We start from the raw sequence: 144,179 nt of genomic DNA on the forward strand, positions 1-144,179 counted from the left end.
ACTATGGCGTTGTGTTGCCATCGCAACCATGGGGTGGTGTTGCCATTCTAACCATGGGGTTGGGTTGCCATGGCAACCATCGGATGGGATTGCCGTTGCCACCGTAGATTTCTGTTGCCATGGTCACCATGCGGTTGCGTTGCCATGGGAACCATGGGGTTGTGTTGCCATGGCAACCATCGGGTTGGGTACCATGGCAAACATCGGGTGCTGTTGCCATGGCAACCATGGTTTTCTGTTGCCATGGGAACCATGCAGTTGTGTTGCCATGGGAACCATGGGGTGGTGTTGCCGTGGCAACCATGGGGTTGTGTTGCCATGGCATCCATGAGGCTGTGTTGCCATGGCAACCATGGGGTTGTATTTCCACGGCAAACATGCGGTTGTGTTGCCAGGGTAACCACGGGTTGTGTTGCCATGGCAACCATGGGGTTGTATTGCCATGGAAAAACAGTGGGTTGTGTTGCCATGGTAACAACGGGGTTGTGTTGCCATGGTAACCATGGTTTTGTTTTGCCATGGCAACGATGGGGTTGTGTTTACGTGGTAACCATAGGTTTGATTGCCATGGCAACCATGCGGTTTTGTTGCCATGGCAACCCAGGTGTTTGTATTGCCATGGTAACCCTGGGGTTGTGTACCATGGCAACCAAGGGGTGGTGTTGCCATTCTAACCATGGGGTTGGGTTGCCATGGCAACCATCGGATGGGATTGCCGTTGCCACCGTAGATTTCTGTTGCCATGGTCACCATGCGGTTGTTTTGCCATGGCAACCATGGGATTTTGTTGCCATGGCAACCATGGGGTTGGGTACCATGGCAAACATCGGGTGCTGTTGCCATGGCAACCATGGTTTTCTGTTGCCATGGTAACCATGCAGTTGTGTTGCCATGGCAACCATGTTTTTTTTTGCCATGGCAACCATGGTTTTGGGTTCCATGGCAACCATGTTGTTGTGTTGCCATGGTAACCATGCGGTTGTGTGTCCATGGTAACCATGGCGTTGTGTTCCCATTGCAACCATGGGGTTCTGTTTCCATGGTAACCATCAGGTTGGGTTGCCAAGGAATATATGGCGTTGTGTTGCCATGGTAACCATAGGGTTCTGTTGCCATGGTAACCATGTGATTGGGTTACCATGGTAACGATGGGGTCGTGTTGCTATGGTAACCATGGGGTTGTGTTGCCATGGTAAACATGGGGTTTTGTTGCCATGGCTACCATGGTGATGTGTTCAATGGTAACCATGGTTTTGTTTTCCCATGGTAACCATGGGGTTGTGTTTCCATAGAAACCGTGTGGTTTTTTTACCATGGCAACCATGGGGTTGTGTTACCACAGTAACCATGGGGTTCGGTTGCCATGGCAACCATGGGGTTTTGTTACCATGGTAACCATGCGATTCAGTTGCCATGGCAACCATGGGATTTTGTTGCCATGGCAACCATGGGGTTGGGTACCATGGCAAACATCGGGTGCTGTTGCCATGGCAACCATGGTTTTCTGTTGCCATGGTAAGCATGCAGTTCTGTTTCCATGGCAACCATGGGATTTTGTTGCCATGGTAACAATGCGGTTGGGATGCCATGGAAATCATGGTCTTGTGTTGCCATGGTAACCACGGGGTGTGTGTTGCCATGGCAACCATAGGGTTGGGTTGCCATGGCAACCGTAGGGTCTTGTTGCCATGGTAACCATGGTCTTGTGTTGCCATGGTAACCATGGGGTTGGGTTTCCATGGCAACCAAGGGGGTTGTGTTGCCATGGTAACCATGAGGTTGTGTTTCCATGGTAACCATGGGGTTGGCTTGCCATGGCAACCATGGGGTTTTGTTGCTATGGTAACCATGTTTTTTTTTTCCCATGGCAACCATGGGGTTGTGTTGCCATGGCAACCATGGGGTTGTGATGCCATGGCAACCATGGGGAGATTTTGCCATGGTAACCATGGGTTTGTGTTGCCATGGTAACCATGGGGTTGTGTTGCCATGGTAACCATGGGGTTGGGTTGCCATGTTAACCATGAGGTTGTGTTGCCATGGCAACGATGGAATTGGGTTGCCATGGCAACCATGGGGTTGGGTTGCCATGGTAACTATGAGGTTGTGTTGCCATGGCAACCACGGGGTTGGGTTGCCATGGCAACCATGGGGTTTTTTGCTATGGTAACCATGGGGTTTTGTTGCCATGGTAACCATGGCGTTGTGTTGCCATGGCAACCATGGCGTTGGGTTGCCATGGCAACCACTTGGTTGGGTTGCCATGGTAACTATGGCGTTGTGTTGCCATCGCAACCATGGGGTGGTGTTGCCATTCTAACCATGGGGTTGGGTTGCCATGGCAACCATCGGATGGGATTGCCGTGGCCACCATAGATTTCTGTTGCCATGGTCACCATGCGGTTGCGTTGCCATGGGAACCATGGGGTTGTGTTGCCATGGCAACCATCGGGTTGGGTACCATGGCAAACATCGGGTGCTGTTGCCATGGCAACCATGTTTTTTTTTGCCATGGCAACCATGGTTTTGGGTTCCATGGCCACCATGTTGTTGTGTTGCCATGGTAACCATGCGGTTGTGTGTCCATGGTAACCATGGCGTTGTGTTCCCATTGCAACCATGGGGTTCTGTTTCCATGGTAACCATCAGGTTGGGTTGCCAAGGAATATATGGCGTTGTGTTGCCATGGTAACCATAGGGTTCTGTTGCCATGGTAACCATGTGATTGGGTTACCATGGTAACGATGGGGTCGTGTTGCTATGGTAACCATGGGGTTGTGTTGCCATGGTAAACATGGGGTTTTGTTGCCATGGCTACCATGGTGATGTGTTCAATGGTAACCATGGTTTTGTTTTCCCATGGTAACCATGGGGTTGTGTTTCCATAGAAACCGTGTGGTTTTGTTACCATGGCAACCATGGGGTTGTGTTACCACAGTAACCATGGGGTTCGGTTGCCATGGCAACCATGGGGTTTTGTTACCATGGTAACCATGCGATTCAGTTGCCATGGCAACCATGGGATTTTGTTGCCATGGCAACCATGGGGTTGGGTACCATGGCAAACATCGGGTGCTGTTGCCATGGCAACCATGGTTTTCTGTTGCCATGGTAAGCATGCAGTTCTGTTTCCATGGCAACCATGGGATTTTGTTGCCATGGTAACAATGCGGTTGGGATGCCATGGAAATCATGGTCTTGTGTTGCCATGGTAACCACGGGGTGTGTGTTGCCATGGCAACCATAGGGTTGGGTTGCCATGGCAACCGTAGGGTCTTGTTGCCATGGTAACCATGGGGTTGTGTTGCCATGGTAACCATGGGGTTGGGTTTCCATGGCAACCAAGGGGGTTGTGTTGCCATGGTAACCATGGGTTTGTGTTGCCATGGTAACCATGGGGTTGTGTTGCCATGGTAACCATGGGGTTGGGTTGCCATGTTAACCATGAGGTTGTGTTGCCATGGCAACGATGGAATTGGGTTGCCATGGCAACCATGGGGTTGGGTTGCCATGGTAACTATGAGGTTGTGTTGCCATGGCAACCACGGGGTTGGGTTGCCATGGTAACCATGGTCTTGTGTTGCCATGGTAACCACGGGGTGTGTGTTGCCATGGCAACCATAGGGTTGGGTTGCCATGGCAACCGTAGGGTCTTGTTGCCATGGTAACCATGGTCTTGTGTTGCCATGGTAACCATGGGGTTTTATTGCCATGGCAAACCAGGGGTTTGTATTGCCATGATAACAATGGGATTGGGTTTCCATGGCAACCAAGGGGGTTGTGTTGCCATGGTAACCATGAGGTTGTGTTTCCATGGTAACCATGGGGTTGGCTTGCCATGGCAACCATGGGGTTTTGTTGCTATGGTAACCATGTTTTTTTTTTTCCCATGGCAACCATGGGGTTGTGTTGCCATGGTAACCATGGGTTTGTGTTGCCATGGTAACCATGGGGTTGTGTTGCCATGGTAACCATGGGGTTGGGTTGCCATGTTAACCATGAGGTTGTGTTGCCATGGCAACGATGGAATTGGGTTGCCATGGCAACCATGGGGTTGGGTTGCCATGGTAACTATGAGGTTGTGTTGCCATGGCAACCACGGGGTTGGGTTGCCATGGTAACCATGGGGTTGTGTTGCCATGGCAACCATGGCGTTGGGTTGCCATGGCAACCACTTGGTTGGGTTGCCATGGTAACTATGGCGTTGTGTTGCCATCGCAACCATGGGGTGGTGTTGCCATTCTAACCATGGGGTTGGGTTGCCATGGCAACCATCGGATGGGATTGCCGTGGCCACCATAGATTTCTGTTGCCATGGTCACCATGCGGTTGCGTTGCCATGGGAACCATGGGGTTGTGTTGCCATGGCAACCATGGGGTTGGGTACCATGGCAAACATCGGGTGCTGTTGCCATGGCAACCATGGTTTTCTGTTGCCATGGTAAGCATGCAGTTCTGTTTCCATGGCAACCATGGGATTTTGTTGCCATGGTAACAATGCGGTTGGGATGCCATGGAAATCATGGTCTTGTGTTGCCATGGTAACCACGGGGTGTGTGTTGCCATGGCAACCATGGGGTTGTGTTGCCACGGTAACCATGGGGTTGGGTTTCCATGGCAACCAAGGGGGTTGTGTTGCCATGGTAACCATGAGGTTGTGTTTCCATGGTAACCATGGGGTTGGCTTGCCATGGCAACCATGGGGTTTTGTTGCTATGGTAACCATGTTTTTTTTTTTCCCATGGCAACCATGGGGTTGGGTTGCCATGGCAACCATCGGATGGGATTGCCGTTGCCACCGTAGATTTCTGTTGCCATGGTCACCATGCGGTTGCGTTGCCATGGGAACCATGGGGTTGTGTTGCCATGGCAACCATCGGGTTGGGTACCATGGCAAACATCGGGTGCTGTTGCCATGGCAACCATGGTTTTCTGTTGCCATGGTAACCATGCAGTTGTGTTGCCATGGGAACCATGGGGTGGTGTTGCCGTGGCAACCATGGGGTTGTGTTGCCATGGCATCCATGAGGCTGTGTTGCCATGGCAACCATGGGGTTGTATTTCCACGGCAAACATGCGGTTGTGTTGCCAGGGTAACCACGGGTTGTGTTGCCATGGCAACCATGGGGTTGTGTTGTCATGGCAACCATGGGGTTGTATTGCCATGGAAAAACAGTGGGTTGTGTTGCCATGGTAACAACGGGGTTGTGTTGCCATGGTAACCATGGTTTTGTTTTGCCATGGCAACGATGGGGTTGTGTTTACGTGGTAACCATAGGTTTGATTGCCATGGCAACCATGCGGTTTTGTTGCCATGGCAACCCAGGTGTTTGTATTGCCATGGTAACCCTGGGGTTGTGTACCATGGCAACCAAGGGGTGGTGTTGCCATTCTAACCATGGGGTTGGGTTGCCATGGCAACCATCGGATGGGATTGCCGTTGCCACCGTAGATTTCTGTTGCCATGGTCACCATGCGGTTGCGTTGCCATGGGAACCATGGGGTTGTGTTGCCATGGCAACCATCGGGTTGGGTACCATGGCAAACATCGGGTGCTGTTGCCATGGCAACCATGGTTTTCTGTTGCCATGGTAACCATGCAGTTGTGTTGCCATGGGAACCATGGGGTGGTGTTGCCGTGGCAACCATGGGGTTGTGTTGCCATGGCATCCATGAGGCTGTGTTGCCATGGCAACCATGGGGTTGTATTTCCACGGCAAACATGCGGTTGTGTTGCCAGGGTAACCACGGGTTGTGTTGCCATGGCAACCATGGGGTTGTGTTGTCATGGCAACCATGGGGTTGTATTGCCATGGAAAAACAGTGGGTTGTGTTGCCATGGTAACAACGGGGTTGTGTTGCCATGGTAACCATGGTTTTGTTTTGCCATGGCAACGATGGGGTTGTGTTTACGTGGTAACCATAGGTTTGATTGCCATGGCAACCATGCGGTTTTGTTGCCATGGCAACCCAGGTGTTTGTATTGCCATGGTAACCCTGGGGTTGTGTACCATGGCAACCAAGGGGTGGTGTTGCCATTCTAACCATGGGGTTGGGTTGCCATGGCAACCATCGGATGGGATTGCCGTTGCCACCGTAGATTTCTGTTGCCATGGTCACCATGCGGTTGTTTTGCCATGGCAACCATGGGATTTTGTTGCCATGGCAACCATCGGGTTGGGTACCATGGCAAACATCGGGTGCTGTTGCCATGGCAACCATGGTTTTCTGTTGCCATGGTAACCATGCAGTTGTGTTGCCATGGGAACCATGGGGTGGTGTTGCCATGGCAACCATGGTTTTGGGTTCCATGGCAACCATGTTGTTGTGTTGCCATGGTAACCATGCGGTTGTGTGTCCATGGTAACCATGGCGTTGTGTTCCCATTGCAACCATGGGGTTCTGTTTCCATGGTAACCATCAGGTTGGGTTGCCAAGGAATATATGGCGTTGTGTTGCCATGGTAACCATAGGGTTCTGTTGCCATGTTAACCATGTGATTGGGTTACCATGGTAACGATGGGGTCGTGTTGCTATGGTAACCATGGGGTTGTGTTGCCATGGTAAACATGGGGTTTTGTTGCCATGGCTACCATGGTGATGTGTTCAATGGTAACCATGGGTTTGTTTTCCCATGGTAACCATGGGGTTGTGTTTCCATAGAAACCGTGTGGTTTTGTTACCATGGCAACCATGGGGTTGTGTTACCACAGTAACCATGGGGTTCGGTTGCCATGGCAACCATGGGGTTTTGTTACCATGGTAACCATGCGATTCAGTTGCCATGGCAACCATGGGATTTTGTTGCCATGGCAACCATGGGGTTGGGTACCATGGCAAACATCGGGTGCTGTTGCCATGGCAACCATGGTTTTCTGTTGCCATGGTAAGCATGCAGTTCTGTTTCCATGGCAACCATGGGATTTTGTTGCCATGGTAACAATGCGGTTGGGATGCCATGGAAATCATGGTCTTGTGTTGCCATGGTAACCACGGGGTGTGTGTTGCCATGGCAACCATAGGGTTGGGTTGCCATGGCAACCGTAGGGTCTTGTTGCCATGGTAACCATGGTCTTGTGTTGCCATGGTAACCATGGGGTTTTATTGCCATGGCAAACCAGGGGTTTGTATTGCCATGATAACAATGGGGTTGGGTTTCCATGGCAACGAAGGGGGTTGTGTTGCCATGGTAACCATGAGGTTGTGTTTCCATGGTAACCATGGGGTTGGCTTGCCATGGCAACCATGGGGTTTTGTTGCTATGGTAACCATGTTTTTCTTTTTCCCATGGCAACCATGGGGTTGTGTTGCCATGGTAACCATGGGTTTGTGTTGCCATGGTAACCATGGGGTTGTGTTGCCATGGTAACCATGAGGTTGTGTTGCCATGGCAACGATGGAATTGGGTTGCCATGGCAACCATGGGGTTGGGTTGCCATGGTAACTATGAGGTTGTGTTGCCATGGCAACCACGAGGTTGGGTTGCCATGGCAACCATGGGGTTTTTTGCTATGGTAACCATGGGGTTTTGTTGCCATGGTAACCATGGCGTTGTGTTGCCATGGCAACCATGGCGTTGGGTTGCCATGGCAACCACTTGGTTGGGTTGCCATGGTAACTATGGCGTTGTGTTGCCATCGCAACCATGGGGTGGTGTTGCCATTCTAACCATGGGGTTGGGTTGCCATGGCAACCATCGGATGGGATTGCCGTGGCCACCATAGATTTCTGTTGCCATGGTCACCATGCGGTTGCGTTGCCATGGGAACCATGGGGTTGTGTTGCCATGGCAACCATCGGGTTGGGTACCATGGCAAACATCGGGTGCTGTTGCCATGGCAACCATGGTTTTCTGTTGCCATGGTAACCATGCAGTTGTGTTGCCATGGGAACCATGGGGTGGTGTTGCCATGGCAACCATGGGGTTGTGTTGCCATGGCATCCATGAGGCTGTGTTGCCATGGCAACCATGGGGTTGTATTTCAACGGCAAACATGCGGTTGTGTTGCCAGGGTAACCACGGGTTGTGTTGCCATGGCAACCATGGGGTTGTGTTGTCATGGCAACCATGGGGTTGTATTGCCATGGAAAAACAGTGGGTTGTGTTGCCATGGTAACAACGGGGTTGTGTTGCCATGGTAACCATGGTTTTGTTTTGCCATGGCAACGATGGGGTTGTGTTTACGTGGTAACCATAGGTTTGATTGCCATGGCAACCATGCGGTTTTGTTGCCATGGCAACCCAGGTGTTTGTATTGCCATGGTAACCCTGGGGTTGTGTACCATGGCAACCAAGGGGTGGTGTTGCCATTCTAACCATGGGGTTGGGTTGCCATGGCAACCATCGGATGGGATTGCCGTTGCCACCGTAGATTTCTGTTGCCATGGTCACCATGCGGTTGTTTTGCCATGGCAACCATGGGATTTTGTTGCCATGGCAACCATGGGGTTGGGTACCATGGCAAACATCGGGTGCTGTTGCCATGGCAACCATGGTTTTCTGTTGCCATGGGAACCATGGGGTGGTGTTGCCATGGCAGCCATGTTTTTTTTTGCCATGGCAACCATGGTTTTGGGTTCCATGGCAACCATGTTGTTGTGTTGCCATGGTAACCATGCGGTTGTGTGTCCATGGTAACCATGGCGTTGTGTTCCCATTGCAACCATGGGGTTCTGTTTCCATGGTAACCATCAGGTTGGGTTGCCAAGGAATATATGGCGTTGTGTTGCCATGGTAACCATAGGGTTCTGTTGCCATGTTAACCATGTGATTGGGTTACCATGGTAACGATGGGGTCGTGTTGCTATGGTAACCATGGGGTTGTGTTGCCATGGTAAACATGGGGTTTTGTTGCCATGGCAACCATGGGGTTGTGTTACCACAGTAACCATGGGGTTCGGTTGCCATGGCAACCATGGGGTTTTGTTACCATGGTAACCATGCGATTCAGTTGCCATGGCAACCATGGGATTTTGTTGCCATGGCAACCATGGGGTTGGGTACCATGGCAAACATCGGGTGCTGTTGCCATGGCAACCATGGTTTTCTGTTGCCATGGTAAGCATGCAGTTCTGTTTCCATGGCAACCATGGGATTTTGTTGCCATGGTAACAATGCGGTTGGGATGCCATGGAAATCATGGTCTTGTGTTGCCATGGTAACCACGGGGTGTGTGTTGCCATGGCAACCATAGGGTTGGGTTGCCATGGCAACCGTAGGGTCATGTTGCCATGGTAACCATGGTCTTGTGTTGCCATGGTAACCATGGGGTTGGGTTTCCATGGCAACCAAGGGGGCTGTGTTGCCATGGTAACCATGAGGTTGTGTTTCCATGGTAACCATGGGGTTGGGTTGCCATGGCAACCATGGGGTTTTGTTGCTATGGTAACCATGTTTTTTTTTTTCCCATGGCAACCATGGGGTTGGGTTGCCATGGCAACCATCGGATGGGATTGCCGTTGCCACCGTAGATTTCTGTTGCCATGGTCACCATGCGGTTGCGTTGCCATGGGAACCATGGGGTTGTGTTGCCATGGCAACCATCGGGTTGGGTACCATGGCAAACATCGGGTGCTGTTGCCATGGCAACCATGGTTTTCTGTTGCCATGGTAACCATGCAGTTGTGTTGCCATGGGAACCATGGGGTGGTGTTGCCGTGGCAACCATGGGGTTGTGTTGCCATGGCATCCATGAGGCTGTGTTGCCATGGCAACCATGGGGTTGTATTTCCACGGCAAACATGCGGTTGTGTTGCCAGGGTAACCACGGGTTGTGTTGCCATGGCAACCATGGGGTTGTGTTGTCATGGCAACCATGGGGTTGTGTTGCCATGGAAAAACAGTGGGTTGTGTTGCCATGGTAACAACGGGGTTGTGTTGCCATGGTAACCATGGTTTTGTTTTGCCATGGCAACGATGGGGTTGTGTTTACGTGGTAACCATAGGTTTGATTGCCATGGCAACCATGCGGTTTTGTTGCCATGGCAACCCAGGTGTTTGTATTGCCATGGTAACCCTGGGGTTGTGTACCATGGCAACCAAGGGGTGGTGTTGCCATTCTAACCATGGGGTTGGGTTGCCATGGCAACCATCGGATGGGATTGCCGTTGCCACCGTAGATTTCTGTTGCCATGGTCACCATGCGGTTGCGTTGCCATGGGAACCATGGGGTTGTGTTGCCATGGCAACCATCGGGTTGGGTTGCCATGGTAACTATGAGGTTGTGTTGCCATGGCAACCATGGGGTTGGGTTGCCATGGCAACCTTGGGGTTTTTTGCTATGGTAACCATGGGGTTTTGTTGCCATGGTAACCATGGCGTTGGGTTCCCATGGCAACCATGGCGTTGGGTTGCCATGGCAACCACTTGGTTGGGTTGCCATGGTAACTATGGCGTTGTGTTGCCATCGCAACAATGGGGTGGTGTTGCCATTCTAACCATGGGGTTGGGTTGCCATGGCAACCATCGGATGGGATTGCCGTTGCCACCGTAGATTTCTGTTGCCATGGTCACCATGCGGTTGTTTTGCCATGGCAACCATGGGATTTTGTTGCCATGGCAACCATGGGGTTGGGTACCATGGCAAACATCGGGTGCTGTTGCCATGTCAACCATGGTTTTCTGTTGCCATGGTAACCATGCAGTTGTGTTGCCATGGCAACCATGTTTTTTTTTGCCATGGCAACCATGGTTTTGGGTTCCATGGCAACCATGTTTTTGTGTTGCCATGGTAACCATGTGGATGTGTGTCCATGGTAACCATGGCGTTGTGTTCCCATTGCAACCATGGGGTTCTGTTTCCATGGTAACCATCAGGTTGGGTTGCCAAGGAATATATGGCGTTGTGTTGCCATGGTAACCATAGGGTTCTGTTGCCATGTTAACCATGTGATTGGGTTACCATGGTAACGATGGGGTCGTGTTGCTATGGTAACCATGGGGTTGTGTTGCCATGGTAAACATGGGGTTTTGTTGCCATGGCTACCATGGTGATGTGTTCAATGGTAACCATGGGTTTGTTTTCCCATGGTAACCATGGGGTTGTGTTTCCATAGAAACCGTGTGGTTTTGTTACCATGGCAACCATGGGATTTTGTTGCCATGGTAACAATGCGGTTGGGATGCCATGGAAATCATGGTCTTGTGTTGCCATGGTAACCACGGGGTGTGTGTTGCCATGGCAACCATAGGGTTGGGTTGCCATGGCAACCATAGGGTCTTGTTGCCATGGTAACCATGGGTTTGTGTTGCCATGGTAACCATGGGGTTTTATTGCCATGGCAAACCAGGGGTTTGTATTGCCATGGTAACAATGGGGTTGGGTTTCCATGGCAACCAAGGGGTTTTGTTGCTATGGTAACCATGTTTTTTTTTTTCCCATTGCAACCGTGGGGTTGTGTTGCCATGGTAACCATGGGTTTGTGTTGCCATGGTAACCATGGGGTTGTGTTGCCATGGTAACCATGGGGTTGGTTTGCCATGTTAACCATGAGGTTGTGTTGCCATGGCAACGATGGAATTGGGTTGCCATGGCAACCATGGGGTTGGGTTGCCATGGTAACTATGAGGTTGTGTTGCCATGGCAACCACGGGGTTGGGTTGCCATGGTAACCATGGGGTTGTGTTGCCATGGCAACCATGGCGTTGGGTTGCCATGGCAACCACTTGGTTGGGTTGCCATGGTAACTATGGCGTTGTGTTGCCATCGCAACCATGGGGTGGTGTTGCCATTCTAACCATGGGGTTGGGTTGCCATGGCAACCATCGGATGGGATTGCCGTGGCCACCATAGATTTCTGTTGCCATGGTCACCATGCGGTTGCGTTGCCATGGGAACCATGGGGTTGTGTTGCCATGGCAACCATCGGGTTGGGTACCATGGCAAACATCGGGTGCTGTTGCCATGGCAACCATGGTTTTCTGTTGCCATGGTAAGCATGCAGTTCTGTTTCCATGGCAACCATGGGATTTTGTTGCCATGGTAACAATGCGGTTGGGATGCCATGGAAATCATGGTCTTGTGTTGCCATGGTAACCACGGGGTGTGTGTTGCCATGGCAACCATAGGGTTGGGTTGCCATGGCAACCGTAGGGTCATGTTGCCATGGTAACCATGGTCTTGTGTTGCCATGGTAACCATGGGGTTGGGTTTCCATGGCAACCAAGGGGGCTGTGTTGCCATGGTAACCATGAGGTTGTGTTTCCATGGTAACCATGGGGTTGGGTTGCCATGGCAACCATGGGGTTTTGTTGCTATGGTAACCATGTTTTTTTTTTTCCCATGGCAACCATGGGGTTGGGTTGCCATGGCAACCATCGGATGGGATTGCCGTTGCCACCGTAGATTTCTGTTGCCATGGTCACCATGCCGTTGCGTTGCCATGGGAACCATGGGGTTGTGTTGCCATGGCAACCATCGGGTTGGGTACCATGGCAAACATCGGGTGCTGTTGCCATGGCAACCATGGTTTTCTGTTGCCATGGTAACCATGCAGTTGTGTTGCCATGGGAACCATGGGGTGGTGTTGCCGTGGCAACCATGGGGTTGTGTTGCCATGGCATCCATGAGGCTGTGTTGCCATGGCAACCATGGGGTTGTATTTCCACGGCAAACATGCGGTTGTGTTGCCAGGGTAACCACGGGTTGTGTTGCCATGGCAACCATGGGGTTGTGTTGTCATGGCAACCATGGGGTTGTGTTGCCATGGAAAAACAGTGGGTTGTGTTGCCATGGTAACAACGGGGTTGTGTTGCCATGGTAACCATGGTTTTGTTTTGCCATGGCAACGATGGGGTTGTGTTTACGTGGTAACCATAGGTTTGATTGCCATGGCAACCATGCGGTTTTGTTGCCATGGCAACCCAGGTGTTTGTATTGCCATGGTAACCCTGGGGTTGTGTACCATGGCAACCAAGGGGTGGTGTTGCCATTCTAACCATGGGGTTGGGTTGCCATGGCAACCATCGGATGGGATTGCCGTTGCCACCGTAGATTTCTGTTGCCATGGTCACCATGCGGTTGCGTTGCCATGGGAACCATGGGGTTGTGTTGCCATGGCAACCATCGGGTTGGGTACCATGGCAAACATCGGGTGCTGTTGCCATGGCAACCATGGTTTTCTGTTGCCATGGTAACCATGCAGTTGTGTTGCCATGGGAACCATGGGGTGGTGTTGCCGTGGCAACCATGGGGTTGTGTTGCCATGGCATCCATGAGGCTGTGTTGCCATGGCAACCATGGGGTTGTATTTCCACGGCAAACATGCGGTTGTGTTGCCAGGGTAACCACGGGTTGTGTTGCCATGGCAACCATGGGGTTGTGTTGTCATGGCAACCATGGGGTTGTATTGCCATGGAAAAACAGTGGGTTGTGTTGCCATGGTAACAACGGGGTTGTGTTGCCATGGTAACCATGGTTTTGTTTTGCCATGGCAACGATGGGGTTGTGTTTACGTGGTAACCATAGGTTTGATTGCCATGGCAACCATGCGGTTTTGTTGCCATGGCAACCCAGGTGTTTGTATTGCCATGGTAACCCTGGGGTTGTGTACCATGGCAACCAAGGGGTGGTGTTGCCATTCTAACCATGGGGTTGGGTTGCCATGGCAACCATCGGATGGGATTGCCGTTGCCACCGTAGATTTCTGTTGCCATGGTCACCATGCGGTTGTTTTGCCATGGCAACCATGGGATTTTGTTGCCATGGCAACCATGGGGTTGGGTACCATGGCAAACATCGGGTGCTGTTGCCATGGCAACCATGGTTTTCTGTTGCCATGGTAACCATGCAGTTGTGTTGCCATGGGAACCATGGGGTGGTGTTGCCATGGCAACCATGGTTTTGGGTTCCATGGCCACCATGTTGTTGTGTTGCCATGGTAACCATGCGGTTGTGTGTCCATGGTAACCATGGCGTTGTGTTCCCATTGCAACCATGGGGTTCTGTTTCCATGGTAACCATCAGGTTGGGTTGCCAAGGAATATATGGCGTTGTGTTGCCATGGTAACCATAGGGTTCTGTTGCCATGGTAACCATGTGATTGGGTTACCATGGTAACGATGGGGTCGTGTTGCTATGGTAACCATGGGGTTGTGTTGCCATGGTAAACATGGGGTTTTGTTGCCATGGCTACCATGGTGATGTGTTCAATGGTAACCATGGGTTTGTTTTCCCATGGTAACCATGGGGTTGTGTTTCCATAGAAACCGTGTGGTTTTGTTACCATGGCAACCATGGGGTTGTGTTACCACAGTAACCATGGGGTTCGGTTGCCATGGCAACCATGGGGTTTTGTTACCATGGTAACCATGCGATTCAGTTGCCATGGCAACCATGGGATTTTGTTGCCATGGCAACCATGGGGTTGGGTACCATGGCAAACATCGGGTGCTGTTGCCATGGCAACCATGGTTTTCTGTTGCCATGGTAAGCATGCAGTTCTGTTTCCATGGCAACCATGGGATTTTGTTGCCATGGTAACAATGCGGTTGGGATGCCATGGAAATCATGGTCTTGTGTTGCCATGGTAACCACGGGGTGTGTGTTGCCATGGCAACCATAGGGTTGGGTTGCCATGGCAACCGTAGGGTCTTGTTGCCATGGTAACCATGGTCTTGTGTTGCCATGGTAACCATGGGGTTTTATTGCCATGGCAAACCAGGGGTTTGTATTGCCATGATAACAATGGGGTTGGGTTTCCATGGCAACGAAGGGGGTTGTGTTGCCATGGTAACCATGAGGTTGTGTTTCCATGGTAACCATGGGGTTGGCTTGCCATGGCAACCATGGGGTTTTGTTGCTATGGTAACCATGTTTTTCTTTTTCCCATGGCAACCATGGGGTTGTGTTGCCATGGTAACCATGGGTTTGTGTTGCCATGGTAACCATGGGGTTGTGTTGCCATGGTAACCATGAGGTTGTGTTGCCATGGCAACGATGGAATTGGGTTGCCATGGCAACCATGGGGTTGGGTTGCCATGGTAACTATGAGGTTGTGTTGCCATGGCAACCACGAGGTTGGGTTGCCATGGCAACCATGGGGTTTTTTGCTATGGTAACCATGGGGTTTTGTTGCCATGGTAACCATGGCGTTGTGTTGCCATGGCAACCATGGCGTTGGGTTGCCATGGCAACCACTTGGTTGGGTTGCCATGGTAACTATGGCGTTGTGTTGCCATCGCAACCATGGGGTGGTGTTGCCATTCTAACCATGGGGTTGGGTTGCCATGGCAACCATCGGATGGGATTGCCGTGGCCACCATAGATTTCTGTTGCCATGGTCACCATGCGGTTGCGTTGCCATGGGAACCATGGGGTTGTGTTGCCATGGCAACCATCGGGTTGGGTACCATGGCAAACATCGGGTGCTGTTGCCATGGCAACCATGGTTTTCTGTTGCCATGGTAACCATGCAGTTGTGTTGCCATGGGAACCATGGGGTGGTGTTGCCATGGCAACCATGGGGTTGTGTTGCCATGGCATCCATGAGGCTGTGTTGCCATGGCAACCATGGGGTTGTATTTCAACGGCAAACATACGGTTGTGTTGCCAGGGTAACCACGGGTTGTGTTGCCATGGCAACCATGGGGTTGTGTTGTCATGGCAACCATGGGGTTGTATTGCCATGGAAAAACAGTGGGTTGTGTTGCCATGGTAACAACGGGGTTGTGTTGCCATGGTAACCATGGTTTTGTTTTGCCATGGCAACGATGGGGTTGTGTTTACGTGGTAACCATAGGTTTGATTGCCATGGCAACCATGCGGTTTTGTTGCCATGGCAACCCAGGTGTTTGTATTGCCATGGTAACCCTGGGGTTGTGTACCATGGCAACCAAGGGGTGGTGTTGCCATTCTAACCATGGGGTTGGGTTGCCATGGCAACCATCGGATGGGATTGCCGTTGCCACCGTAGATTTCTGTTGCCATGGTCACCATGCGGTTGTTTTGCCATGGCAACCATGGGATTTTGTTGCCATGGCAACCATGGGGTTGGGTACCATGGCAAACATCGGGTGCTGTTGCCATGGCAACCATGGTTTTCTGTTGCCATGGGAACCATGGGGTGGTGTTGCCATGGCAGCCATGTTTTTTTTTGCCATGGCAACCATGGTTTTGGGTTCCATGGCAACCATGTTGTTGTGTTTCCATGGTAACCATGCGGTTGTGTGTCCATGGTAACCATGGCGTTGTGTTCCCATTGCAACCATGGGGTTCTGTTTCCATGGTAACCATCAGGTTGGGTTGCCAAGGAATATATGGCGTTGTGTTGCCATGGTAACCATAGGGTTCTGTTGCCATGTTAACCATGTGATTGGGTTACCATGGTAACGATGGGGTCGTGTTGCTATGGTAACCATGGGGTTGTGTTGCCATGGTAAACATGGGGTTTTGTTGCCATGGCAACCATGGGGTTGTGTTACCACAGTAACCATGGGGTTCGGTTGCCATGGCAACCATGGGGTTTTGTTACCATGGTAACCATGCGATTCAGTTGCCATGGCAACCATGGGATTTTGTTGCCATGGCAACCATGGGGTTGGGTACCATGGCAAACATCGGGTGCTGTTGCCATGGCAACCATGGTTTTCTGTTGCCATGGTAAGCATGCAGTTCTGTTTCCATGGCAACCATGGGATTTTGTTGCCATGGTAACAATGCGGTTGGGATGCCATGGAAATCATGGTCTTGTGTTGCCATGGTAACCACGGGGTGTGTGTTGCCATGGCAACCATAGGGTTGGGTTGCCATGGCAACCGTAGGGTCATGTTGCCATGGTAACCATGGTCTTGTGTTGCCATGGTAACCATGGGGTTGGGTTTCCATGGCAACCAAGGGGGCTGTGTTGCCATGGTAACCATGAGGTTGTGTTTCCATGGTAACCATGGGGTTGGGTTGCCATGGCAACCATGGGGTTTTGTTGCTATGGTAACCATGTTTTTTTTTTTCCCATGGCAACCATGGGGTTGGGTTGCCATGGCAACCATCGGATGGGATTGCCGTTGCCACCGTAGATTTCTGTTGCCATGGTCACCATGCGGTTGCGTTGCCATGGGAACCATGGGGTTGTGTTGCCATGGCAACCATCGGGTTGGGTACCATGGCAAACATCGGGTGCTGTTGCCATGGCAACCATGGTTTTCTGTTGCCATGGTAACCATGCAGTTGTGTTGCCATGGGAACCATGGGGTGGTGTTGCCGTGGCAACCATGGGGTTGTGTTGCCATGGCATCCATGAGGCTGTGTTGCCATGGCAACCATGGGGTTGTATTTCCACGGCAAACATGCGGTTGTGTTGCCAGGGTAACCACGGGTTGTGTTGCCATGGCAACCATGGGGTTGTGTTGTCATGGCAACCATGGGGTTGTGTTGCCATGGAAAAACAGTGGGTTGTGTTGCCATGGTAACAACGGGGTTGTGTTGCCATGGTAACCATGGTTTTGTTTTGCCATGGCAACGATGGGGTTGTGTTTACGTGGTAACCATAGGTTTGATTGCCATGGCAACCATGCGGTTTTGTTGCCATGGCAACCCAGGTGTTTGTATTGCCATGGTAACCCTGGGGTTGTGTACCATGGCAACCAAGGGGTGGTGTTGCCATTCTAACCATGGGGTTGGGTTGCCATGGCAACCATCGGATGGGATTGCCGTTGCCACCGTAGATTTCTGTTGCCATGGTCACCATGCGGTTGCGTTGCCATGGGAACCATGGGGTTGTGTTGCCATGGCAACCATCGGGTTGGGTACCATGGCAAACATCGGGTGCTGTTGCCATGGCAACCATGGTTTTCTGTTGCCATGGTAACCATGCAGTTGTGTTGCCATGGGAACCATGGGGTGGTGTTGCCGTGGCAACCATGGGGTTGTGTTGCCATGGCATCCATGAGGCTGTGTTGCCATGGCAACCATGGGGTTGTATTTCCACGGCAAACATGCGGTTGTGTTGCCAGGGTAACCACGGGTTGTGTTGCCATGGCAACCATGGGGTTGTGTTGTCATGGCAACCATGGGGTTGTATTGCCATGGAAAAACAGTGGGTTGTGTTGCCATGGTAACAACGGGGTTGTGTTGCCATGGTAACCATGGTTTTGTTTTGCCATGGCAACGATGGGGTTGTGTTTACGTGGTAACCATAGGTTTGATTGCCATGGCAACCATGCGGTTTTGTTGCCATGGCAACCCAGGTGTTTGTATTGCCATGGTAACCCTGGGGTTGTGTACCATGGCAACCAAGGGGTGGTGTTGCCATTCTAACCATGGGGTTGGGTTGCCATGGCAACCATCGGATGGGATTGCCGTTGCCACCGTAGATTTCTGTTGCCATGGTCACCATGCGGTTGTTTTGCCATGGCAACCATGGGATTTTGTTGCCATGGCAACCATGGGGTTGGGTACCATGGCAAACATCGGGTGCTGTTGCCATGGCAACCATGGTTTTCTGTTGCCATGGTAACCATGCAGTTGTGTTGCCATGGGAACCATGGGGTGGTGTTGCCATGGCAACCATGGTTTTGGGTTCCATGGCAACCATGTTGTTGTGTTGCCATGGTAACCATGCGGTTGTGTGTCCATGGTAACCATGGCGTTGTGTTCCCATTGCAACCATGGGGTTCTGTTTCCATGGTAACCATCAGGTTGGGTTGCCAAGGAATATATGGCGTTGTGTTGCCATGGTAACCATAGGGTTCTGTTGCCATGTTAACCATGTGATTGGGTTACCATGGTAACGATGGGGTCGTGTTGCTACGGTAACCATGGGGTTGTGTTGCCATGGTAAACATGGGGTTTTGTTGCCATGGCTACCATGGTGATGTGTTCAATGGTAACCATGGGTTTGTTTTCCCATGGTAACCATGGGGTTGTGTTTCCATAGAAACCGTGTGGTTTTGTTACCATGGCAACCATGGGGTTGTGTTACCACAGTAACCATGGGGTTCGGTTGCCATGGCAACCATGGGGTTTTGTTACCATGGTAACCATGCGATTCAGTTGCCATGGCAACCATGGGATTTTGTTGCCATGGCAACCATGGGGTTGGGTACCATGGCAAACATCGGGTGCTGTTGCCATGGCAACCATGGTTTTCTGTTGCCATGGTAAGCATGCGGTTCTGTTTCCATGGCAACCATGGGATTTTGTTGCCATGGTAACAATGCGGTTGGGATGCCATGGAAATCAGGGTCTTATGTTGCCATGGTAACCACGGGGTGTGTGTTGCCATGGCAACCATAGGGTTGGGTTGCCATGGCAACCGTAGGGTCTTGTTGCCATGGTAACCATGGTCTTGTGTTGCCATGGTAACCATGGGGTTGGGTTTCCATGGCAACCAAGGGGGTTGTGTTGCCATGGTAACCATGAGGTTGTGTTTCCATGGTAACCATGGGGTTGGCTTGCCATGGCAACCATGTTGTTGTGTTGCCATGGTAACCATGCTGTTGTGTGTCCATGGTAACCATGGCATCGTGTTGCCATTGCAACCATGGGGTTCTGTTTCCATGGTAACCATCAGGTTGGGTTGCCAAGGAATATATGGCGTTGTGTTGCCATGGTAACCATAGGGTTCTGTTGCCATGTTAACCATGTGATTGGGTTACCATGGTAACGATGGGGTCGTGTTGCTATGGTAACCATGGGGTTGTGTTGCCATGGTAAACATGGGGTTTTGTTGCCATGGCTACCATGGTGATGTGTTCAATGGTAACCATGGGTTTGTTTTCCCATGGTAACCATGGGGTTGTGTTTCCATAGAAACCGTGTGGTTTTGTTACCATGGCAACCATGGGGTTGTGTTACCACAGTAACCATGGGGTTCGGTTGCCATGGCAACCATGGGGTTTTGTTACCATGGTAACCATGCGATTCAGTTGCCATGGCAACCATGGGATTTTGTTGCCATGGCAACCATGGGGTTGGGTACCATGGCAAACATCGGGTGCTGTTGCCATGGCAACCATGGTTTTCTGTTGCCATGGTAAGCATGCGGTTCTGTTTCCATGGCAACCATGGGATTTTGTTGCCATGGTAACAATGCGGTTGGGATGCCATGGAAATCAGGGTCTTATGTTGCCATGGTAACCACGGGGTGTGTGTTGCCATGGCAACCATAGGGTTGGGTTGCCATGGCAACCGTAGGGTCTTGTTGCCATGGTAACCATGGTCTTGTGTTGCCATGGTAACCATGGGGTTTTATTGCCATGGCAAACCAGGGGTTTGTATTGCCATGATAACAATGGGGTTGGGTTTCCATGGCAACGAAGGGGGTTGTGTTGCCACGGTAACCATGAGGTTGTGTTTCCATGGTAACCATGGGGTTGGCTTGCCATGGCAACCATGGGGTTTTGTTGCTATGGTAACCATGTTTTTCTTTTTCCCATGGCAACCATGGGGTTGTGTTGCCATGGTAACCATGGGTTTGTGTTGCCATGGTAACCATGGGGTTGTGTTGCCATGGTAACCATGGGGTTGTGTTGCCATGTTAACCATGAGGTTGTGTTGCCATGGCAACGATGGAATTGGGTTGCCATGGCAACCATGGGGTTGGGTTGCCATGGTAACTATGAGGTTGTGTTGCCATGGCAACCACGAGGTTGGGTTGCCATGGCAACCATGGGGTTTTTTGCTATGGTAACCATGGGGTTTTGTTGCCATGGTAACCATGGCGTTGTGTTGCCATGGCAACCATGGCGTTGGGTTGCCATGGCAACCACTTGGTTGGGTTGCCATGGTAACTATGGCGTTGTGTTGCCATCGCAACCATGGGGTGGTGTTGCCATTCTAACCATGGGGTTGGGTTGCCATGGCAACCATCGGATGGGATTGCCGTGGCCACCGTAGATTTCTGTTGCCATGGTCACCATGCGGTTGCGTTGCCATGGGAACCATGGGGTTGTGTTGCCATGGCAACCATCGGGTTGGGTACCATGGCAAACATCGGGTGCTGTTGCCATGGCAACCATGGTTTTCTGTTGCCATGGTAACCATGCAGTTGTGTTGCCATGGGAACCATGGGGTGGTGTTGCCGTGGCAACCATGGGGTTGTGTTGCCATGGCATCCATGAGGCTGTGTTGCCATGGCAACCATGGGGTTGTATTTCAACGGCAAACATGCGGTTGTGTTGCCAGGGTAACCACGGGTTGTGTTGCCATGGCAACCATGGGGTTGTGTTGTCATGGCAACCATGGGGTTGTATTGCCATGGAAAAACAGTGGGTTGTGTTGCCATGGTAACAACGGGGTTGTGTTGCCATGGTAACCATGGTTTTGTTTTGCCATGGCAACGATGGGGTTGTGTTTACGTGGTAACCATAGGTTTGATTGCCATGGCAACCATGCGGTTTTGTTGCCATGGCAACCCAGGTGTTTGTATTGCCATGGTAACCCTGGGGTTGTGTACCATGGCAACCAAGGGGTGGTGTTGCCATTCTAACCATGGGGTTGGGTTGCCATGGCAACCATCGGATGGGATTGCCGTTGCCACCGTAGATTTCTGTTGCCATGGTCACCATGCGGTTGTTTTGCCATGGCAACCATGGGATTTTGTTGCCATGGCAACCATGGGGTTGGGTACCATGGCAAACATCGGGTGCTGTTGCCATGGCAACCATGGTTTTCTGTTGCCATGGGAACCATGGGGTGGTGTTGCCATGGCAGCCATGTTTTTTTTTGCCATGGCAACCATGGTTTTGGGTTCCATGGCAACCATGTTGTTGTGTTGCCATGGTAACCATGCGGTTGTGTGTCCATGGTAACCATGGCGTTGTGTTCCCATTGCAACCATGGGGTTCTGTTTCCATGGTAACCATCAGGTTGGGTTGCCAAGGAATATATGGCGTTGTGTTGCCATGGTAACCATAGGGTTCTGTTGCCATGGTAACCATGTGATTGGGTTACCATGGTAACGATGGGGTCGTGTTGCTATGGTAACCATGGGGTTGTGTTGCCATGGTAAACATGGGGTTTTGTTGCCATGGCAACCATGGGGTTGTGTTACCACAGTAACCATGGGGTTCGGTTGCCATGGCAACCATGGGGTTTTGTTACCATGGTAACCATGCGATTCAGTTGCCATGGCAACCATGGGATTTTGTTGCCATGGCAACCATGGGGTTGGGTACCATGGCAAACATCGGGTGCTGTTGCCATGGCAACCATGGTTTTCTGTTGCCATGGTAAGCATGCAGTTCTGTTTCCATGGCAACCATGGGATTTTGTTGCCATGGTAACAATGCGGTTGGGATGCCATGGAAATCATGGTCTTGTGTTGCCATGGTAACCACGGGGTGTGTGTTGCCATGGCAACCATAGGGTTGGGTTGCCATGGCAACCGTAGGGTCATGTTGCCATGGTAACCATGGTCTTGTGTTGCCATGGTAACCATGGGGTTGGGTTTCCATGGCAACCAAGGGGGCTGTGTTGCCATGGTAACCATGAGGTTGTGTTTCCATGGTAACCATGGGGTTGGCTTGCCATGGCAACCATGGGGTTTTGTTGCTATGGTAACCATGTTTTTTTTTTTCCCATGGCAACCATGGGGTTGGGTTGCCATGGCAACCATCGGATGGGATTGCCGTTGCCACCGTAGATTTCTGTTGCCATGGTCACCATGCGGTTGCGTTGCCATGGGAACCATGGGGTTGTGTTGCCATGGCAACCATCGGGTTGGGTACCATGGCAAACATCGGGTGCTGTTGCCATGGCAACCATGGTTTTCTGTTGCCATGGTAACCATGCAGTTGTGTTGCCATGGGAACCATGGGGTGGTGTTGCCGTGGCAACCATGGGGTTGTGTTGCCATGGCATCCATGAGGCTGTGTTGCCATGGCAACCATGGGGTTGTATTTCCACGGCAAACATGCGGTTGTGTTGCCAGGGTAACCACGGGTTGTGTTGCCATGGCAACCATGGGGTTGTGTTGTCATGGCAACCATGGGGTTGTGTTGCCATGGAAAAACAGTGGGTTGTGTTGCCATGGTAACAACGGGGTTGTGTTGCCATGGTAACCATGGTTTTGTTTTGCCATGGCAACGATGGGGTTGTGTTTACGTGGTAACCATAGGTTTGATTGCCATGGCAACCATGCGGTTTTGTTGCCATGGCAACCCAGGTGTTTGTATTGCCATGGTAACCCTGGGGTTGTGTACCATGGCAACCAAGGGGTGGTGTTGCCATTCTAACCATGGGGTTGGGTTGCCATGGCAACCATCGGATGGGATTGCCGTTGCCACCGTAGATTTCTGTTGCCATGGTCACCATGCGGTTGCGTTGCCATGGGAACCATGGGGTTGTGTTGCCATGGCAACCATCGGGTTGGGTACCATGGCAAACATCGGGTGCTGTTGCCATGGCAACCATGGTTTTCTGTTGCCATGGTAACCATGCAGTTGTGTTGCCATGGGAACCATGGGGTGGTGTTGCCGTGGCAACCATGGGGTTGTGTTGCCATGGCATCCATGAGGCTGTGTTGCCATGGCAACCATGGGGTTGTATTTCCACGGCAAACATGCGGTTGTGTTGCCAGGGTAACCACGGGTTGTGTTGCCATGGCAACCATGGGGTTGTGTTGTCATGGCAACCATGGGGTTGTATTGCCATGGAAAAACAGTGGGTTGTGTTGCCATGGTAACAACGGGGTTGTGTTGCCATGGTAACCATGGTTTTGTTTTGCCATGGCAACGATGGGGTTGTGTTTACGTGGTAACCATAGGTTTGATTGCCATGGCAACCATGCGGTTTTGTTGCCATGGCAACCCAGGTGTTTGTATTGCCATGGTAACCCTGGGGTTGTGTACCATGGCAACCAAGGGGTGGTGTTGCCATTCTAACCATGGGGTTGGGTTGCCATGGCAACCATCGGATGGGATTGCCGTTGCCACCGTAGATTTCTGTTGCCATGGTCACCATGCGGTTGTTTTGCCATGGCAACCATGGGATTTTGTTGCCATGGCAACCATGGGGTTGGGTACCATGGCAAACATCGGGTGCTGTTGCCATGGCAACCATGGTTTTCTGTTGCCATGGTAACCATGCAGTTGTGTTGCCATGGCAACCATGTTTTTTTTTGCCATGGCAACCATGGTTTTGGGTTCCATGGCAACCATGTTGTTGTGTTGCCATGGTAACCATGCGGTTGTGTGTCCATGGTAACCATGGCGTTGTGTTCCCATTGCAACCATGGGGTTCTGTTTCCATGGTAACCATCAGGTTGGGTTGCCAAGGAATATATGGCGTTGTGTTGCCATGGTAACCATAGGGTTCTGTTGCCATGGTAACCATGTGATTGGGTTACCATGGTAACGATGGGGTCGTGTTGCTATGGTAACCATGGGGTTGTGTTGCCATGGTAAACATGGGGTTTTGTTGCCATGGCAACCATGGGGTTGTGTTACCACAGTAACCATGGGGTTCGGTTGCCATGGCAACCATGGGGTTTTGTTACCATGGTAACCATGCGATTCAGTTGCCATGGCAACCATGGGATTTTGTTGCCATGGCAACCATGGGGTTGGGTACCATGGCAAACATCGGGTGCTGTTGCCATGGCAACCATGGTTTTCTGTTGCCATGGTAAGCATGCGGTTCTGTTTCCATGGCAACCATGGGATTTTGTTGCCATGGTAACAATGCGGTTGGGATGCCATGGAAATCATGGTCTTGTGTTGCCATGGTAACCACGGGGTGTGTGTTGCCATGGCAACCATAGGGTTGGGTTGCCATGGCAACCGTAGGGTCTTGTTGCCATGGTAACCATGGTCTTGTGTTGCCATGGTAACCATGGGGTTGGGTTTCCATGGCAACCAAGGGGGTTGTGTTGCCATGGTAACCATGAGGTTGTGTTTCCATGGTAACCATGGGGTTGGGTTGCCATGGCAACCATGGGGTTTTGTTGCTATGGTAACCATGTTTTTTTTTTTCCCATGGCAACCATGGGGTTGGGTTGCCATGGCAACCATCGGATGGGATTGCCGTTGCCACCGTAGATTTCTGTTGCCATGGTCACCATGCGGTTGCGTTGCCATGGGAACCATGGGGTTGTGTTGCCATGGCAACCATCGGGTTGGGTACCATGGCAAACATCGGGTGCTGTTGCCATGGCAACCATGGTTTTCTGTTGCCATGGTAACCATGCAGTTGTGTTGCCATGGGAACCATGGGGTGGTGTTGCCGTGGCAACCATGGGGTTGTGTTGCCATGGCATCCATGAGGCTGTGTTGCCATGGCAACCATGGGGTTGTATTTCCACGGCAAACATGCGGTTGTGTTGCCAGGGTAACCACGGGTTGTGTTGCCATGGCAACCATGGGGTTGTGTTGTCATGGCAACCATGGGGTTGTATTGCCATGGAAAAACAGTGGGTTGTGTTGCCATGGTAACAACGGGGTTGTGTTGCCATGGTAACCATGGTTTTGTTTTGCCATGGCAACGATGGGGTTGTGTTTACGTGGTAACCATAGGTTTGATTGCCATGGCAACCATGCGGTTTTGTTGCCATGGCAACCCAGGTGTTTGTATTGCCATGGTAACCCTGGGGTTGTGTACCATGGCAACCAAGGGGTGGTGTTGCCATTCTAACCATGGGGTTGGGTTGCCATGGCAACCATCGGATGGGATTGCCGTTGCCACCGTAGATTTCTGTTGCCATGGTCACCATGCGGTTGCGTTGCCATGGGAACCATGGGGTTGTGTTGCCATGGCAACCATGGGGTTGGGTACCATGGCAAACATCGGGTGCTGTTGCCATGGCAACCATGGTTTTCTGTTGCCATGGTAACCATGCAGTTGTGTTGCCATGGGAACCATGGGGTGGTGTTGCCGTGGCAACCATGGTTTTGGGTTCCATGGCAACCATGTTGTTGTGTTGCCATGGTAACCATGCGGTTGTGTGTCCATGGTAACCATGGCGTTGTGTTCCCATTGCAACCATGGGGTTCTGTTTCCATGGTAACCATCAGGTTGGGTTGCCAAGGAATATATGGCGTTGTGTTGCCATGGTAACCATAGGGTTCTGTTGCCATGGTAACCATGTGATTGGGTTACCATGGTAACGATGGGGTCGTGTTGCTATGGTAACCATGGGGTTGTGTTGCCATGGTAAACATGGGGTTTTGTTGCCATGGCTACCATGGTGATGTGTTCAATGGTAACCATGGGTTTGTTTTCCCATGGTAACCATGGGGTTGTGTTTCCATAGAAACCGTGTGGTTTTGTTACCATGGCAACCATGGGGTTGTGTTACCACAGTAACCATGGGGTTCGGTTGCCATGGCAACCATGGGGTTTTGTTACCATGGTAACCATGCGATTCAGTTGCCATGGCAACCATGGGATTTTGTTGCCATGGCAACCATGGGGTTGGGTACCATGGCAAACATCGGGTGCTGTTGCCATGGCAACCATGGTTTTCTGTTGCCATGGTAAGCATGCAGTTCTGTTTCCATGGCAACCATGGGATTTTGTTGCCATGGTAACAATGCGGTTGGGATGCCATGGAAATCATGGTCTTGTGTTGCCATGGTAACCACGGGGTGTGTGTTGCCATGGCAACCATAGGGTTGGGTTGCCATGGCAACCGTAGGGTCTTGTTGCCATGGTAACCATGGTCTTGTGTTGCCATGGTAACCATGGGGTTTTATTGCCATGGCAAACCAGGGGTTTGTATTGCCATGATAACAATGGGGTTGGGTTTCCATGGCAACCAAGGGGGTTGTGTTGCCATGGTAACCATGAGGTTGTGTTTCCATGGTAACCATCGGGTTGGCTTGCCATGGCAACCATGGGGTTTTGTTGCTATGGTAACCATGTTTTTCTTTTTCCCATGGCAACCATGGGGTTGTGTTGCCATGGTAACCATGGGTTTGTGTTGCCATGGTAACCATGGGGTTGTGTTGCCATGGTAACCATGGGGTTGTGTTGCCATGTTAACCATGAGGTTGTGTTGCCATGGCAACGATGGAATTGGGTTGCCATGGCAACCATGGGGTTGGGTTGCCATGGTAACTATGAGGTTGTGTTGCCATGGCAACCACGGGGTTGGGTTGCCATGGCAACCATGGGGTTTTTTGCTATGGTAACCATGGGGTTTTGTTGCCATGGTAACCATGGCGTTGTGTTGCCATGGCAACCATGGCGTTGGGTTGCCATGGCAACCACTTGCTTGGGTTGCCATGGTAACTATGGCGTTGTGTTGCCATCGCAACCATGGGGTGGTGTTGCCATTCTAACCATGGGGTTGGGTTGCCATGGCAACCATCGGATGGGATTGCCGTGGCCACCATAGATTTCTGTTGCCATGGTCACCATGCGGTTGCGTTGCCATGGGAACCATGGGGTTGTGTTGCCATGGCAACCATCGGGTTGGGTACCATGGCAAACATCGGGTGCTGTTGCCATGGCAACCATGGTTTTCTGTTGCCATGGTAACCATGCAGTTGTGTTGCCATGGGAACCATGGGGTGGTGTTGCCGTGGCAACCATGGGGTTGTGTTGCCATGGCATCCATGAGGCTGTGTTGCCATGGCAACCATGGGGTTGTATTTCCACGGCAAACATGCGGTTGTGTTGCCAGGGTAACCACGGGTTGTGTTGCCATGGCAACCATGGGGTTGTGTTGTCATGGCAACCATGGGGTTGTATTGCCATGGAAAAACAGTGGGTTGTGTTGCCATGGTAACAACGGGGTTGTGTTGCCATGGTAACCATGGTTTTGTTTTGCCATGGCAACGATGGGGTTGTGTTTACGTGGTAACCATAGGTTTGATTGCCATGGCAACCATGCGGTTTTGTTGCCATGGCAACCCAGGTGTTTGTATTGCCATGGTAACCCTGGGGTTGTGTACCATGGCAACCAAGGGGTGGTGTTGCCATTCTAACCATGGGGTTGGGTTGCCATGGCAACCATCGGATGGGATTGCCGTTGCCACCGTAGATTTCTGTTGCCATGGTCACCATGCGGTTGTTTTGCCATGGCAACCATGGGATTTTGTTGCCATGGCAACCATGGGGTTGGGTACCATGGCAAACATCGGGTGCTGTTGCCATGGCAACCATGGTTTTCTGTTGCCATGGTAACCATGCAGTTGTGTTGCCATGGCAACCATGGTTTTTTTTGCCATGGCAACCATGGTTTTGGGTTCCATGGCAACCATGGGGTTGTATTTCCACGGCAACCATGCGGTTGTGTGTCCATGGTAACCATGGCGTTGTGTTCCCATTGCAACCATGGGGTTCTGTTTCCATGGTAACCATCAGGTTGGGTTGCCAAGGAATATATGGCGTTGTGTTGCCATGGTAACCATAGGGTTCTGTTGCCATGGTAACCATGTGATTGGGTTACCATGGTAACGATGGGGTCGTGTTGCTATGGTAACCATGGGGTTGTGTTGCCATGGTAAACATGGGGTTTTGTTGCCATGGCAACCATGGGGTTGTGTTACCACAGTAACCATGGGGTTCGGTTGCCATGGCAACCATGGGGTTTTGTTACCATGGTAACCATGCGATTCAGTTGCCATGGCAACCATGGGATTTTGTTGCCATGGCAACCATGGGGTTGGGTACCATGGCAAACATCGGGTGCTGTTGCCATGGCAACCATGGTTTTCTGTTGCCATGGTAAGCATGCGGTTCTGTTTCCATGGCAACCATGGGATTTTGTTGCCATGGTAACAATGCGGTTGGGATGCCATGGAAATCATGGTCTTGTGTTGCCATGGTAACCACGGGGTGTGTGTTGCCATGGCAACCATAGGGTTGGGTTGCCATGGCAACCGTAGGGTCTTGTTGCCATGGTAACCATGGTCTTGTGTTGTCATGGTAACCATGGGGTTTTATTGCCATGGCAAACCAGGGGTTTGTATTGCCATGATAACAATGGGGTTGGGTTTCCATGGCAACCAAGGGGGTTGTGTTGCCATGGTAACCATGAGGTTGTGTTTCCATGGTAACCATGGGGTTGGCTTGCCATGGCAACCATGGGGTTTTGTTGCTATGGTAACCATGTTTTTTTTTTTCCCATGGCAACCATGGGGTTGTGTTGCCATGGTAACCATGGGTTTGTGTTGCCATGGTAACCATGGGGTTGTGTTGCCATGGTAACCATGGGGTTGGGTTGCCATGTTAACCATGAGGTTGTGTTGCCATGGCAACGTTGGAATTGGGTTGCCATGGCAACCATGGGGTTGGGTTGCCATGCTAACTATGAGGTTGTGTTGCCATGGCAACCACGGGGTTGGGTTGCCATGGTAACCATGGGGTTGTTTAGCCATGGTTACCATGGGGTGGTGTTTCCATGGCAACCATCAGGCGGTGTTGCTATGGAAACGATTGGATTCTGTTGCCATGGTAACCATGGGGTTCTGTTGCCATGGCAACCATGGGGTTTTGTTGCCTTGGCAACCATGCGGTTGTGTTGCCATTGTAACCATCGGTTGGTGTTGCCATGGCAACCATGGTTTTCTATTGCCATGGCAACCATGGGGTTGTGTTGCCATGGCAACCATGGGGTTGTGTTTCCATGGCAACCATGGGGTTGTGTTTCCATGGCATCCTTGAGGCTGTGTTGCCATGGAAACCATGGGGTTGTATTTCCACGTCAAACATTCGGTTGTGTTGCCATGGTAACCACGGGGTGTGTTGCCATGGCAATTATGGGGTTGGGTTGCCATGGTAACCATGAGGTTGTGTTGCCATGGCAACCATGGGGTTCGGTTGCGATGGCAACCATGGGGTTTTGTTGCCATGGCAACCATGGAGTTTTGTTGCCATGGTAACCATGGCGTTTTCTTGCCATGGCAACCATGTTTTAGTGTTGCCATGGTAATTATTGGGTTGTTTTGCCATGGCAACCGTGGGGTGTTGTCATGTGGTGGTAACACGGTAGTGCCATAGGGAACACAGGGCTAAGTTACTATAGGAAGTGTAGGATTGTTGCCATGGCAACCATGGTGTTCTGTTGCCATGGTAACCATGGGGTTGTGCCCATGGTAACCATGGTGTTCTGTCGCCATGGCAACCATGGTGATGTGTTCAACGGTAACCATGGATTTGTTTTCCCATGGTAACCATGGGGTTGTGTTTCCATAGAAACCGTGTGGTTTTGTTACCATGGCAACCATGGGGTTGTGTTACCACAGTAACCATGGGGTTGTGTTGCCATGGCAACCATGGGGTTTTGTTACCATGGTAACCATGCGATTCAGTTGCCATGGCAACCATGGGATTTTGTTGCCATGGCAACCATGGGGTTGGGTACCATGGCAAACATCGGGTGCTGTTGCCATGGCAACCATGGTTTTCTGTTGCCATGGTAAGCATGCAGTTCTGTTTCCATGGCAACCATGGGATTTTGTTGCCATGGTAACAATGCGGTTGGGATGCCATGGAAATCATGGTCTTGTGTTGCCATGGTAACCACGGGGTGTGTGTTGCCATGGCAACCATAGGGTTGGGTTGCCATGGCAACCGTAGGGTCTTGTTGCCATGGTAACCATGGTCTTGTGTTGCCATGGTAACCATGGGGTTTTATTGCCATGGCAAACCAGGGGTTTGTATTGCCATGATAACAATGGGGTTGGGTTTCCATGGCAACCAAGGGGGTTGTGTTGCCATGGTAACCATGAGGTTGTGTTTCCATGGTAACCATCGGGTTGGCTTGCCATGGCAACCATGGGGTCGTGTTGCTATGGTAACCATGGGGTTGTGTTGCCATGGTAAACATGGGGTTTTGTTGCCATGGCTACCATGGGGTTGTGTTACCACAGTAACCATGGGGTTCGGTTGCCATGGCAACCATGGGGTTTTGTTACCATGGTAACCATGCGATTCAGTTGCCATGGCAACCATGGGATTTTGTTGCCATGGCAACCATGGGGTTGGGTACCATGGCAGACATCGGGTGCTGTTGCCATGGCAACCATGGTTTTCTGTTGCCATGGTAAGCATGCAGTTCTGTTTCCATGGCAACCATGGGATTTTGTTGCCATGGTAACAATGCGGTTGGGATGCCATGGAAATCATGGTCTTGTGTTGCCATGGTAACCACGGGGTGTGTGTTGCCATGGCAACCATAGGGTTGGGTTGCCATGGCAACCAAGGGGGTTGTGTTGCCATGGTAACCATGAGGTTGTGTTTCCATGGTAACCATGGGGTTGGCTTGCCATGGCAACCATGGGGTTTTGTTGCTATGGTAACCATGTTTTTTTTTTCCCATGGCAACCATGGGGTTGTGTTGCCATGGCAACCATGGGGTTGTGATGCCATGGCAACCATGGGGAGATTTTGCCATGGTAACCATGGGTTTGTGTTGCCATGGTAACCATGGGGTTGGGTTGCCATGTTAACCATGAGGTTGTGTTGCCATGGCAACGATGGAATTGGGTTGCCATGGTAACCATGGGGTTGGGTTGCCATGGTAACTATGAGGTTGTGTTGCCATGGCAACCACGGGGTTGGGTTGCCATGGCAACCATGGGGTTTTGTTGCCATGGTAACCATGTTTTTTTTTTCCCCATGGCAACCATGGGGTTGTGTTGCCATGGCAACCATGTTTTTTTTTGCCATGGCAACCATGGTTTTGGGTTCCATGGCAACCATGTTGTTGTGTTGCCATGGTAACCATGCGGTTGTGTGTCCATGGTAACCATGGCGTTGTGTTCCCATTGCAACCATGGGGTTCTGTTTCCATGGTAACCATCAGGTTGGGTTGCCAAGGAATATATGGCGTTGTGTTGCCATGGTAACCATAGGGTTCTGTTGCCATGGTAACCATGTGATTGGGTTACCATGGTAACGATGGGGTCGTGTTGCTATGGTAACCATGGGGTTGTGTTGCCATGGTAAACATGGGGTTTTGTTGCCATGGCTACCATGGTGATGTGTTCAATGGTAACCATGGGTTTGTTTTCCCATGGTAACCATGGGGTTGTGTTTCCATAGAAACCGTGTGGTTTTGTTACCATGGCAACCATGGGGTTGTGTTACCACAGTAACCATGGGGTTCGGTTGCCATGGCAACCATGGGGTTTTGTTACCATGGTAACCATGCGATTCAGTTGCCATGGCAACCATGGGATTTTGTTGCCATGGCAACCATGGGGTTGGGTACCATGGCAAACATCGGGTGCTGTTGCCATGGCAACCATGGTTTTCTGTTGCCATGGTAAGCATGCAGTTCTGTTTCCATGGCAACCATGGGATTTTGTTGCCATGGTAACAATGCGGTTGGGATGCCATGGAAATCATGGTCTTGTGTTGCCATGGTAACCACGGGGTGTGTGTTGCCATGGCAACCATGGGGTTGTGATGCCATGGCAACCATGGGGAGATTTTGCCATGGTAACCATGGGTTTGTGTTGCCATGGTAACCATGGGGTTGGGTTGCCATGTTAACCATGAGGTTGTGTTGCCATGGCAACGATGGAATTGGGTTGCCATGGCAACCATGGGGTTGGGTTGCCATGGTAACTATGAGGTTGTGTTGCCATGGCAACCACGGGGTTGGGTTGCCATGGCAACCATGGGGTTTTTTGCTCTGGTAACCATGGGGTTTTGTTGCCATGGTAACCATGGGGTTGTGTTGCCATGGCAACCATGGCGTTGGGTTGCCATGGTAACCATGGCGTTGTGTTGCCATAGCAACCATGGGGTGGTGTTGCCATTCTAACCATGGGGTTGGGTTGCCATGGCAACCATCGGATGGGATTGCCGTGGCCACCATAGATTTCTGTTGCCATGGTCACCGTGCGGTTGTTTTGCCATGGCAACCATGGGATTTTGTTGCCATGGCAACCATGGGGTTGGGTACCATGGCAAACATCGGGTGCTGTTGCCATGGCAACCATGGTTTTCTGTTGCCATGGTAACCATGCAGTTGTGTTGCCATGGGAACCATGGGGTGGTGTTGCCATGGCAACCATGGTTTTGGGTTCCATGGCAACCATGTTGTTGTGTTGCCATGGTAACCATGCGGTTGTGTGTCCATGGTAACCATGGCGTTGTGTTCCCATTGCAACCATGGGGTTCTGTTTCCATGGTAACCATCAGGTTGGGTTGCCAAGGAATATATGGCGTTGTGTTGCCATGGTAACCATAGGGTTCTGTTGCCATGGTAACCATGTGATTGGGTTACCATGGTAACGATGGGGTCGTGTTGCTATGGTAACCATGGGGTTGTGTTGCCATGGTAAACATGGGGTTTTGTTGCCATGGCTACCATGGTGATGTGTTCAATGGTAACCATGGGTTTGTTTTCCCATGGTAACCATGGGGTTGTGTTTCCATAGAAACCGTGTGGTTTTGTTACCATGGCAACCATGGGGTTGTGTTACCACAGTAACCATGGGGTTCGGTTGCCATGGCAACCATGGGGTTTTGTTACCATGGTAACCATGCGATTCAGTTGCCATGGCAACCATGGGATTTTGTTGCCATGGCAACCATGGGGTTGGGTACCATGGCAAACATCGGGTGCTGTTGCCATGGCAACCATGGTTTTCTGTTGCCATGGTAACCATGCAGTTCTGTTTCCATGGCAACCATGGGATTTTGTTGCCATGGTAACAATGCGGTTGGGATGCCATGGAAATCATGGTCTTGTGTTGCCATGGTAACCACGGGGTGTGTGTTGCCATGGCAACCATAGGGTTGGGTTGCCATGGCAACCGTAGGGTCTTGTTGCCATGGTAACCATGGGGTTGTGTTGCCATGGTAACCATGGGGTTGGGTTTCCATGGCAACCAAGGGGTATGTGTTGCCATGGTAACCATGGGTTTGTGTTTCCATGGTAACCATGGGGTTGGCTTGCCATGGCAACCATGGGGTTTTGTTGCTATGGTAACCATGTTTTTTTTTTCCCCATGGCAACCATGGGGTTGTGTTGCCATGGCAACCATGCGGTTGTGTGTCCATGGTAACCATGGCGTTGTGTTCCCATTGCAACCATGGGGTTCTGTTTCCATGGTAACCATCAGGTTGGGTTGCCAAGGAATATATGGCGTTGTGTTGCCATGGTAACCATAGGGTTCTGTTGCCATGGTAACCATGTGATTGGGTTACCATGGTAACGATGGGGTCGTGTTGCTATGGTAACCATGGGGTTGTGTTGCCATGGTAAACATGGGGTTTTGTTGCCATGGCTACCATGGTGATGTGTTCAATGGTAACCATGGGTTTGTTTTCCCATGGTAACCATGGGGTTGTGTTTCCATAGAAACCGTGTGGTTTTGTTACCATGGCAACCATGGGGTTGTGTTACCACAGTAACCATGGGGTTCGGTTGCCATGGCAACCATGGGGTTTTGTTACCATGGTAACCATGCGATTCAGTTGCCATGGCAACCATGGGATTTTGTTGCCATGGCAACCATGGGGTTGGGTACCATGGCAAACATCGGGTGCTGTTGCCATGGCAACCATGGTTTTCTGTTGCCATGGTAACCATGCAGTTCTGTTTCCATGGCAACCATGGGATTTTGTTGCCATGGTAACAATGCGGTTGGGATGCCATGGAAATCAGGGTCTTATGTTGCCATGGTAACCACGGGGTGTGTGTTGCCATGGCAACCATAGGGTTGGGTTGCCATGGCAACCGTAGGGTCTTGTTGCCATGGTAACCATGGTCTTGTGTTGCCATGGTAACCATGGGGTTGGGTTTCCATGGCAACCAAGGGGGTTGTGTTGCCATGGTAACCATGAGGTTGTGTTTCCATGGTAACCATGGGGTTGGCTTGCCATGGCAACCATGGGGTTTTGTTGCTATGGTAACCATGTTTTTTTTTTCCCCATGGCAACCATGGGGTTGTGTTGCCATGGCAACCATGGGGTTGTGATGCCATGGCAACCATGGGGAGATTTTGCCATGGTAACCATGGGGTTGTGTTGCCATGGTAACCATGGGGTTGGGTTGCCATGTTAACCATGAGGTTGTGTTGCCATGGCAACGATGGAATTGGGTTGCCATGGCAACCATGGGGTTGGGTTGCCATGGTAACTATGAGGTTGTGTTGCCATGGCAACCACGGGGTTGGGTTGCCATGGCAACCATGGGGTTTTTTGCTATGGTAACCATGGGGTTTTGTTGCCATGGTAACCATGGCGTTGTGTTGCCATGGCAACCATGGCGTTGGGTTGCCATGGCAACCACTTGGTTGGGTTGCCATGGTAACTATGGCGTTGTGTTGCCATCGCAACCATGGGGTGGTGTTGCCATTCTAACCATGGGGTTGGGTTGCCATGGCAACCATCGGATGGGATTGCCGTGGCCACCATAGATTTCTGTTGCCATTGTCACCATGCGGTTGCGTTGCCATGGGAACCATGGGGTTGTGTTGCCATGGCAACCATCGGGTTGGGTACCATGGCAAACATCGGGTGCTGTTGCCATGGCAACCATGTTTTTTTTTGCCATGGCAACCATGGTTTTGGGTTCCATGGCAACCATGTTGTTGTGTTGCCATGGTAACCATGCGGTTGTGTGTCCATGGTAACCATGGCGTTGTGTTCCCATTGCAACCATGGGGTTCTGTTTCCATGGTAACCATCAGGTTGGGTTGCCAAGGAATATATGGCGTTGTGTTGCCATGGTAACCATAGGGTTCTGTTGCCATGGTAACCATGTGATTGGGTTACCATGGTAACGATGGGGTCGTGTTGCTATGGTAACCATGGGGTTGTGTTGCCATGGTAAACATGGGGTTTTGTTGCCATGGCTACCATGGTGATGTGTTCAATGGTAACCATGGGTTTGTTTTCCCATGGTAACCATGGGGTTGTGTTTCCATAGAAACCGTGTGGTTTTGTTACCATGGCAACCATGGGGTTGTGTTACCACAGTAACCATGGGGTTCGGTTGCCATGGCAACCATGGGGTTTTGTTACCATGGTAACCATGCGATTCAGTTGCCATGGCAACCATGGGATTTTGTTGCCATGGCAACCATGGGGTTGGGTACCATGGCAAACATCGGGTGCTGTTGCCATGGCAACCATGGTTTTCTGTTGCCATGGTAAGCATGCAGTTCTGTTTCCATGGCAACCATGGGATTTTGTTGCCATGGTAACAATGCGGTTGGGATGCCATGGAAATCATGGTCTTGTGTTGCCATGGTAACCACGGGGTGTGTGTTGCCATGGCAACCATAGGGTTGGGTTGCCATGGCAACCGTAGGGTCTTGTTGCCATGGTAACCATGGGGTTGTGTTGCCATGGTAACCATGGGGTTGGGTTTCCATGGCAACCAAGGGGGTTTTGTTGCCATGGTAACCATGGGTTTGTGTTGCCATGGTAACCATGGGGTTGGCTTGCCATGGCAACCATGGGGTTTTGTTGCTATGGTAACCATGTTTTTTTTTTCCCCATGGCAACCATGGGGTTGTGTTGCCATGGCAACCATGCGGTTGTGTGTCCATGGTAACCATGGCGTTGTGTTCCCATTGCAACCATGGGGTTCTGTTTCCATGGTAACCATCAGGTTGGGTTGCCAAGGAATATATGGCGTTGTGTTGCCATGGTAACCATAGGGTTCTGTTGCCATGTTAACCATGTGATTGGGTTACCATGGTAACGATGGGGTCGTGTTGCTATGGTAACCATGGGGTTGTGTTGCCATGGTAAACATGGGGTTTTGTTGCCATGGCTACCATGGTGATGTGTTCAATGGTAACCATGGGTTTGTTTTCCCATGGTAACCATGGGGTTGTGTTTCCATAGAAACCGTGTGGTTTTGTTACCATGGCAACCATGGGGTTGTGTTACCACAGTAACCATGGGGTTCGGTTGCCATGGCAACCATGGGGTTTTGTTACCATGGTAACCATGCGATTCAGTTGCCATGGCAACCATGGGATTTTGTTGCCATGGCAACCATGGGGTTGGGTACCATGGCAAACATCGGGTGCTGTTGCCATGGCAACCATGGTTTTCTGTTGCCATGGTAAGCATGCGGTTCTGTTTCCATGGCAACCATGGGATTTTGTTGCCATGGTAACAATGCGGTTGGGATGCCATGGAAATCAGGGTCTTATGTTGCCATGGTAACCACGGGGTGTGTGTTGCCATGGCAACCATAGGGTTGGGTTGCCATGGCAACCGTAGGGTCTTGTTGCCATGGTAACCATGGTCTTGTGTTGCCATGGTAACCATGGGGTTGGGTTTCCATGGCAACCAAGGGGGTTGTGTTGCCATGGTAACCATGAGGTTGTGTTTCCATGGTAACCATGGGGTTGGCTTGCCATGGCAACCATGGGGTTTTGTTGCTATGGTAACCATGTTTTTTTTTTCCCCATGGCAACCATGGGGTTGTGTTGCCATGGCAACCATGGGGTTGTGATGCCATGGCAACCATGAGGAGATTTTGCCATGGTAACCATGGGGTTGTGTTGCCATGGTAACCATGGGGTTGGGTTGCCATGTTAACCATGAGGTTGTGTTGCCATGGCAACGATGGAATTGGGTTGCCATGGCAACCATGGGGTTGGGTTGCCATGGTAACTATGAGGTTGTGTTGCCATGGCAACCACGGGGTTGGGTTGCCATGGCAACCATGGGGTTTTTTGCTATGGTAACCATGGGGTTTTGTTGCCATGGTAACCATGGCGTTGTGTTGCCATGGCAACCATGGCGTTGGGTTGCCATGGCAACCACTTGGTTGGGTTGCCATGGTAACTATGTCGTTGTGTTGCCATCGCAACCATGGGGTGGTGTTGCCATTCTAACCATGGGGTTGGGTTGCCATGGCAACCATCGGATGGGATTGCCGTGGCCACCATAGATTTCTGTTGCCATTGTCACCATGCGGTTGCGTTGCCATGGGAACCATGGGGTTGTGTTGCCATGGCAACCATCGGGTTGGGTACCATGGCAAACATCGGGTGCTGTTGCCATGGCAACCATGTTTTTTTTTGCCATGGCAACCATGGTTTTGGGTTCCATGGCAACCATGTTGTTGTGTTGCCATGGTAACCATGCGGTTGTGTGTCCATGGTAACCATGGCGTTTTGTTCCCATTGCAACCATGGGGTTCTGTTTCCATGGTAACCATCAGGTTGGGTTGCCAAGGAATATATGGCGTTGTGTTGCCATGGTAACCATAGGGTTCTGTTGCCATGGTAACCATGTGATTGGGTTACCATGGTAACGATGGGGTCGTGTTGCTATGGTAACCATGGGGTTGTGTTGCCATGGTAAACATGGGGTTTTGTTGCCATGGCTACCATGGTGATGTGTTCAATGGTAACCATGGTTTTGTTTTCCCATGGTAACCATGGGGTTGTGTTTCCATAGAAACCGTGTGGTTTTGTTACCATGGCAACCATGGGGTTGTGTTACCACAGTAACCATGGGGTTCGGTTGCCATGGCAACCATGGGGTTTTGTTACCATGGTAACCATGCGATTCAGTTGCCATGGCAACCATGGGATTTTGTTGCCATGGCAACCATGGGGTTGGGTACCATGGCAAACATCGGGTGCTGTTGCCATGGCAACCATGGTTTTCTGTTGCCATGGTAAGCATGCAGTTCTGTTTCCATGGCAACCATGGGATTTTGTTGCCATGGTAACAATGCGGTTGGGATGCCATGGAAATCATGGTCTTGTGTTGCCATGGTAACCACGGGGTGTGTGTTGCCATGGCAACCATAGGGTTGGGTTGCCATGGCAACCGTAGGGTCTTGTTGCCATGGTAACCATGGGGTTGTGTTGCCATGGTAACCATGGGGTTGGGTTTCCATGGCAACCAAGGGGGTTGTGTTGCCATGGTAACCATGGGTTTGTGTTGCCATGGTAACCATGGGGTTGTGTTGCCATGGTAACCATGGGGTTGGGTTGCCATGTTAACCATGAGGTTGTGTTGCCATGGCAACGATGGAATTGGGTTGCCATGGTAACTATGAGGTTGTGTTGCCATGGCAACCACGGGGTTGGGTTGCCATGGTAACCATGGCCTTGTGTTGCCATGGTAACCACGGGGTGTGTGTTGCCATGGCAACCATAGGGTTGGGTTGCCATGGCAACCGTAGGGTCTTGTTGCCATGGTAACCATGGTCTTGTGTTGCCATGGTAACCATGGGGTTTTATTGCCATGGCAAACCAGGGGTTTGTATTGCCATGATAACAACGGGGTTGGGTTTCCATGGCAACCAAGGGGGTTGTGTTGCCATGGTAACCATGAGGTTGTGTTTCCATGGTAACCATGGGTTTGGCTTGCCATGGCAACCATGGGGTTTTGTTGCTATGGTAACCATGTTTTTTCTTTTTCCCATGGCAACCATGGGGTTGTGTTGCCATGGTAACCATGGGTTTGTGTTGCCATGGTAACCATGGGGTTGTGTTGCCATGGTAACCATGGGGTTGGGTTGCCATGTTAACCATGAGGTTGTGTTGCCATGGCAACGTTGGAATTGGGTTGCCATGGCAACCATGGGGTTGGGTTGCCATGGTAACTATGAGGTTGTGTTGCCATGGTCACCATGCGGTTGCGTTGCCATGGGAACCATGGGGTTGTGTTGCCATGGCAACCATCGGGTTGGGTACCATGGCAAACATCGGGTGCTGTTGCCATGGCAACCATGGTTTTCTGTTGCCATGGGAACCATGCAGTTGTGTTGCCATGGTAACCATGGGGTTGTGTTGCCATGGCAACCATGGCGTTGGGTTGCCATGGCAACCACTTGCTTGGGTTGCCATGGTAACTATGGCGTTGTGTTGCCATCGCAACCATGGGGTGGTGTTGCCATTCTAACCATGGGGTTGTGTTGCCATGGCATCCATGAGGCTGTGTTGCCATGGCAACCATGGGGTTGTATTTCCACGGCAAACATGCGGTTGTGTTGCCAGGGTAACCACGGGTTGTGTTGCCATGGCAACCATGGGGTTGTGTTGTCATGGCAACCATGGGGTTGTATTGCCATGGAAAAACAGTGGGTTGTGTTGCCATGGTAACAACGGGGTTGTGTTGCCATGGTAACCATGGTTTTGTTTTGCCATGGCAACGATGGGGTTGTGTTTACGTGGTAACCATAGGTTTGATTGCCATGGCAACCATGCGGTTTTGTTGCCATGGCAACCCAGGTGTTTGTATTGCCATGGTAACCCTGGGGTTGTGTACCATGGCAACCAAGGGGTGGTGTTGCCATTCTAACCATGGGGTTGGGTTGCCATGGCAACCATCGGATGGGATTGCCGTTGCCACCGTAGATTTCTGTTGCCATGGTCACCATGCGGTTGCGTTGCCATGGGAACCATGGGGTTGTGTTGCCATGGCAACCATCGGGTTGGGTACCATGGCAAACATCGGGTGCTGTTGCCATGGCAACCATGGTTTTCTGTTGCCATGGTAACCATGCAGTTGTGTTGCCATGGGAACCATGGGGTGGTGTTGCCGTGGCAACCATGGGGTTGTGTTGCCATGGCATCCATGAGGCTGTGTTGCCATGGCAACCATGGGGTTGTATTTCCACGGCAAACATGCGGTTGTGTTGCCAGGGTAACCACGGGTTGTGTTGCCATGGCAACCATGGGGTTGTGTTGTCATGGCAACCATGGGGTTGTATTGCCATGGAAAAACAGTGGGTTGTGTTGCCATGGTAACAACGGGGTTGTGTTGCCATGGTAACCATGGTTTTGTTTTGCCATGGCAACGATGGGGTTGTGTTTACGTGGTAACCATAGGTTTGATTGCCATGGCAACCATGCGGTTTTGTTGCCATGGCAACCCAGGTGTTTGTATTGCCATGGTAACCCTGGGGTTGTGTACCATGGCAACCAAGGGGTGGTGTTGCCATTCTAACCATGGGGTTGGGTTGCCATGGCAACCATCGGATGGGATTGCCGTTGCCACCGTAGATTTCTGTTGCCATGGTCACCATGCGGTTGTTTTGCCATGGCAACCATGGGATTTTGTTGCCATGGCAACCATGGGGTTGGGTACCATGGCAAACATCGGGTGCTGTTGCCATGGCAACCATGGTTTTCTGTTGCCATGGTAAGCATGCAGTTCTGTTTCCATGGCAACCATGGGATTTTGTTGCCATGGTAACAATGCGGTGGGGATGCCATGGAAATCATGGTCTTGTGTTGCCATGGTAACCACGGGGTGTGTGTTGCCATGGCAACCATAGGGTTGGGTTGCCATGGCAACCGTAGGGTCTTGTTGCCATGGTAACCATGGGGTTGTGTTGCCATGGTAACCATGGGGTTGGGTTTCCATGGCAACCAAGGGGGTTGTGTTGCCATGGTAACCATGAGGTTGTGTTTCCATGGTAACCATGGGGTTGGCTTGCCATGGCAACCATGGGGTTTTGTTGCTATGGTAACCATGTTTTTTTTTTTCCCATGGCAACCACGGGGTTGTGTTGCCATGGCAACCATGGGGTTGTGATGCCATGGCAACCATGGGGAGATTTTGCCATGGTAACCATGGGTTTGTGTTGCCATGGTAACCATGGGGTTGGGTTGCCATGTTAACCATGAGGTTGTGTTGCCATGGCAACGATGGAATTGGGTTGCCATGGCAACCATGGGGTTGGGTTGCCATGGTAACTATGAGGTTGTGTTGCCATGGCAACCACGGGGTTGGGTTGCCATGGCAACCATGGGGTTTTTTGCTATGGTAACCATGGGGTTTTGTTGCCATGGTAACCATGGGGTTGTGTTGCCATGGTAACCATGGCGTTGGGTTGCCATGGTAACCATGGCGTTGTGTTGCCATAGCAACCATGGGGTGGTGTTGCCATTCTAACCATGGGGTTGTGTTGCCATGGCATCCATGAGGCTGTGTTGCCATGGCAACCATGGGGTTGTATTTCCACGGCAAACATGCGGTTGTGTTGCCAGGGTAACCACGGGTTGTGTTGCCATGGCAACCATGGGGTTGTGTTGTCATGGCAACCATGGTGTTGTATTGCCATGGAAAAACAGTGGGTTGTGTTGCCATGGTAACAACGGGGTTGTGTTGCCATGGTAACCATGGTTTTGTTTTGCCATGGCAACGATGGGGTTGTGTTTACGTGGTAACCATAGGTTTGATTGCCATGGCAACCATGCGGTTTTGTTGCCATGGCAACCCAGGTGTTTGTATTGCCATGGTAACCCTGGGGTTGTGTACCATGGCAACCAAGGGGTGGTGTTGCCATTCTAACCATGGGGTTGGGTTGCCATGGCAACCATCGGATGGGATTGCCGTTGCCACCGTAGATTTCTGTTGCCATGGTCACCATGCGGTTGTTTTGCCATGGCAACCATGGGATTTTGTTGCCATGGCAACCATGGGGTTGGGTACCATGGCAAACATCGGGTGCTGTTGCCATGGCAACCATGGTTTTCTGTTGCCATGGTAAGCATGCAGTTCTGTTTCCATGGCAACCATGGGATTTTGTTGCCATGGTAACAATGCGGTGGGGATGCCATGGAAATCATGGTCTTGTGTTGCCATGGTAACCACGGGGTGTGTGTTGCCATGGCAACCATAGGGTTGGGTTGCCATGGCAACCGTAGGGTCTTGTTGCCATGGTAACCATGGGGTTGTGTTGCCATGGTAACCATGGGGTTGGGTTTCCATGGCAACCAAGGGGGTTGTGTTGCCATGGTAACCATGAGGTTGTGTTTCCATGGTAACCATGGGGTTGGCTTACCATGGCAACCATGGGGTTTTGTTGCTATGGTAACCATGTTTTTTTTTTTCCCATGGCAACCACGGGGTTGTGTTGCCATGGCAACCATGGGGTTGTGATGCCATGGCAACCATGGGGAGATTTTGCCATGGTAACCATGGGTTTGTGTTGCCATGGTAACCATGGGGTTGGGTTGCCATGTTAACCATGAGGTTGTGTTGCCATGGCAACGATGGAATTGGGTTGCCATGGCAACCATGGGGTTGGGTTGCCATGGTAACTATGAGGTTGTGTTGCCATGGCAACCACGGGGTTGGGTTGCCATGGCAACCATGGGGTTTTTTGCTATGGTAACCATGGGGTTTTGTTGCCATGGTAACCATGGGGTTGTGTTGCCATGGTAACCATGGCGTTGGGTTGCCATGGTAACCATGGCGTTGTGTTGCCATAGCAACCATGGGGTGGTGTTGCCATTCTAACCATGGGGTTGTGTTGCCATGGCATCCATGAGGCTGTGTTGCCATGGCAACCATGGGGTTGTATTTCCACGGCAAACATGCGGTTGTGTTGCCAGGGTAACCACGGGTTGTGTTGCCATGGCAACCATGGGGTTGTGTTGTCATGGCAACCATGGTGTTGTATTGCCATGGAAAAACAGTGGGTTGTGTTGCCATGGTAACAACGGGGTTGTGTTGCCATGGTAACCATGGTTTTGTTTTGCCATGGCAACGATGGGGTTGTGTTTACGTGGTAACCATAGGTTTGATTGCCATGGCAACCATGCGGTTTTGTTGCCATGGCAACCCAGGTGTTTGTATTGCCATGGTAACCCTGGGGTTGTGTACCATGGCAACCAAGGGGTGGTGTTGCCATTCTAACCATGGGGTTGGGTTGCCATGGCAACCATCGGATGGGATTGCCGTTGCCACCGTAGATTTCTGTTGCCATGGTCACCATGCGGTTGTTTTGCCATGGCAACCATGGGATTTTGTTGCCATGGCAACCATGGGGTTGGGTACCATGGCAAACATCGGGTGCTGTTGCCATGGCAACCATGGTTTTCTGTTGCCATGGTAAGCATGCAGTTCTGTTTCCATGGCAACCATGGGATTTTGTTGCCATGGTAACAATGCGGTGGGGATGCCATGGAAATCATGGTCTTGTGTTGCCATGGTAACCACGGGGTGTGTGTTGCCATGGCAACCATAGGGTTGGGTTGCCATGGCAACCGTAGGGTCTTGTTGCCATGGTAACCATGGGGTTGTGTTGCCATGGTAACCATGGGGTTGGGTTTCCATGGCAACCAAGGGGGTTGTGTTGCCATGGTAACCATGAGGTTGTGTTTCCATGGTAACCATGGGGTTGGCTTACCATGGCAACCATGGGGTTTTGTTGCTATGGTAACCATGTTTTTTTTTTTCCCATGGCAACCACGGGGTTGTGTTGCCATGGCAACCATGGGGTTGTGATGCCATGGCAACCATGGGGAGATTTTGCCATGGTAACCATGGGTTTGTGTTGCCATGGTAACCATGGGGTTGGGTTGCCATGTTAACCATGAGGTTGTGTTGCCATGGCAACGATGGAATTGGGTTGCCATGGCAACCATGGGGTTGGGTTGCCATGGTAACTATGAGGTTGTGTTGCCATGGCAACCACGGGGTTGGGTTGCCATGGCAACCATGGGGTTTTTTGCTATGGTAACCATGGGGTTTTGTTGCCATGGTAACCATGGGGTTGTGTTGCCATGGCAACCATGGCGTTGGGTTGCCATGGTAACCATGGCGTTGTGTTGCCATAGCAACCATGGGGTGGTGTTGCCATTCTAACCATGGGGTTGGGTTGCCATGGCAACCATCGGATGGGATTGCCGTGGCCACCATAGATTTCTGTTGCCATGGTCACCGTGCGGTTGTTTTGCCATGGCAACCATGGGATTTTGTTGCCATGGCAACCATGGGGTTGGGTACCATGGCAAACATCGGGTGCTGTTGCCATGGCAACCATGGTTTTCTGTTGCCATGGTAACCATGCAGTTGTGTTGCCATGGGAACCATGGGGTGGTGTTGCCATGGCAACCATGGTTTTGGGTTCCATGGCAACCATGTTGTTGTGTTGCCATGGTAACCATGCGGTTGTGTGTCCATGGTAACCATGGCGTTGTGTTCCCATTGCAACCATGGGGTTCTGTTTCCATGGTAACCATCAGGTTGGGTTGCCAAGGAATATATGGCGTTGTGTTGCCATGGTAACCATAGGGTTCTGTTGCCATGGTAACCATGTGATTGGGTTACCATGGTAACGATGGGGTCGTGTTGCTATGGTAACCATGGGGTTGTGTTGCCATGGTAAACATGGGGTTTTGTTGCCATGGCTACCATGGTGATGTGTTCAATGGTAACCATGGGTTTGTTTTCCCATGGTAACCATGGGGTTGTGTTTCCATAGAAACCGTGTGGTTTTGTTACCATGGCAACCATGGGGTTGTGTTACCACAGTAACCATGGGGTTCGGTTGCCATGGCAACCATGGGGTTTTGTTACCATGGTAACCATGCGATTCAGTTGCCATGGCAACCATGGGATTTTGTTGCCATGGCAACCATGGGGTTGGGTACCATGGCAAACATCGGGTGCTGTTGCCATGGCAACCATGGTTTTCTGTTGCCATGGTAAGCATGCAGTTCTGTTTCCATGGCAACCATGGGATTTTGTTGCCATGGTAACAATGCGGTTGGGATGCCATGGAAATCATGGTCTTGTGTTGCCATGGTAACCACGGGGTGTGTGTTGCCATGGCAACCATAGGGTTGGGTTGCCATGGCAACCGTAGGGTCTTGTTGCCATGGTAACCATGGTCTTGTGTTGCCATGGTAACCATGGGGTTGGGTTTCCATGGCAACCAAGGGGGTTGTGTTGCCATGGTAACCATGGGTTTGTGTTTCCATGGTAACCATGGGGTTGGCTTGCCATGGCAACCATGGGGTTTTGTTGCTATGGTAACCATGTTTTTTTTTTCCCCATGGCAACCATGGGGTTGTGTTGCCATGGCAACCATGCGGTTGTGTGTCCATGGTAACCATGGCGTTGTGTTCCCATTGCAACCATGGGGTTCTGTTTCCATGGTAACCATCAGGTTGGGTTGCCAAGGAATATATGGCGTTGTGTTGCCATGGTAACCATAGGGTTCTGTTGCCATGGTAACCATGTGATTGGGTTACCATGGTAACGATGGGGTCGTGTTGCTATGGTAACCATGGGGTTGTGTTGCCATGGTAAACATGGGGTTTTGTTGCCATGGCTACCATGGTGATGTGTTCAATGGTAACCATGGGTTTGTTTTCCCATGGTAACCATGGGGTTGTGTTTCCATAGAAACCGTGTGGTTTTGTTACCATGGCAACCATGGGGTTGTGTTACCACAGTAACCATGGGGTTCGGTTGCCATGGCAACCATGGGGTTTTGTTACCATGGTAACCATGCGATTCAGTTGCCATGGCAACCATGGGATTTTGTTGCCATGGCAACCATGGGGTTGGGTACCATGGCAAACATCGGGTGCTGTTGCCATGGCAACCATGGTTTTCTGTTGCCATGGTAAGCATGCAGTTCTGTTTCCATGGCAACCATGGGATTTTGTTGCCATGGTAACAATGCGGTTGGGATGCCATGGAAATCAGGGTCTTGTATTGCCATGGTAACCACGGGGTGTGTGTTGCCATGGCAACCATAGGGTTGGGTTGCCATGGCAACCGTAGGGTCTTGTTGCCATGGTAACCATGGTCTTGTGTTGCCATGGTAACCATGGGGTTGGGTTTCCATGGCAACCAAGGGGGTTGTGTTGCCATGGTAACCATGGGTTTGTGTTGCCATGGTAACCATGGGGTTGTGTTGCCATGGTAACCATGGGGTTGGGTTGCCATGTTAACCATGAGGTTGTGTTGCCATGGCAACGATGGAATCGGGTTGCCATGGCAACCATGGGGTTGGGTTGCCATGGTAACTATGAGGTTGTGTTGCCATGGCAACCACGGGGTTGGGTTGCCATGGTAACCATGGTCTTGTGTTGCCATGGTAACCACGGGGTGTGTGTTGCCATGGCAACCATAGGGTTGGGTTGCCATGGCAACCGTAGGGTCTTGTTGCCATGGTAACCATGGTCTTGTGTTGCCATGGTAACCATGGGGTTTTATTGCCATGGCAAACCAGGGGTTTGTATTGCCATGATAACAATGGGGTTGGGTTTCCATGGCAACCAAGGGGGTTGTGTTGCCATGGTAACCATGAGGTTGTGTTTCCATGGTAACCATGGGGTTGGCTTGCCATGGCAACCATGGGGTTTTGTTGCTATGGTAACCATGTTTTTTTTTTTCCCATGGCAACCATGGGGTTGTGTTGCCATGGTAACCATGGGTTTGTGTTGCCATGGTAACCATGGGGTTGTGTTGCCATGGTAACCATGGGGTTGGGTTGCCATGTTAACCATGAGGTTGTGTTGCCATGGCAACGTTGGAATTGGGTTGCCATGGCAACCATGGGGTTGGGTTGCCATGGTAACTATGAGGTTGTGTTGCCATGGCAACCACGGGGTTGGGTTGCCATGGTAACCATGGGGTTGTGTTGCCATGGCAACCATGGCGTTGGGTTGCCATGGCAACCACTTGCTTGGGTTGCCATGGTAACTATGGCGTTGTGTTGCCATCGCAACCATGGGGTGGTGTTGCCATTCTAACCATGGGGTTGGGTTGCCATGGCAACCATCGGATGGGATTGCCGTGGCCACCATAGATTTCTGTTGCCATGGTCACCATGCGGTTGCGTTGCCATGGGAACCATGGGGTTGTGTTGCCATGGCAACCATCGGGTTGGGTACCATGGCAAACATCGGGTGCTGTTGCCATGGCAACCATGGTTTTCTGTTGCCATGGTAACCATGCAGTTGTGTTGCCATGGGAACCATGGGGTGGTGTTGCCGTGGCAACCATGGGGTTGTGTTGCCATGGCATCCATGAGGCTGTGTTGCCATGGCAACCATGGGGTTGTATTTCCACGGCAAACATGCGGTTGTGTTGCCAGGGTAACCACGGGTTGTGTTGCCATGGCAACCATGGGGTTGTGTTGTCATGGCAACCATGGGGTTGTATTGCCATGGAAAAACAGTGGGTTGTGTTGCCATGGTAACAACGGGGTTGTGTTGCCATGGTAACCATGGTTTTGTTTTGCCATGGCAACGATGGGGTTGTGTTTACGTGGTAACCATAGGTTTGATTGCCATGGCAACCATGCGGTTTTGTTGCCATGGCAACCCAGGTGTTTGTATTGCCATGGTAACCCTGGGGTTGTGTACCATGGCAACCAAGGGGTGGTGTTGCCATTCTAACCATGGGGTTGGGTTGCCATGGCAACCATCGGATGGGATTGCCGTTGCCACCGTAGATTTCTGTTGCCATGGTCACCATGCGGTTGTTTTGCCATGGCAACCATGGGATTTTGTTGCCATGGCAACCATGGGGTTGGGTACCATGGCAAACATCGGGTGCTGTTGCCATGGCAACCATGGTTTTCTGTTGCCATGGTAACCATGCAGTTGTGTTGCCATGGCAACCATGTTTTTTTTTGCCATGGCAACCATGGTTTTGGGTTCCATGGCAACCATGTTGTTGTGTTGCCATGGTAACCATGCGGTTGTGTGTCCATGGTAACCATGGCGTTGTGTTCCCATTGCAACCATGGGGTTCTGTTTCCATGGTAACCATCAGGTTGGGTTGCCAAGGAATATATGGCGTTGTGTTGCCATGGTAACCATAGGGTTCTGTTGCCATGGTAACCATGTGATTGGGTTACCATGGTAACGATGGGGTCGTGTTGCTATGGTAACCATGGGGTTGTGTTGCCATGGTAAACATGGGGTTTTGTTGCCATGGCAACCATGGGGTTGTGTTACCACAGTAACCATGGGGTTCGGTTGCCATGGCAACCATGGGGTTTTGTTACCATGGTAACCATGCGAATCAGTTGCCATGGCAACCATGGGATTTTGTTGCCATGGCAACCATGGGGTTGGGTACCATGGCAAACATCGGGTGCTGTTGCCATGGCAACCATGGTTTTCTGTTGCCATGGTAAGCATGCAGTTCTGTTTCCATGGCAACCATGGGATTTTGTTGCCATGGTAACAATGCGGTTGGGATGCCATGGAAATCATGGTCTTGTGTTGCCATGGTAACCACGGGGTGTGTGTTGCCATGGCAACCATAGGGTTGGGTTGCCATGGCAACCGTAGGGTCTTGTTGCCATGGTAACCATGGTCTTGTGTTGCCATGGTAACCATGGGGTTTTATTGCCATGGCAAACCAGGGGTTTGTATTGCCATGATAACAATGGGGTTGGGTTTCCATGGCAACCAAGGGGGTTGTGTTGCCATGGTAACCATGAGGTTGTGTTTCCATGGTAACCATGGGGTTGGCTTGACATGGCAACCATGGGGTTTTGTTGCTATGGTAACCATGTTTTTTTTTTTCCCATGGCAACCATGGGGTTGTGTTGCCATGGTAACCATGGGTTTGTGTTGCCATGGTAACCATGGGGTTGTGTTGCCATGGTAACCATGGGGTTGGGTTGCCATGTTAACCATGAGGTTGTGTTGCCATGGCAACGTTGGAATTGGGTTGCCATGGCAACCATGGGGTTGGGTTGCCATGGTAACTATGAGGTTGTGTTGCCATGGCAACCACGGGGTTGGGTTGCCATGGTAACCATGGGGTTGTTTAGCCATGGTTACCATGGGGTGGTGTTTCCATGGCAACCATCAGGCGGTGTTGCTATGGAAACGATGGGATTCTGTTGCCATGGTAACCATGGGGTTCTGTTGCCATGGCAACCATGGGGTTTTGTTGCCTTGGCAACCATGCGGTTGTGTTGCCATTGTAACCATCGGTTGGTGTTGCCATGGCAACCATGGTTTTCTATTGCCATGGCAACCATGGGGTTGTGTTGCCATGGCAACCATGGGGTTGTGTTTCCATGGCAACCATGGGGTTGTGTTTCCATGGCATCCTTGAGGCTGTGTTGCCATGGAAACCATGGGGTTGTATTTCCACGTCAAACATTCGGTTGTGTTGCCATGGTAACCACGGGGTGTGTTGCCATGGCAATTATGGGGTTGGGTTGCCATGGTAACCATGAGGTTGTGTTGCCATGGCAACCATGGGGTTGGGTTGCGATGGCAACCATGGGGTTTTGTTGCCATGGCAACCATGGAGTTTTGTTGCCATGGTAACCATGGCGTACTGTTTCCATGGCAACCATGGTGTGATGTTGCCATGGCAAGCATGGCGTTTTCTTGCCATGGCAACCATGTTTTAGTGTTGCCATGGTAATTATTGGGTTGTTTTGCCATGGCAACCGTGGGGTGTTGTCATGTGGTGGTAACACGGTAGTGCCATAGGGAACACAGGGCTATGTTACTATAGGAAGTGTAGGATTGTTGCCATGGCAACCATGGTGTTCTGTTGCCATGGTAACCATGGGGTTGTGCCCATGGTAACCATGGTGTTCTGTCGCCATGGCAACCATGTTTTTTGTGTTACCATGACAACCATGGTGTTTTGTTGCCGTGGCAACCATGGGGTTCTGTTGCAATGGTAACCATTGGCTTGTGTTGCCATGGCAACCATGGGTTTGTGTTGCCATGGCAACCATGGTGTTGTGTTGCCATGGTAACCATGGGGTTTTTGCCATGGGGTGGTGACATCGTGGTGTTTTATGCAATACGAGGCCACATTGCTATCGGGACCATTACAGTGTTGCCCTGGTGTCGCGTTAAGGGGTGTAGCTGATTAACCGTTACAGCCCCGGTTGGATTCAGAGTACTGAACCAGTCGGACATTCACCAAAATTGCGTTAACCGTCTGGGGGTCCGTTCAGACATTTATCAAAAACGCATTAACCGTCTGGGGGTCTGGTTGGATTCAGAACACTGAACTATCACGGATAACCAACCTAACCCTAGTTGCACTTATTGAGAGCTATCACAATGCAATCAAGTATGGTTTATTACAGCAACAGATAATCAGGTTCTTTTGGATTGCTGGCGATAGTGACTGTCTGCAAAAGCAAGCTAGTATGCATGAAATACACAGGTGTTATAGGTGTTACAGATGTTACAGGTGTTACAAGAGTTACAGATGTTATATATGTTACAGGAATTACAGGTACGCAGCCTAGAAATAAACGCGTTAAAAGGATCAAAGACTCTATAGAGATTTATAAACAAGTATTCAGATCTCACCCAAAGACGTCCCAATGGGGGGGGGAAGAGAGGCTCAGCCCGTCGACTGATCCCAAGAGTCAGGAGGTCCTAAGGATGTTGTCCTCGGGATGGTATCTCCCCTGACGGTGGTATCTTCCCTAACATCCCCTTTCTCTTGGGCCAATTTATATTATTTTCTATCTTTTAGGTGGAGCTTGAGTGGCTCTAGTCAAGCATATCTTAGTTATGATTGGTGTAAAGTTTTCCCATCTCCGTTTAAAGTAATAGGCTCTGAGAAATTCAGGGCACATGCTCAGTGAGGGGTGGTCACACCTTGGAGGCGGGTAGCTTTTGGGATGGAGGTGTGTTTTGGTATTATAATGATATTATAACGAGCAAAAAGTACACTAGGGTACAGCATTTGTCAAATCATGACAGCTCTTTGGCTCAGGGTGGCAAAAAGTGCAGCTTTGTGCACAAGAACAATCGAGGCCCCACCTGATTACAGAGCCTAGCCATGGTGTCTCCACTCCACTCTATGCTCCGTGCTGTTCCTTAGAGCTAGCACACCAAGTTTCCCCAGCACGATAGCATCTAAGGTTGGGAGCCTAGGAAACGCTCAGGAAATGCAGTTATGCCCTACCCTGAAAGCCTCTTCAATACTGTACCTTTTCCTTAAAAATGCGAATGTTAGTTTTATTTTCCTAGTTACTTCAGGCATTTACGCCACATAATCCACCCCGTGACTATAGTCACTCAAGCTTCACGACAGTTGGAATATGTCGGGGATCTCACATACATTCTCGGGATGAGGTTTATCGAGTGTATGTACATTGTGTAGGGATGCTAAACGTTTCATCGTAAACCAGAGTTTAATGTACAAACTAATTGTCAGTATGAAACATAACACAGTGAGTATTAACAGAACGATAACAGGGTGAAGCATCTTGTTGAAGATTGCCTTGGCGACCATACAAACAAAGTGTCCCACCAACAGTGTCTCTCATCTCTCTGCACTCTTTCCAGCACTCGATGTATTTCTTGTGCATCATGATGGACAGTAATCAGAGTCTTTTGTCCATTTTCTCGGACTTGTGTCATCAGCTGCTTCAGGTCCTCATGTACCAGCAATTTCTTCACCAAGGTGAGGTTCATTCCAATAGGAGTAGGCAGGAGTTCATGAAGCAGAATATAATTAGATGCAATAAGTTGATAAGAAGTGACAGGAACTGAGTATTTAAAATCACATCCTAGAATTTTGGTAAAATTGCAAACACAACATTAGAACGATTACTGGTACCTACCACTGCATTATCTACGACTATAGAATCACAATGAGTTCTCATGCAAACACAACCTTTCCCAATATATACAAGTACAGTTTCAAGGGTTTCATTAGAATGTATCTCAAAGTGGCAAATATTTTGCTCAGTGTCAAGACAAATGTCTTGAGATTCCAGCGTGTTACTTTCACGGATGAAACCTTTTTGTTCATGCACAATGCATGCATTTACATCAATTGTTTGCCACTTTCCTCCCTTTTGATAGGCCCATGCTTTATGCTCTTTAGGATAAAGTATAGTTCCATTATGATTGAGTCCTAATGCAATGATTGGATATACATGGTATATGGTGGCATTACTTATAGTAAGTATAAAGGCAACAATTTGATCATTTTCTGCATAATGGGTAAAGTTGACTAATTGCCACCATGCTTGAAATTCTTTTTCAAATTCTGAAGCATTATCCCAAAACAATTTTCGAATTTCAGTGGGCAAAGTTCCTCCTTCTCCCTCTCTAATAATAGCTGCTGCTACAGATTGTATCCATAACTGCGCTTGGATACAGCTCAAGGCAAGTGAGGTATTGCCTTGGCTTTTTCCAAGGGCATGTACAATTAATTGATGATATAGAAGCCATTGATTTGCTCCTAAAGACAATAATGATGATTTTTATTGGTTCTTCCAGTTTCTGCAGTCAGAAACTAAACCTAACCCTAACCCTCAGACCCTAACCCTAATCGAAACCCGAACCCCAACCCTAACCCAACCGTAACCCTAACCCTAACCCCAACCCCAACCCTAACGGCTGCCCACGGATCTAACCCTAACTCTCTACCCCTAACCTTAACCCTAACCCAACCCTAACCCTAAACCTAAGACCCTAACCCAAACCCTAACCTAACCCTAACGGCTGCCAGCGGATCTAAGCCTAACCCTAACCATAACCTTAACCCCTAACCCTAACCCTTACCATAACCCTAACCCTTAGCCTAACCCTAACCCAAACCCTTACCCGAACCCTAACGGCTGCCCGCCAATATAACCCTAAACCTCTAACCCTAACCCTTACCCTAACCCTAATCCGAACCCTAACCCGACCCCTAACCCCAACACTAACCCGAACCCTAACCCAACCCTAACCTACCCCAAACCCTAAACCTAACCCTAACCCAACCCTAACGCAAACTTAACCCGAACCCTAACCCTAACACTAACCCTAAACCTAACCCAACCTTAACCCTAACCCTAACACTAACCTAACCCTAAACCTAAACCTAACCCGAAACCTAACGCTAACCCAACCCTAACAGCTGCCCGCCAATATAACCCTAAACCTCTAACCCTAACCCTTACCCTAACCCTAATCCGAACCTGAACCCTAACCCCAACACTAACCCGAACCCTAACCCAACCCTAACCCAACCTTAACCCTAACCCTAACCCGAAACCTAACCCTAACCCAACCCTAACCCTAACGCAAACTTAACCCGAACCCTAACCCTAACACTAACCCTTACCCAACCCTAACCCAACCCTAACGCTAACCTAACCCTAACCCTAAACCTAACCCGAAACCTAACGCTAACCCTAACCGGAACCCTAACACTAACCCTAGCCGTAACCCTAACACTAACCCTAACCTAACCCTAACCCTAAACCTAACCTAACCCTAACCATGAACCTAACACTAACCCTAACCCTAAAATGAAACCTAACCCTAACCCTAAAACTAAACCTAACCCTAAAACTAAACCTAACCCTAAAACTAACCATAACACTAACCCTAACCCAACCCTAACACTAACCCTAACCTTAACCCGAACCCTAACCCTAACCTTAATCCTAACCCTACAGCCTGCCCGCGGATCTAACCCTAACCCTCTAACCCTAACGCGAACCCTAACCCTAAACCTAACCCTACCCCTAACCCAACCTTAACCCTAACCCCAACCCTAACCCTAAACCTAACCCTAACCCTAAACCTAACCCAAACCCTAACCCAACCTTAACCCGAACCCTAACCCTAACCGGAAACCTAACCATAACCCAACCCTAACCCTAACCCAACCTTAACCCGAACCCTAACCCAAACACGAACCAGAACCTTAACCCTAACACTAACCCTAACCCAACCCTAACCCGAACCCTAACCCTAAACCTAACCTAAACCCTAACCTAACCCTTACCCTAACCCCAACCCTAAACCCTTAACCTTAACCTTTACCCTAACCCCAACCTCAACCGGAACCCTAACCCTAAACTAACCCTAACCCAACCTTAACCCTAATGCTAACCCGAAACCTAACCATAACCCAACCCTAACCCTAACCCAACCCTAACCCATCTTTAACCCTAAACCTAACCTTAACCCTAACCCTAACGGCTGCCCGCGGATCTAACCCTAACACTAACCCTAACCCAACCCCTAATCCGAACCGGAACCCTAACCCTAACCTAACCCAACCCTAAACCGAACCCTAACCCTAACAGCTACCCGCGGATCTAACCCTAACCCTCAACCTTAAACCATAACCTTAAACCTAAGACCCTAACCCTCAACCTTAAACCATAATCCTAAACCTAAGACCCTAACCCTCAACCTTAAACCGTAACCCTAAACCTAAGACCCTAACCCTCAACCTAACACCCGAACCCTAAACCTAACGGCTGCCCGCGGATCGAACCCTAACCTTCTAACCCTAACCCGAACCCAAACCCTAACCCAACCTTAACCCTAACCCTAACCTAACCCTAACCCAACCTTAACCCTAACCCTGACCCTAACGGACCTAACACTAACCCTAACCCCTAACCCTCTAACCCTAACTCAACCCCAAACCCTCACCCCTACCCCAAACTCTAACCTTAACCCTAATCACTAACACTAACCCTAACCCTACTTCCCAAGAACTACATTTCCCCGTGTGCTCTGGGCACCCAACATGGCCTCCCGGAAGTCCAGAGTCCAAGAACTTCATCTCCCGGTATGCTCTGGGCAACAAACATGGCGTCCCGGAAGCCCGGTGCTGGGAAACTACGCCTACCAGCATTCCCCTGGCAGCTGGCTTGACCAATCACAGGCCGAGTGTTCGAGAAATACATTTACCAGCACTCACTGTAACCCCAGCACTTTACGCCCTTTCAAAAAAGGCTCAAGCCCTAACACTAAAAAATTTTGAAACCCCTACAGGCCTAACCCAAACTATTTACCACACTAAACCCCTGAAATGCCTAAAAGCCCTAATCCAAACACTTAAGACGCTCAAAACCCAAACCCAAAACATTAGGATTCTCAAAGCCCTAAACAACAAAATTAGAACGCTTGAAGCCCTAACCCCAAAATTAAGATGCTCAAAACCCAAAGCCAACCCAAAACAGTAGGATGCTCAAAACCCTAGCTCAAAACATTAGGACGCTCAAAACACAAACCAAAACCCAAAACTTTAGGACGCTCTAAGCATAAACTTAAAAAAATTAAGACACACAAAACTCTAACCCAAAAATTAGGATGTTTAAAACCCAAAGCCCTAACACAAAACATTAGGATGCTCAACACCATAACCCAAAAAATTAGGACGCTCAAAACCCTATCCCTGGAGAACCTAACCTGAAAAAAAAAAAAAAAAAAAAACAATTTAAAACACTAACCCTAAATAACCGACCAAAAATAATACCCTAGGACCCTAACCCTAAAAAACATAGCAACACTCCATCCCAAAAAAACCTCTAAAACCCTATCACGCTAACCCTGAAACCCTTAAAATCCTGTTAAAACTCCAACCCAGTTATACACCAGTTACCTCCCTTAAGGGATATAGAGGAGCTCTCTCAGATACGGCAGTCCTACTTCTCACGCATGCAGCCAGAGGTCGGTCTCATTCTGGTGCTGATGGTGCTGAAAGCAGGGGCAACGGTGGTACTGGTGGCGATACCACAGCCACCGGAGGTGGATTGTTAGGATATGGAGATAGTAGGTTATCCAACGGCTCCTGTTTATTATCTTTTTCCTGTTCTTCTTGTTCTTCAAATTTCTTATCTGCTTTTAGTGTAAATATTGAGGCTGGAAAAGGACCTGAAGTCCTCCTGATCCATAATCCTGCATAATCACTTTCTTCCCGGCAAAAAGGTTCCTTCGAATTAACGTGTATTTAAGGCCTGACAAATACAGTCTTCAAAGGACATGTGGTCTTAAAGGCTCCTTTGGCCATTCTATCACACAATACTGGACCATTTTTTATTTACTTTTTCCTTTTCTGGGGCCCCTCTCATTCCAATTTCTCACCGTTATTCCTAATGGACTTTCTGGTGGTATGTCTGGTAATTTGCTCCCTTTCTTCTGGTCCCTGGTCTTCGATTTTGTCTGACCCATCTAGGAATGTTACTATGGCAATTCCCACAGCCCTTGGTTACCTTAATAAGAGTGTCTTACAGACGATTTAAGATCTATCACCCACCCACAAATCCTATAGGAATCCCTTCGGTCCTTCACCAGCCAAGTCCCTCGCGGGAGATTGGAACTGCGGTTAGAAGACCTCCACAATCGCTTCGGAACTAAATTCCATCTCAGTCACACTCTTACACACACAGGCAACCGAAACCCACCCAACAGAACAGTATATGCTTTAAATGCTTACGACTCCGTTGTCTTCATTCAGATCTTCACACGCAGAATTACGGGCAAAATATAGTGCTGCAGCCAGCAAGGGAGCTGAAAAAAAATCAAAACCTTTGCTTACCTTTATTCAGGTTCAAGATGCCATTAGTCCCAACCTGACTCAAACAGCAGCCACCAAATGGTGGGGTGCCTCTCCTAGATCAAATAAGAATTCAGGAACCAAAGCCCTCCTGGACAAAACCCCAGTTATCATACATGACTGGGTCCCAAATTGGATTGCAATTAAATTTTACAATTTATTAAATGAATAGATGAAAACGAGCAGTTGTGCACAAACAGATATACTGTGACAGCTGCCCTTCAGCACGTGCCCAGAGGCAGACCGGATGTCTTTGCCAAAACAGTCCCGACAATGTATTAAGACACCCATGCACTGCCACGTTCGCCGTCATCACTAACTGCCAAGCAGGACAGCTCCAGACCAAACACATACACACACAGGCACGCCACAAACACTACAAACAAAACACACAACACAAGGCGCAAGAAAAAGTTACCCCCAGAAGGAAGCCCTATGGCAACAGCAAGTCAGAACAGGTGCTCTGCAGCAGACCCCAGGAGAAACTCAAATGTCACAACATGCGACTGGAAGCAACTGCCAGAACCAGGATGGTGGAGGCCTACAAAACCTGCCTTCAAGACAAGAGACCAGAAGGATGGGGACTGAAAACCCCGTAAGAAGACGCTTAGGAAATCAATTCCCAAGCAAGAGCTCCTGATGCGGCCCAGATGACTTCTGCAAGAGTGAGGATGGAAACAGACGCGATCTCAAACCCAATATGATGCACAAGACCTGAAACAGACCTGCTCTTTAAGCAGCAAAGACAAGAAGTGCTCACATCAGCCCTACGATGACGAAACAAGCATTTAGGGCCTTTGGTGTGGCTACAAAGTTGCACATCTTGTCTGTCCAGTGGAAGAAGGCAATGAGAATATCAAGATCTGAGGAGCACGTAACATATGATGATCATATCAGGAAATGTTTGATACAAAAAGCTATTAATCGCATAGTAGCAGTGATCCCCTTAAGCTCCCGCTGCAACACAAGCGTTGCTCAGCTCCCAGTTACACATCAGCATTATTCTGAGGAGGTCAAGTGTTCAATACCTTCGGGATGGCTTCCCCAGGGCCTGCTGAGCACCAAGAGCAACAGCACAGTACAGCACAGACAACACAGGTGACAAGCTGGGACTGCCCTGCCTGGCACGCGCTCATGCTGTACGTGACAGAACTCCCCACACATAATCTCTCTGCCTGACCTGAGATCAATCCTGAAAGGCCCCATCCAAAGCAATGACTTAAAAGCACAGACCCTCACCCTATGGGTGCATTCACAACCCCAACTCAAACATAGCATTTGCACCCCCACCCCGACCCCCCCAACTTAGCTTGGGAATACTGGGAGGCAGGTTCCATCCTCACCAAGGAAGGCTCACAAAGGCTAGCCAGGACACTGCTTCAGGCACAAGGCTCCTCTTCATCTGCAGAAATGAAGTGCCATCAGGCGCCAGCACACCAGCCAAATTTCTTCCAGTGAAACACCCTCCTCAGAAACAAAACAGTAGTCAACTGACCTGCTCTGCTACTGAAATCAGATAGACACCCTTTAAACAACTCCCCACCTCCCTCTGCCAACCACTCCCCAACACACAATATTTCCCCTGGACTTAATTCTCAGGGCTCAGAATCCACTATCAACGTGGACCACAGAGGCCAGCTAGGATGTTCCAAGTTCCTTCTCCGTCCCTGCAAAAGAGGAGTCACCCAGAGGTGCACCAATAAACTACTACAAAAAAAACAATACCCGTTTTCCAACTTTTCTCCACTCACCTTCCCGATCCAGGCTTAGCGCTTCCATTCACTGTGTTGAGCCAAGGTAACAGGGCTTAGACCAAGAAGAACAGAAACGTGACAATCCACAAAACAGTCTATACCCACTCCTTTTGTCCCCTACTGCAACAGCCAAGAAGCCCCAGAGCCACGTGCTCCAACCCAGTACCACCGCTTCGCTCACCTAACATCCCAAGGAGATGCATCGCGCTCCCAGCTCCTCTTGTGCTCCGAGCACCTCCAGCATTTCAGGAACTGGAACCGCTGACATCTGGCACGTGTCAGAAATGTGGCAGAAGATGTACTCTGCTGTCGCAAGGCGCTTGCAAAGTCAGCCCGACAGGTGAAGCAGACTAACACAGTCCACCAACCAACTCGGGGCCCCCACTGCTGTCCACTCACCCTCATGCTTCGTTCAAGTTTCCGTGCCTATGCCCTGAGCTACAAGAAACAAAGAGAGAAGGTCACAACCACGATGGATATGCAAACAGTGCAGCTCCTAGCAGCGGACTCAAACACAGAGACCAGAGCTAGACAAATAATAAAAAAAAAAACTCAAGTCCACAAATGCCAAAAGACCATGAATGCATAGCAGCCCCGGCAGGGGTAATCACAGACATACCCTTTGCAGATGAAAAAGGTGACCCTGCTCAGTCTCTTGGTAATACTGCACCAATGTGGTCAAGCCTCTTCTAGCATGTAATCAAGCTGGTTTTAGTCCTCTGGAGAGTTACACAAGTGGGTTGATTCATCTAGAGACTGAAATACAGATCAAAAACAGAAGCGTATCCCACCATCACAAAAAACAGTGAGCCAGCAACCTCTACTAAATATCCCTCTATTAAGTGAATTCCAAGCACTTAGAAATCCAGAAATCCATAGACTCCAGCCTGCCTAGAGAACCCTGCAACTGACTGAAGGAAACACAAAGCACTTACCCCAAAGAGCAGCCCAGGCAGAAGGAGCTCTCTGATGGCATACTTGGGGCTCATATACCTTTTGGTCCCACTCAGCACCCAAACCCAATCACCTGGGAAAGGGGAGGGGCAAAGCACAAGAAAGTAGAAAGAGGAGGAGCAGCAGCTGTGGTTTATTTACTTATTTATAAGGCTTACCTCAACAGCATGCAGAATGCAGACAGGAGAACTGGGGTGTTTCTAGAAGCAACAATCCCCATGCTTTCACTGCAGCTTTGAATATTGAAAGGACAATACAACCAAGCTCTCTGATGGGATACCTGCAACTCAGTTACCATTAGGTCCCACCTGGAACCTGAAGCCAATCACCTGGGAAAGTGCAGGGGGAAAGCACAAAAAAAAAAAAAAAAGCAGAAAGAGGAGGAGCAGCAGCTGTGGTTTTATTAACTTCTTTATATGGCTTAGCTCAACAGCATGCAGAATGCAGACAGGAGAACTGGGGTGTTTCTAGAAGCAACAATCCCCATGCTTTCACTGCAGCTTTGACTATTGAAAGGACAATACAACCAAGCAAGTAACTGATTGTTTTTTATTTCCAGCTGGAATTAGCTCAAACATTTATTTACATTGAAAGAAAAATCTAGGAGCAGAACAGATTATACACCAACAAAATCAATTCCGTTCCACTCGCAGGAAAAATCACTTACTTCACTTTCTGAAAACCAAAAGGCTATGCTGATGGGTCAAAACACACTACAGAACACTGGGTCCAGGCCCTCCGCTGCACCCCCTTAAAACCCATCCCTACACTCACCAAGGTGCAACCCCAACCCAAACACAGACACAGCATTTCAGCTTCAACACAGTTTTCGGAACTGCTAGAAAGCAGGCTTCATCCTCAGCAAGGCGTGCTCAGACTGCACAGGAGGGGGCTTCAGGCACCTCTTTGCCTACCAAAGAAGACTGCCATCAGGAACTGCCACACCAGACAACCTTTTTCCTCTACAACACCTTTCTCAGGAACCACGCAGCATTCCAGCGACCTGCTTTCCTCCTACTCTAAAGGCTATCTCAGCCCACCTTGTCTGTGGCACCTCATAAACTGGAGAGAAAGCAACCGCAGCAGCAAAAGCCACAGCACCCTTAGGACAGTTACTCTCATCCCCTCCTGTACCTCAGCCGCTTGCCTGCCCCACATGGCAGATGCTTCCATCTCTTCTCTTTACCCACTTATAGCACCTCTAAAAGGCAAACTGGAATTTTACTCTATTGGATGTAAGAAAATAACTGCACTTAGAACCGCAACCCAAAAATAACAGCTACCTCTGCTCATCACACACCAGTCACTCCAGAGGCACCTCGGGTCATGACATCCTGGACTGCACACTGCCTTTCAGCCTGAACAAGGGAAAACACAGTCACAAGATAATCATTCAGCTGCCAGCATTAGCACCCATCCCTCAACAACACAAAGGGACCCCATTTACAATATTATCATTTCAAAACAGAAGCCCCCATACCTCAGCACCTCAGAAGTAGATCAAGCCAGTTACTGAGCTGCCTACGGAGTGCTGAACAATTCCAGAAGGAGCTCTTTCCTGTGACAGGTTCCTCCAAAAGGTTTACACTCTACTGGGGACGGGATAGAAATAAAAACAAACATTTCAAAACCCCATATCTGTAAGCTTTCAAGATTCAACAGACCTTCTCAAGCATACCATTCAAGTGCTATGCGAGCAGCTGCTCGCAAGCAGCTCAACTCTCCCCCCCCCCCAACATCTGCCAAACACCACAGAGTTGACTGTGCCAGCTGCCCTTCAGTACATGCCCAGAGGCAGACCGGATGTCTTTGCCAAAACAGTCCCGACAATGTATTAAGACACCCATGCACTGCCACGTTCGCTGTCATCACTAACTGCCAAGCAGGACAGCTCCAGACCAAACACATACACACACAGGCACGCCACAAACACTACAAACAAAACACACAACGCAAGGCACAAGAAGAAGCGACCCCCAGAGGGGAGCCCTATGGCAACAGCAAGTCAGAACAGGTGCTCTGCAGCAGACCCCAGGAGAAACTCAAATGTCACAACATGCGACTGGAAGCAACTGCCAGAACCGGGATGGTGGAGGCCTACAAAACCTGCCTTCAAGACAAGAGACCAGAAGGATGGGGACTGAAAACCCCGTAAGAAGACGCTTAGGAAATCAATTCCCAAGCAAGAGCTCCTGATGCGGCCCAGATGACTTCTGCAAGAGTGAGGATGGAAACAGACGCGATCTCAAACCCAATATGATGCACAAGACCTGAAACAGACCTGCTCTTTAAGCAGCAAAGACAAGAAGTGCTCACATCAGCCCTACGATGACGAAACAAGCATTTAGGGCCTTTGGTGTGGCTACAAAGTTGCACATCTTGTCTGTCCAGTGGAAGAAGGCAATGAGAATATCAAGATCTGAGGAGCACGTAACATATGATGATCATATCAGGAAATGTTTGATACAAAAAGCTATTAATCGCATAGTAGCAGTGATCCCCTTAAGCTCCCGCTGCAACACAAGCGTTGCTCAGCTCCCAGTTACACATCAGCATTATTCTGAGGAGGTCAAGTGTTCAATACCTTCGGGATGGCTTCCCCAGGGCCTGCTGAGCACCAAGAGCAACAGCACAGTACAGCACAGACAACACAGGTGACAAGCTGGGACTGCCCTGCCTGGCACGCGCTCATGCTGTACGTGACAGAACTCCCCACACATAATCTCTCTGCCTGACCTGAGATCAATCCTGAAAGGCCCCATCCAAAGCAATGACTTAAAAGCACAGACCCTCACCCTATGGGTGCATTCACAACCCCAACTCAAACATAGCATTTGCACCCCCACCCCGACCCCCCCAACTTAGCTTGGGAATACTGGGAGGCAGGTTCCATCCTCACCAAGGAAGGCTCACAAAGGCTAGCCAGGACACTGCTTCAGGCACAAGGCTCCTCTTCATCTGCAGAAATGAAGTGCCATCAGGCGCCAGCACACCAGCCAAATTTCTTCCAGTGAAACACCCTCCTCAGAAACAAAACAGTAGTCAACTGACCTGCTCTGCTACTGAAATCAGATAGACACCCTTTAAACAACTCCCCACCTCCCTCTGCCAACCACTCCCCAACACACAATATTTCCCCTGGACTTAATTCTCAGGGCTCAGAATCCACTATCAACGTGGACCACAGAGGCCAGCTAGGATGTTCCAAGTTCCTTCTCCGTCCCTGCAAAAGAGGAGTCACCCAGAGGTGCACCAATAAACTACTACAAAAAAAACAATACCCGTTTTCCAACTTTTCTCCACTCACCTTCCCGATCCAGGCTTAGCGCTTCCATTCACTGTGTTGAGCCAAGGTAACAGGGCTTAGACCAAGAAGAACAGAAACGTGACAATCCACAAAACAGTCTATACCCACTCCTTTTGTCCCCTACTGCAACAGCCAAGAAGCCCCAGAGCCACGTGCTCCAACCCAGTACCACCGCTTCGCTCACCTAACATCCCAAGGAGATGCATCGCGCTCCCAGCTCCTCTTGTGCTCCGAGCACCTCCAGCATTTCAGGAACTGGAACCGCTGACATCTGGCACGTGTCAGAAATGTGGCAGAAGATGTACTCTGCTGTCGCAAGGCGCTTGCAAAGTCAGCCCGACAGGTGAAGCAGACTAACACAGTCCACCAACCAACTCGGGGCCCCCACTGCTGTCCACTCACCCTCATGCTTCGTTCAAGTTTCCGTGCCTATGCCCTGAGCTACAAGAAACAAAGAGAGAAGGTCACAACCACGATGGATATGCAAACAGTGCAGCTCCTAGCAGCGGACTCAAACACAGAGACCAGAGCTAGACAAATAATAAAAAAAAAAACTCAAGTCCACAAATGCCAAAAGACCATGAATGCATAGCAGCCCCGGCAGGGGTAATCACAGACATACCCTTTGCAGATGAAAAAGGTGACCCTGCTCAGTCTCTTGGTAATACTGCACCAATGTGGTCAAGCCTCTTCTAGCATGTAATCAAGCTGGTTTTAGTCCTCTGGAGAGTTACACAAGTGGGTTGATTCATCTAGAGACTGAAATACAGATCAAAAACAGAAGCGTATCCCACCATCACAAAAAACAGTGAGCCAGCAACCTCTACTAAATATCCCTCTATTAAGTGAATTCCAAGCACTTAGAAATCCAGAAATCCATAGACTCCAGCCTGCCTAGAGAACCCTGCAACTGACTGAAGGAAACACAAAGCACTTACCCCAAAGAGCAGCCCAGGCAGAAGGAGCTCTCTGATGGCATACTTGGGGCTCATATACCTTTTGGTCCCACTCAGCACCCAAACCCAATCACCTGGGAAAGGGGAGGGGCAAAGCACAAGAAAGTAGAAAGAGGAGGAGCAGCAGCTGTGGTTTATTTACTTATTTATAAGGCTTACCTCAACAGCATGCAGAATGCAGACAGGAGAACTGGGGTGTTTCTAGAAGCAACAATCCCCATGCTTTCACTGCAGCTTTGAATATTGAAAGGACAATACAACCAAGCTCTCTGATGGGATACCTGCAACTCAGTTACCATTAGGTCCCACCTGGAACCTGAAGCCAATCACCTGGGAAAGTGCAGGGGGAAAGCACAAAAAAAAAAAAAAAAGCAGAAAGAGGAGGAGCAGCAGCTGTGGTTTTATTAACTTCTTTATATGGCTTAGCTCAACAGCATGCAGAATGCAGACAGGAGAACTGGGGTGTTTCTAGAAGCAACAATCCCCATGCTTTCACTGCAGCTTTGACTATTGAAAGGACAATACAACCAAGCAAGTAACTGATTGTTTTTTATTTCCAGCTGGAATTAGCTCAAACATTTATTTACATTGAAAGAAAAATCTAGGAGCAGAACAGATTATACACCAACAAAATCAATTCCGTTCCACTCGCAGGAAAAATCACTTACTTCACTTTCTGAAAACCAAAAGGCTATGCTGATGGGTCAAAACACACTACAGAACACTGGGTCCAGGCCCTCCGCTGCACCCCCTTAAAACCCATCCCTACACTCACCAAGGTGCAACCCCAACCCAAACACAGACACAGCATTTCAGCTTCAACACAGTTTTCGGAACTGCTAGAAAGCAGGCTTCATCCTCAGCAAGGCGTGCTCAGACTGCACAGGAGGGGGCTTCAGGCACCTCTTTGCCTACCAAAGAAGACTGCCATCAGGAACTGCCACACCAGACAACCTTTTTCCTCTACAACACCTTTCTCAGGAACCACGCAGCATTCCAGCGACCTGCTTTCCTCCTACTCTAAAGGCTATCTCAGCCCACCTTGTCTGTGGCACCTCATAAACTGGAGAGAAAGCAACCGCAGCAGCAAAAGCCACAGCACCCTTAGGACAGTTACTCTCATCCCCTCCTGTACCTCAGCCGCTTGCCTGCCCCACATGGCAGATGCTTCCATCTCTTCTCTTTACCCACTTATAGCACCTCTAAAAGGCAAACTGGAATTTTACTCTATTGGATGTAAGAAAATAACTGCACTTAGAACCGCAACCCAAAAATAACAGCTACCTCTGCTCATCACACACCAGTCACTCCAGAGGCACCTCGGGTCATGACATCCTGGACTGCACACTGCCTTTCAGCCTGAACAAGGGAAAACACAGTCACAAGATAATCATTCAGCTGCCAGCATTAGCACCCATCCCTCAACAACACAAAGGGACCCCATTTACAATATTATCATTTCAAAACAGAAGCCCCCATACCTCAGCACCTCAGAAGTAGATCAAGCCAGTTACTGAGCTGCCTACGGAGTGCTGAACAATTCCAGAAGGAGCTCTTTCCTGTGACAGGTTCCTCCAAAAGGTTTACACTCTACTGGGGACGGGATAGAAATAAAAACAAACATTTCAAAACCCCATATCTGTAAGCTTTCAAGATTCAACAGACCTTCTCAAGCATACCATTCAAGTGCTATGCGAGCAGCTGCTCGCAAGCAGCTCAACTCTCCCCCCCCCCCAACATCTGCCAAACACCACAGAGTTGACTGTGCCAGCTGCCCTTCAGTACATGCCCAGAGGCAGACCGGATGTCTTTGCCAAAACAGTCCCGACAATGTATTAAGACACCCATGCACTGCCACGTTCGCTGTCATCACTAACTGCCAAGCAGGACAGCTCCAGACCAAACACATACACACACAGGCACGCCACAAACACTACAAACAAAACACACAACGCAAGGCACAAGAAGAAGCGACCCCCAGAGGGGAGCCCTATGGCAACAGCAAGTCAGAACAGGTGCTCTGCAGCAGACCCCAGGAGAAACTCAAATGTCACAACATGCGACTGGAAGCAACTGCCAGAACCGGGATGGTGGAGGCCTACAAAACCTGCCTTCAAGACAAGAGACCAGAAGGATGGGGACTGAAAACCCCGTAAGAAGACGCTTAGGAAATCAATTCCCAAGCAAGAGCTCCTGATGCGGCCCAGATGACTTCTGCAAGAGTGAGGATGGAAACAGACGCGATCTCAAACCCAATATGATGCACAAGACCTGAAACAGACCTGCTCTTTAAGCAGCGACTGCAAGACAAGAAGTGCTCAGATCAGAGTCATGATCACAAAACAAGCATTGAGGCCCTTCTGTACAGCTACCACGTCGCCTGTCTAGTCAGTCCAGTCTAAAAAGCCAGGAGGATATGAAGACCCGAGAAGCACAGAACAGACGCTGCAGAAGCAACACTACAAGACAGACGAACAGAAGGAAACTGTCCTGCCTGGCACACGCACTCACACTACAAAATGATCCCGCTTCTTCTATTAGCCTGGTGACCCAGCCACAAGCAGCCTGAACGTGACCCAGCCTGAACCACCCTCACAGTGGCACCAAGTCTATTCAGCCAGCTGGCTCCATGCTGCTCTGGCTCCCAGCTCCCATTAGCCACCCCAGATATGCAAAGACCAGGTGCCCCCCAACTTAGCTCTCAGGTTGCTGCATGGTAAATTCCCTCCACCTCAAGAAATACACAGGCACTGATTGTCATCTTAGTCAATTGCCAGGCTCATCATCAGCTGCAAAAACAGAGTACCAGCATTCACTAGGATGCCAGCCATGATGCCCACCTGCTCCACAATGCTGACTAGTACTAATGCAACATACAATTGTGCTCACCTGTTCCTCTCCGAATCCAAGCTCCAACAGCGCAGCCAGTACCATCCACATCACAAAGGGATTAAATGATCGTTGCATTCACAACAAATCACCCAATGGTGGTTTTTTGTTGTTGTTGTTTGTGTGTGTTTCTTTTTTTTTTTTTTTTTGAAATCTGCTTTATCTCAAAAGCATGCAGACTGCAGACAAGAGAACTGGGGTGTTTCTAGAAGGAACAATCCCCATGCTTTTGCTGCAGCTTTGAATAGGACAATACGGCCCAGCAAGTAACTAGAAATTGCTTAACTGGAAATAGCTCAAACATTTTTTTTTACGTAGAAAGAAAAATCTAGGTGCAGAACAGATCATACGCCAAAACAATCAAACACCAAACAATCTTCCCTTCACTTCGTATAAGGGATGACCAGGCTGACAATACAAACCTTCACTCAGAGCTTCGTGACATGAGAATTTCCCTTCCCTGTCCACAACTGCACAGAGCACCTACAAAGACAGGAGAAAAGCACACTCTGAGGCACCTCACAGCCACAGCGTACCTGCTTGTGGTGGTTTTACCGTGCTGGGCAGTTAAACCCCACAACTGCTCTCTCACTCCCCCTCTTTTAGATGAAGAGTGGGAGAAGTAAAGCAAAGAACAACTCACGGGTTAAGATAAGGATAATTGAATTAAAGGGAAATAATAATAATAATTAATTAAAGATTATTATGAACTAAATAATTTAACTAAAGAGAAATAAAAAGGGAAAGGGGAAAAGGGAGGGGGACAGGGAAAGAATAAAAAGAAGGGAGGAAAACAAACAAATAAAATAAATGAAGGCTATATGGAAGTGCAGAGGAAAGAAATTACTCTCTACTTCCCACAAATGAGCGATGATTGATCACGTCCTTGAAGCAGGGCCTCAACGCACGTAGCCAGTATTCGAGAGGACCGACGTTTTCCCAACGAGAGCCCACCCCTCCCCTCTTCTTCCTGTCTCCACTTTTATTGCTGAGTCTGACATCACATGGTATGGAATATCCCTTTGATTGGTTTAGGTCAGCTGCCCTAGCAATGTTTCTCTCCTCACTTTTTGCCCACCCCTAGGAGGGTTAGAGAAAGGCCTGATGCTGTGCCACTGCTGCTCAGCAGTAGACACAACACTGGTGTGATAACACTGCTGTTCCAGCTACAACTGCAGAGTACAGCAGTGTATGGGCTGCTGCCAGGAAAGTTAACATTCCAGCCAGACCCAGTACGCTGCTGCAATACCTCTCTCTTCCCAGCTCCTTTACTTCTGCTGCTCACCAGCTCTACCTGAGATTCTTTGCTCACAGCGCCACAGCAAACTCTGCCCGGGCCACACAACACACACTACACAAGCTACAATGGCTAAGACACACAAGCTGGAACATTCCCACCCAACAATCAGTTACATCACACAAGAAGGATGCCTCATACTCCTAGAAACCAAACCTACCAGTCCTGAGCAGCTCCCCACCTCCTCCTGCCAACCACGCTCAGCACACACACTACTTGCCCCTCAAAAAAAAAAAAAAAAAAAAAAAAAAAAAAAAAAAAAAAAAAAAAAAAAAAAACTGAGCTCCACAAATGCCAAAAAGACGTGCATGCACAGCAGTCCCAGCAGGGGTAATCACAGACATACCCTTTGCAGATGAAAAAGGTGACTCTGATACAACCCTGCTCAGTCTCTTGGTAATGCTGCACCTACGTGGTCAAGCATCTTGTAGCATGTACTCAAGCTGGTTTTAGTCCTCTGGAGAGTTACACAAGTGGGTTGATTCATCTAGGGACTGAAATACAGATCAAAACCAGAAGAGTATCCCAACCATCCCAAAAAAAAAGTGAGTAAGCAGCCTCTACTAAATTAAGTGAATTCCAAGCACTTAAAATCCAGAAATCCATAGACTCCAGCCTGCCTAGAGAACCCTGCAACTGACTGAAGGAAAAACAAAACACTTACCCCAAAGAGCAGCCCAGGCAGAAGGAGCTCTCTAATGCCATGCCTGGGGCTCATATACCATTTGGCCCCGCCCAAACACCCAAACCCAATCACATTGTAAAGGGGAGGGACAAAGCACAAGGAAGTAGGAGCACAGCAGAAGCAGCAGCAGCTAGTTTTCTTTTCTTTTTTTTTTTTTTTTAAATCTGCTTTACCTGAACAACACGCAGAGAACAGACAAGAGACCTGGGATGTTTCTAGAAGCAAGAATCCCCATGCTTTTGCTGCAGCTTTTAATATTGAAAGGACAATGTTGTCCTGATCTGATCTTGATCTGATGTTCATCCTTCCAAGTCACTGCAGCAGTTCGAGAACGTTTTCCTGCGTCAGTGAAAACCATCACTGCATTCTTAAGTGGGATAGACGATCGTTTTGGCTTAGTTATCCATCCCTGGTTTTCCATCCATGTCAGAGCAGTTGATTGTAATGTTTTTGCCACTATAGTAGCGTCATCCTGTAGTAGTGCAGCTTGTAATTCTTCAGAGTTTTGTATATACCATTCCAAATCGCTTGGCTTCATGGGTAACCAGATCGTATTCGGAGGAACCCCATCCACCTGCAATACTTGATTCCTCCCCTTCTTCACTAATTCTGCTAATGTTGCAATTTTTTCTTGAATTGTTCGTCGAGGTTGTAACGGAGGAGCTATCCATTCTAATACCACAGTTTCTGCTCCCTTTTCCCCCCGTTTTTGTACAAACAGTACTTGGTTTTACATCAGATGTCAAATACATAACATAACACAACTATACAACTTAACCCTAATAACACTACAATTACTGTAAGCACTTAATGGTAACACAATTAATAGTAAGTAACACAACTTAATAGTAACACACTTAAACCTAATCACTTGATGGTGATCAAAGGCTGTTCTTGACAGTTGTTGAGGTGTCACAACCCACGTCATTGTCAGAATAATTATCAGGAACCTCTTCCTGGTCGTCTTCAGCGTGTGCAGATTCTAATGCCGCTTCAGTCCACTTTGCAGTGATCCACTGGGTACCTGTTTCCGGCACCACTTCAAAATCTCTATAACATTTTTGCAAGTAATCCTTTAACCACATTTATCACAATACTACATGCAATGATGATTGACACCACAGTGAACAAAATCCTTAATCCCTCTTTGACTAATCCCAGTAACCATCTATGCATTGTTTCAAACAAATCAGTGAACCATTGATTGAAAGGATTGATACCATATTGACTCTTCCTCATGTGCTCTTTCAATAAAGTAATGGATTTGTGAATTGACTCATTACGATCAAAAAGTTTAAACAGTACGTTCCCTTAAGTTTCTCCAAGTGGCTACTTCACACAATGACTCCATACTTGTGAAACATGATTTTGCTCGACCAGTACTAATTTCCTATGATTTCAGTCTGCACTATGGCAATAAATGCGCTCTCACTAACACAGTACACAGCACACTTGCACACCCAGAGCACACTTGCACACCCAGAGGCCTCTGGCACATCTCACTCTCAATCATACCACAAGAATATAATTTAGAATGATAAGCAAACAAACAAATATTGCCTCTCATTGTGTTCCTCGTGAAGTGACTTGCAACACTTTGTTTTAAAACCTTACCCTTACACAAATACTTTCAACACAAAATACCTGGACATTTAAGAATAACACATACAATTATTAACACTCCAGTTAGTATCCCTTTTGCATTGCAAGGTAAACCTCTTATAAAAAGAATGCCAGAGAGAAGCAGCACAGCCGCTGCTGCTTCCATGGTTACGTCAGACAGGCTGCAGGGCCCTGATGTCTGTCCCTCTGCTCTGTGCCGACTCGCCACATGGTGAGGGTCGGCTGCCGTTCGATTCCGCGGAACTCCGAGTGCAGTGCTGCTCGTGGCGGTGACTGAGGGGGGGGGGAGGCTCCCATTGCCCCATAGCCCCCTGAGGCAGCATTATCGTTCTCACTGAAGGCGGCAGTGGGCAATCCCCAGCTCCAGCACTTCCCGGCAATCCCAGTCGCTCTGTAGCAGCAGCAGCGACTCTCTGCTCAGCCTGATGTGTAGCTAAAGAGTTAGTGACTGCTCTCCAAGGCTTCAATAATTTTTTATCAGTCTTATTTTCATTAATAACTTCATCAAAGAATTTGTCCCCAGATTTACGCCACTCTGTTTGTTCAAAAACTGTATCAGGATTGATAAAACAACCCTGCGCTACTCCATATGCTAATAATCCTGGTAAATCCTTTTTGCAGTCTATATCTGGAGTACTCTGCTTTTCTAAAAAGCATTTGAGCAAATCATACGCCGCTTGTCTCTCCATACCTTTATATACGTCGGTACTGTTGCAGCCTTTGCAAAGACCTCGGCGGCGCTTTCCAGCAGGACCCTCTATAGGCTCATCCCAGGTGCGAGGACTCCCTTTCCGAGCTGCGGGTGCAGGGGTTCCAAGTTTTCATCCCTTTCACCTTTCAGACCTCGGGTGCAGGGATTCAGCAATTTTTCATCCTTTTCACCTCCTGAGCTGCGTTGCAGGACCGGTTCCCGTATTCCGTCCAACCGTGGCTCGCAGGTTCAACTCCAGCGGAGTCCCTGTTCCCGTTCAGATTGGTCCCTGTTCGGGCGCCATTTGTTATCGACAGAAGGAAGACACAGACGCTCAATATGAGTGATCAGTGAACTTCGATTTATTGGATGGCTCAGTCGTCTTTTATCTAATTCAATATAATTAGCTCATACATATTGCAAAAGCTAAGCTCATGATTGGTTAGTGCATTTCTCTATTTTATCAGCTAGTTTCTCACTCCCATCGACCGATATAACACAGTCAGTACTTTCCCAAACCACCAACAGATATCATGTCCTTGTGCCTGATTAGCTCCCAGACGTTACGTACTTTCTCAGACTCATATGAGCTGCGTTCGATACTTTTTTAGCTCGCGACCTCCTAGTTGCTCAACATTCACATGACCTACTTCACTTAACCATTCCGCCACAGAACAACACAACCAGTCAAGTAACTGCAACTCTTTCAAATGGAATTACATCAAACATGTTCATCATCACTTGCAAAAACAGAACCAGCATTCACTAGCATACCAGCCCTGATACCCACCTCCTGCACAACGCTCACTACTACTGATGCAACATACAGTTGTGCAATACCTCTCTGTTCCCAGCTCCTTTCCCTCATCTGTTCAGTAGCTCCATCGGAGAAGTGTGCCCGGGCGGCGCCGCGCTTAAGTGTGCCCGGGCGGTGCCGCGCTTAAGTGTGCCCGAACAGACTTACTCTTTAGAGATCAAGAAGGTGACCCTGCTCACTCTCTAGGCACTACTGCACTTATGCAGTCAAGAAACCGTACCCCACTTTTTCCCAAAAACAACGTACCTGGCAACCCCTTAAAAACGTACTTCTAATATGTGAATTCCAAGCACTTTAAGCCTAGAGGGTTGCAAGGCCTAAAGACTTGACAGACAGCAAAACCACAGTTAAAAGCTCCAAAAATATAACAAACTGTTACTAAACCTGAAACAGACTACCCCTTAACATGCCCACTGCTGCCTTTTTCAGATACATGCTCACACAGGGAGCTTCATTGATACATTTCTCCTAAACCCTGCTCCATCACTTTGCCACCAAGGTTGTGACTTTGATAATTTTTGTCTTTGCCTCTGTGTCAAATAAGCAGCCCCGTAATTCTGCAAAAATTATAAGGGACCCAGAACCACAAAGCAAACACACAAGGTAACATCACTATACTATCTGTAAACATGCTATAACAACTACTATACTACTATAATAACTACCTGAGGAAGAGCTGCGTGCAATACAGGCACCTACTACTAGATTGCTTTACAATGACAGATCCTACTAGTTACCACCTCAAAAAGATAGGCGTACCAGTTTCTACTTGAAAATGCATCAGTCCATAGACTCTGACCCACCTAAAGAACCCTGCAAACGACTGAAGGAAAAACAAAGCACTTACCCAAGAGTGCAGGTCAGGCAGAAGGAGCTCTCTGATGGGATACCTGCAACTCAGTTACCATTAGGTCCCACCTGGAACCTGAAGCCAATCACCTGGGAAAGTGCAGGGGGAAAGCACAAAAAAAAAAAAAAAAAAAGCAGAAAGAGGAGGAGCAGCAGCTGTGGTTTTATTAACTTCTTTATATGGCTTAGCTCAACAGCATGCAGAATGCAGACAGGAGAACTGGGGTGTTTCTAGAAGCAACAATCCCCATGCTTTCACTGCAGCTTTGAATATTGAAAGGACAATACAACCAAGCAAGTAACTGATTGTTTTTTATTTCCAGCTGGAATTAGCTCAAACATTTATTTACATTGAAAGAAAAATCTAGGAGCAGAACAGATTATACACCAACAAAATCAATTCCGTTCCACTCACAGGAAAAATCACTTACTTCACTTTCTGAAAACCAAAAGGCTATGCTGATGGGTCAAAACACACTACAGAACACTGGGTCCAGGCCCTCCGCTGCACCCCCTTAAAACCCATCCCTACACTCACCAAGGTGCAACCCCAACCCAAACACAGACACAGCATTTCAGCTTCAACACAGTTTTCGGAACTGCTAGAAAGCAGGCTTCATCCTCAGCAAGGCGTGCTCAGGCTGCACAGGAGGGGGCTTCAGGCACCTCTTTGCCTACCAAAGAAGACTGCCATCAGGAACTGCCATGCCAGACAACCTTTTTCCTACACAACACCTTTCTCAGGAACCACGCAGCATTCAAGCTACCTGCTTTCCTCCTATTCTAAAGGCTATCTCAGCCCACCTTGTCTGTGGCACCTGATAAACAGGAGAGAAAGCAACCGCAGCAGCAAAAGCCACAGCACCCTTAGGACAATTACTCTCATCCCCTCCTGTACCTCAGCCACTTGCCTGCCCCCCATGTGAAAAAGAGAAAGCCACCGCAGCGCTTCAAAACCATCCCTGCACGTGCCACTTCTTGTTGCTCTCTGGCCCTATCTGAAATCCTCATCCACTTCTGTGGAGAGCCTGCCACGGCACCCACAAAGCAAGACGGACACCTTTCATAGTCACCTTGTGCTACTTGGCCATTCTGCTCCAACCCAGCTCATGACCAGCCCCTATTCTTACACAGCTCTTCTGAGTGCAGTTTGTTCCTTTGAGCCTGTGCGAGACACCTGTGAAAGAAAAAGCATAGGCCGAGGCAGCATCCAAAGCCACAGCACAGCTAGGACAGTTGCTCTCATCTGCTCCCTTACCTCCGCCCATTTACCTGCCCCTGAGGCAGATTTTTCCATCTACCCTCTTCAAACAGCTACACCACCTCTAAAAGACAAAGAGGGGATGCTTAGAGTAACAGTGAGACCTGCAACTCAACAACTGCTACATCTGTTCCTCACTCACCTTGCCAAAGGCAGCTCTGGCTGTGACGTCCCAGGTTGTACACTGTGTTTCAGCTTTATCAAATGAAAGCAGTCACAGGATAGTCAATTCAGCTGCCAGCATTAGTACCCATCCCTCAACAACACAAGGGACCCCGTTTACAACATTATCATTTCAAAACAGTGGACAACTTGCCTCAGCACCTTAGAAATAGACCAAACCAGTCACTGAGCTGCCAAATGAGAGCTTGACAATTCCGGAAGGCATTCTTTCCTTTGGCTGACTCCTCCTGAGGTTTATCTAAGGCTTGCCAAAAAAGAAAGAAAGAAAAAAAAAAACAGTCCACATCTGAAAGCTTTGACGATTCAACAACAAACCTCTCCTCCAGCACTATTCAAGCACTATGTGAGCAGCTGCTCGCAAGCAGCTCAGCTCTCCCCTATCCACATCTGCCAAACACCACAGAGATGACTGTGCCAGCTGCCCTTCAGTACGTGCCCAGAGGCAGACCAGATATCTTTGCCAAAACAGTCCAGACAATGTATTAGTACATCCATGGACTACCACATCAGCTGTCATCACATCTTAGTTAATTGCCAGGGTCATCATCAGCTGCAAAAACAGAGTATCAGCATTCACTAGGACACCAGCCCCAGTGTCCACCTTCTCCACAATGCTGACTACTTCTGATGCAACATACCACTGTGCTCACCTGTTCCTCTCCGAATCCAAGCTCCAACAGTGCAGCCAGTATCATCCACATCACCTGGGAAAACAAAGGGATTACATGATCGTTGCATTCACAACAAATCACCCAATGGTGTTTTTTTTGTTGTTGTTGTTTGTGTGTGTGTGTTTCTTGTTTCTTGGTTTTTGTTTTTGTTTTTTTTTTTGAAATCTGTTTTAGCATGCAGACTGCAGACAAGAGAACTGGGGTGTTTCTAGAAGGAACAATCCCCATGCTATTGCTGCAGCTTTTAATATTGAAAGGACAATACAACCCAGCAAGTAACTGGAACTTTCTTAACTGGAAATAGCTCAAACATTTTTTTATGTAGAAAGAAATCTAGGAGCAGGACAGATTATATGCCCAAACAATCAAACACCAAACAATCTTCCCTTCGCTTCAGATAAGGGATGACCAGGCTGACAACACTAACCTTCCCACAAGTGCTTTGTGACATGAGGATTTCCCTTCCCTCTCCACTACTGCACTAAGCACTTGCAAAGAAAAGAGAAAAGCACACTCAGGCACCTCATAGCCACAGCGCACCTGCTACAATACCTCTCTCTTCCCAGTTCCGTTACTTTAGCTGCTCTCCAGCTCTAACTGAGATTCCTCGCTCACAGCGTCACAGCAAACTCTGCCCGGGCCACACAACACACACTACACAAGCTACATTGCTTAACACACACAAACTGGAACGTTCCCACCCAACAATCAGTCGCATCACACAAGAACGATGCCTCATACTCCTGGAAACCAAACCTACCAGTCCTGAGCAGCTCCCCACCTCCTCCTGCCAACCACACTCAGCACACACACTATTTGCCCCTCAAAAAAAAAAAAAAAAAAAAACCTTAGAACATACACACATGCGCAAAAAAAAAAAAAAAAAAAAACTGAGCTCCACAAATGCCAAAAAGACATGCACACATAGCAGCCCTGGCAGGGATAATCACAGACATACCCTTTGCAGATGAAAGAGGTGACTCTGATACAACCCTGCTCAGTTTCTTGGTAATGCTGCATCTACACTGTCAAGCCATGTGTACCATGCAATCAAGCTGGTTTTAGTCCTCTGGAGAGTTACACAAGTGCGTTGATTCATCTAGAGATTAAAATAAAGCTCAAACACAGAAGAGTATCCCACCATCACAAAAAACAGTGAGCCAGCAACCTCTACTAAATATCCCTCTGTTAAGTGAATTCCAAGCACTTAAAATCCAGAAATCCATAGACTCCAGCCTGCCTAAACAACGCTGCAACTGACTGAAGGAAACACAAAGCACTTACCCCAAAGAGCAGCCCAGGCAGAAGGAGCTCTCTGATGGCATACTTGGGGCTCATATACCATTTGGCCCCACCCAGCACCCAAACCAAATCAAGTGGTAAAGGGGAGGGGCAAATCACAAGAAAGTAGGAAGAGAGCAGGCACAACAGCAGCTGTGATGTTTTATTTGTTTCTTTCTTTTTTTGTTTGTTTCTTTTTTAAAATCTGCTTTATCTCAAAAGCATGCAGAGAGCAGATAAGAGACCTGGGGTGTTTCTAGAAGCAACAGTCCCCATGTTTTTGCTGCAGCTTTTAATATTGAAAGGACAACACAACCAGTCAAGTAACTGAAACTTCTTCAGCTGGAATTAGTTTAAACGGGCTCACCATCATCTGCAAACACAGAGAACCAGCATTCACTAACCCTAGCCCTAGCCCCAGCCCTAGCCCCTAACCCCAACCCTAGTTCCTGAGAACTACATTTCCCAGTATGCTCTGGGCACCAAACATGGCCTCCCGGAAGTCCGGAGTCCCAGAACTTCATTTCCCGGTATGCTCTGGGTACCCAGCATGAACTCCTGGAAGCCTGGTGCCGGAAAACTACACCTACTAGCATTCCCTGGAGAGCTGGCATGGCCAATCAGAGAACCCTAGCCCTTACTGCCCTTACACAAAAAAGCCACAAGCCCTAACCCTAAAAATCATCGAAACCCCTACAGACCTAACCCAAACTATTTACCACACTAAACCCCTGAAGACCTATGCCTAAAACCCCTAATTCAATAAATTAAGACGCTCAAATCCCAAACCCACAAAATTAAGACGCTCAAAACCCAAACCCAAAAAATAAGGATGCTCCAAACCCTAACCCAAAACATTAGGACACTCAAAACCCAAACCCAACCCAAAATATTAAGACGCTCAAAACCCTAACCCAAAAAATTAGGACACTCAAAAACCTAATCCTGGAGAACCTAACCTGAAAAAAAAAAAAAATTAAGATCTTAAAACCCTAACCCTAAGTAACTGACCAAAAATAAAACCCTAAGACCCTAACCCTAAAAAACATAACACTACAACACGAAAAACTCTAAAACCCTAACATGCTAACCCTGAAACCCTTAAAACCCTAACCCCCAAATTCCTAAAATCCTAACTGTTAAAACTCCAACCCTAAAAACCTTAAAATCCTAAACATAAACCCTGAGAACGCTTACCCTGAAACCCAACCCTAGTGCCCTATCCCTGAAACCTTAAAACTGTGAATCAATCTTTGGAAAATAATATAGGCTCAGGAGAGGATCTCAGTACAGTAGCATTTTCATTTGAGATTACAATGGTGGGGGTCCTGCAAGCAGGAGGGTGCCTACTAATTCCATACACAGTTTATATACTTTCTTTTTCCTCCCAAGGACCAGGACCCTCCTGTTTCCCACTGTGCAATCCAGGTTCATGCTCTATCTGGTGCTTCACAGAAAATACACAGCTGCTGGCCTGTTACAAGTCACATTTCTTTTGAGGATTTTATTCTTTGATGTGGTAATGTTTCTTACACCGTGATTTCCACCTAATGGCGGTAAGGATTCTGGTGGTCTACATTTTACAAGGTTGTCTGTTGTAATAAATGACTAAGTCCCAAATGGGATTACAATCAAAGTTTACAATTTATTAAATGAATAGAGGTAAGCAAACAGCACTGGGTGCGCCGGGAGTCTCTGCTCCACCAAGACACACACAAGTTACATCAGGCGTCTAGTTTTTATGCTCCTAGGCTAATACATATTCGTTACTACTTCTACAAAAGGCAGGGTTATTATAATTAATTCCTGGAATCCAAACCCGCCCACTGGTGCATGCTTTATCAGTCTCTGGTGGTCCCTCTGGGGGTCTCTTGTACTGAAGGCTCATAGTCTTCTTCCCAGGCTTTTCCCTTGTCCTTCCTGTCTGGATGCCTACCTGGGCAGCCTGCTCTAAGGAACCTGCTTTGGCAGGGGGGTTGGACCCGATGATCTTTCGAGGTCCCTTCCAACCCCTACAATTCTGTGATTTTTCTCCTTTGTCCATCTTGGCTGGATGTCAGAGACTTGCATAGTGCCCCATGCAATAGTCATAACAGTTAGCAGTTATTCTGAAACCCCTTTGTTCTCTTATCCCCTGTTGACCCGAATTGCTGGACCATTCCTTTGCAAGATGAGAAGAGGTAAAGAGAGCAGGAGGAACAGCAGCCCTGTTTTTGGTCTGGCTTAGTTCAACAGGGTGCAGCACACACAACCAGGCTGTTTCTCTTCAAAGACTTGCCTTAGCATTGGTGAAGGAAACTGACCGGGCTGACAACCCTCTCACCTATTTGCACCACTCTACAACATGGGGACTTCACCTCTCCAAGGCTGCACGACGGAAGGGTGGAAACAAGAAAAAAAGCACATCCTGAGGCACCTCATAACCACAGCCTACCTACTGCAATACTTGTATCTCTCTTCCCAGCTGCTTTACCTCTGCTGCTCTCCATCTCCAAACCACATTCTTTTTAACTGCCATGCAGAGTGGAAGTCCTCTGGGCACCATAGAGCAGCACCATATTTTTATTTTTTTTATTAGTATTTTTTAATTTCAAAACAGCAGTCCGCTTCCCTCTGGAGATGGACAGTAGGTCCAGCCAGTCACCGAGTTGCCAACACAGAGCTTCACGGTTCCAGAAGGTGCTCTTTCCTTTGACCGATTCCTTATAAATGTTATCTACCACTGGCAAAAGCAATAAACAGACTGCAAACATGCACTGCCATGTTTGACAAACTTTATGTTTTTAATTTTATTATTTCAAAAGAGCAGTCCACTTGCCTCTACACCTGTGAAGTAGATCAAACCAGTCACTAAGTTGCCGAACAAGAACTTGATGGTTCCAGAAAGCGCTGTTCCTTTGACCGGTTCCTCCTAATGTTTACCTACTGCTGGAAAAAAAGCAAAAAGACTCTGTGCCAGCTGCCCTCAAGTACTCGCCCAGAGCTTGAGTATTCGCCCACAGACAGACCAGATGTCTTTTCCAAAACAGTCAGGACAATGTATTATTGCACTGATGGAACACCACTTTAGCTACCATCACAAACTGCCAGGCAGGACAGCTCCAGGCCAAACATACACATAGAGAGGCACGCTACAAACATCATGAATGAAACATGGGAAAAGAATTACTTATGCTATAAGAATTACTCACCTGAAGAAGAGCTGCATGCAATAAAAGCACCTACTACTATATAGATTAGTTTACTTTAAATGATCCTACTAGATGTCACCTTAAATAGATGTACTTATCTCTTTCAACTTGGAAACATATCAACCCGTAGACTTTGACCCACCACCAGGCAGGGACTAGGAATACTAAGTAGAGGAGAAAACGAGTGTTGTGAGCCTGAAGGGTGTACAACCATAGTAAAGACGGCTCCTGAGAGGATGGGGAAACAAAGGGAAAGCTGCTTACCTCTGAGAAGTCGTCCTTGATCTTTGTGCCAAGGACATTTGTCTTGAATGCTCGGTGCACGAGTTTAGGGGTCCCCGTCCGCTGAAGGCTTACCTCGGGGAAGTCCTACATTGCTCCACCTGCATTACTGATTTTTTCTGCCAGCAGGCAGTGGCAGAAAATCCTGAGAAATGGCAGACACATCTTCCCAAACCATTTTCTCAATAACGGAAGCAGTGCGAACCGCGCTGAAAACCGCAAGTGAAAACAGCAGAAAAACACACCCCACTTTGTCTCAGGTAGGAAACAACTGCCCTGAGCAACATGCCCTTCCCAGGGTGAACCCAATGTACCCAAGGCCTTAGGGGGAAGGCAGAAAAGGAACCCAAGACTCTTAGTACGTCTCCTGAGAATCGTAATTTCCATTTACTCCATGTCTTCTGGTCTCACAGGATGAGGCAGAGATATAATTAATTCCTTCTCCATCTCTCTGCAAAGAGCTTTTCTCATATCTGTGACAAAGAAGAAAAATGTTATGATCGTGGGAGTCATTCCACAAAGCCACACGTGGTGAATTCACTATTACAGATAAGATCATTTTTACTCAAAAACACCTCAGCCGCAACATTACCACTGCAAACATAGCACTGCACAAAAATTCAACTCAAGATATAGGAAAAGACGAGCTAAGAAGACGAATGAAGTTGACCAAAAGCATCTGCAACAACCATCTGGTAGATGGTTGTCCACAGCCATCAGATTTCATGGTCGTCTTTCCTGACGAATGAATCCTGGAAGAACAGAAAAGATACACAACGTGTCCACAACAACTTCTGAGGAGACTACTGAACAGAAAAAAAAAAAAAAAATAGAAACAGCAAGCAGATAGTACGTCAGTTTTGTTAACAGAGTAACATTAACGTACTAGAAATTTCCACGTTCTATGTAGCCCCAAGGCGGTGCTGGGTACATCCACTGATATTAATGGGGTGACACAATGTCAGAGATAGTTAATAGACAAGGTACACCCGAGGTGCACCCAGTTTGGATCAGCTTGCATATGAGTCTGCTGATACATCAGTACTGTTCTTCCAGAAGAAGACAGTTATTCATTCCTCGGTGGAGCTGAGGCTCTGTAAGGCTTTGCTTTTTTTCCTTCCCTCACTCCCCCTCTATTTCCAAGCTTAAACTTACACCCAGCAGCAACCTGCACCTCCCGGCGCGCGCAGCCCAGCCCCAGCCTGGGGAAGGACCAGCCGCGCAGCCCGGAGCCCGCGTGGCTGCCTGGTACCGCAGAACTACAGCTCCCAGCATGCCTCGGGGCAGAGCAGTCCACCCAACCCAAAGGGGTGTTGGCCAAGCGCACACAACCGCACCTCCTCCTGCTGCCCTCTCTGCCCCCCACACCCCCCGCCGCCACCGCCTCCCTCTCCCCCAGCTCCCCGAAGCCCCGCGCAGTGCAGTCCCCGCTGCACGCCCAGTCCGATCCAACACCACCCCAACCGAGCACAAGGGCCATTTCAGCAGAAGCCGCTGACCGCGTGGCGCCCTGGCGCCCACCACCTCATCTCCTCCCAGCCTGCTCCACTTGGGGACAGCACCAACCACCAACTCTGTTGTGGCACAGCAAATCAGTGGTGCGGGCTGGGCCGAGCCGAACCCAGCAGCTTCCACCCATAGTGCCGGCAAGCCCTGCATGCCACTTCAGCCCTGGGCTCCTCTGAGCCAATCACAGCGCGGCTTCCCACTGGGAAGGCCTGAGGACCACAACTCCCAGCATGCTGCGGGGCAAGACACTCCCAGCCACCCGCCACTGTGGACACCCCGGAGCCAGCCCGGCAGCACCATCGCGCGGTCCCCGCCACCCCCGCCTGAGCTTGCCTTGCCCCGGCCTCCCCAACGCCCTCCCCTGCCCTGGGGGTCCAGCCAGTAACCCCCAGTCCCCCCACACACTTGCGCCAACACAAGCAGCCCCGGCCACACTCGCCCACTGCTGCGCTCCGCCTGCACAGAGGAGCACCCCCCCGGGCCCGGGGAGCGAAGACAGCACAGGGCTGCCCCCCTGGTCCTACAATAGGCAGCCCCCCACCCCACCCGGCAGGGCTGCCCCCGCACTCTGAGGGGCCAGCAGCCGACAGACATGGGGACTATAATACACAATAAATGTTTGTTCATTGTCTTTTGTATTATAAAACAAGGAGTTCCGTTTGAGGAGCAGGAGTTGCAAAAGCTCCCTGCTGAAGTAAGATGTATAATACTTGGCTAGACACTATGAAAATTCTTTTGCTTAATGTAACAAAAAAGAGAACCCCCTCCCCTTCTCTCCTTCTGCATCTCAGTTGCCTCTTTTGTTCAAAGACACTGCTGCAAAGTTCATGTAACCATCTCCTGATAAGTTGCTAACCTAGTGTATCAACATCCTGCATTCCTGTCTCACACTGGGCCAACATGACCAAATAAAAAAAAAGAAGTTGAACCACAACGCGGAGGAAGACTACGGCCTTCATCTTCACGACCACCAAAGGGACAGAGACGACCCCCTAGCAACAGTGCGCGCAGTCGCAGAATATACCAGGATGTGCTGCGTAATCCCGGAATTACCAAGATATAAAAAGGGACCCTGGCGGGGGTGAGGTGCGCGCCGTTGGTGGAGCCGAGACTCCCCGGCCGCCCAGCGCTGTTTTGCTTGCTGTTGCTTACTCAATAAATTCCTTTCTATTATTAATGCAATGCTCTCTGAAAATTAATTAAGGGGGCAACTTATAACAAATTTGGTGCCGTGACTCGGATGAAGGCAATCTGATTGAAAGACCTTCGGAGGGGGCGCCCCGCTGATTTCAGTGGCCTTCGCTAGGACTGCTTTCATTCAAATCCTTCACCGACGAACCCTAAATTCGGCAGCAAGCAAATAAAGCCGGCAACCCCTAGTAATCTTTGTGCACGAAGACCGAACGAAGACTCAGGAGTGAGTAAGTATAGGCCGGTGATCCGTTCGGTTGGGGTTGGGTATCCTGGAGCGTGTCGCTGTGAGACGTCCAATTGCAGACGAAGCGAGTGCGGACCCCTTGGTAGTGCGGTTCCCACATCCTGCGAGGGACTGGGCCACGAAAAGGGGGAAGCGATTTGTGTGTGTGTGTGTGTGTGTGAAGGCGCTCCAGAAGATGGGACAGAAGAAGAGTAAGCCTTCTGGTCCCATGGGCGGGGTAACGTCTGATGTTAGGTTACCCCAGGATTAATGATTAAAAATTGGGAGGATTCCCCTTTTAGGCGGGGAAGGAATAAAGTAAAAATGATACATTATTGTGTTGAAGTTTGGGGTGGTAAACAGATTTGAGGAGACCACCTTTACTGGCCCGTATTTGGGTCCTTTGAAGATTGGGTTTGCCAGGCCCTAAATATTTATGTAAACTCAAAAGAACCTTTTAGTTTGGAAGAAAGTGAATATGCACATTTGTGGATCAGCTCGGAAACTCGAGCCAATTTATATCCTCTAAAAGAAAAAGGAGGGGATGGGAGGCACAAGAAAAACCGAGAATTAGAGATCCCAGCCCCACTGCCTCCCTATATTCCACCACCCCCACCTGCAGCCCCTCCGACTCCCGGGCTTCTTAATCTGCAACCCCAGGGAGATGCCAATAACAACTCTGATTCTAGCACTCAGGGATTAGTGACTAGGAATATGTGGCAGTCCCCATTAACTCCAGGGACGTCTGAGATTTTAAGAAAGAGACAGGAGGAGGGTAAGCGAGCTTTAATGGCAACTGGCATAATGTTTACAGCTGCTGAGGAATAATTCTAACTGGAATAATAACTTGTCGTGGTTTAACCCGGCTGGCAGCTAAACACCACGCAGCCGTTCGCTCACCCTCCCCCCTCCCTCTCTGGGACGGGGGAGAGAAATGGAAAGTGAAGCCCGTGAGTTGAGATAAAGACAGTTTAATAAGACAGGAAAATAATAATAATAATAATAACAATAATACAATGATGATAATAGTACTACTAATAATAATATGTACAAACAAGTGATGCACAATGCAATTGCTCACCACCCGCTGACCGATGCCCAGCTTAACCCCGAGCAGTCCGGCCCCCTCCCCCCGGCTAGCCACCCCTATATATTGTTTAGCATGACGTCAGATGGTATGGAATACCCCTTTGGCTAGTTCGGGTCACCTGTCCTGGGTCTGTCCCCTCCCAGCTCTTACTGCACCCCCAGCCTGCCTGTTGGCAGGACAGAGCAAAAGTCTGAGGTGTCCTTGGCTTGGTATAAGCACTGCTCTGCAACAATTAAAACATCGGGGTGTTATCAGCACTCTTCTCATCCTAAGCCAAAACACAGCATTCCACCAGCTACTAGGAAGAAAATTAATTCTGTTCTAACTGAAACCAGGACATCTATCCACCCCTTATTCCATACCATTTATGTCATGCTCAGGTTACACTCTTTTCCATACATTCTAATTAGTCACCTATAGTAGTCATGGTAGTGGTAACATACAGTATTATATAGCAATTAACATGGTACAATTCAGTTCATGGGCTATTCTCACCCAGTATTAAATCTCCTTGAGGTACACACCGGACCTCTCCGTTCTTTTGCATCACCCACCAAGTGTATCCAGGTCCCTGAGCGAAAACAATTCCACGAATGGGTTTGCCTTTTCCTGAGGCAGGAGTAGCCCTGACTGTTTTACCCAGCATATTTTTTACATGCACTACAGGAACTTTATCCCCATCTACAGTACGTAACAGGTTTGATTGGGCAGGTCCAGCTCGGTTGGCAGATCCCCTAGTATTGACTAGCCAGGTGGCCTTTGCCAAATGCGTATCCCAGTTTTTGAATGTCCCAGCGCCCATTGCTTTCAATGTAGTCTTTAACAGTCCATTGTATCGTTCAACTTTCCCGGAGGCTGGTGCATGATAGGGGATGTGATACACCCACTCAATACCATGTTCTTTGGCCCAAGTGTCTATAAGGTTGTTTCGGAAATGAGTTCCATTGTCTGACTCTATTCTTTCTGGGGTACCATGTCGCCATAGGACTTGCTTTTCAAGGCCCAGGATAGTGTTCCAGGCGGTGGCATGAGGCACAGGGTATGTTTCCAGCCATCCGGTGGTTGCTTCCACCATTGTAAGTACGTGGCGCTTGCCATTGCGAGTTTGAGGGAGTGTGATGTAATCAATCTGCCAGGCCTCTCCATATTTATATTTCAGCCATCGTCCTCCATACCAAAGAGGCTTTGACCGTTTGGCTTGCTTGATTGCAGCACATGTTTCACAGTCATGAATAACCTGTGCTATAGTGTCCATGGTCAGGTCCACCCCTCGATCACGAGCCCATCTGTATGTTGCATCTCTACCTTGATGGCCTGAGGTGTCATGGGCCCATCGGGCTATAAATAATTCACCTTTATGCTGCCAATCCAGATCCACCTGAGCTACTTCAATCTTAGCAGCCTGATCCACCTGCTGGTTGTTCTGATGTTCTTCAGTAGCCCAATTCTTGGGCACATGAGCATCTACGTGACGTACTTTCACAGCCAGGTTCTCTACCCGAGCAGCAATATCTTGCCACAATGCAGCAGCCCAGATGGGTTTGCCCCTACGCTGCCAGTTGTTTTGCTTCCATTGCTGTAACCATCCCCACAGGGCATTTGCTACCATCCATGAATCGGTGTAGAGATAGAGAACTGGCCATTTTTCTCGTTCAGCAATGTCTAAAGCCAGCTGAATGGCCTTCACTTCTGCAAACTGACTCGATTCACCTTCTCCCTCAGCAGCTTCTGCAACTCGTCGTGTAGGACTCCATACAGCAGCCTTCCATCTTCGATGCTTCCCCACAATACGACAGGACCCATCAGTGAACAGGGCATATTTCTTTTCATTTTCTGGTAACTGGTTGTACAGTGGGGCTTCTTCAGCACGACCCACCTCCTCCTCTGATGATATCCCAAAGTATTTACCTTCTGGCCAGTCCATAATCACTTCCAATATTCCTGGGCGACTGGGGTTTCCTATTCGAGCCCGCTGAGTAATCAGTGCAACCCACTTGCTCCATGTAGCATCAGTTGCATGATGCGTAGAAGAGACCCTTCCCTTGAACATCCAGCCTAGTACCGGCAATCGGGGTGCTAGGAGGAGCTGCGCTTCAGTACCGACCACCTCTGAAGCAGATCGAACTCCTTCATATGCTGCCAGTATCTCCTTTTCAGTTGGAGTATAGCGGGCCTCAGACCCTCTGTATCCCCGGCTCCAAAACCCCAGGGGCCGACCTCGAGTTTCCCCAGGTTCTTTCTGCCAGAGGCTCCAGGTGGGGCCGTTCTCCCCGGCTGCAGTGTAGAGCACATTCTTTACATCTGGTCCTGTTCGAACTGGCCCAAGGGCTACTGCATGGACTATTTCCTGCTTGATTTGTTCAAAGGCTTGTCGTTGTTCAGGGCCCCATTCAAACTCATTCTTCTTACGGGTTACTTGGTAGAGTGGGTTTACAATCAGACTGTAATTTGGGATGTGCATTCTCCAAAACCCCACAACACCTAGGAAAGTCTGTGTTTCTTTTTTGTTAGTTGGTGGAGACATAGCTGTTATTTTGTTGATCACATCCATTGGGATTTGACGACGTCCATCTTGCCATTTTATTCCTAAAAACTGGATCTCTCGTGTAGGTCCTTTGACTTTATTTTGTTTTATGGCAAAACCGGCTTTCAGAAGGATTTGGACTATTTTCTTCCCTTTCTCGAAAACTTCCTCTGCTGTGTCACCCCACACAATAATGTCATCGATGTACTGCAGGTGTTCAGGAGCTTCCCCCTGCTCCAGTGCAGACTGGATCAGCCCATGGCAAATGGTAGGGCTGTGTTTCCACCCCTGGGGCAGTCGATTCCAAGTATATTGGACTCCCCTCCAAGTGAAAGCAAACTGTGGCCTGCACTCTGCTGCTAGAGGGATGGAGAAAAATGCATTAGCGATATCAATTGTGGCGTACCACTTGGCTGCCTTCGATTCAAGTTCGTACTGAAGTTCCAGCATGTCCGGCACTGCAGCACTCAGTGGTGGCGTCACTTCGTTCAGGCCACGATAGTCCACTGTTAGTCTCCACTCGCCATTAGACTTTCGCACTGGCCATATGGGACTATTGAAAGGTGAATGAGTCTTGCTGATCACTCCTTGGCTCTCCAATTGACGAATTAGCTTATGGATGGGAATCAGGGAGTCCCGGTTAGTGCGATATTGCCGCCGGTGCACAGTTGTGGTAGCGATTGGCACTTGCTGTTCTTCGACCCTCAGCAACCCCACAACAGAGGGGTCCTCTGAGAGACCAGGCAAGGTAGATAATTGTTTAATGCCCTCTGTCTCTAAGGCAGCTATACCAAAAGCCCACCGGAACCCTTTTGGGTCCTTGCAATATCCTCTTCTGAGATAGTCTATGCCAAGGATACATGGAGCATCCGGGCCAGTCACAATACGGTGCTTTTCCCACTCATTCCCAGTCAGACTCACTTCAGCCTCCAATAGAGTCAACTGCTGAGATCCCCCTGTCACTCCACAAATACAGATGGGCTCTGGTCCTTTATAGCTCGATGGCATTATAGTGCATTGTGCACCGGTGTCTACTAAAGCCTTATACTTCTGTGCGTCTGATGTGCCAGGCCATCGAATCCACACAGTCCAATAAACTCGATTATCCCTTTCCTCCCCCTGGCTGGAGGCAGGGCCTCCCTAATCCTGGTCGGAATCTTCTTCGTTTCTGTGTTTGAAGGACTGTCTGCTGGAAGTTGCAGCAGCAAACTTTTCAGAGAATCCTTTCTTCCTGATTGTTTTCTTTTGCAACTCACGTACCCGTGCCTCTAGGGTCGCGGTAGATTTTCCATCCCATTTTCTCATGTCCTCTCCATGGTCTCGTAAGTAAAACCACAGGGTAGCACGGGGTGAGTACCCACCATATCGTCTTCCTTGTGTGGATGAACGACTACCCCTGATAGCTGAGACACTGCTCTGTACAGGTACGGAGGAGAATAATCTCTCTTCAAGTTGGTGAACCTTTTCAGAAAGTTTCTCCACAGTGTTCTCTTTTGGTCGGTGGACACTGGTTGGTTCAGGTGGGGATGAAGATAGATTCTCTTTAAGTTGGTGGAACTCTTCAGAAAGTTTCTCCACAGCTGAGACGCAGGCCTGTAAGGAAGAGGAGAGACTTTCTTCGTACTGCCGGAGTTGTTTAGCCACTTCATCCACTGTGGGTTCCTCATCCTCTTTCCAGGCCATTATTGCCAATGAGCTGGCATATGATGATGGTGCACTCCGTACAAACTTCCGCCACATAGGTCGCGTACACCTGACTTCATCTGGATCTTTGGATGTTTGTCTGAGGTCTGGATCCTCATAAATCACTTCCCGTACGGCTAATTCCCTCAGATACTGGATTCCCTTCTCCATAGTGGTCCACTTGCCTGGTAGACATAAAAGTTCTTCCTTGAAGGGATACCTTTCCCTCACAGCTGAGAGGAGACGCCTCCAGAGGCTGTGAGATTGTGCTCCATCTGCAATTGCTTTGTCAATGCCTGCATCTCTAGCAAGGGATCCCAGTCGCTTGGCTTCCCTGCCATCTAATTCCACACAATTGGCTCCAGTGTCCCAGCATCGGAGCAGCCAGGTGACAAGCTGCTCACCTATACAGCGACCAAAATCTTTTCGCACATCTCGTAACTCACGCTCGTTTAGGCTTCGGGTAGTTACTGTTGATTTTTCGGCATCCTCATCTTCCTCCTCCTGAACCCTTGATGGCCCAGCGTCGTCGTCGTCTCCGTCGTCTCTATACCTAGATTTGGCAGAAGATTCTCTGCGTTCTAAACGACCTGAATCTCTATACCATTTTTTCACCTTCTCTACAGGGGCAGCTTGCACTGCTACTGCTCGTTTCTCTGACCTTGTTATAGGGTCTGCCACAGAGGTTGGAATACCCTCTGCAGGGTCAACTTGCACTGCTACAGCTCGTTTCTCTGACCCAGCTACAGGAGCTGGAGCGGCTGCAGGAGCTGAAGCAGCTGCAGGAACCGGAGCTGGAGCAGCTGCAGGAGCTGGAACTGGTGCGGCTGCAGGAGCTTGAACTGGAGCAGCTGCAGGAACCGGAGCTGGAGCGGCTGCAGGAGCTGGAACTGGAGCGGCTGCAGGAACTGGAGCTGGAGCGGCTGCAGGAACCAGAGCTGGAGCGGCTGCAGGAGCTGGAACTGGAGCAGCTGCAGGAGCTGGGACTGGAGCAGCTGCAGGAACCAGAGCTGGAGCGGCTGCAGGAACTGGAGCTGGAGCGGCTGCAGGAACTGGGACTGGGGCGGCTTCAGGAGCTGGGACTGGGGCGGCTTCAGGAGCTGGGACTGGAGCGGCTGCAGGAACTGGGACTGGAGCGGCTGCAGGAGCTGGGACTGGAGCGGCTGCAGGAGCTGGGACTGGAGCAGCTTCAGGAGCTGGGACTGGAGCGGCTGCAGGAACTGGGACTGGAGTGGCTGCAGGAGCTGGGATTGGAGCATCTGCAGAAGCTGGGACTGGAGCGGCTGCAGAGTCCACCGTAGGGGTCACAGTGACCGTTGGATCTGTCACGGGACTTGGAGTGGCCGCAGGGTCTGTCACTAAATTGATAGCAGTATCCATGGCAGCTCGATAGGCATGAGCCAGGCCCCAGCATGTTACAATGATTTGTGTTACTTTGGAACTTCCCGAATCGCGACACCTTTTATTCAAGCATTCTGCCAGTTTTTGAGGATTTTGCACTTGTTCAGGGGTGAATTTCCAAAACACTGGGGGTGCCAACTGGTCTAGATGCCTGCCCATATCCTCCCATACTCCCTGCCACCCACAACTATACTGCCTCCGGGCAGATCTCCGGATGAGCTTCCTAAGTAGTTGTTTAACTTTAAGCAGAACCTGAAGTGCATTCAGGAGGCAGAACAACAGGACTATGCTGGTCTGAGTATCCCAAGGATATTCAATATCTTGGAGAGCTATTGTAATAAACTCGGAGGATAAGAGGGTGGTGAAGGAGGAAGGGAGAGTGATCAAGGAGGGTACAGGGGTGGTGAAGGAGAAAGGGAGAGTGATCAAGTAAGAAAAATTATCTTCCCCTTTCCCCTCCACAGATTGACTCCCTAATGAAAAAAGGCAACAGATACAATTGCTAATAGTTTCCAAAATACAGTTTCCAAAGTATAGAATCGAAGATGTTACTGAGTACAAATACCAGGTTAGAGTCATGGCCAGATATTTCATCATCTCATAAGCCACTGATACAACACACAGTACCATAATGGTCTGAAACCAGGGCCCGGAGAGGATAAACAACATGACAGAGAGCACATACGGAAAATAACGTGCTATAATACTCAATTTGGAAAACAGGCGCAGCACAGTTGAGATTAAAGCAATCAGCATTATGACAAGTGACTATTAAGCAGGTCTAATACTTATACCAAATTTAGTTTAACACACTCTGGTCAGATCTGCCGTTATCTCAACCTTTCGTGCCCCACGTTGGGCGCCAAAAAGACTGTCGTGGTTTAACCCGGCTGGCAGCTAAACACCACGCAGCCGTTCGCTCACCCTCCCCCCTCCCTCTCTGGGACGGGGGAGAGAAATGGAAAGTGAAGCCCGTGAGTTGAGATAAAGACAGTTTAATAAGACAGGAAAATAATAATAATAATAATAACAATACAATGATGATAATAGTACTACTAATAATAATATGTACAAACAAGTGATGCACAATGCAATTGCTCACCACCCGCTGACCGATGCCCAGCTTAACCCCGAGCAGTCCGGCCCCCTCCCCCTGGCTAGCCACCCCTATATATTGTTTAGCATGACGTCAGATGGTATGGAATACCCCTTTGGCTAGTTCGGGTCACCTGTCCTGGGTCTGTCCCCTCCCAGCTCTTACTGCACCCCCAGCCTGCCTGTTGGCAGGACAGAGCAAAAGTCTGAGGTGTCCTTGGCTTGGTATAAGCACTGCTCTGCAACAATTAAAACATCGGGGTGTTATCAGCACTCTTCTCATCCTAAGCCAAAACACAGCATTCTACCAGCTACTAGGAAGAAAATTAATTCTGTTCTAACTGAAACCAGGACATAACTGCACATTGTATATTGTATATATGAAAGCCCAGGCATTTTTGTTAAAGTGTTCTTTTATACATATGTTAATATGTTAATATGAAAATATAAGAACTGCCATTGAGGTGTATGTCTAAGGGAACAAAATTTGCCCAGGCATATTATCGGCTCATCAGGTTTAAATGTCCCCAGTGTAATTGTCTACAGGCAGTTAATTTACAGTGGTTTGATTTTACTTGTGTATCTGTATATTGTGGATTTTGGAGGGATTGGGATTGACTAGTAAAGAGCTTCTAGGAAAACGGTGGAATATTAACCACTGTAGATTACAATAGGAAAAGTTCAAAGCAAAGAAATCCCGAGGAAAAGCCTCCTAGGATGTATACTAACACATTGGAGGGATATAGTGGGCTGAGAGGGTACAGAGAGTAAAAGAACCCTTATCAAATATTGTAATCAGTGGTGGCCACTTTATAAACTAGAGGATGGAGCGGAGTGGCCCCTAAATGGAACTACTAATTATAACACCATATTACAGTCAATGTTGTTTTTCTGGAAAGAAGGAAAACAGGATGAAATGTTGTATATTGATGTTGTTTCAGCATCTTGGAGGGAAAAGGTACAGAATTAAGTTGGCCCCTGACTGAGCCTTTGATGTCGGCATTAGAAAAGTAAAGGCTAGAGAAAGATAAAGGAAGTGTTAAAAGGTTTGTTGAAAGTGTTAAAGGTATTCGAAGTTGAATGAGCAGGGAAAGGTGATGTAGGCATTATCTAAGTAACAGTCTAGAAGTTTTGGTATATTTGCATATTTGCTGTGGTGTTTGTTCAGTTTCCCAAGCATCGGGGAGGGGGGAACAGCCTGCTCCACCAGGGGCCTCTCCAGCGGCCGCAGAGGGGCTTCGGATCCAGTGCCTGGAGCGCCTCCTCCCCCTCCTTCTGCACTGACTTTGGTGTCTGCGGGGGGGTTTCTTGCTCTCCCAACTGCTGTTGAGCAGCAGGTTTTTGTTTGTTTCTTTGTTTGTTTGTTTTCGTGGATGTGCTCTCACAGAGGCACGGACTGTGTTGCTATGGCTTGGCTCTGGGCAGCAGTGGGCCCCTTTAGGGCCAGATGAAATTGTCCCTTATCTACCATGGGGAGGTTTCTGGTTTTTTTGTTTTGCTTTGTTTTGTTTTTTCACGGGGGCTGCCACTGCAGTTTCCCACCCTCACACCCCCCAAACCTTGCCATCAAATCCAATACACTGGAGCAGCTAAGTCATTACTGACTTGTAAAGCATCAGGGATTAAATTAACCAATGAAACCCTAAATGTGATGGGGGTAGAAGGGACTGGGATAATAGTGCCACTTTTGGGGAATACTAAGCTGAGACCAGGGGATAAAATGATCACTGGGCAATTATTGTATGTACCCAAGGCAGAGACTAACTTGTTGGGAAGGGATTTGATGACTAAATTGGGCATTCAACTAGTAAATTGTTAGACTGGAATAACGGTGTTATTAATGGAGTGCTCTCTGGCCCTGAGAGCAAACGTACATGTATATTCACCTCTGACTGGAAAGACCTGAAATGAAATGGGGGTGGAAGCAACAATATAGGTGGACAATTTTACCTCAGGGGTTTACAGGGCCACCTATCTATTTGGGTAAATTCTAAAAAAGATTTTGGAGCAATTACAACCTCCCAAGGAGGTATTATTGTTACAAATATGTGGATCATTTTAAGGAAAATCGATACTCCTTGATGGGAGAGAAATGCTGAATACAGTGATAATGAGGCAAATATTAACTGTTTTACATCAGAAGAGTCATTGGGAGGTGCAAGCAATGTGTGATGTTGTTCTAAGAAAGCATGTCTGTGTAGGAATATATACTTTAGGGAAGCACAGATGCAGAGGATGTACTACTATATGTCAAAGGGTAAATAAAATGGTCTTCTGTAACCTATCTAGAGGGGGACGGGAGCCAGGGCTTTGACCTTTCCAAAGTATACAGGTAGACTTTACTGAGTTACTTGTTTGTCCTAATTGACCACGTGACTGAATGGGTGTAAAGCTTTACTGCAAGGATTAAAGCAGGCCTTAGAGATTGAGTGGGATTTTCACAGTCCTTGGCACCCCTCCTCTTCTGGAAAGGTAGAGCGAATGAATGGTGAAATTAAGAAACAACTAACAAAACTTGTGCTGGAAACTAAGGCTTCTTGGGTAAAATGCTTACCTCTTGCACTGTTAAACATATGGACACAGCCCAGAACTGATGTAGGAATTTCTCCTTTTGAAATGCTATATGGTATGCCCTATGACTCGGAATTGCCACTTGATCACCCTCAATTCTAATTAAGACTTGGGAAGAGACTTTTTTTAACACCACTATGGGGAAGGCCCCTCTGTTGTTTTGCTTACCACAGAAACGGCTATTCAAACTGCGCAGAAAGGATGGACGCATGCCAGCCGTGTGAAAGGACCAGTCCGGGAAGGTAAATGGGAGGCAGCTCCAGGCCCTGACGACTTGAAGCTGACACTAAGGCGGACTTGATAAGTATTGTATATTATCTGTGTATCGTGGGAAGGGGAGGAGGCCCTGTTTCAAAGGCTCCCTGGTAGGTTCCCCTGAAGAACACTGCTGCTGCCAAGAAGAACCGATACCTTGTAGTTCGCTGCAACCGAACTGACAAGCGAGGCAGAGAAGTGAAAACGGTGGGGGACTGAGGGGCCGACAATTTAGATGGGCTCCGACCACCTCCTACGATACATGGGAGTCAGTATCATCGTTTTGGTCAGTTTTGGGTCTGCGCATCCCCACCAGCCTTTTAAATGGAGCTTAATCAGATGGGAGGATCAATTCATCATCCAGCAAACAACGACAGCGGGTGCTCCCAGTTTCCGCATCACATTATGTGACCTGGTGTCAGTGCAGCCATGCTTTAACCAATCAGGATTTCATTTCTGCCCAAGTTCTAACCCAGGAAAGGGGTACTGTAATTACCCGAACGTGTATTATTGTGCATACTGGGGGTCTGAAACCATTGCTACGGACTGGACACTCGGGGCTGGTCGGAATAAATTCTTACAAGTGGATATGGGCCGCAAGATTGTAATTGACAAGTGGATCCCCATTACAGGTGGCAAGGGCATGGTATAGGGTATACAGGAACCTTCCATGGAAATAAAGAAATTTGCAAGGTTCTATATATAAATATAACAAACTTGGACGATACTAGCTGGGTACTAGGAAAATGTCAGATTTTACGAACACGGAACAGATAGGGGAGGACTCATACTAATAAAAAGGAGGATGCTGATAGGCCCCAGGCAGTAGGACCAAATGAGGTATTGTCAGAAAATGTCCAGGGAATCCAGCCTGTGGAAAATACTACAGTGCCAACCCTCGGCAGCCCTACAAGCTCAGGTAAAGCTGAGAATGATAACATAGTTGAGAATAACATATGGGGGGGTCATGAATGCCAGCTACCAATTATTAAACAAAACAAGCCCAAATGTAACAAAACACTGTTGATTATGCTTTAGTATAAGGCCTTCATATTATGATGCTATTGGGGATCCTGGGGAGCCCACCCGCACAAACAAGAACAGCCCTCTACATTGCAGTTGGGGAAAAGACATAAGGGTAACACTAACACAAGTCACTGGAGGTGGTAGGTGTGTGGGCACGGTTCCTAGTGGGAAGTGTCACCTATGTAATACCATGGAGAATGGAAAACAATCAACCGAGTGGCTAATCCCAGCCAACAACGCTAGGTGGGTTTGTTCGTGAGTGGGCGTAACTCCTTGGCTATCACTAAAACTCTTTAATGCGTCTCGTGATTTTTGTATACAGGTGATAATTATACCAAGGATTCTATACCACCCTGAGGATTGTATGTATACCCAGGACACAGTGGCAAGTTATCATCTGGAAAGACGGGAACCATTCACGGCTCTAACTTTGGCCACCCTAATAATCCTGGGAGGAGCTGGAGTGGGGACCAGGGTAGCCTCATTGGTTAAACAAAATCAAGAATTTACTTCCTTACGCATTGCTGTGGATGAGGACCTGACACAAATTGAACAATCCATCTCAGTCCTGGAAAATCTATCAGGTCACTTTCAGAGGTAGTGTTACAAAATTGTAGGGGATTAGATTTGGTATTTTTTTTTACAACAGGACGGGCTGTTTGCAGCCCTGAAAGAGGAATGCTGTGTATGCTGATCACACTGGAGTGGTAAGAGATACAATGGCAAGACCCAGGGAAGGGTTGAAAAAAAAAAAAAAAAAAAAAAAGGAAACGGGAGAATGAAGCCTGACAGAGCTGGTTCGAATCTTGGTTTAATTATTCACCTTGGCTTACTACTTTATTATCAACAATAACAGGACCTTTCTTGTTATTAATAATAGCACTAACTTTTGGACCACATATTTTTAATAAATTGATTGCGATTGTAAAGGGATGTTTAGAAGCGGCACATCTAATGCTCATACATGCCAAATACGAGCCAATAAGTACCAACGAAGGAATCGAGGAAACATTAGTTCTTAATAGCCAGGCATTGCAGAGCTTCAATGAACAAAATGAGTAACTAAAAGAAAAAGGAGGGATTGTAATACACAATAAATGTTTGTTCATTGTCTTTTGTATTATAAAACAAGGAGTTCCGTTTGAGGAGCAGGAGTTGCAAAAGCTCCCTGCTGAAGTAAGATGTATAATACTTGGCTAGACACTATGAAAATTCTTTTGCTTAATGTAACAAAAAAGAGAACCCCCTCCCCTTCTCTCCTTCTGCATCTCAGTTGCCTCTTTTGTTCAAAGATCCTGCTGCAAAGTTCATGTAACCATCTCCTGATAAGTTGCTAAACTAGTGTATCAACATCCTGCATTCCTGTCTCACACTGGGCCAACATGACCAAATAAAAAAAAAGAAGTTGAACCACAACGCGGAGGAAGACTACGGCCTTCATCTTCACGACCACCAAAGGGACAGAGACGACCCCCTAGCAACAGTGCGCGCAGTTGCAGAATATACCAGGATGTGCTGCGTAATCCCAGAATTACCAAGATATAAAAAGGGACCCTGGCGGGGGTGAGGTGCGCGCCGTTGGTGGAGCCGAGACTCCCCGGCCGCCCAGCGCTGTTTTGCTTGCTGTTGCTTACTCAATACATTCCTTTCTATTATTAATGCAATGCTCTCTGAAAATTAATTAAGGGGGCAACTTATAACAGGGACGACCCTCCCCCCAGCCCCTATCCCTCTGCACCCACCCAGCTGCGGAACCTAGACCCATGGACACACAGCAACTCCCCTTCCCCTGGCAGGCAATGCATCAAGTGGCGTCCTTCTGTCCGTCCATCAGTCCCTGCTTGGGAAATGGATGACAGAAGTGGGCTTCTTACTATTGCTGCTGCTTTGGGTAATCGTGCAGTAATTGCCTTAACCGTTTCCTCATTAATGGAAATGATTAACCCAACCAAAGTTAGAACAAACGATGGGGACTCTCCCCTCTGAAGACAGGCCAAGAGAGCTGGACTTGTTCACCATGGAGAAGAAAAAGCTCCAGGGAGAGCCGATTGCTGCCTTTCAGTGCCTAAAGGCAGGTTATAAAAAAAGTTGGAGAGCAACTTTTTGCTCAGACAGATAATGACAGGGCAAGGGAGTTTTTAAACTAAAAGAGGGGAGTTAGATTAGATGTCACGAGAACAGGGGAAAGGATAGAGGAAGAGAGACACAGAGAAGGGCAGAGGAATCAAAAAAGATCGAGACGAGTGGGACAGAGGAAGGAATAACAGCGGTAGCTGGACAGAAGAATCGCAGGGAATGCTAGTGCAGGCGTACAAACCTGGGTGCAGTGCTTTTGTCATTGATGGGCAGTACCAGTTGTGGTTGCACTGCTCTGCAGGTTCAGCGCAAGCAGTTGTCACAAAGTCTCAGGAGAGCATCGAAGCACAAGAGGAGTGTGGGGCACAATGGGTTTCTCAGGGTTCCAGAGTAGAGTACAATGGTCCGAAATGGGTGAGTGGGGGTTACATGGCTATCCAGCAGACAACCAGATGCCCAGACAAGCCCTGCGTGCCACTATGTCAGTTCCTGAGGACCACACACATGCCAGCAGTCAACAAAGCGTGCAGAGGCAAGTTAGCAGCAAGAAACGGATGCACAGGAGAGGATGTCCCTGTGCAGCCTGCACCCATCCCTCTCCCTGCTCTGCCAGCATTTGCAGCGTGGCATCATTCCACTCCCTCCCCATCCACCTTGACACTCCAACCACCTTAACCTATGGAGGGCTGCACTGAGCCCCCAGCTGCAGCATGCACATGTGAGTTCATTTCTTCCAGTACGCAAAAGGAAGCATTTATTCAGGGCTTATTTTAAACTTCAAAGTAGAGGGATTACATTTCATATAAAACCCACAAGAAATAAATGTCTGGTAGACATAGGTAACAAACTTCACACTGTACGCAGTTGCGCTACTTATCTACAGTTGTCAAAAATACAGAGAATTTAGATAAAAAGGTTGCTTGGTCAAAACATTAATGAAATACGCGTTCCAAATGCATAGGAATCGCAGAGTGATCAAACAAAGACAGTAAGTGTCTTAAAGCTTTAGAGCTTTCAAGAGCTGCCATGATCACATGACCAAAGAAAAGCTACCAAGTTTGTTCACCAAGACAGATGTTCAAAGACAGGGAAAAAAACTTACACTCTACCACCAGGCATCTTTGCTGGTGGGGAGCAAGGGGAGGAAAAGAATGCAGCAGATGTTTAAATTTCTCCTTATGGTATCTGTACGTTTTGAAGAAACCCCTCTGGCAAAAGCAAGGTCAGTTCGCAGATACTATCTAAGGAAACAGCAACAGACAGCAGCAAATAATGTGTGTCACGGATAGGATCACTTCATATTCATTGTACTGCACAGTGACCAAGAACAATGCTCCTGGAGATGAAAAACAAATCTCTCCCTGCAGGAAGCACCCTGAAGCCTGAACATCTTCAATAAGTATTTTACCCCTGCATTTTCTCAAAAAGTACTCAGTTGGTGTTTCCCTGAGGGAGAGGTAGGCTCTCATGAGGACACTTCATGCTCCCATGCTCTGAGAAGTCAGAAACAACATGATTGTCCCCTCTCACTAACCATTTTGTACTGAAGAGTCCTTCAATTTCCACTGGTCCTCGTGCATGGATACGAGAAGTACTAATACCAACTTCAGCACTGTAGAAAACACACAAGGTAAAGGTAGTTGATCCTCGGAAGATATTCAACTTTGTACTATATAGCTCTACATCTTTATGCAGAAGCAGCCATTCAGCGTGACCTCCCTTCCTTCGCTCCTCCCCAAGTGTCAGAAGTGATTTTTATCTGTTCTGATTAGAGGAAATTAACTATTATAAATTGCAGTGTTTATACTTCTGTCTGTTACAGCTCTACTTTTAGAGAGAAAAGTGAGCCAGAAAGGTACACGTCTTACATATATCATGCATTCGTTTGAGAGTTTACCCTTTGAACTGTAAGAATTAAATTAGTCAAGATCGCAATCTTACATCCTTTTTTCCCCCCTCTTCTTAAAGAGACCTCTGCATGATCTTATAAAACCCTAATTACAATTTTTTAGCACACAGAGCACTGTGTGTTTGAGCCTGCTACAGAGATTTCTAGTAGTTTCTCCCTCAGGAATTAATGTTTCCCTTGTCTTCTGCAATTCCTAGTATGTGCACCTGTTTACTTACGTAACTGATACTCAGTTTTGTTCCAGTCTTTCCTTCCTCCCACACTGCCGAGTGAGCAAACGGCTTTGTGGTGCTTAGCTGCCTGCACACCACAGGCACTTATTGAGTCCAAATCTATATCCATCAGAGAATCGGGTACTGGCATTCCAGAAAACACAAGCACTGTCCATGTGCTGGAGGAAGAACTCTGCTGTTTTCTCTGAAAAAGAGGCAGAGCAGAAAATAGGATACAGTACATACAGCATGATCATGCAGGCCAATAGGCACAGCCTCATACCCTGAACAGATACAATAGCAGAACTTTCACCTGCAACATTATCAGACAGCATTTAACAGCCTGGATTAAAACATGTTCACGCACACCTTCTTCAGAGTACATTTAGCACATAGACACAGCTGTAAATATTACAAGGAGCTTGCAAAGACAAGAAGAAAGTGAAAAGATGTCTAATTCTTACTACAGTCTAGACCTCGCAAACAGGGATAGTCATATGACTGGGGAGAAGTGACAGCAGCCCCAAGCTACAGAAGCTCACAGCACCAAAGGAGCAAGAAACTGGGAACTGAGATACACGCAGCTTTTATGCTACAGATGTGGAACTGGGAAATAAAGGACTGGGAGAGATGGGGAAATACTATTGTGGTCCTTGTTTGCAGGACTTAAAAGTGACATGGGATGACAAACGTATATAGTCTGATCTTTCCCACAACCCATATTCCCTCTATAGAAGCTCACCTCTTCCTCCTTCAGAGGCCTAAAGACATCTCCAGGACTCAGGAGACGTCTCTGCAAAACTGTCTGATGTGGTAAATCTGCACAACACAAGAACACAAAGCAGTCTGCCTGACAAGCGCATGTGTTGACTTGCCGTTGGCCAGTTGCTCAAACACAGGCTTTCACCTCCTGGAATAAGGGCACACAACATGTTTTCCTTCAATTAAACACAACTATAGATAGATGTATCTCCTAGGGTTCCAGTTGATTATGCTTACTATGGAACCAAGATAAGAGAAACTACTGCAATGCAAGTCATTATGCTAATAACAAGATCCCACAGTGAAGCCAAAGCAGAAGCTTAAGGGAACAGATTGGTCACAAACCATTCTCTGTGACGGTAACGTCCATGTGAGAACTTCCGTACTTGTGGATATGTTCAACAGCCTCTTGTACACTGTCCGCAACCTCAATGCAGCACTCCAGATCCCCATATTCAGCGCGGAGAGATTTCACTTCTGAGGGGCTGAACGTCGAATAAGCGGCAAACTTTGGGCCAGCATGAATCTTCACCTGCAATACCAAAAGTATTTTGTGCTGTAGATTTTACCGATGCTTAACTAACAGGTGAAAAGTGCAGCTTGTTGTTCTGGGTATAGCTAGGACGGAGTTTCTTTCTTTCATAGCAGTCCCTATACTGCCACCCTTTGGATTTGTGCCTTAAACAAACCACTGCTTTGGCCGTTGCTAAACAGTTTTCACACAGTTTCTAGGCTTTCTCTTTTTTTTTTCTTTTCCCACAGTGAGAAGGCCGAGGGTCTGCTAAAAGTTAGGAGAGGACATAATCACAACTGATTCAAACTTAACCAAAGGGATAGTCTATGCCATAAAAACATATAGCCTCAGTTTTCAGAGACAGCAGATCGGTAAACTAGCAATAAGGCACAATAGCTGAAATACTACGTTGGCTATCTATCATGACATGCTCCTAGTTCAGGGTTCATTTTAAATTATTTAAAGCAATTATGTCATTTCAAGAAAGACATCTGGTTAGGAAACAGTACAATACTAGTAGCAGGAAAACAGCTACGCACTGCACCTAGCCCTCATACCTATGTTTTTAGAAAGTATGTGGTCTGTAAACAGTTGTAGCAAGCAACTTATTTCCGGGTTTGCACGTCTCCCCTGCAGAAGACTTTACCTGTTTTTACCCTTTTGTTTTGTAACCTGACACCAGCCCTCTCCAAAGCGTACATGTATGTTTCAGACACAAAAGAGTTACTGGGCCCAAAGCAAGGCAAGGACTCACAGTTATTCTACAATCCTGATAAAGAAGATCTAAGGCACCATCAATCTCTGAGTTTGATTGTAGCAGCTAAAACACCTAAACAATGAGAGGGAGGAGTGGAGGGGCAGGTGCAGATCTCTTCTCTCAGGTGACAGCAACAGGACCTGAGGGAATGGCATAGAGCTGTGACAGGGGAGGGTCAGGCTGGATATTAGCAAAAGGTATTGCACCAAGAGGTGGCTGGGCACTGGAACAGGCTCCCGGGACAGCGGTCACAGCACTGAGCCTGCTGGAGTTCAAGGAGTGTTTGGGCAACATTCCAAGATGTACGGTCTGATTTCTGGGTGGTCCTGTGTGGAGCAAGGGGTTGAATTTAGTAATCCTCGTGGGTCCCTTGCAACTCAGGGTAATCTATGGTACTTCAGACTTGCTGATTAGAATCCCTACCTTTGAAGGCTTTCAGGAAAGGTGCCTGTAAGATGGCATTTTCTTCTGCAACTATACATTTTGTTGATAATGAAACCCTGACCAGTATTTGCGTGTTTCCTGTTCTCAAGTCAGATTAGACAGCAGTAACATCAAGTCCTCCCCACTGTATTAAGAGGCGGGAGCTGGTGGGTGTTTGTCAAGTCCAGCAGTTCTCACACAAAATCCATAAATTTACCCTCCTCTCCCCCCCCCAAAAAAAAAAAAAAAAAAAAAGAAAACACAAACAAGTGAGGACTTGCTCCTGATTAGCTATCTGGGCCAGCTTCTCTTAATAGGACTTCTTTAACGTCATCAAAACATGACGTGTCTATTTCACCATGTCTTCCTACTCAACTCTTTCTAACTCAAGGATGTTTACCCAACACCCCCTCCTGCTATCTGCTTGCTAAATCCTCCCCCTTATCACAGAATCACAGAATCACAGAATTTCTAGGTTGGAAGAGACCTCAAGATCATCGAGTCCAACCTCTGACCTAACACTAGCAGTCCCCACTAAACCATATCCCTAAGCTCTACATCTAAACGTCTTTTGAAGACTTCCAGGGATGGTGACTCCACCAGTTCCCTGGGCAGCCTGTTCCAATGCCTCACAACCCTTTCAGTAAAGAAGTTCTTCCTAACATCTAACCTAAAACTCCCCTGGCTCAACTTAAGCCCATTCCCCCTCGTCCTGTCACCAGGCACGTGGGAGAACAGACCAACCCCCACCTCGCTACAGCCTCCCTTGAGGTACCTATAGAGAGCAATAAGGTCGCCCCTGAGCCTCCTCTTCTCCAGGCTGAACAAGCCCAGCTCCCTCAGCCGCTCCTCATAGGACTTGTTCTCCAGGCCCCTCACCAGCTTCATCGCCCTTCTCTGCACCCGCTCAAGGCCATTAAATTTTACAACTTTTTCTCCCCAGCAGATTCTCCAAATTCCTCAAAGACAATGAACAAACCCCCACTAATTTATCACAATCCCCCCTTTTTCTTTTTCTAACATATTTTGTTCATTGAATTTTTGCAATATTTGCTTGCTGAGCATCAAAGTTTCTGCGTCATCCTTCTCCTGCTCAAGAGATTCATACTTAGCACGCACAAGCATAAGATGAGCTGCCTCTAATCGGCTTTTCACAATTGTGATTACTCGATTGAATATACATGGTCCAAAAGTCAGTGCTAATGTAAGTAACAACAAGAGCCCCGCTATGGTTGATAGCAGGGTAATAAGCCAAGGTGAGTAATTAAACCAAGATTCATACCAATTCTGACGAGCCTCATTTTCCCTTTTGCGTTTTTCTAATCCTTCCCGCAATTTAGTCATTGTATCTCTTACCACCCCAGTGTGATCTGCATATACGCAACATTCTTCACGTAGGGCTGCACACAGTCCTCCTTGTTGTAAGAAAATCAAATCCAACCCTCTACGGTTTTGGAGTACCACTTCGGATAATGACCTAACCGATTTTTCCAGAGCTGTTATTGATTGCTCTATACGGGCCAGATCCTCATCTACGGCGATGCGTAGAGAAGTAAATTCCTGGCTTTGTTTTATCAGGGAAGCAATTCCAGTTCCTGCACCTGCAGCCCTTAGAGCCATTAGTGTAGCTAAGGTGACAGCCGTAATAGGTTCCCTTCTTTGTAAATGATATTCTGCTATAGTATGTTGGGTGTACATATACTCTTCAGTGTGGTATAGAATCCTTGGTATAATGACCACCTGTACACAAAAATCATGAGAAGTGCTAAACAATTTTAAAAATAGGCAAGGAGTGACTCCCAACGATGAACACACCCACCTACTGTTATTTGCAGGAATTAACCATTTGTGTGTTTGGTCCATTTTTTTCAGTGGCATGGCACAGATCATTTTTATCTCTTGGAACTGTGCCGATACACTACCTTTTCCCGTAACTTGAGACAAAGTTATCCCAATTTCCTGACCCCAACTGCACTTGGAAGGATTTGACCCATTTGAATATTCAGACCTCCCCATATCTCCTATAGCTTCATAATATGGGGGCTTAACACTTACACATAGCCAGCACCCTTCAGTTATCTCAGGATTAGTTTGATTTAGTACCTGAGAACTAGCATTTATAACTTTCCACATACTACTCTCAGGTACAACCCCTTTCTTTTCTCACAATGCTTGGAAGCAGTGTGGGAAAGGATAACTGTCGACTTATTAGAAAACACTGTAGTAGGTTGGGCAGTCCCAGGTATCTTTACAGTCTGGACAACCAAACCTTCCCCTGGTAACTCTTTATTGGGCCCGACTAGCTTGGAAGTCTCGGGTTTTTCCTTCTTTATTAGTATGAGTCCTCCCCTATCTGTTCCGTGTTCGTAAAATCTGACGTTTTTCCTAGTACCCAGCTAGTATCGTCCGAGTTTGTTATATTTATATATAGAACCTTGCAAATTTCTTTATTTCCATGGAAGGTTCCTGTATACCCTATACCATGCCCTCGCCACCTGTAACGGGGATCCAATTGTTGGTTACAACCTTGCAGCCCATATCCCACTTGTAAGAATTTATCCCGACCAGCCCCGAGTGTCCAGTCTGTAGCAATGGTGTAACACCCCCAGTATGCACAATAATACACGTTCAGGCATTTACAGTACCCCCTTCCCAGGTTAGAACTTGGGCAGAAATAAAATCCCATATATTCCCAGCATCGGGGCCTCAAGATCAGCTGACATAGTGTAGAAGTAAAGCTTGCCCCCCCCTGATGTTATCTGGGTTGCAATAACCTGTTGATCTTCGAATCGACTTAAAGTCCATTTAAAAGGTTGGTGGGGGTGGTGTTGAGTCGCTATGCAGGATGAAATTACTGCAAGAACCCCCAAATACCGATAGGAATGGCTGAGGCCCATTTCTTTCCCCACTTATTCACTCCTCTGCCTCACTTGTCAGTTGGGTTGCAGCCAAATACGAGGTTTTAGTTCTTCTCGGCAGCAGTAGTGTTCTTCAGGGGAGAGCCTCTACCTTAACCCACGGTACCTATCGAGTTCATCACAACGTGAGCTTCAGGTCTTTGTTTCCTGGAACGATCTCCCACTTCTTGTCACAGATGGGTCCTTTAACACGGCTGGCATGTGTCCATCCTTTCTCCGCAGTCCGGACGGCTGTTTCTGTAGTAAGCAAAACAACATAGGGGCCTTCCCCATCGTGGTGTTAAAAAAGTCTCTTTCCAAGTCTTAATTAGAATTGAGGGTGATCAAGTGGCAATTCCAAGTCATAGGGCATACCATATAGCATTTCAAAAGGAGAAATTCCTACATCAGTTCTGGGCTGCGTCCATATGTTTAACAGTGCAAGGGGTAAGCATTTTACCCAAGAAGCCTTAATTTCCAGCATAAGTTTTGTTAGTTGTTTCTAAATTTCACCATTCATTCGCTCTACCTTTCCAGAAGAGGAGGGGTGCCAGGGGCTGTGAAAATCCCACTCAATCTCTAAGGTGATATAGTATAAACTCACTTTAGGATAGAATAAAGCTTGTGGTTTGATATTGTATAAACTTACTTTAGGATAGAATAAAACTTGTGGAATGATATTGTATAAACTTACTTTAGGATAGAATAGAACTTGTGATTAAAAGTTAGCAAGGACAAAGTAAACAACATCTTGTTATCTGTAGACCTTCTGTTACATTTAAGCATTTTGTTATTTGAAAACACCCCATTATCCGTTAACACTCAGTCAGGCTGAGACTTGAGATAACTTGAGTCAACTGTCCGTTATGTCTTGTTAACTGAGACATCCTGTTATCTGCCGACCCTCAGTTAAACCGAAAGACAACTCAGCATTTTTACAGCCTGGAAAACAACTGATTAAGAAAGTGCATTACGAGGAAGACCTACGGCCTTCCTCCCAAAAACCACTGCCCACATCCTGGAGACCCTGGCCCACAATTCTTGGAAGGCTTTGCGCAAGCGCAAGGACTGATAAGCTAATTAGCATACGAAGCGAGGGTAAGCGGGGTTAGGTAATGAATATGTATAGGTGCTAATTGAATATTCATTGTTTCGCTGTATAAATACAAGATAGTTTGTCACTTCGAACATGCACGATAGGCGGAAGGATCCCCTGTGCATCCAGCGCTGCAATAAAGAATATACCACTTAATGAAATTTGGCTTTGATCTTTAAATCAAAGGCCTGCTTTAATCCTTGCAGTAAAGCTTTACAACCATTCAGTCACGTGGTCAATTAGGACAAACAAGTAACTCAGTAAAGTCTACCTGTATACTTTGGAAAAGTCAAAGCCCTGGCTCCCGTCCCCCTCTAGATAGGTTACAGAAGACCTTTTTATTTACCCTTTGACATATAGTAGTACATCCTCTGCATCTGTGCTTCCCTAAAGTATATATTCCTACACAGACATGCTTTCTTAGAACAACATCACACATTGCTTGCACCTCCCAATGATTCTTCTGATGTAAAACAGTTAATATTTGCCTCATTATCACTTTATTCAGCATTTCTCCCCCATCAGGGAGTATCGATTTTCCTGAAAATGATCCACATATTTGTAGCATTAATACCTCCTTGGGAGGTTGTAATTGCTCCAAAATCTTTTTTAGAATTTACCCAAATAGATAGGTGGCCCTGTAAACCCCTGAGGTAAAATTGTCCACCTATATTGTTGCTTCCGCCCCCTTTTCAGGGTCTTTCCAGTCAGAGATGAATATACGTTTGCTCTCAGGGCCAGAGAGCACTCCATTAATAACACTGTTATTCCAGTCTAACAATTTACTAGTTGAATGCCCAATTTAATCATCAAATCCCTTCCCAACAAGTTAGTTTCCGCCTTGGATACATACAATAATTGCCCAGTGATCATTTTATCCCCTGGTCTCAGCTTGGTATCCCCCAAAAGTGGCACTGTTATCCCAGTCCCTTCTACCCCCATCACATTTAGGGTTTCATTAGTTAATTTAATCCCTGAAGCTTTACAAGTCAGTAATGACTTAGGTGCCCCAGTGTATTGGGTTTGCTGGCAAGGTTCGGGGGGGGGGGGGTGTGAGGCGTGTGGGAGTGGGAAACTGCAGTGGCAGCCCCCATGAGAAAAACCCCGAAACCTCCCCGTGGTAGACAAGGGATGATTTCATCCGGCCCCAAAGGGGCCCACTGCTGCCCAGAGCCAAGCCATGAGCAACACAGTCCGTGCCTCTGTGAGAGCACATCCACGAAAACAAGCAAACAAAGAAACGAACAAAAACCTGCTGCTCAACAGCAGTTGGGAGAGCGAGAACCCCCCCCCCCCCCCCCGCAGACACCAAAGTCAGTGCAGAAGGAGGGGGGAGGAGGCGCTCCAGGCGCTGGAGCCGAAGCTCCCGTGCGGCCGCTGGAGAGGCCCCTGGTGGAGCAGGCTGTTCCCCCCCCTCCCCGATGCTTGGGAAACTGAACAAACACCACAGCAAATATGCAAATATACCAAAACTTCTAGACTGTTACTTAGATAATGCCTACATCACCTTTCCCTGCTCATTCAATTTCAAACAGCTCTGTTAAATATTACATGCCACACATTTAACACCTACAGCAGCCCTTTTAACATTTCCTTTACCTTTCTCCAGCCTGTACTTTTCTAATACCAGCACCAAAGGCTCATTCTGAGTCCAACTTAATTCCATACCTTTTCCCTCCAAGATACTGAAACAACATTATACATTATATAACAATATACCATATTTCATCCCATTTTCCTTCTTTCCACAAAAACAACATTAACTGTAATATGGTGTTATAATTAGTAGTTCCATTTAGGGGCCACTCTGCTCCATCCTCTAGTTTATAAAGTGGCCACCATTGATTACAATATTTGATAAGAGTTCTTTTACTTTCTGTACCCTCTCAGCCCACTATATCCCTCCAATGTGTTCGTATACACGCTAGGGTGCTTTTCCTCGGGATTTCTTTGCTTTGAACTTTTCCTATTGTAATCTACAGTGGTTAATATTCCACCATTATCCTAGAAGCTCTTTACTAGTCAATCCCAATCCCTCCAAAATCCACAATATATAGATACACAAATAAAATCAAACCACTGTAAATTAACTGCCTGTTGACAATTACACTGAGGACATTTAAACCTGATGAGCCGATGATATGCCTGGGCAAATTTTGTTCCCTTAGACATACACCTAAATGGCAGTTCTTATATTTACATATTTACATATTAACATACGAATAAAAGAATACTTTAACAAAAATGCCTGGGCTTTTATATATACAATATACAATGTACAGTTATTATTCCAGTTAGAATTATTCCTCAGCAGCTGCAAACACTATGCCAGTTGCCATTAAAGCTCGCTTACCCTCCTCCTGTCCTTTTCTTAAAATCTCGGACATCCCCAGAGTTAATGGGGATGGCCACATATTCCATTCCTGGCTGGGGTCCCCCCATCACTATTTCTCGTGGGGGATATAATCCCTCCCTTAAAGAAGATTTTCTGATTTCTTGCCCTGCTTCTGGTTACCGGCCCCTGTGTTTCATGATCCGATTCCGATTCTCCTGGATTAGCTAATTCGGGGAGTCCATTAAAGACGGGAGCCTTTGGTGCAGGCGGTGGAATATAGGGCAGGGGCGGTGTCGGGACTTCTAAATCCTTTCTCTTTTTATCCTGCCCTCCTTTTTCTTTTAGAGGATATAGATGCGTCCTTGTATCCGAATTTATCCAGAGGTGCGCATACTCACTTTCTTCCAGACTAAAGGGTTCCTTTGAGTTTACATAAATATTTAGGCCTGACAAACCCAAGCTTCAAAAGACCCAAATACGGGCCAGTAAAGGTGGTCTCCTCAAATCTGTTTACCACCCCAAACTTCAACACAATAATGTATCATTTTTACTTTATTCCTTCCCCGCCTAAAAGGGGAATCCTCCCAATTTTTAATCATTAATCCTGGGGTAACCTAACATCAGACGTTACCCCACCCATGGGACCAGAAGACTTACTCTTCTTCTGTCCCACCTTCCGGAACACCTTCACACACACACGCACGAATCGCTTCCCCCTTTTCGTGGCCCAGTCCCTCGCGGGATGTGGGAACCGCACTACCGAGGGGTCCACACTCAATTCGTCCGCAATTGGACGTCTCGTTTGTTGTGTTCCGGGATACCCAACCCCAACCGAATGGATCACCGGCCTATACTTACCCACCCCGTGGGTCTTCTTTTGGTCTTCGTGCACAAAGGTTGCCTGGGGTTTACCGGTTTTATTTGCTTGTGTCTAATTTTGGGTTCGTCGGTGAAGGATTTGAATGAAAGTAGTCCTAGCGAAGGCCGCTAAAATCAGCGGGGCGCCCCCTCCGAAGGTCTTTCAATCAGATTGCCTTCATCCGAGTCACGGCACCAAATTGTTATAAATTAGACCACACAATTTACTGGTCTATTGAAATTATTTTATTAATCAAGTAAGCAGACACAAACAAAACAGCGCTGGGTGGCCGGGGAGTCTCTGCTCCGCAACAGCACGCAACTTCCCTTTCCAGTGTTGCTGTTTTATAGCAGTTGAATTCCGGCTTATCAGGATTTGTTGAACTGGCTGAGGCTGCGCAGTCTATTGTTGAGAGGGGGGTCGTTATTCCTCTGCTTCGTGTTCAGGTGGGGGAAGTGAAGTGGCAAAAAGGATGTCTTGTGGTAAGGAATTTCACAGAGTCTGGTTTAACTCAAGGATGTTTACCCAACATCCCCTCCTGCTATCTGCTTGCTAAATCCTCCCCCTTATCAAGGCCATTAATTTTTACAACCTTTTCTCCCCAGCAGATTCTCCAAATTCCTCAAAGACAATGAACAAACCCCCACTAATTTATCACAACAATGAAGGATTTGATTGCTATATGCAGCCGTTAGGGTTGTACTGTATTCTCAACAACCCTGTATTCTCAACATGGCCGCCCAGTAAGCGGCTTCTCGAGAACTACACCTCCCTCAATGCTCTGGGAAGCCAACATGGCTTCCTGGAAACCCGGTGCCAAAAAACTACATTTCCCAGCGTTCCCTGGAAAATTGAACCTCGCAGCTTGCTGTAGGACGCCATTTTTTGCCCTCCTATGCCCTCCCTTTTTTGGGGGGGGTTGGGGGGAGGAGGGGGTTCCCATCCAGTTCTGGGGGTTTCCCCTCAATTTTGGTGTATCACCTCTACATTTCAGGGTTCTTCCCCACAATTTGGGGGTTCCTTCCCCTAATTTGGGGCTTCACACCCCCAGTTTTGGGGTTTCCCTCCAATTTTGGGGATTCTCCCCCAATTTCAGGGGTTCCCCCCCCCCAGTTTTTGGGTCCCCCACCATCCTTTTCTTGCCTTTCCCCTTAATATCAAGGTTTGTCCTTCCCCCCCTAATATTAGGCCTAACCCTAACCCCTATTAACAGAAACCTCTAACCCTAAACCTAACTGTTGCCAAGCTTTTAAGCAGTGCAAAGATTCAAAAAACAACCAACCAACCTCTCTCCATCACAAAGTTTCTGTTTTGCTATTGCAGCACACAATTACACAGTAGTGTCCACCGCATCAGCACTGCCCTACTTTGGAGCCAGAATACCCTTGTGTTTCTGTCATAAGGCTTCTGTGGTCCATTTCATTGTGCTAACACCATGCCACTATTTTCAATTAGAGCTGCTTTTGAATGTCTTGTTATCTTTGATAACTCTCATGCCAACAAATATTGTGCAGTAAACATGCTTTCTCAATGTCACATTATCTCCTTAGCGAAACTATACTGTCAGCATCCATTTTTTATCTTTTTTCTTACTGATAGCCATTTTCAGTTTCTTTAGTAAAATGAAAAGATAACACCCCATATCACAGACTCCATGGTCCCAAACTTTGGAGCATAAGAGCTTGTAAAAAAAAAAAATGCATTTCCTTTTGTTATAAGTTGCCCCTTAATTAATTTTCAGAGAGCATTGCATTAATAATAGAAAGGAATTTATTGAGTAAGCAACAGCAAGCAAAACAGCGCTGGGCGGCCGGGGAGTCTCGGCTCCGCCAACGGCGCGCACCTCACCCCCACTGTAATACACAATAAATGTTTGTTCATTGTCTTTTGTATTATAAAACAAGGAGTTCCGTTTGAGGAACGGGAGTTGCAAAAGCTTCCTGCTGAAGTAAGGAGATGTATAATACTTGGCTAGACACTATGAAAATTCTTTTGCTTAATGTAACAAAAAAGAGAACCCCCTCCCCTTCTCTCCTTCTGCATCTCAGTTGCCTCTTTTGTTCAAAGACCCTGCTGCAAAGTTCATGTAACCATCTCCTGATAAGTTGCTAACCTAGTGTATCAACATCCTGCCTTCCTGTCTCACGCTGGGCCAACATGACCAAATAAAAAAAGAAGTTGAACCACAACGCGGAGGAAGACTACGGCCTTCATCTTCACGACCACCAGAGGGACAGAGACGACCCCTTAGCACCAGTGCACGCAGTCGCAGAATATACCAGGATGTGCTGCGTAATCCCGGAATTACCAAGATATAAAAAGGGACCCTGGCGGGGGTGAGGTGCGCACCATTGGCAGAGCCGAGACTCCCCGGCCGCCCAGCGCTGTTTTGCTTGCTGTTGCTTACTCAATAAATTCCTTTCTATTATTAATGCAATGCTCTCTGAAAATTAATTAAGGGGACAACTTATAACAAATTTGGTGCCGTGACTCGGATGAAGGCAATCTGATTGAAAGACCTTCGGAGGGGGCGCCCCGCTGATTTCAGCGGCCTTCGCTAGGACTGCTTTCATTCAAATCCTTCACCGACGAACCCTAAATTCAGCAGCAAGCAAATAAAGCCGGCAACCCCTAGTAATCTTTGTGCACGAAGACCGAACGAAGACTCAGGAGTGAGTAAGTATAGGCCGGTGATCCGTTCGGTTGGGGTTGGGTATCCTGGAGCGTGTCGCTGTGAGACGTCCAATTGCGGACAAAGCGAGTGCGGACCCCTCGGTAGTGCGGTTCCCACATCCCGCGAGGGACTGGGCCACGAAAAGGGGGAAGCGATTTGTGTGTGTGTGTGTGTGTGTGAAGGCGCTCCAGAAGATGGGACAGAAGAAGAGTAAGCCTTCTGGTCCCATGGGCGGGGTAACGTCTGATGTTAGGTTACCCCAGGATTAATGATTAAAAATTGGGAGGATTCCCCTTTTAGGCGGGGAAGGAATAAAGTAAAAATGATACATTATTGTGTTGAAGTTTGGGGTGGTAAACAGATTTGAGGAGACCACCTTTACTGGCCCGTATTTGGGTCCTTTGAAGATTGGGTTTGCCAGGCCCTAAATATTTATGTAAACTCAAAAGAACCTTTTAGTTTGGAAGAAAGTGAATATGCACATTTGTGGATCAGCTCGGAAACTCGAGCCAATTTATATCCTCTAAAAGAAAAAGGAGGGGATGGGAGGCACAAGAAAAACCGAGAATTAGAGATCCCAGCCCCACTGCCTCCCTATATTCCACCACCCCCACCTGCAGCCCCTCCGACTCCCGGGCTTCTTAATCTGCAACCCCAGGGAGATGCCAATAACAACTCTGATTCTAGCACTCAGGGATTAGTGACTAGGAATATGTGGCAGTCCCCATTAACTCCGGGGACGTCTGAGATTTTAAGAAAGACAGGAGGAAGGTAAGCGAGCTTTAATGGCAACTGGCATAATGTTTGCAGCTGCTGAGGAATAATTCTAACTGGAATAATAACTGTACATTGTATATTGTATATATAAAAGCCCGGGCATTTTTAAAGTGTTCTTTTATACATATGTTAATATGTAAATAGGTAAATTTAAGAACTGCCATTGAGGTGTATGTCTAAGGGAACAAAATTTGCCCAGGCATATTATCGGCACATAAGGTTTAAATGTCCTCAGTGTAATTGTCAACAGACAGTTAATTTACAGTGGTTTGATTTTACTTGTGTATCTGTATATTGTGGATTTTGGAGGGATTGGGCCTGACTAGTAAAGAGCTTCTAGGATAACGGTGGAATATTAACCACTGTAGATTACAATAGGAAACGTTCAAAGCAAAGAAATCCCGAGGAAAAGCCTCCTAGGATGTATACTAACACATTGGAGGGATATAGTGGGCTGAGAGGGTACAGAAAGTAAAAGAACTCTTATCAAATATTGTAATCAGTGGTGGCCACTTTATAAACTAGAGGATGGAGCGGAGTGGCCCCTAAATGGAACTACTAATTATAACACCATATTACAGTCAATGTTGTTTTTGTGGAAGGAAGGAAAACAGGATGAAACGTTGTATATTGATGTTGTTTCAGCATCTTGGAGGGAAAAGGTACAGAATTAAGTTGGCCCCTGACTGAGCCTTTGATGTCGGCATTAGAAAAGTAAAGGCTAGAGAAAGATAAAGGAAGTGTTAAAAGGTTTGTTGAAAGTGTTAAAGGTATTCGAAGTTGAATGAGCAGGGAAAGGTGATGTAGGCATTATCTAAGTAACAGTCTAGAAGTTTTGGTATATTTGCATATTTGCTGTGGTGTTTGTTCAGTTTCCCAAGCATCGGGGAGGGGGGGGAACAGCCTGCTCCACCAGGGGCCTCTCCAGCGGCCGCACGGGAGCTTCGGCTCCAGCGCCTGGAGCGCCTCCTGCCCCTTCCTTCTGCACTGACTTTGGTGTCTGAGGGGGGGGGGTTCTCGCTCTCCCAACTGCTGTTGAGCAGCAGGTTTTTGTTTGTTTGTTTGTTTGTTTGTTTTTGTGGATGTGCTCTTGTGAGAAACACTCCGTAGCCAATAACTTAGGCTCAGGCGAGGATCTCAGTGAAGTAGTAATTTATTCGCGATTGCAATGGCGGGTGCCCCACAAGCAGGAGAGAGCGCATCTACTAGTTCCAAAACACAGTTTATATACCTTTTGATGGCAGGACCCTCCCCTGTTTCCCCACTGAGTGGGTAATCCAGATTCACAATCTATCTGATGCTTCACAAACAATGCATGGCCTTCAGTCGCCGGCCTGTTAAATTTCAAATTTCTTTTGACATTTTTACTGCTTGAAGTGGTAATGTTTCTTCACTTATCTGACTTGACTTGACACTGTGATTTTCACCTAATTGTCCTAAGGAGTCTGATTGTCTGCATTTTACAAGGTCGCCTGCTAAACTTTCTTATCACTGTAAGCATATCTCAGTACCACATTCCCTCCTTCTAAACAATGTAACTCTGCAAAAACAACATTTCTATTCCCACAATTCCCCCCTTTTCTTTTTTTATAAACTGTTGATTTTTGCAAAAACTCTTTTTATTTTTATTTATTTATTTATTTTAAGTGTAATTTGGTAAATATCTTCCTCTTCTTCACTTTCTTTGCTCTCCATTTCCTCTAATATCATTTTATCTGAGTAGGGTGGTGGATCTATGGTCATTTGTTTCAATAATGTGGTTTCAATTAACCGCTGGACAAGTCCCCTTACACAGGGGATAACGCAACAGCCAATAGCTGTCAGAACTCCTGCTACTATAATCAAGGATGTAAATATGGACATTACCATCCCTTTCCATTTACCAAACCAAGATTTCAACCATCCTGTGATGGAAGTGTCTGCTCCCGAATTTTCTGCCAATTCATTGGCAAGAGTGGTAAGCCCTTGCAATGCTCTTGTTACTGTGCCATCCGGGGCAGTATTGTTATGGATAAAAGTACGACGGTTGCCCAGCATCACGCATACACCATCCTTCTCCACGAGCATCATATCTAATGCTATCCTGTTTTCCCAAGCCATTTTGCTGATGGCATCTAGTTGTTCAGCAATTCCTCTCATCGCATCCTTGGTATAATTAATGAATCTCTGCCGATTATAATAGAAATAATTAATCCAATCCACATTTTTATTGATTGTTACCCACCAGAACAGTAACTCAAACCCTGCAGCAATTTAATTTCTGGCTTTATGTTCATCCGGAACTCCTCTAGGTACCCCAATAGAATCTATGTATACTCTATCATCAAATGATACTCCTAAGCCTCCTTTACTTCTTCTGGGTATTTGTGATGTTTCTCTTTCAAATGCCAGGGTGAAGGGTATAGCTGATTGAACAAGTGCACAAGTGCCTTCCCAATTAGATGGCAGGGTGGACCGTAAGATCTTCCCTCCACCATACCACCAGAGATCTGCCCTGGGGATCTCTAGTCTTGAGCAGTTTCCCATCAAGTCCTTGGTAGCACAAGGCAAATTCTCCCAGATGCCAGGTAGCACTCACACCCTGCCGTGAGAGGCAAGCTGTATGGTTACCTATAGCTGTAGAGAATGCAGGGGGAACTGTGATATTGTTATCATGCAAGAAACAGCAAAGAGAGACTTACAGGCCTCATTTCCCCAGGCAGTCTTTTCTTGGTACAATGCAATCATACATCGCATCCCTTGGGAGTCTTTGGTCCACCCCCATGGGAAGGGCACTATCTGGGCAATCAGTCATCCCGAGGCACAAGCATAGCAGTAGCTACGGTTGAGACTCTGGACAGTATATTTGACCCATTCTATCCAGGCATTCACATCCCCATACCCTATTTGAATCTCAAATGTTTGAGACTGCCACATTTCAGAGGGCCTCCTGTTTACTCTCCTGTTTTCTCCTTGAGTTTCTCCCTTTCTCTGATGGCAATAGAGGATTGTTTCCATACAGCTATTCTCAATCTGGCTGTTGTGTCTCTTCCAGTTATTTGTTCTTTCTGCTCAATTGTCATTGGGCATTTAAATCTCCACAAGCTAACACCTCACAAGCATCAAACGTGACGGCTTGTGGTACATAACCCTCTGTCACAGTCACCCATATTTTGATGGGGTATCCCGTTTTTGCTATTATCTGGTCATGCCTTCTCCAAGTTACCAATTGACCGAGGCCTTCTCTGAGGCCTAGAATCACTAAAAACAAAATTAGTAATCAATTTTTCCCTGTCATTATTTTTAAACCTTAGGTTTCCAAATAATTATCGATACAAAAATAAGATGTACATTACTACTATAACAACCCCCCCCTTGCGAGCACTGCAGTTCGCTATAGGACTGTCCTTTCTCTCAATCACAAGTCACACTCGTTAGTTACCTGTGAAAATAAAAGGTTAGTTTACAATTGTAAGCTCTTATCCTGCTCAGAGTCCACTACGAGATTTTTCTCTTCAATTTCAACTTCCAACAAGTCTTTTGTAGGAACAGCTTCCCAGGTACTAGCGTCGACAGATGCCTTCACTCGAGTATAGTGAGTCCAACCTTTTTCCGCAGTTCTTACGGCTGTTTCAGTGGTCAGTAATTGTCCTTCCCATTCAGGCCGGAGTTGACTCTTTCCAGGTCCGTATCAGGACCCAGTTTCCTGGATGATGGTGGTGAATGGGGAATTCCAAAGGTGGGGTTTGAGCCAACAACCCACAGGTCCTGAGAGATGACAAAGAAGAAGACAACCCCAGAATACAGTTCTTAAGGAAACTCTCTTATTTTGAATTGTGGTATCTCATCCCTTCTGCCCAGATAGGGCAATCTGAACAGCATCTCATATGGTGAAATTCCTATATCCTTTCTTGGTGCTGTTTAAACCTGTAGGAGTAAGCATTTTACCAAAGGAAGTTGGGTTTCTAACACTAGTTTAGTTAATTGCTTCTTTAATGTCTGATTCATTCGCTCCACCTTCCCAGAAGAGGAGGGGTGCCAGGGGCTGTGAAAATCCCACTCAATCTCTAAGGCCTGCTTTAACCCTTGCAGTAAAGCTTACACCCATCTAGTCACGTGGTCAATTAGGACAAACAAGTAACTCAGTAAAGTTTACCTGTATACTTTGGAAAGGTCAAACCCCTGGCTCCCGTCCCCCTCTAGATGGGTTACAGAACACCTTTTTATTTACCTTTTGACATATGGTACATCCTCTACATATGTGCTTCCCTAAAGTGTATATTCCTACACAGACATACTTTCTTAGCACAACATCACACATTGCTTGCACCTCCTAATGACTCTTCTGATGTAAAACAGTTAATATTTGCCTCATTATCACTTTATTCAGCATTTCTCTCCCATCAGGGAGTATCGATTTTCCTTCAGACTTCATGGCTCCTGATTCCTTAAAAAAATCTTTCTTTTAAAACTTTTTAGTTCTTTCTTAATTTTCAACAATTCCCTGAATCCTCTCTGCATTTATTCTGTTTTCCTTCAGACATTAGATGCCTTAAATACCTGACTTCTCTTTCTCCATATTGTAATTTATTTATTTATTTATTTATTAATACTCCCAAGCCCTGCTTTCCCAGAAAGTTGAATAGCTTGTTAGTAGCTTTCTTCACAACTCTTTTCTCCTGTCCTGACAATAGAAAACGATCCACATATTTGTTAACATTAATACCTCCTTGGGAGGTTGTAATTGCTCCAAAATCTTTTGTTATTTAAACTGACCCAAATAGATAGGTGGCCCTGTAAACCCCTGAGGTAAAATTGTCCACCTATATTGTTGCTTCCGCCCCCTTTTCAGGGTCTTTCCAGTCAGAGGTGAATATACATGTATGTTTGCTCTCAGGGCCAGAGAGCACTCCATTAATAACACTGTTATTCCAGTCTAACAATTTACTATTTGAATGCCCAATTTAATCATCAAATCCCTTCCCAACAAGTTAGTCTCTGCCTTGGATACATACAATAATTGCCCAGTGATCATTTTATCCCCTGGTCTCAGCTTAGTATCCCCCAAAAGTGGCACTGTTATCCCAGCCCCTTCTACCCCCATCACTTTTTAGGGTTTCATTAGTTAATTTAATCCCTGATACTTTACAGGTCAGTAATGACCTAGCTGTTCCCCAGTGTATTGGGTTTGATGGCAAGGTTCGGGGGCTGTGAGTAGGGGGGTGGGAAACTGCAGTGGCAGCCCCCGTGAGAAAAAAAACCCGGAAGCCTCCCCGTGGCAGATAAGGGACAATTTCATCTGGCCCTATGGGGCCCACTGCTGCCCAGAGCCAAGCCATGAGCAATACAGTCCGTGCCTCTGTGAGAGCACATCCACGAAAACAAACAAACAAAGAAACAAAAAAAACCTGCTTCTCAACAGCAGTTGAGAGAGCGAGAAACCCCCCCGCAGACACCAAAGTCAGTGCAGAAGGAGGGGGAGGAGGCGCTCCAGGCGCTGGAGCCGAAACCCCCCTGCGGCCGCTGGAGAGGCCCCTGGTGGAGCAGGCTGTTCCCCCCTCCCCGATGCTTGGGAAACTGACCAAACACCACAGCAAATATGCAAATATACCATAACTTCTAGACTGTTACTTAGATAATGCCTACATCACCTTTCCCTGCTCATTCAACTTCAAACAGCTCTGTTAAATATTACATGCCACACCTTTAACAACTTCAGCAACTCTTTTAACACTTCCTTTATCTTTTTCCAGCCTGTACTTTTCTAATACCAGCACCAAAGGCTCAGTCAGGGTCCAACTTAATTCCATACCTTTTCCCTCCAAGATACTGAAACAACATATCAATATAGCATATTTCATCCCATATTCCTTCTTTCCTCCTTCTTCCACTCCAGATATTCCCATTCGAAGTGGCCAGCCTGGCCACACTTAAAACATCTTATCAAAGCCTGTCTCTGCTAGGACTCGGGCCACAACACAGGCAGCCTTCTTTGCCTGCCATTCCTTCATCTCTCTTCCTCTCCTTTCCATCCTCTCCCTGACTCCCCCTGAAGATTTTCTTCATCTTTCTCCAACCCTCTGCCTCACTACCCGCTGCACTGTCAATACCACTAGTTTCAATCTTTTTTTTTTTTTTTTTTTTTTTTTTTTTTTTTTTTTCCCTTCTTATCTCCCCTCCAGACACACCCCTCCAGGGCCTCCCGCAGGAGGGTCCCCCAGTGACTGTTCACTACATTCCCCCCACCTTCTGAAGCATTTTCTGCGTATTTTGCCAGGTTTTAATCACACAATGAACTTTCAAGAGCCCTTGGGATACTGGGTCCTCAGGTCTCATCCCCAAGTACTTTCTCATTCTGACACTAAGTCTCTCATATAATTTCTGTGTTGCACACTATTATTATTCCAGCCAGGATTGGCAAGTGGGTATTTCTGCCCTGCCGGTATTACCCCTGGTCCTGGAGGATGAGCTCTTTCCCATTCTTGTATAGCAGCTCTCCTCCTGATCATTCCCATTTCTTTCCCTGTAAACAACATACTTATAGACATAATTCCCTCCCCCAAGAGTATAAATCAGGTCGTAGGAACTGGTCTAATTGTTCAGCTAGGCTGTTGGGGTCCTTGAATAAAGACTTCCTCTCCTTCTTAAAAAGTCCTAACCTCTCTGCTGGTAAGGAGGAGGGGGTAGTTCACCTAAGAGGATACACAGTTAGTGTTAGTACTGTTAGTATCAGGGAAGGCAAAATTCTCAACATATCTTCTACCTTGTTCTAATTCTTGCCAGAGCCTAGAGTACAATCCTTCTTTAGGGACAGTGTTAATTACAGTCCCTGTCTCCCTTCCTGGAGTGACTGCTGCTGCCACCAGTTCAGTATTAAGATTATAGGGAGCATAACTTGGCTCCTTCTCTGAAAAAGGAATCTTATTGTTTACACATAAATTTAAAGCCTGAATTTTCATCAGACCCATATTTTGGCCAAAATACTGCTGTTTCCTTAATTGATTCTTTTGTCCAGACTGATACACAATGTTTAACCTTTTTTTTTTTTTTAATTACTTTTATTTTACAATCCCTCTAATTTTGGGATTATGTTTCCAATTTCTTATCATTTTTCAGGAAGAACTATTAGTAGGCACTCCCCCAGGGATATCTCCCTGTCCCCTGGAACTCATATTTTCCCATTTTTCCTAACCCTCGCCAGTATGTGCTACAGAATTTTCCCTTCTGCAGTGTGCCACACACCAACGTACTGAAAAATGGGGGTGTACCGCAAAGCACTTCCCCGTGCAAGCGTTACCGCACACCTATGAGTTTACCAGATTCCCTGGAACTCGTACTTCCCATCTTTCCTAACCCTCGCCAGTATGTGCTACAGAATTTTCCCTTCTGCAGTGTACCACACACCAACGTACTGAAAGATGGGGGTGTACCGCCAAGCACTTCCCCGTGCCAGCGTTACCGCACACCTGAGTTTACCAGATTCCCTGGTGTACTTCCAAGCACTTCCCTGTGCAAGGATTACCGTACACCAGATTCCCCTGGCGTAGTGCCAGCACTTCCCCGTGCAAGGGCTTACCATACACCAGATCACCCGACCCCCAAGGCAATACTTAATATTTCTTACCTTGGTCTGTGCACAGAGTTACCGGATCGATTCTTAAAAACCCGGAGTGCCTACCTTCTTCCTTTCCCCACTACTTCACGGATCCTGCCTCTTTAACCAGTCTCGGGCCCTCTGTCAGCTTTCCGCAGAACCGCCACCGTCGATGCACAGGACCGCTGAAATCAGCGGGGCATGCCTTCCTGCTGCTGCGGCGGTGGGGCTCCCCAGTAGGTGACTGGATCCCGGACGAGCCCCCAAATTGTGAGAAACACTCCGTAGCCAATAACTTAGGCTCAGGCGAGGATCTCAGTGAAGTAGTAATTTATTCGCGATTGCAATGGCGGGCGCCCCACAAGCAGGAGAGAGCGCATCTACTAGTTCCAAAACACAGTTTATATACCTTTTGATGGCAGGACCCTCCCCTGTTTCCCTGTTGTCGACGGGAGGAAGACACAGACGCTCAATATGAGTGAACAGTGAACTTCAACTTTAATGGATAGCTCAGTCGCCTTTTATCTAGTTCAAAACTCATAAACATTCTTAAACTAAACTTAGGATTGGCTAACATTTTCCCGCGCTTTGCAGTTGCTACCGTCCTGCCCCAGGGGGTCTACCCAATCGCCTAAGGGCATCGTGTTCTTGATCCTGATTGGCTCTCAGCCACCTGTGTACGTGCCCAGACCCATGTAAGCTAAGTACGGTACTTTATTAGCTTATTGCCTCCCAACTGCCCCACATTCACATGTCCCACTTCACTTAACCATTCCTCAACAATTCCCCCGTTTTTATTTTGCTCAACAAATACCTTCTGTGTGAGTTGCTCTAGTTTCTTAGTTAGGCAGTTAAAGATCACATATGCAGCAATTATAATCAATATAACTATAAGTAGAAACCGAAGTCCCTCTTTAACTAACTGAACCCATCCACCCATGTTCCCAAAAACAGATTTAAGCCAACCGTCAAACCAACTATCTTGAACTACAATTTTTTGTGTATGATCCCTTAACCATTTCAATTGCTCGTGAATTGACTGACCATGGTCAGAAAGGTTAAAACAACACATTCCTTCCACATCTTCACACCCATGTCCCTGAGCCAGCAACAAGAAATCAATAGCGGCCCTATTTTGCAATACAGCATGTCTCAGACTCTCCATATCTTATGACATTTCAGAAAGAACTTGTGTTGTTACATCCGCAGTAATGTCCATTGGCCTCAAATCCAAGGGTCCTCGACGTTATGTTGGTCCAGTTCATTTTATTTTGCTTCCCTTCACTGAGTACAAAGCATGTTTGTGTCCAGTTGCTACTGCTATTTCCTACTACCACAGACCCCGAGAGATCCAGTTCTTGAGGGTCCCATGGCAGTGAGTTATTAAGAGCTTGCAGGGCAGCGACTACTCCATCCGAGACGTTTGCAGAAAGGGATCTACTGAGTAGAGTAATACTGGCAGAATATGGTGCTAACATTTCACTCAGTTCCTCTGGATCCCCTATTGGGACCCCAAACAAACATGTTCTAAAAGGATCAGATGCAGAAGCGAGAGACAGACAGAATGTGCTCTGCCCAGACTGATTAGCCCAGGTGACCCATATATTCTGGTGAGGGTCAATTTTCCCTAAGATGGCATTACCATGTCCAGCCATTATTATAACTGATAACATAACCAAAGTCCCTTGCTTTGTTCATTCAGCCATGGTCGCTGTTATCCTTTCTTGGTGACTTTTCTTCAAGGGCTGGTTTTACATCAGATGTCAAATACATCACATAACACAACTATACAACTTAACCCTAATAACACTACAATTACTGTAAGCACTCAATGGCAACACAATTAATAGTAAGCAACAACTCAATAGTAACACACCCAAAACCCAATCACTTGATGGTGATTAAAGGCTGCTCTTGATAGTCGTCGAGGTGCCACAGCCCACGTCACCGTCAGAATAACTATCAGGAACCTCTTCCTGGTCGTCCTCGGCGCGTGCAGACTCCAAAGCTGCTTCAGTCCGCTTTGCAGTGATCCACCGGGCACCCACTTCCGGCACCACTTCAAAATCTCTATAACATTTTATAACATTTTTGCAAGTAACCCTACAACCACATTTATCACAATACTACATGCAATGATGATTGACACCACAGCAAACAAAATCCTCAATCCCTCCTTGATCAATCCCAGTAAGCATCTATGCACTGTTTCAAACAAACCAGTGAACCATTGATGGAAAGGATTGATACCATATTGACTCTTTCAAGAAAGTAATAGATTTGTGCATTGACTCAGTACGATCAAAAAGTTTTAAACAGTACGTTCCCTTAAGTTTCTCCAAGTGGCTACTTCACACAATGACTAATTTCCTATGATTTCAGCCTGTACTATGGCAATAAATGCGCTCTCACTAACACAGTACACAGCACACTTGCACACTCAGATCACACTTGTACACCCAGAGCACACTTGCACACCCAGAGGCCTCTGGCACATCTCACTCTCAATCATACCACAACCTCAATCATACCACAAGAATATAATTTAGAATGATAAGCAAACAAACAAGTATTGCCTCTCATTGTGTTCCTCGTGAAGTGACTTGCAACACTTTGTTTTAAAACCTTACCCTTACATAAATACTTTCAACACAAAACACCTGGACATTTAAGAATAACACATCTTGAATTGTTCTTCGGGGTTGCAATGGGGGAGCTATCCATTCCAATACCACAGTTTCCACTCCCGTCTCCCCCGTTTTTATTTTTTGCTGTGTGATAGCACCCATCAAGTATTGCGGACCACACAGAATAGTAAGATCGAGTGGCCTGTCGGGTATGCGTCGATGTGTGACACGCGTTGTAATCAATGATGCAATTTGTTGTAATATTTCTGACTGTTTTTCTGATAATGTTACCTTTGTGGCAGGGTCGGTTCCTTTTAATAATGGCCGAAGGGAATTCAACAGTTCATTTGGAATTCCGACCACTGGCCTAATCCATTGTAAATCTCCTAGCAGTTTTTGAGCATCATTGAGGGTTTTGATGTTCGATTGGATGGTAAGTTTCTGAGGCTGAATAGTGGAATCTGTAATTTTCCACCCCAAGTACTTCCAGGGGCTTGCCTCCTGAATTTTTTCTGGTGCAATTACCAGTCCCATTTGTTTAAGAGCAGCTGCCAGAGCATTTTTCTGTTGCAGGGAAAATATCTCCTTCTGGGCTAACAGAATATCGTCCATGTAATGGTAAATTATCGTTTTGGGCCATGCGCGGCGAATTGGTTGAAGTGCCGCATCGACATAGAGCTGACATAAAGCAGGTGAATTACGCATGCCTTGAGGTAATACAGTCCACTCAAATCTCTGACATGGCCCTTCACAGTTTATGGCAGGGAGTGTAAAAGCAAACCTCTGTTTATCATTTTCATGTAATGCAATTGTAAAAAAAGCAGTCTTTAAGATCTACAATTAACAATTTCCACCCTTCTGGTATCATAGCAGGATTAGGTAACCCAGGTTGCAGTGCTCCCATAGCACACATTTGACTATTAACTGCTCGTAAGTCGTGTAGCAAACGGTATTTCCCTGATTTTTTGGGAATCACAAAAACCGGAGTATTCCAAGGGCTTGTTGACAGTCTCAGATGCCCTTGTTGATACTGTTCCTGTACTAATTTATGGGCATGTAAAAGACTTTCCTGTTTTAGTGGCCGCTGTTCAACCCTCACAGGTTCATCAGTTTTCCATTTAAGTGGGATTGGGAAAGTCCGAGCAATGGCCACACCTAAAAATTTTGATGATTTGTTGTGAGAACCGCTCCCATTTGGGCAAGGATATCTCGCCCTATTAACGCTTGTACTCCCTCAGGCAGTGATAAGATGGATACACTGCAATTTACCACCTTATCACCTATTGTCCATTGCAGCACTGGTGATCAACGAGCAAGAATCATACCTCCTACTCCTGATACCGTGGCACTAGACTCAAATGTAGGCCAATGTGACGGCCAATCTTTTGTGCTAATTATCGATACATCAGCACCAGTATCCAACAATGCCTCAATTTGTATTTTTTCATCCCTTAAGCACACAGCGACCTTTTGTCGTGGTCTTTGACGCATACCAAGTGTCAATAGCACCACTTTTCCCGTGGAGCCAAATGCTCCCTGTCCTCAATACTTTCCAGATTCTGGTGCTAACGATTCAGCAAGATGAGGCAATGGGATTAATTGTGCTATTTTTGTGCCCTGCGGCACATGAATTGGAGGGAACATTGCAAAAACCATAACTTGTATTTCCCCAAGGTAGTCCTTATCAATAAGTCCAATTAATATTTGTAATCCATTCACAGTGGCAGACGATCTCCCTAATAATAGAGCTCCCACAGGTTCACCATTAATAATAATTGGTCCAAAAACTCCTGTCCTTACCCTGGTGGGTCTCGAATCCAATAAAGTCACATCGACTACTGTTGCCCAATCCAGGCCGAGGCTCCCTCTGGTGGCTGGTCGGAGAAAAGGGGAGTCGCTGCAGATGGTGCCGGTGCTGTTGCTGCCGTTGTCGCAAAAGCCGCTTTTTGTGTCGTCGCGGGACGGCTCTTCCCGCTGCTCCGGCCGTTTCCCGACGCACCTCGTCGGCATGCCGAAGTGCTATGAGTATTTGATTGACAGTTCTGGCACCACACTGATTCTGTTTTACACTCCCGTCTGATGTGTCCCGCAATACCACACCGAAAGCAACGGCGCTGCGGTGCCGATCCTCGGCCATTAGAACGTCCTCCGGGGGTTTGCAAAGGTGCAAGGGCGGCAGGCACTTTAGACTGCTCGTTCATGTTGTCACCTAATTGTTTTACTGCTTTTACTAACATAGCCTGTGGACCTACAGGTACCTGAGACATTCTTTCCAATCCTTCCTCTATTGTCCAAGTACTCGGCAATGTAGCTAATATACTTCGAGTTGAAGGGTTACAATTTTGGAGTGCACATTGCTTTAATATAGTGCCTTTAAGATAATCGGGAACTCCCGCGGCTTGTATTGCATTTGCTACTCGATCGATAAACAACCCGAATGGTTCCTCCCTACCCTGTAAATTGGATTTAAATGGATTTGTCGAAAATGAATTTGTTCCCGATTCCCCACCCACCCTTTCTCCATTCTCTAATTGTGCGGGTGGGGCTGTCGGTGGCTGTGAAGATTCTTCTTCCCCTGATACGGGTACAGACGTTTCCCAGCCACCCGAGGTCCCCTGTGGAATTATAACTGTTCTATATGATGGTGGAGAGGGGTAAGACTCAGCTCTTTGTTGAGTAAAGGAAGCAGCAGAAGTCCCCCCATTCTGACTGGATGATCCTAATTGCTCTGTTATGGCAGCAGCTATTTTTTGTTCAGCTTGGTGTGTTGCTAATGCATTAGTTACCGCCCTCCATGGCTTCATTAATTTTCTCGCCACCTTGTTATCACTAATCACCTCATCAAACAGTTTGTCCCCGAACTTCCTCCACTCTGCTTGTTCAAACACCATATCAGGATTTAAAAAACAACCCTTAGCTACCCCACAAGCTAATAACTCTGGCAATTCCTTTTTACAATATATACACTGTGTGCTCCGCTTTTCTAAAAAGCATTTGAGCAAATCATACGCCGCTTGCCTCTCCATACCTTTATATGCGTCGGTACCGTTGCAGCCTTTGCAAGACCTCGGCGGCGCTTTCCGGCGGGACCCTCTATGGGCTCGTCCCGGGTGCGAGGACTCTCTTTCCGAGCTGCGGGTGCGGGGATTCGAAGTTTTCGTCCCTTTCGCCTTTCAGGCCTCGGGTGCGGGGATTCCACAATTTTTAATCCTTTTCACCTCCTGAGCTGCGTTGCAGGACCGGTTCCCGTATCCCGTCCAACCGTGGCTCGCAGGTTCAACTCCAGCGGAGTCCCTGTTCCCGTTCAGATTGGTCCCTGTTCGGGCGCCATTTGTTGTCGACGGGAGGAAGACACAGACGCTTAATATGAGTGAACAGTGAACTTCAACTTTAATGGATAGCTCAGTCGCCTTTTATCTAGTTCAAAACTCATAAACATTCTTAAACTAAACTTAGGATTGGCTAACATTTTCCCGCGCTTTGCAGTTGCTACCGTCCTGCCCCAGGGGGTCTACCCAATCGCCTAAGGGCATCGTGTTCTTGATCCTGATTGGCTCTCAGCCACCTGTGTACGTGCCCAGACCCATGTAAGCTAAGTACGGTACTTTATTAGCTTATTGCCTCCCAACTGCCCCACATTCACATGTCCCACTTCACTTAACCATTCCTCAACATTTCCCCACTGAGTGGGTAATCCAGATTCACAATCTATCTGATGCTTCACAAACAATGCATGGCCTTCAGTCGCCGGCCTGTTAAATTTCAAATTTCTTTTGACATTTTTACTGCTTGAAGTGGTAATGTTTCTTCACTTATCTGACTTGACTTGACACTGTGATTTTCACCTAATTGTCCTAAGGAGTCTGATTGTCTGCATTTTACAAGGTCGCCTGCTAAACTTTCTTATCACTGTAAGCATATCTCAGTACCACATTCCCTCCTTCTAAACAATGTAACTCTGCAAAAACAACATTTCTATTCCCACACTCTCACAGAGGCACGGACTGTGTTGCTACGTCTTGGCTCTGGGCAGCAGTGGGCGCCTTTAGGGCCAGATGAAATTGTCCCTTATATACCACGGGGAGGTTTCTGTTTTTGTTTTTGTTTTGTTTTGTTTTGTTTTTTCACGGGGGCTGCCACTGCAGTTTCCCACTCCCACACCCCTCACACCCCCCGAACCTTGCCATCAAACCCAATACACTGGAGCAGCTAAGTCATTACTGACTTGTAAAGCTTCAGGGATTAAATTAACTAATGAAACCCTAAATGTGATGGGGGTAGAAGGGACTGGGATAACAGTGCCACTTTTGGGGGATACCAAGCTGAGACCAGGGGATAAAATGATCACTGGGCAATTATTGTATGTATCCAAGGCGGAAACTAACTTGTTGGGAAGGGATTTGATGATTAAATTGGGCATTCAACTAGTAAATTGTTAGACTGGAATAACAGTGTTATTAATGGAGTGCTCTCTGGCCCTGAGAGCAAACATACATGTATATTCACCTCTGACTGGAAAGACCCTGAAAAGGGGGCGGAAGCAACAATATAGGTGGACAATTTTACCTCAGGGGTTTACAGGGCCACCTATCTATTTGGGTAAATTCTAAAAAAGATTTTGGAGCAATTACAACCTCCCAAGGAGGTACTAATGTTACAAATATGTGGATCATTTTCAGGAAAATCGATACTCCCTGATGGGGGAGAAATGCTGAATAAAGTGATAATGAGGCAAATATTAACTGTTTTACATCAGAAGAATCATTGGGAGGTGCAAGCAATGTGTGATGTTGTTCTAAGAAAGCATGTCTGTGTAGGAATATATACTTTAGGGAAGCACAGATGCAGAGGATGTACTACTATATGTCAAAGGGTAAATAAAAAGGTCTTCTGTAACCTATCTAGAGGGGGACGGGAGCCAGGGCTTTGACCTTTCTAAAGTATACAGGTAGACTTTACTGAGTTACTTGTTTGTCCTAATCGACCACGTGACTGAATGGGTGTAAAGCTTTACTGCAAGGATTAAAGCAGGCCTTAGAGATTGAGTGGGATTTTCACAGCCCCTGGCACCCCTCCTCTTCTGGAAAGGTAGAGCGAATGAATGGTGAAATTTAGAAACAACTAACAAAACTTGTGCTGGAAACTAAGGCTTTTTGGGTAAAATGCTTACCCCTTGCACTGTTAAACATATGGACGCAGCCCAGAACTGATGTAGGAATTTCTCCTTTTGAAATGCTATATGGTATGCCCTATGACTTGGAATTGCCACTTGATCACCCTCAATTCTAATTAAGACTTGGAAAGAGACTTTTTAAACACCACGACGGGGAAGGCCCCTCTGTTGTTTTGCTTACCACAGAAACGGCTATTCGAACTGCGGAGAAAGGATGGACGCATGCCAGCAGTGTGAAAGTTCCAATCCGGGAAGGTAAATGGGAGGCAGCTCCAGGCCCTGACGACTTGAAGCTGACACTAAGACGTACTCGATAAGTATTGTGTATTATCTGTGTATCGTGGGAAGGGGAGGAGGCCCTGTTTCGAAGGCTTCCTAGTAGGTTCCCCTGAAGAACACTGCTGCTGCCAAGAAGAACCGATACCTTGTAGTTCGCTGCAACCGAACTGACAAGCGAGGCAGAGAAGTGAAAACGGTGGGGGACTGAGGGGCCGACAATTTAGATGGGCTCCGACCACCTCCTACGATACATGGGAGTCAGTATCATCGTTTTGGTCAGCTATGGGTCTGCGCATCCCCACCAGCCTTTTAAATGGAGCTTGATCAGATGGAAGGATCAATTCATCATCCAGCAAACAACAACAGCGGGTGCTCCCAGTTTCCGCATCACATTATGTGACCTGGTGTCAGTGCAGCCATGCTTTAACCAATCAGGATTTCATTTCTGCCCAAGTTCTAACCCAGGAAAGGGGTACTGTAATTACCCGAACGTGTATTATTGTGCATACTGGGGGGTGTGAAACCATTGCTACGGACTGGACACTCGGGGCTGGTCGGAATAAATTCTTACAAGACGGATATGGGCCGCAAGATTGTAATTGACAAGTGGATCCCCGTTACAGGTGGCAAGGGCATGGTATAGGGTATACAGGAACCTTCCACAGAAATAAAGAAATTTGCAAGGTTCTGTATATAAATATAACAAACTTGGACGATACTAGCTGGGTACTAGGAAAAATGTCAGATTTTACGAACACGGAACAGATAGGGGAGGACTCATACTAATAAAAAGGAGGATGCTGATAGGCTCAGGCAGTAGGACCAAATGAGGTATTGTCAGAAAGTGTCCAGGGAATCCAGCCTGCGGAAAATACTACAGTGCCAACCCTCAGCAGCCCTATGAGCTCAGGTAAAGCAGAGAATAACATAGCTGAGAATAACATATGGGGGGGTCATGAATGCTAGCTACCAATTATTAAACAAAACAAACCCAAATGTAACAAAACACTGTTGATTATGCTTTAGTATAAGGCCTTCATATTATGATGCTATCAGGGATCCTGGGGAGCCCACCCGCGCAAACGAGAACAGCCCTCTACATTGCAGTTGGGGAAAAGACATAAGGGTAACACTAACACAAGTCACTGGAGGTGGTAGGTGTGTGGGCACGGTTCCTAGTGGGAAGTGTCACCTATGTAATACCATGGAGAATGGAAAACAATCAACCGAGTGGCTAATCCCAGCCAACAACACTAGGTGGGTTTGTTCGTCAGTGGGCGTAACTCCTTGGCTATCACTAAAACTCTTTAATGCGTCTCGTGATTTTTGTATACAGGTGATAATTATACCAAGGATTCTATACCACCCTGAGGTTTGTATGTATACCCAGCACACAGTGGCAAGTTAACATCTGGAAAGACGGGAACCATTTATGGCTCTAACTTCGGCCACCCTAATAATCTTGGGAGGAGCTGGAGTGGGGACCAGGGTAGCCTCATTGGTTAAACAAAATCAAGAATTTACTTCCTTACGCATTGCTGTGGACGAGGACCTGACACAAATTGAACAATCCATCTCGGCCCTGGAAAATCTATCAGGTCACTTTCAGAGGTAGTGTTACAAAATCGTAGGGGATTAGATTTGGTATTTTTTTTTACAACAGGACGGGCTGTTTGCAGCCCTGAAAGAGGAATGCTGTGTATGCTGATCACACTGGAGTGGTAAGAGATACAATGGCAAGACCCAGGGAAGGGTTGGAAAAAAGGAAACGGGAGAATGAAGCCCGACAGAGCTGGTACGAATCTTGGTTTAATTATTCACCTGGCTTAGTACTTTATTATCAACAATAACAGGACCTTTCTTGTTATTAATAATAGCACTAACTTTTGGACCACATATTTTTAATAAATTGATTGCGATTGTAAAGGGACGTTTAGAAGCGGCACATCTAATGCTCATACGTGCCAGATACGAGCCAATAAGTACCAACGAAGGAATCGAGGAAACATTAGTTCTTAGTAGCCAGGCATTGCAGAGCTTCAATGAACAAAATGAGTAACTAAAAGAAAAAGGAGGGATTGTAAAACACAATAAATGTTTGTTCATTGTCTTTTGTATTATAAAAACAAGGAGTTCTGTTTGAGGAAAGGGAGTTGTGAAAACTCCCTGCTGAAGTAAGGAGCTGTATAATGCTTGGCTAGACACTATGAAAATTCTTTTGCTTAATGTAACAGAAAAAGAGAACCCCCTCCCCTTCTCTCCTTCTGCATCTCAGTTGCCTCTTTTGTTCAAAGATCCTGCTGCAAAGCTCATGTAACCATCTCCTGATAAGTTGCTAAACTAGTGTATCAACATCCTGCCTTCCTGTCTCACGCTGGGCCAACATGACCAAATAAAAAAAAAAAGAAGTTGAACCACAACGCGGAGGAAGACTACGGCCTTCATCTTCACGACCACCAAAGGGACAGAGACGACCCCTTAGCACCAGTGTGCGCAGTTGCAGAATATACCAGGATGGGCTGAATAATCCCGGAATTACCAAGATATAAAAAGGGACCCTGGCGGGGGTGAGGTGCGCGCCATTGGCAGAGCCGAGACTCCCCGGCCGCCCAGCGCTGTTTTGCTTGCTGTTGCTTACTCAATAAATTCCTTTCTATTATTAATGCAATGCTCTCTGAAAATTAATTAAGGGGGCAACTTATAACACCAGCCCCCTAGACACAGGCCCTGACCCCCCACAGATGCAGGCCCCAAAGGTGTACAAGCAGCTCCCACCCCTCCCCCAGACGCAGGCCCCAAGCCCCCCCCCCAAACAAAGGCCCCTACAACCAGCACCCAACCCCCTACCGCCGATGCCAGCCCCAAAGGTGTAGAAGCAGCTCCAAACCTCCTCCCTCAACCCAGGCTCCAACAGTGTACAAGCAGCTCCCAACCAACCCTACCCTTCCACCTCCCCCCCCCCTCCCCCCCCCTCAACACAGACTCCAAAGGAATACAAAGAGCTCCCACCCCTCCCCCAGATGCAGGTCTCAACCCCCCCCCCCCCCAGAAGCAGGCCCCAAAGGTGTAGAGTCAGCTCCCAACCCCCTCAATGCTGGCCCCAAGGGTCTACAAGCAGCTCCCCCCTTGCCCCCAGATACCGGCCCCCAGACACAGACCCCAAAAGCCTAATCACGGGCCCTGAACTCTAGAGGCAGGCTCCAAAACCCAGGACAAAGCCCCAGTGGTTCGAGACAGGGCCCAAATCCCAGACACAGGCCCCAAACGCTAAACATATGCCAAAAAAAGTATTAGTGCTGGTGCCAAATGTTACAGACAGGCCCAAAAGCCCGAGATGCTCAAGGCTGAGATGTAACTTGGCTTTCTGAATTACTGGAAAGCAGCTTTCATTCTCAGATAATTGTGTGCAGGCTAGATAGGATGGGGCTTCAGGCACCTCTTCACCTGAGGAAACACACTGCCATCAGGCACCGCTGTGCCAGACAAGCTTGTTCTGCTAGAACACCCTACTCAGATGCACTGTGGCATTCAAGTGAACTGCTTTCATGCAAATTTAACGACTGATGTTACAACCCACCTTGCCTGTGGCACCTGATGAACAGAAGAGTAAGCCACCGCAGCGCTTCAAAACCATCCCTGCACGTGCCGCTCCTTGTCGCTCTCTGGCCTTATCTCATATCCTTAGTCACTTCTGTGGAGAGCCTGCCACGGCACCTGCAAAGCAAGACGGACACCTTTCATAGTCACCTTGTGCTACTTGGTCGTTCTGCTCCAACCCAGCTCATGACCAGCCCCTCTTCTTACACAGCTCTTCAGAGTGCAGTTTGCTCCTTTGAGCCTGTGCGAGACACCTGTGAAAGAAAAAGAAACGCATAGGCCGATGCAGCATCCAAAGACACAGCACAACTAGGTAAGTTACTCTCATCTGCTCCCTTACTTCTGCCGCTTACCAGCCCCCGAGGCAGATGCTTCAATCTACCCTCTTCAAACAGCTACAACACCTCTAAGACAAAGGGGATGCTTAGAGTAACAACGAGACCTACAATGCAACAACTGCTACATCTGTTCCTCACTCACCTTGCCAGAGGCAGCTCTGCGTGTGACGTCCCAGGTTGTACACTGCGTTACCTAACCCTTACCCTAACCCTTCTCACCCTTACCATTACCCAAATCCTTACCTTTACTTTTTCCTTACCCTTACTCTTTCCTTTAACCATAACCTTACCCTTACCCTATACCTTACTCCAACCCTTCCCCTTACCTTCCCCTTCCCCTTACACTTAACCTAACCCTTACACTTCCGCTTCCCCTAAAACATATCCTAACACTTTCCCTTACCCTTACACTTACCCTAACCCTTACTATTACCCTTACACTTACTCTTGCCCTAATCCTTGCTTGAACCCTTACACTTATCCTAACCCTTACCCTTACCCTTACTCAAACCCTTACTCTAACCCTTACCATGACCCTTACCCTTACACTTACTATTACACCTGACCCGTACCCTTAAACTTACCCGTACCCTTATCCATACCATTACCCTTACCCTTAACCTTACCCTTACACTAACACTGACCCTTACCCTTACCCTAACCCTTAACCTTTCTGCTACACTTACCCTTTTCCTAAATCTAAACCTTACACTTACCCTTACCCTTACACTTACCATTACCATTAACCTTACCCTTAGCCTAACCCTAACTCTAACCCTTACCGTGACCCATACCCTTACACTTACCCTTACCCTTACACTTACCCTAACCCTTACACTTACCATAACCCATACCCTAATATATAGTTGTACCCTTAACCTTACCATTACCCTTACCCTTACCCTTACTCTATCCGTTACCCTTACTCTTACCCTTAACATAAACCTTACCCTTGACCTTACCCTTACCATAAGCCATACAACAATACTTACATGTTCACTTACGCTTACACTTACCCTAGCAATTTCTCGTTCAATTACTCCTACCCTTACCCTTACCCTTACCCTTACCCTTACCCTTACCCTTACCCTTACCCTTACCCTTACCCTTACCCTTACCCTTACCCTTACCCTTACCCTTACCCTTATCCATACCATTACCCTTACCCTAAACCTTACACTTACCCTTACCCTTACCCTAACCCTCACCCTTACCATTACCCATACCCTTACTCTTATCCTTACCCTAAACCTTACCCCAACCCTTACCCTGAACCTTACATTAACCCTAACCCTTAACCTAAACCTTACACTTACTCTTAACCTTAACCTTACCCTTAAACTAATACATACCCTTACGTTTCCCTCACCATAACCCTAAAATTAACGGTAACCCTTACCCTAACACTTATCCTTACCTAACCCTAACCCTAACCCTTACTCTAACCCTTACACTGATCCGTACCCTTAGACTTACCCTTACCCTTACCCTTACCCTTACACTTACCCTAACCCTTACACTTATACATACAACTTACCCTTTCCCTAACACTTAACCTTAACCTAACTCTAACCCTAAATCTTACCTGAACCCTTACCCTGACCCTTACATTAACCCTTACCCTTACCCTTACCCTAAACCTTACACTTGCTCTTAAACTTAATCTAATACTTACCCTTACGTTTCCCCTACCCTAATCCTAAAATTAACCCTAACCATTACCCCAACACTTACCCTTACCATAACCCTTACTCTAACACTTACAATGACCCGTACCCTTACACATACCCTTACACTTAATCGTACCCTAACCCTTACCCTTACCATAAACCATACTCTAACACATACTTCTACCCATACCCTTACCCTTACCCTTACCCTTACCCTTACCCTTACCCTTACCCTTACCCTTACCCTTACCCTTACCCTTACCCTTACCCTTAACCTATACCTCAACCTTACCCTTATCCTAACACTTACCCTTACCGTAACCCTTACCCTTTCTGCTACACTTACCCTTAGCCTAAATCTAAACCTTACACGTACCCTTACAGTAACCCTCACCCTTACCATTACCAATACCCTTACTCTTACACTTACCCTTAACCCTTATCCTTACACTTACCGTTACCATTAACCTTACCCTTACCCTAACCCTTACTTTTACCCTATTCCTTACACTTATCCTTATCCAAACTACTTACCCTTACCCTAACCCTAATCCTAAACCTTACCCCAGCCCTTACCCTGACCCTTACATGAACCCTAACCCTTACCCTAAACCTTACACTTACTCTTAACCTTAACCTTACCCTTAACCATAACCGAATACTTACCCTTTCTTATCCATCACCCTAACCCTAAAATTAACCCTAACCATTACCCTAACACCCTTGCCCTAACCCTAACCCTAATCCTAACTCTAAACCTTACCCTGACTTGTACACTTACCCTTATCCTTACACTTACCCTAACACATAGCCTTACCATAACCTATACCCTACAACATACTTCTACCCTTAACCTTACCGTTACCCTTACCCTTACTCTATCTGTTACCATTATGCTTACCCTTAACATAAACCTTACCCTTAACCTTACCCTTACCATAAGCCATATAACAACACTTACATGTACACTTACGCTTACACTTACCTTAGCAATTGCTCGTACAATTGCCCTTACCCTTACCCTTAATATAACCCTAACCTTACCGTTATCCTTACACTTACCCTTATCCTAAACCTTACCCTTTCTGCTACACTTACCCTTTACCTAATTCTAAACCTTACCCTAACCCTCACCCTTACCCTTACCATTATGCTTACTTTTACCCTTAACCTAAACCTTCCCTAACCCTTAACCTAAACCTTACACTTACTATTAACCTTAACCTTAGCTGTAACCTAATACTTACCCTTACGTTTCCCTCACCCTAACCCTAAAATTAACCCTAGCCATTACCCCAACACTTACCCTTACCCTAACCCTTACTCTAACCCTTACAATGACCCGTACCCTTACACATACCCTTACCCTTACTCTTACCCTAACCCTTACCACAACCCATACTCTAACACATACTTCTACCCGTACCCTTACCCTTACCGTAACCCTTACACTTACCGTTACCCTTACCCTTACCAGTAACCTAATCCTAAACCTTACCCTTATCCTAACACTTACCCTTACCCTAAACTTTAACATTTCTGCTACACTTAGATTAAATCTAAATGTTACATTTACCCTTACCCTAACCCTCAACTTTACCATTACCCATACCCTTATTCTTACCCTTACCCTAACACTTACCCTTACTCTTACACTTACACTTATCCTTACACTTACACTTACTCTTATCTCTTACACTTATCCTTATCCATACTCTTACCCTTCCCCTGACCCTTACCCTGACCCTTACATTATCCCTAACCCTTACCCTAAACCTTACACTTAACCTTAACCTTACCTTTAACCTTAACCTAATACTTACCCTTACGTTTCCCTCACCCTAACCCTAAAATTAACCCTAACCATTACCTAACACTTACCCTTACCCTAACCCTAACACTTACTCTAACCCTTACCCTGACCCGTACCCTTACACTTACCCTTACATTACCCTAACTCTTACCCTTACCATAACCCATACCCTAACACATACTTGTACCCTTAACCTTACCGTTACCCTTACCCTTACTCTATCCGTTACCCTTACTCTTACCCTTAGCATAAACTTTACCCTTAACCTTACCCTAACCATAAGCCATATAACAACACTTACATGTACACTTACGCTTACACTTACCCTAGCAATTACTCGTACAATTACCCTTATCCTTACCCTTACCCTTATCCATACCATTACCCTTACCCTTAACCTAACCGTAAACTTTAAGGATAAGCTTAAGGGTCACCCTTAATGGTAACCTTATTCTAACCCTTACCCTTAAGTGGGTAAGTGGAAGTGTAAGGGTACGGTTCAGGGTAAGGCTTAGAGTAAGGGTAAGTGTTAGGGTAATGGTTAGGGTTAATTTTAGGGTTAGGGTGAGGGAAACGTAAGGGTAAGTATTAGGTTAAGGTTAAGGATAAGGTTAAGAGTAAGTGTAAGGTTTAGGGTAAGGGTTAGGTTTAATGTAAGGGTAATGGTTTGGGAAACGTTTAGGATAAGGGTAAGAGTAAGAGTAGGGATAATGGTAAGGGTAAGGATGATGTTTAGTGTAATGGTTACATTTAGTTAAGGGTAAGGGTTAGTGTAAGTCTAAGAGTAAGGGTAAGTGTAAGGGTAATGGTAAGGGTACGGGTCAGGGTAAGGGTTAGAGTAAGAATTAGGGTAAGGGTAATTGTTAGGGTAATGGTTAGGGTTAATTTTAGGGTTAGGGTGAGGGAAAGGTAAGGGTAAGTAGTAGGTTAAGGTTAAGGGTAAGGTTAAGGTTAAGAGTAAGTGTAAGTTTAGGGTAAGGGTTACAGTTAATGCAAGGGTCAGGGCAAGGGTTGGGGTAAGGTTTAGGGTAAGTATAGGAGTAAGGTTATGGGTAAGGGTAAGGGTGAGGGTTAGGGTAAGTGTTCGTTTTAGGTAAGGGTGAGGGTTAGTGTAAGGTTGAGATTTAGGCTAAGGGTAAGTGTAGGAGAAAGGGTAAAGGTTACGGTAAGTGTAAGTGTTAGGATAAGGGTAAGGTTTAGGTTTAGGCTTAGGTTACGGGTAAGGGTAAGGGTAAGGGTTACGGTAAGGGTAAGGGTACGGGTAGAAGTATGTGTTAGAGTATGGGTTATGTTAAGGGTAAGGGTTAGGGTAAGAGTAAGGGTAAGGGTATGTGTAAGGGTACGGGTCATTGTAAGGGTTAGAGTAAGGGTTAGGGTAAGGGTAAGTGTAAGGTTTAGATTTAGGCTAAGGGTAAGTGTAGCAGAAAGGGTAATGGTTACGGTAAGGGTAATTGTTAGGATAAGGGTAAGGTTGAGGGTTAGGTTAAGGGTAAGGGTAATGGTTTGGTAAGGGTAAGGGTAATTGTACGAGTAATTGCTAGGGTAAGTGTAAGCGTAAATGTACATGTAAGTGTTGTATGGCTTATGGTAAGGGTAAGGTTAAGGGTAAGGTTTATGTTAAGGGTAAGCGTAAGTGTAACGCATAGAGTAAGGGTAAGTGTAAGGGTACAGGTCACGGTAAGGGTTAGAGTCAGGATTAGGGTAAGGGTAAGGTTAATGGTAACAGTAAGTGTAAGGGTAAGGGTTAAGGTAAGAGTAAGAGTAAGGATATGGGTAATGGTAAGGGTGAGGGTAAGGGCAAGGTTTAGTGCAAGGTTTAGATTTAGGATAAGGGTAAGTGTAGCTGAAAGGTTAAGGGTTAGGGTAAGGGTAAGTGTTAGGATAAGGGTAAGGGTAAGGTTAAGGGTAAGGTTAAGGGTAAGGGTAATGGTATGGATAAGGGTAAGGGTAACTCTAAGGGAACAGATCAGGGTAAGTGTTAGAGTAAGGGTTAGGGTTAGGTTTAGGTTAGGATAAATGTTAAGGTAATGGTTACGGTTAATTTTAGGGTTATGGTGAGGGAAACGTACAGGTATGTATTAGTTTAAGGGTAAGGTTAAGGTTAAGAGTAAGTGTAAGGTTTAGGGTAAGGGTTAGGGTTAATGTAAGGTTCAGGGTAAGGGTTGGGGTAAGGTTTAGGGTTAGGGTTAGGGTTAGGTTAAGGGTAAGATTTGGGGTAAGGGTAAGGGTATGGATAAGGATAAATGTAAGGGATAGGTTAAGGGTAAGTGTTAGCATAAGGGTAAGGTTAATGGTAAGGTTTATGTTAAAGGTAAGCTTAAGCGTAATGGAGGGTAAGGGTAAAAGTAACGGTAAGGTTAAAGGTACAAATATGTGTTAGGGTATGGGTTATCGTATGGGTTAGATTTAGGGTAAGTATAAGGGTAAGGGTAAGTGTAAGGGTACGGGTCAGGGTAAGGGTTAGAGTAAGAATTAGGGTCAGGGTTAGGGTTAGGGTTAGGGTTAGGGTAAGGGTAAGTGTTAGGGTAATGGTTAGGGTTAATTTTAGGGTTAGGGTGAGGGAAACGTAAGCGTAAGTATTAGGTTAAGGTTAAGGGTAGGTTAAGGTTAAGAGTAAGTGTAAGTTTTAGGGTAAGGGTTAGGGTTAATGTAAGGGTCAGGGTAAGGGTTGGGGTAAGGTTTAGGGTAAGGGTTAGTTTAAGGATAAGTTTTAGGGTAAGGGTTAGGGTTAATGTAAGGGCTGGGATAAGGTTTAGAGTTAGGGTTAGGTTAAGGGTAAGGATTAGGGTAAGGGTAAGGGTATGGATAAGGGTAAGTGTAAGTTTTAGGGTAAGGGTAATGTTAAAGGTAACAGTAAGTGTAAGGATAAGGGTTACGGGTAAGTGTAAGAGTAAGGGTATTGGTAATGGTAAGGGTGAGGGTTACAGTAAGGGTAAGTGTAAGGTTTAGATTTAGGCTAAGGGTAAGTGTAGCAGAAAGGGTAAGGTTTACGGTAAGGTTTAAGGTTTAGGGTAAGGTTAAGGGTAAGGGATAGGGTAAGGGTAAGGGTAAGGGTAAGGGTAAGGGTACGAGTAATTGCTATGGTAAGTGTAAGCGTAAGTGTACATGTAAGTGTTGTTGTATGGGTTATGGTATGGGTAAGAATTAGGGTAAGTATAAGGGTAAGAGTAAGTGTAAGGGTACGGGTCTGGGTAAGGGTTACAGTAAGGGTTAGGGTTAGGGTAAGGGTACAAATATGTGTTAGGGTATGGGTTATGGTATGGGTAAGAATTAGGGTAAGTATAAGGGTAAGAGTAAGTGTAAGGGTACGGGTCAGGGTAAGGGTTAGAGTAAGGGTTAGGGTTAGGGTTAGGGTAAGGTTAAGTGTTAGGGTAATGGTTAGGGTTAGTTTTAGGGTTAAAATCAGGAAAACGTATGCGTAAGTATTAGGTTAATATTAAGGGTAAGGTTAAGGTTAAGAGTAAGTGTAAGTTTTAGGGTAAGGGTTAGGGTTAATGTAAGGGTCAGGGTAAGGGTTGGGGTAAGGTTTAGGGTAAGGGTTAGGTTAAGGATAAGTGTTAGGGTAAGGGTAAGGTTAATGGTAACCGTAAGTGTAAAGGTAAGGGTTAGGGTAAGGGTAAGAATAAGGGTATGGGTAATGGTAAGGGTGAGGGTTAGGCTAAGGGTGAGTTTAAGGTTTAGATTTCGGCTAAGGGTAAGTGTAGCAGAAAGGGTAAGGTTTACGGTAAGAGTAAGTGTTAGGATAAGGGTAAGGTTTAGGTTTAGGTTTAGGTTAAGGGTAAGGGTAAGGGTAAGGGTAAGGGTAAGGGTAAGGGTAAGGGTAAGGGTAAGGGTAAGGGTTACGGTAAGTGTAAGGGTAAGGGTAAGGTTAGAAGTATGTGTTAGAGTACGGGTTATGGTAAGGGTAAGGGTTAGGGTAAGAGTAAGTGTAAGGGTATGGGTCATTGTAAGTGTTAGAGTAAGAGTTAGGATAGGGGTATGTGTTAGGGTAATGGTTAGGGTTAATTTTAGGGTTAGGGTGAGGGAAAAGTAAGGGTAAGTATTAGGTTACGGTTAAGAGCAAGTGTAAGGTTTAGGATAAGGGTAAGGGTTAATGTAAGGGTCAGGGTAAGGGTTCAGGTAAGGTTTAGGGTTAGTGTTAGGTTAAGGTTAAGTGTTCGGAAAGGGTAAGTTGTATGTATAAGGATAAGTGTAAGAGTAAGGGTATTGGTAATGGTCAGGGTGAGGGTTAAGGATAAGGGTATAAGGATAAGGGTATTTTAACTTTTTAATTTAATTTATTTTAAATTTAAATTTTTTAATTTAATTAATTAATATTTTCATTGTACAAGTAATTGCTAGGATAAGTGTAAGCGTAAGTGTTGTTGTATGGGTTATGGTAAGGGTAAAGTTAAGGGTAAGGTTTATATTAAGGGTAAGCATAATGGTAACAGATAGAGTAAGGGTAAGGGTAACGGTAAGGTTAAGGGTACAACTATATGTTAGGGTATGGGTTATGGTAAGGGTAAGGGTTAGGGTAAGTGTAAGGGTAAGGGTAAGTGTAAGGGTATGGGTCACGGTAAGGGTTAGAGTTAGGGTTAGGCTAAGGGTAAGGTTAATGGTAACGGTAAGTGTAAGGGCAAGTGTAAGGGAGCAGATGAGAGTAACTTACCTAGTTGTGCTGTGTCTTTGGATGCTGCATCGGCCTATGCGTTTCTTTTTCTTTCACAGGTGTCTCGCACAGGCTCAAAGGAGCAAACTGCACTCTGAAGAGCTGTGTAAGAAGAGGGGCTGGTCATGAGCTGGGTTGGAGCAGAACGACCAAGTAGCACAAGGTGACTATGAAAGGTGTCCGTCTTGCTTTGCAGGTGCCGTGGCAGGCTCTCCACAGAAGTGACTAAGGATATGAGATAAGGCCAGAGAGCGACAAGGAGCGGCACGTGCAGGGATGGTTTTGAAGCGCTGCGGTGGCTTACTCTTCTGTTCATCAGGTGCCACAGGCAAGGTGGGTTGTAACATCAGTCGTTATATTTGCATGAAAGCAGTTCACTTGAATGCCACAGTGCATCTGAGTAGGGTGTTCTAGCAGAACAAGCTTGTCTGGCACAGCGGTGCCTGATGGCAGTGTGTTTCCTCAGGTGAAGAGGTGCCTGAAGCCCCATCCTATCTAGCCTGCACACAATTATCTGAGAATGAAAGCTGCTTTCCAGTAATTCAGAAAGCCAAGTTACATCTCAGCCTTGAGCATCTCGGGCTTTTGGGCCTGTCTGTAACATTTGGCACCAGCACTAATACTTTTTTTGGCATATGTTTAGCGTTTGGGGCCTGTGTCTGGGATTTGGGCCCTGTCTCGAACCACTGGGGCTTTGTCCTGGGTTTTGGAGCCTGCCTCTAGAGTTCAGGGCCCGTGATTAGGCTTTTGGGGTCTGTGTCTGGGGGCCGGTATCTGGGGGCAAGGGGGGAGCTGCTTGTAGACCCTTGGGGCCGGCATTGAGGGGGTTGGGAGCTGACTCTACACCTTTGGGGCCTGCTTCTGGGGGGGGAGGGGTTGAGACCTGCATCTGGGGGAGGGGTGGGAGCTCTTTGTATTCCTTTGGAGTCTGTGTTGAGGGGGGGGGAGGGGGGGGGGGGGGGGAAGGGTAGGGTTGGTTGGGAGCTGCTTGTACACTGTTGGAGCCTGGGTTGAGGGAGGAGGTTTGGAGCTGCTTCTACACCTTTGGGGCTGGCATCGGCGGTAGGGGGTTGGGTGCTGGTTGTAGGGGCCTGTGTTTGGGGGGGGGGCTTGGGGCCTGCGTCTGGGGGAGGGGTGGGAGCTGCTTGTACACCTTTGGGGCCTGCATCTGTGGGGGGTCAGGGCCTGTGTCTAGCGGGCTGGGAACTGCTTGTACAATGTAGGAATCTGTTTCTGCAGGGTGACTGGGAGCTGTTTGTACAACTTTGGGGCCAGCATCTGGGGGTGGCTGGGAGCTGCCTGTACACTGTAGGGGCCTGTGTTTGTGGGGGGCTTAGGGGCCTCCCTCAGGGGGGGGGAGGGTTGGGAGCTGCTTGTATAGCGTAGGGGGCCTGCCTTGCAGGGGTTGGGAGCTGCTTGTAGAATTTGGGTCCCTGTGTCTGGGGGGGGGATTGGGGCCTGTGTCTCAGGGGTGTTGGGAACTGGTTGTACACCTTTGGGTCCTGTCTCTGGGGGGGAGCTACTTGTACACTTTTGGGGTCTGTATTTGAGGGGGGTTGGGAGCTGCTTGTGCACTTTTGGACCTATGTTTAGGGGGGTTGGGAGCTGCTCATGCATTCTAGGTGCCTCCCTTTTGAGAAGGGTTGGGGCCTGCATCTGTGGGTGGTTGGGAGCTGCTTGTACACTATAGGGGCCTGGGTCTTGGAGAGGGGTCTGGACTGTTTATACACCTTTGTGGCCTGTGTTTGGGTAGGGGGGGGTGGGCCTGTGCCTGGGGGAGTTGGGAGGTGCTTGTTCCCTCTAGGAGCCTCCATTTGGGGGTCTTTGGGGCCTCCCTTTGAGGGGGAGGGAGTTGGGAGTTGGTTGTACACCTCCGCATCCCATGTCTTGAGGGGGGTGGGGGGAGTGGGACCAGTCTCTGAAGGGGCGGGTTGTGAGCTGCTTGTACACCTGTGTCGGGGGGAGGGTAGGGGGGTTGGCGGGGGTCGGATCCGGGTCTTGGGCCAGTGTCTGGGTGGAGTCCAGTTCTTGGGAGGGGGTGGTGGGGTAGGAGCTGCTTGTGGGCAGTTGGGGTCTGCATCTGGGTGTGGTTGGTGCCTGCTTCTGTTGGCAGTTTGGGGCCTGCTTGTAGACTTGTGCAGCCTGGGTTTGGGGGCTTTTCTGTAACGTTTGGGGTCTGCATTTTTGCTTTGGGATGCATCTTGAGCTTTTGAGGCCTAGCTGTAACATTTGGGGCCTGCATCTGGGGCTTTTCTGTAGCATTTTGGTTGCGTATTTGTGATTTGGGGCCTGTATCCAGGGTTTTGCCTTTTTTGTAGTTTCCATCTTTGTGTGTGTGTGTTTCGTTGTTGGTTGTCTGGGGTTAGGGGCAGTTTGGGGTTTGGATTAAGGTCAGTGTCATTAGCGTTAGGGGGTTGATAATAAGGGTTAGGGTTGTGGTTAGAGTTGTTAGGTTTAAGGGGAATAAGGCTTTCAGGGTAAGGGGATCAAGGTTGTGGGAATAAAAATGTTGTTTTTGCGCAGTTACATCCTGTAGAGGGAAGGAAGGTGGTATTGAGATATGCTTGCAGCGATAAGACAGCTTAACAGTGTGAAATGAGTTCATCTGATTCGTGTCAATATGGAACAATGCTAGGGCCGCATGACATGAGGAAATGTGACCTTCTGTCTTACATACCCTTGTATAACTACAAGTCTGAGAAAACCAGAGTGGTTAATGTATATAGTTCTTGTATCTTGCAAAGGAATGGTCCAGCAATTCGGGTCAATAGGGGATAAGAGAATAAAGGGGTTTCAGAATAACTGCTAACTATTACAACTGTTGCATGGGACACTATGCAAGTGTCTGACATCCAGCCAAGATGGACAAAGGAGAAGGACAAGAGAAAAGCCTGGGAGGAAGACTACGAGCTTTCAGCATGAGAGACCCCCAGAGGGACCACCAGAGACTGATAACGCATGCACCAGTGGGAGGGTTTGGATTCTGGGAACTAATTAGAATAACCCTGCCTTTTGTAGAAGTAGTAATGAATATGTATTAGCCTAGCAGCATAAAAACCAGCCGCCTGATGTAACTTGTGTGCGTCTTGGTGGAGCAGAGACTCCTGGCGCACCCAGCGCTGCTTGCTTACCTCTATTAATTTAATAAATTGTAAATTTCAATTGCAATCCTATTTGGGACCAGTCATTTATTACAAGTGGGGGCTCGTCCGGGAGGGCTTTGGTTCCTGATTTCTGGTTTGATCTAGGAGAGGCACCCCCACTATTTGGTGGCTGCTGTTTGAGTCAACTAATTTGAGTCAAATTATTCAACTTCCCTGACATATCCTGGAAGCACAACACAGCCCTGAGAAAGCAGTCTAGGAGGTTTCTGGAGAGTGTGGAAGATAGCTTCCTGACGCAGCTGGTTAGTGAACTGACCAGGGGTGGTGCCCCGCTAGACCTTCTCTTCACAAACAGAGAAGGACTGGTGGAGGATGTGATTGTCGGGAGCTGTCTTGGGCAGAGTGACCACGAAATGGTGGAGTTCTCTATTCTTGGCGAGGCCAGGAAGGGGACCAGTAAAACGGCTGTATTGGACTTCCGGAGGGCTGACTTTGTGCTGCTGAGGACACTGGTTGGTAGAGTCCCCTGCAAGGCGGTTCTGAAGGGCAGAGGAGTCCAGGAAGTCTGGGCGCTCTTCAAGAGGGAAATCTTAATGGTGCAGGAACGGTCTGTCCCCACGTGCCCAAAGACGAGCTGGCGGGGAAGAAGACCAGCCTGGCTAAACAGAGAATTGTGGCTTGATCTTAGGAGAAAAAAGAGGGTTTATAATCTTTGGAAAAGTGGGCAGGCCACTAGGGAGGACTATAAGGATGTTGCGAGGCTGTGCAGGGACAAAATTAGGAAGGCCAAAGCTCATCTGGAGCTCAATCTGGCTACTGCTGTTAAAGATAACAAAAAACGTTTCTATAGATACATCAACACAAAAAGGAGGACTAAGGAGAATCTCCATCCTTTACTGGATGCGGGGGGAAACTTAGTTACAAGAGATGAGGAAAAGGCGGAGGTGCTTAATGCCTTCTTTGCCTCAGTCTTTAGCGGCAATACCGGATGTTCTCTGGATACCCAGTACCCTGAGCTGGTGGAAGGGGATGGGGAGCAGGATGTGGCCCTCACTATCCACAAAGAACTGGTTGGTGACCTGGTACGGCACTTGGATGTGCACAAGTCGATGGGGCCGGATGGGATCCACCCAAGGGTACTGAGAGAACTGGCAGAGGAGCTGGCCAAGCCACTTACTATCATTTATCAACAGTCCTGGCTATCAGGGAAGGTCCCAGTTGACTGGCGGCTAGCAAACGTGATGCCCATTCTACGAGAAGGGCCGGAGGGCAGACCCGGGAAACTACAGGCCTATCAGTTTGACCTCAGTGCCAGGGAAGCTCATGGAGCAGATCCTCTTGACAGTCACCATGCAGCACTTGCAGGGCAAGCAGGCGATAAGGCCCAGTCAGCATGGGTTTATGAAAGGCAGGTCCTGCTTGATGAACCTGATCTCCTTCTATGACAAAGTGACGCACTGGGTGGACGAGGGAAAGGCTGTGGTCTACCTTGACTTCAGCAAGGCTTTTGACACTGTCTCCCACAGCATTCTCCTCAAGAAACTGACTGCTCTTGGCTTGGACTGGCGCATGCTTCGTTGGGTTAGAAACTGGCTGGATAGCTGGGCCCAAAGAGTCGTGGTGAATGGAGTCAAGTCCAGCTGGAGGCCAGTCACTAGTGGCATTCCCCAGGGCTCGGTGCTGGGGCCAGTCCTCTTTAATATCTTCATCAGTGATCTGGATGAGGGCATTGAGTGCACCCTCAGTAAGTTTGCAGATGATACCAAGCTAGGTGCGTGTGTCGATCTGCTTGAGGGTAGGAAGGCTCTGCAGGAGGATCTGGGTAGGCTGCACCGATGGGCTGAGGTCAAATGCATGAAGTTCAACAAGGCCAAGTGCCGGGTCTTCCAGCTGGGATGCAATAACCCCAAGCAGAGCTA

General features: G+C 47.7%; 1 protein-coding gene and 5 long non-coding RNA genes across 6 annotated transcripts; 2 read left to right on the plus strand and 4 right to left on the minus strand.

Moving 5' to 3' along the window:
- Positions 1-51,917: 51,917 nt before the first annotated feature.
- LOC311437058 lies at positions 51,918-62,381 on the minus strand. The gene is made up of 10 exons (XR_014693256.1): positions 61,071-62,381; positions 60,874-60,948; positions 60,365-60,500; positions 59,256-59,385; positions 59,036-59,074; positions 58,818-58,939; positions 58,634-58,688; positions 58,226-58,284; positions 56,763-56,836; positions 51,918-52,095 (listed from the first exon to the last, which is right to left on the minus strand). It is a non-coding gene; the product is annotated as an uncharacterized lncRNA (long non-coding RNA).
- A 116-nt stretch (positions 62,382-62,497) lies between these two features.
- On the minus strand, positions 62,498-75,913 carry LOC311437056. The gene is made up of 15 exons (XR_014693255.1): positions 75,778-75,913; positions 74,799-74,852; positions 74,282-74,392; positions 74,108-74,160; positions 73,778-74,029; positions 72,703-72,794; positions 68,386-68,526; positions 67,165-67,225; positions 65,335-65,443; positions 65,138-65,212; positions 64,629-64,764; positions 63,520-63,649; positions 63,082-63,338; positions 62,898-62,952; positions 62,498-62,548 (listed from the first exon to the last, which is right to left on the minus strand). It is a non-coding gene; the product is annotated as an uncharacterized lncRNA (long non-coding RNA).
- A 4,199-nt stretch (positions 75,914-80,112) lies between these two features.
- On the minus strand, positions 80,113-107,550 carry LOC311437051 (uncharacterized protein). Its single transcript, XM_084519851.1, has 6 exons — positions 107,524-107,550; positions 99,449-99,635; positions 99,084-99,160; positions 98,348-98,546; positions 97,755-97,832; positions 80,113-80,325 (listed from the first exon to the last, which is right to left on the minus strand). The coding sequence occupies exons 2-6, from the start codon at positions 99,471-99,473 to the stop codon at positions 80,297-80,299; spliced, it is 408 nt and encodes a 135-aa protein (XP_084375977.1). The 5' UTR covers positions 99,474-99,635; positions 107,524-107,550; the 3' UTR covers positions 80,113-80,296.
- LOC311437060 lies at positions 81,683-94,915 on the plus strand. The gene is made up of 2 exons (XR_014693259.1): positions 81,683-82,503; positions 94,467-94,915. It is a non-coding gene; the product is annotated as an uncharacterized lncRNA (long non-coding RNA).
- An 11,933-nt stretch (positions 107,551-119,483) lies between the features above and the next one.
- Positions 119,484-124,083, minus strand: LOC311437346. The gene is made up of 2 exons (XR_014693414.1): positions 123,436-124,083; positions 119,484-121,078 (listed from the first exon to the last, which is right to left on the minus strand). It is a non-coding gene; the product is annotated as an uncharacterized lncRNA (long non-coding RNA).
- Positions 124,084-127,903: 3,820 nt separating this feature from the next.
- LOC311437064 lies at positions 127,904-128,827 on the plus strand. The gene is made up of 2 exons (XR_014693263.1): positions 127,904-127,997; positions 128,424-128,827. It is a non-coding gene; the product is annotated as an uncharacterized lncRNA (long non-coding RNA).
- The last annotated feature ends 15,352 nt before the right edge of the window (positions 128,828-144,179 follow it).

Source organism: Aythya ferina (genome assembly GCF_964211825.1).
Source record: "Aythya ferina genome assembly, chromosome: 5".
Classification (NCBI taxonomy): domain Eukaryota; kingdom Metazoa; phylum Chordata; class Aves; order Anseriformes; family Anatidae; genus Aythya; species Aythya ferina.

Coding starts and splice junctions, on each gene's coding strand:
- LOC311437051 (XM_084519851.1), bottom strand. CDS start 99,473: ATGGACGTTACCGTCACAGAGAATG. Junction 98,547..99,083: donor GGCCTCTGAAGGAGGAAGAG/GTGAGCTTCTAT, acceptor CCTCTTTTTCAG/AGAAAACAGCAGAGTTCTTC. Junction 80,326..97,754: donor GGACTCTTCAGTACAAAATG/GTTAGTGAGAGG, acceptor CTGTTCTTCCAG/GATTCATTCGTCAGGAAAGA.